The 144179-nt window shown below is 36.5% G+C and overlaps 11 protein-coding genes and 1 long non-coding RNA gene across 14 annotated transcripts; 8 read left to right on the top strand and 4 right to left on the bottom strand.

The window, feature by feature from the left end:
• The first annotated feature begins 10807 nt into the window (after nucleotides 1–10807).
• LOC106161953 (uncharacterized) lies at nucleotides 10808–14132 on the top strand. Its single transcript, XM_013539031.3, has 2 exons — nucleotides 10808–11310; nucleotides 11663–14132. Exons 1-2 carry the CDS (start codon nucleotides 11091–11093, stop codon nucleotides 12448–12450), a joined length of 1008 nt encoding a protein of 335 aa, XP_013394485.3. The 5' UTR covers nucleotides 10808–11090; the 3' UTR covers nucleotides 12451–14132.
• LOC106161950 (malignant fibrous histiocytoma-amplified sequence 1 homolog) lies at nucleotides 12716–21108 on the top strand. Of its 2 annotated transcripts, none has more exons than XM_087000518.1 (4): nucleotides 12716–12882; nucleotides 15833–18783; nucleotides 19114–19399; nucleotides 20836–21108. In XM_087000518.1, the coding sequence occupies exons 2-4, from the start codon at nucleotides 15927–15929 to the stop codon at nucleotides 20942–20944; spliced, it is 3252 nt and encodes a 1083-aa protein (XP_086856644.1). In that variant the 5' UTR covers nucleotides 12716–12882; nucleotides 15833–15926; the 3' UTR covers nucleotides 20945–21108. The 2 variants fall into 2 exon arrangements, with proteins under 2 accessions (XP_086856644.1, XP_086856643.1); XM_087000517.1 differs by lacking the exon at nucleotides 12716–12882 and adding an exon at nucleotides 14801–15135.
• An 8842-nt stretch (nucleotides 21109–29950) lies between these two features.
• LOC147763815 (uncharacterized) lies at nucleotides 29951–31123 on the top strand. The gene is made up of 2 exons (XR_015332101.1): nucleotides 29951–30062; nucleotides 30639–31123. It is a non-coding gene; the product is annotated as an uncharacterized LOC147763815 (long non-coding RNA).
• Nucleotides 31124–34822: 3699 nt separating this feature from the next.
• On the top strand, nucleotides 34823–36760 carry LOC147763814 (uncharacterized). The gene has a single exon (XM_087001993.1). The coding sequence runs from the start codon at nucleotides 34975–34977 to the stop codon at nucleotides 36493–36495; it is 1521 nt and encodes a 506-aa protein (XP_086858119.1). The 5' UTR covers nucleotides 34823–34974; the 3' UTR covers nucleotides 36496–36760.
• An 11465-nt stretch (nucleotides 36761–48225) lies between these two features.
• Nucleotides 48226–50283, top strand: LOC106151481 (uncharacterized). The gene is made up of 2 exons (XM_087000230.1): nucleotides 48226–49266; nucleotides 49939–50283. Exons 1-2 carry the CDS (start codon nucleotides 48565–48567, stop codon nucleotides 50059–50061), a joined length of 825 nt encoding a protein of 274 aa, XP_086856356.1. The 5' UTR covers nucleotides 48226–48564; the 3' UTR covers nucleotides 50062–50283.
• An 8368-nt stretch (nucleotides 50284–58651) lies between these two features.
• Nucleotides 58652–59797, bottom strand: LOC147763813 (uncharacterized). Its single transcript, XM_087000983.1, has one exon. The coding sequence runs from the start codon at nucleotides 59795–59797 to the stop codon at nucleotides 58652–58654; it is 1146 nt and encodes a 381-aa protein (XP_086857109.1).
• Nucleotides 59798–60376: 579 nt separating this feature from the next.
• LOC147763812 (uncharacterized) lies at nucleotides 60377–61885 on the bottom strand. The gene has a single exon (XM_087000964.1). The coding sequence runs from the start codon at nucleotides 61883–61885 to the stop codon at nucleotides 60377–60379; it is 1509 nt and encodes a 502-aa protein (XP_086857090.1).
• Nucleotides 61886–63091: 1206 nt separating this feature from the next.
• On the top strand, nucleotides 63092–68425 carry LOC106162566 (uncharacterized). The gene has a single exon (XM_087000954.1). The coding sequence runs from the start codon at nucleotides 63092–63094 to the stop codon at nucleotides 68423–68425; it is 5334 nt and encodes a 1777-aa protein (XP_086857080.1).
• Nucleotides 68426–71665: 3240 nt separating this feature from the next.
• On the top strand, nucleotides 71666–85011 carry LOC106152942 (uncharacterized). 2 transcript variants are annotated; one of them, XM_086999144.1, is made up of 14 exons: nucleotides 71666–71844; nucleotides 72250–72484; nucleotides 72900–73750; nucleotides 77821–77973; nucleotides 80438–80527; nucleotides 80768–80814; nucleotides 80978–81048; nucleotides 81271–81349; nucleotides 81749–81848; nucleotides 82094–82180; nucleotides 82370–82634; nucleotides 83085–83241; nucleotides 83724–83922; nucleotides 84188–85011. In XM_086999144.1, exons 2-14 carry the CDS (start codon nucleotides 72310–72312, stop codon nucleotides 84272–84274), a joined length of 2361 nt encoding a protein of 786 aa, XP_086855270.1. In that variant the 5' UTR covers nucleotides 71666–71844; nucleotides 72250–72309; the 3' UTR covers nucleotides 84275–85011. The 2 variants fall into 2 exon arrangements, with proteins under 2 accessions (XP_086855270.1, XP_086855271.1); XM_086999145.1 differs by having other exon boundaries at nucleotides 71704–71983; nucleotides 72300–72484.
• On the bottom strand, nucleotides 84865–95868 carry LOC106152941 (protein CIP2A). The gene is made up of 22 exons (XM_086999143.1): nucleotides 95682–95868; nucleotides 93987–94107; nucleotides 93557–93716; nucleotides 93132–93244; nucleotides 92653–92747; nucleotides 92340–92436; nucleotides 91777–91899; nucleotides 91355–91500; nucleotides 90620–90695; nucleotides 90186–90431; nucleotides 89764–89917; nucleotides 89426–89570; nucleotides 88950–89168; nucleotides 88691–88788; nucleotides 88319–88461; nucleotides 87954–88016; nucleotides 87585–87695; nucleotides 86923–87119; nucleotides 86556–86669; nucleotides 86239–86321; nucleotides 85881–86020; nucleotides 84865–85528 (listed from the first exon to the last, which is right to left on the bottom strand). The coding sequence occupies exons 2-22, from the start codon at nucleotides 94086–94088 to the stop codon at nucleotides 85373–85375; spliced, it is 2781 nt and encodes a 926-aa protein (XP_086855269.1). The 5' UTR covers nucleotides 94089–94107; nucleotides 95682–95868; the 3' UTR covers nucleotides 84865–85372.
• Nucleotides 95869–101243: 5375 nt separating this feature from the next.
• On the bottom strand, nucleotides 101244–128557 carry LOC147763811 (tenascin-like). The gene is made up of 7 exons (XM_087000227.1): nucleotides 128220–128557; nucleotides 127517–127777; nucleotides 126903–127181; nucleotides 121260–121532; nucleotides 111132–111404; nucleotides 110433–110744; nucleotides 101244–109557 (listed from the first exon to the last, which is right to left on the bottom strand). The coding sequence occupies exons 2-7, from the start codon at nucleotides 127683–127685 to the stop codon at nucleotides 109262–109264; spliced, it is 1602 nt and encodes a 533-aa protein (XP_086856353.1). The 5' UTR covers nucleotides 127686–127777; nucleotides 128220–128557; the 3' UTR covers nucleotides 101244–109261.
• A 2017-nt stretch (nucleotides 128558–130574) lies between these two features.
• On the top strand, nucleotides 130575–132278 carry LOC106161483 (zinc finger protein 862-like). Its single transcript, XM_087000228.1, has one exon. The coding sequence runs from the start codon at nucleotides 130712–130714 to the stop codon at nucleotides 132245–132247; it is 1536 nt and encodes a 511-aa protein (XP_086856354.1). The 5' UTR covers nucleotides 130575–130711; the 3' UTR covers nucleotides 132248–132278.
• The last annotated feature ends 11901 nt before the right edge of the window (nucleotides 132279–144179 follow it).

The following is a 144179-nucleotide window of genomic DNA, read 5'->3' as shown; positions in this document are numbered from 1 at the left end:
GTACGAGTCTTCTCTGACCTGCAAACACAGTGGAGCGGAGTCTTTTTGCCCATAAGAAGATCTACCAAGGGGTATTAACAAGGATTCAAGTTACCCCTTTCCTTGGATTACATACGAAGAGCTGTTATCCCCTTAAACATACTGAAAAAAGGAAAGCAAGGCGCAGTGGACGCAATCTTAACTTGTCATTTGAATAATCTCTTCAACATCTAATGTCCACAGATACAGTTTTTGTACTGCACGTACCAGGTATTAGTCCAGGAAATTGGTGAAAAATTGTGCATTTTTTACCTACAAGCATGAAATTTGGCACACTTATGGAAAATAAAATTCTAAGCAAATTTGGATATATGGGCATGTCTGAAAATTCCAAAATGGCCGTCAAATCCAATATGGCCACCAAAATACCTTTTCAAATTAAAACTTCAAGTACATAGTCTTCTAATGACTTAAAATATCATATAAAGGTTAGAAAACACCATGGTATGAATCCTTCAGGAGTATTAAATCTAAAATGGCCGCCAAAAGTAAAAAAAGCAGACCATTTATTCAAGATATCCATTTGAATGGGGAATTCATCAAGCACTTAAAACTACAAACATAAAATTTGGCAGGTTTGTGGAAAATGAAATTCTGAGCAAGTTTGGATGTATGGGCATATCCGAAAATTTAAAAATGGCCTTCAAATCCAAGATGGCCTCCAAAAATACGGCTTCTAATTAAAACTTCAAGTATATAGTCTTTTAAGGGCGTAAATATCATACAAAGGTTAAAAAACACCACGGTATGAATTCAGAATCAATATTTGCTTTTTTAGGTGTATTAAATCCAAAATGGCCGCCAATAGTAAAAAGCACTGTACATATCCAAGATATCCAGCAGAGTGGTTAATTCATCAAAAACTACAAGCATGGCATTTGGTACAGTTGTAAAACAGGATTCCAGGCACTTTTGGATGTATGAGCATGTCTAAAAATTTCAATATAGGGCCCCCAAATCCAATATAGCCGACACAAATAACCGTTCAAATTAAAACTTCAAGTATATATAATCCTATAATAACTTAAGATAACATTTTATGGTTAGACAAGACTATGGTATGCATGAAGTATCAATATTTGATTCTTTAAGTGTATAGAAATCCAAAATGGCCTCCAAAAATAAGAAAAACAGGCCACTCACAGCAGCAGTATGGTGAATTCATCATGCACTTAAAACTACAAGCATGAAAATTGGCTCAATTGTACAGAACAGGATTCTAAGCAATTTGTTATATAGGGACATGTCTGAATATTCTAATATGGCCACTAAAACCCTTTTAAAGTAAAAAAAGACTACTATATAATCTGACTGACGACAGTCTTTACTCTTTTTTGGTTTTTCGCTCCTTTAGTTACATTTAGACCCAAATGACCATAAAAAATGGAACAGGACTCCTTTTTGTCTAGTTGTGACACCACATGCAGCAATTCTATAAATGTCAAGGATATGAAAATGTCAAGGTATTTTCACAAATAAGTTTCAAATTAACGAAAGTTATTTTATCAAGTAAGTGTTGCACATTTTATAGGCGGACAACCTTTTACTTTAGTAAATGGAAAATATCTCAACAGAGGATAACAGCTAGCTACACCGAAATTTCTACTTATTTGGTTAAATAATTTCATTTATTAATGTGTGCCTAGCTTTACTAGTAGTTGTGTTTCCCTCAGCTTTCCCAGTATTTCCTTAAAGCTAAAGCTTCTACATGTAATCCACGTTCCCCAACAAAATACCAAGAGGCATTGGTCGTTTTTAACACAAGAAAGCATCAGTTTACATGCATGAGGGTCAATAGGAATATGAAAGTGTGGTAGGGCATAGTAGTAGATGTAGGTTACTAGTGTGAACCCTTATAGGACCAGTCTTCCAATGCTTCTGACTCCCCTCACCACAGTTAGCAACTGCACACATAACTACAAACAGATGTGGTAGGAGCTACCTGGTAGATTTTGTAAGCTGGGTAAGTGAATACTCCTCATGGCTTCATTCTGGATTGTCCCACAGAGACAATGATGCCGGAAATCTCATGAATTTTTACCCTTCAAAGTCCATATTGCACTAATTTCTTGGTGTAATCCTCAGAATACATCGTTTTTTGAAGTTTTGTATGTATTAACTGTCTGGAGGATTTTAATTCTTTTATTTTCATGTTCAGTTTTTTGAAAGTAAAAGTTTGTAACTAAACAAGTTGCCAAATGATCAAATGAAAACCAAAGTTTGGCGCCTATCAGTGCTTCTTTTTTAGTGCACGAAGTATGAAGTCTGCAATGCAACTCTTGGATACAGCACGTATCAACACCTGCCCTCTGTTTGGGGTACAGGTATTTCTTTGCTCATAAATTTTCACTAAATTCTCGGTAGCCATTACTGCGAATGTACTAAAGCCAATTTTTTAAATAAGAAGCTTTTCTAATTTACTTTTGAAGCACAAGATAACATCATAACATTATCGAGTGCAAATGTGCCCCGCTTTTAGTACTTTACCAATGAAAAACACCAAATTGTTGAGACCTGTGTGTTTGATTAGCTGTCATTTTTGTTATATTTATGAGCATTTGATGAAGCGCCATACACTGATCTAGCTGAAGAATCATAACCAACAGACAAAATTGGTACACCCCAAGTTTTTTTATATTTGCCTCTTTAAGGCTAAGTTATTCTGGTGTTTCTTTCACATTTTATGGATTTTGCACGATACTTTTTTTTTCTTAGAAAGGGGGAGTCACTCATGAGTGCCATATAAGAAGATTGCTAACTGGGAATTGATCTAAATGAGAATCCAGAGCAAAAAGTCAAACTACTTATGTTGGTTTATCAAAAGAAGGACTGTTTTCAGTACATAATAAATGTATCATGCTTGATGGTTTTTTAAAAACTCTGTAGAATAGCTCCTGCACAGGTAGGAATATACTGATTATACAGGTAGTTTGCAAAGCCCACATGCCTATTCACGAGTGATTACAATTCAATAGTTGTGGTCTGCTGACTTTTGGAGGCCATTTTGGAATTTTAAAACCTTAAGTGGCAGATACTGATACTTCATGCATACATACAATGGTATTTTCTAACCATTTAATGATATTTTTATAAAAGACTATACAAATAACTTTCACCTTGAAAGGGTATTTTGGGGGCAATATTGAAATTGGCTGCCATATTGGAATTTTCAGACATGCCCCTATATCCAACGTTGCTTAGAATCATGTTCTACATAACTGTGCCAATTTTTATGCTTGTAATTGTAAGTGCTTGATGATTTTACAAAACTGCTGCATATTTTGCGTAAGTAAACTGCTTATTTTACTTTTGGAGGCCATTTTGGAATTCTATACACCTGTAGAAGCGGGTATTGATAATTCATTCATAGCATGATATTTTCCAGCTATAAAATGATATTCTCAACCATTTATGGACTATATATTAGATGTTTTAATTTAAAAGAGTATTTGTGGCGGCCATATTGGATTTGGCGGCCATACTGGAATTTTCAGACATGCCCATATATCCAAAAAAGCTTAGAATTCCATTATCTACAACTGTGGCAAATTTCATGCTTGTAGGTAAAAAACGCACAATTCACCCTTTTTTCTGCACCAATTTCTTGGACTATATCCTGAGGCTGTTGCTGCTCTTAATTAATTATTTTTACTCCCACATAATGATACGTCAAACATCAACCTGACGAAGCACTCTACATTATTATATGCGGGTTCAACCAAGTGTTAAATAACAATTTTTAATCATATTTATATGAACTGTCAGGAGTAAAGGGCGAGGTGGCTTAAAATCGGCTTTCAGGCAGTTAATTAACTTGCAGCTGAAGTTTTCACAAAAGTCTCTTCCATTAGGTCTAGAGAAGTGCCAGAGAGCCCAATTCTCTACTAGTGATAGATTCTCGGTAAGCGTTTGCACATCGACTGTGCTTTGGCTCGTGTTTCTGCTTTATTTTTAGACGAAAGCTTATATCCTGAGTGTTATCATTTAACGACAAATCACTTACATGGGACATTATGGTCCCCGATATTAAAAGAGACGAGACAAATAAGACAATGTGGTAGACGAAAAAAGACAAGGCTATTGGACCGGACAACATCCTTGAGGTAAGTATTGGATATTTAACATCTGGATTCAAGTCGCTCCTCCAAGGGAAACATATGGCAGAAAAATGGAGAAAAAGTACATTGACCCTGATATACAAGAACGAAGGTGATGCACATAATGGCAGAGGCATAAAGCTAGTGAGCCACAACAAGGCGAAGTAGGGACCAGCGGCCGGGAAAAAGTAGGTCAGAAGCCATCTTTGCATTGAGGATGCTAATTGAGAAATATCGGGAAGGACGACAATTCCACTTTTCATTAACCTGGAGAAGACCATTGACAGAGTGCCTAGAGAAGAACTATGGTGCATCATGAGGGAAGAAGCAATACCAAAGAATGCTGGCAATGAAATCACCAGGAAAGAGAAAACGAGGAATGCTGTATGTCAACGAGACCCGCTAACTTAAGAGACACACGTTCCTCAGACACAGTACCCAGCCTTGATCTGAGCTGGTGGCGCAGATACTGATCTCTATTCATGTGTAGTGGACGGGGACTTGGAAAATGCAGCAAATACATTTCGATAGTTGAGACAAATAACATTTTCCAAAATGCAGAAATGAGTTTGGGTTAGGAAACATAGACTATTCATAGCGTCATACATTCATTTATAAAAGAAAATCATTCCATTCCTTAACGTAATGAAAATAGCCTTGAAATGTTGTATCATATATCGGACACCAACCCGTGAACACGTGATAAGCAGACTTGGTCTATTCGGCTTCTCGAACAGGAATGGTTTTCATTATTTACCTTGAATCTCAATACAAATCACATAAAGATCAATTATAAACTAAAAGTAGAGGTGAAACCGTTAAAACGTTAATATAACTTTACTCTAACGACCAGCAGATTTTTTACCGTATATAAAACTGTCTCGATATATTCAAGTACGCATTTAATGGCATACACACTAATGCTCACTGATTACAAACAATATATCTACTGCAATATGTAATATATTTATGTATTTTTAATTGATCCAGGACCAAATATTCATTAGACAAGCCTCAAAGCTAGGTGACACACAAACTTTTAAAACTTTTAAGTCGTTAAATTTATTTAAATTTGTATAGCTGAATTTTATCTTGGTATTTTTTTAAATATCCATCAATGTTCTAGTTATTTTTATCTTCAGTAATTATATGTGATTGTGTCATTATATTTACACAACCTTTTACAGGTTGCCAAATATTTAAATAACAATTATCATTTTGAATCAATGGATTAGCTTCAGATTAGGCGTTCTAAAAGAAAATAAACACCTACAGTTATTAAGTTGAAAGTAGTATACACCTAAACGTTACATATTATACTGTATTGCAGGTCTGATTATGAAGGAACGCGTCTTGCTGACAGTTTTGATGACGGTCTTCCTCATGTCTGCTTTAACAAGTGCAGGGTGTTTTTATGATGAGTACAAGAAATCGTGTGTTAATACTGGCTGTACTGGAGGCTGTAATACTGGCTACGTGGGGGAAATTCAAATATGCTTTTGTCCATTTCGGTCGGTATCCAAAAGACACAGGCGACAACAGTAAAACTTTGCTGAAGTCACCAAGACCGGCTGCATAGTAAAGACAAGGAAGATGGCGGTATAGTGATTATTAAAAGAGAAAGTATATTTACAGCAAGCAGAACCAGTGTGACCTTACTGCATTAAGAGTGTACCGTTATTTTGGCAATTTATGGGAAACTTTTATAGAAACGTCATTAATAGTTGAATGTTTTTGTTCCAGTTCCACAAGGAAATAAATAAAATTCGAAATAAATTTTATTTTATCAGAAAACTGTACTTGTAGTGTATCTACCAAATATTTTGTCATGCAATGTGCATTCAATCATTGTTATAATACGATATAAAATGAACTCGTTACGATTAAGTAAACGCTGGTGGTGTGTCAAATTAGAATTATGCTCTGTATGAATTACGTTTAAATTAAATACGGAAGAGCCCAAGAGGCCATCCATGAGTGAACTGAACAACCTGCCCTCAACAAACACGAGGGTCTAAGATACAGATAATTGGACCTATTTTACTTAATCCTTGCCCATTATAAATTTATATTGTTTTAGTGAGAATCCTCAAGCATAAAAAGTGCAAAATACTTTTATGTCTCCTTTATCGAAAAGTTCAATACGATGCCGAGAAAAGAAGCAATAAAGTGACAAACACAAGTATGATGTTTGAAATTTGGCCGATGCCGGCCGCTTTTATTGTGAATCCTTCTACTAAAATGAATTAAATTTTGATGTTAAAATTAAATAATTGTGACAGTGCCAAAATACATAGTTTTTACGCCTGAAAAGACTATTTTATATATAATTCCCAAACAACATAGTGCAGACGTTTTAATTTGTGGGGGTTATTATAAAATTAAAGGCATTATAAATTAATATTGTTTTAGTGAGAAATCTCAAGCATAAAAAGTGCAAAATACTTTTTTTTCAATTGTTGTAATGTACATGTAATTTATTGTCGAGTTGAATAGTTATGGTCCATGATAATAGTCGTCCACGGTTTTCCACTGTTCTTTTTATTGCCATTGAACTGTGGAACTAATTCCGAACATTTTTATATTAAAATCAACGCGCCTGTTTATGCGTGTCTGTATTTTAGAGCCGACCATGCAGATATTCATCAGACCTGGCAACAGTTATGTTAACAGCACTCTCGCCTCACCTTGGAAGCTCTAGAATTATCTTTAAATAAAAACTTTCGACGCCCATTGTACCGTCATGGAGGCGTTGCATGCAAACTTAACCCGATGTTCTGCTATCTAAGCACTTGCCCACTTGGCTATATATCTTTGTGGTTTCACCGGTGGTTACTTTTATGAAGGCCAAAGGCAATATGTTACTTGACTAAATCCTGGAAACTTGCACTGTATTGATTTAAACGGAAAAATAAGAACAATTCTGTTCCAGATAAGATGTCATGGTTTTAACAACCCTCCTCAAGCTGTTATTTCGAAACAAATTAAATAAATACAGACTATTCCGGACACAATTAATAGTACTAAGTAACGCATGGATGCTGCAGAGGAGAAAATGAAATATCTTGACATGAGAAGTTATGTACTTTTAAAAACACTAAAAAGTACTACTTCACTGCCCAAGACAGAGTAAGTACTATTTATTTTATGTCAATGTACATGATTTTGTAGTAATTCAAACAGTTATCAGTTTCTGCATATATATGGGGTGGACGTGATATAGTTTTACAGATACACCGAAGTTGCTGTAAGAAGCTGTTCCAAGAAAACAGCTTAAGCAGATACTTTAATGCGAGTTATTCATAACGGGTAAGCTTTAACAAATATATTAGCTATAACTTTAAAACTCCTCTCGCGAAATAATAGATTAACTTAAGATAAATCGTTTAACAAGTAAAGAAATCCCAAATGCATTTAGGAAAAATTAGTTTTGATTTAAACAGGCGTTACATTTTCATAATGCAGGATTGATTATGGAGGAACGTGCGGCCCAACTGGTCTTGCTGACTGTTCTGGTGTCCTTCTGTCTCCTGTCCGCTGTCACAGATGCGATTCCGCCACCGTGTTATTATAATGTGATAAGCGGATTGTGTAAGTATATGGTGTAAAGGAGGTTGTGAGAAGAGCACAGTTTATTCCAACGGACACCTTCTCACAGTCTGCTCTTGTTCAAATAGAATTGCGGCACCTGAAGAGCCAAAAAGATATGAAAGAAGCCTTGGTTAGTGAATTCATACCACGGCCATCGACAGCAAGCATGAACGATGACTTCTTGGCCACCACTCTCATAGAGAGTATATATATATATATATATATATATATATATATATATATTGTAATGGAAACAAATTTTTAACAATCGTTATCAAAGTAATTCCTATCATTATGGGCCATAAAGACCCCCATGGGAGCGTCCGGTAAATATTTGGGCGTTTGTAACAACTTATTGATTCATGTGACTGGAACCATTACCCTCGTCAGCACTGTGGCCAATAATTCTGGCGAGTTATACAACATGGGCAGGACGACCTTGCGGTACTGAAGTAATATTCTGGTGCTAACAACGTCTTTACGAGCTTACCTATACCCCTTCCCCTTTCATAGGTGAGAACGATAAAATTATCTCCTGACACAGAGCCCACCTCACGCTGGGTGAAGACACCACGGAGAGACACAGAGGATACTACTCGTTCGAGGTACCGATTGAGGGAGTTTCTACTCCCTCTGGCAGGTTCACTGGGGCGGTTGGTCGAATCTGATTGGACAAGGCTCCGCTCGAGGCTCCGATTGAGAAAGTTTCTACTTTCTCTGGCAGGTTCACTGGGGCGGTTGATTGTTGGTTAGTTAGGAAGAGTGACACGTTGGCAGGAGTACCAACGACAGGGAAAATCTCCGTCAGATTCTCCCTACAGGCTTTGCGTAGCAACGAAGGCCTGAGTTACGTTGGCTGGGGCACCAACGACGAGGGAAATATCTCCCGTGTAGAGTAGGCAGACCTTAGGCAGGAGGTCGATTAGGACAAGCGATACGTTGGCTGGGGGCACCAACGTTAAGGGATATCTCAGTCAGATTATCCCGACAGGGTCAGCGTAGCTACGGGACCCTAGGAATCCGTCGGTAGGAATAATTCCGAAGTGAAGCCCACCAGTACCAGTACCTCCTACGATTAATGACTTTACCTAGTAGCACCCTGGATTATGCATTTATATTAAACTCTTCATCATTATCATTTAAATTATATCTGGACACATTGAACTTTTTATTGCCTCCTTACAAACTTTGTTGGATTTAAATAAAACTGTTTATTGATAAAAAGAACTCTGTTTCTTGGGATTGAACTTTTATTAGCACGCTACCTTTAGACTCAAAAACCGCTACAATATACAACAGACTGAACTATTGTGACCTAACTGTTATGAATGTGAATCTTAATTTTGGCAATGTGTTGGAAAACATTAATAGAGACGTCAATAAGAACTGAATGTTTTTGTTCCAGTTATTCAGAACAATCGAAATAAAATCAAAAATAAGCTTCAACAAACTATGATCGTTTCATTTATACAGCCATTATTTTGTCACGAAATTTGCATTCAGTCAATGCCATGATATCAATGAAACTCGACATGATAAATAATAATTTGGGGTTGCATCAAATTAAAGAGGAATTTTGTTTGTTTTACGATATGATTAAATATGGAAATTTAAATCATGCGTTGAAACAAATAATTGCGATATGTGGTAAATAATTGATACCAGAAATAAAAATAATGTAATGGCCTGGTAAACGCGCCGGTTACAGTAGTTCAACCTAATAATAAGTGCGATGAAACCCGCCTCAAGTTAAAATTCGCGCATCAGTCGCTCCCATTACGGGTGTAGCAGTAAAATTTCAAATCAGTATCTACGTGCAGAGGATTATAATAAACATTAAGAGGGGAGGAGGCAAAACTAATGCGGCTGAGCATCAGTCATCCGCAGCGTGTCTCCTTGCAGCAAATGACTGAAGCCTAGGTGACATTTTCAAGTACCACGGGCGCCTATTATAAATTTATATCGCTTTTACTGATAATCCTCAAACGTGAAAAATGATGCAATTTTTTGTATTATTCATTCTTCTGTCGAGCTGAATGCTTCGGTCGGTGAAACTTAGCTTGATTTTCCACAGATGCTACATGTATCTAAGCACTTGCTGACTTGGATATTTCACTAGCGGTTACTTTTCTGAAGACCAATGGCAATATGTTTAGGGCTGTCATTAGATACACATGTATGACTAAGTCCTGAAATTCGATTTAATTTATTTAAACGAAATAATAATGGGCTAACAATTCTGTTTCAAAATATAAAAAACTTACCTAAATCTTGTTTAGTAAAGAAATTCCAATGATTTAACAACCCTCTTCAAGGTGATATTTAAAAGCAATTTTAATAAATATTACGGACACATTCTATAGTAGTAAGCAAAACATGGCTACTTCAGAAGACATAATTAAATTTCTTCTTGAGTTGTTATGTACTTTTAAAAACACTAAAGAGCACAACTTAACAGTCCAAAACCTTGGAAGTACTATTAATCTTTTGGAAATGTGTATAATTTTGGAGTAACTCAACCAGTTCTCAGTTTTTTGCATATATACGGGGTAGACGTATCTAGTCCTTTAGAAACCCTGAAGTAGCTGCAAGAAAACGTCCTAGGAGAAGTCCTAGGACTTTCACCCCCCCCCCCCTCGCTCTCACACACACACACACTGAATTGTGAGAAAAATAGCATTAACAACACCCTAAGACATGTTAATGTATTTTTACATGAACATTGAACGCATGGCTAAATGCTTGTGTGGCGTCCAAGCCTGTGATTAACAAATACATGTAAATAAAATACATGTAGTTATAAAATAAGACATTTTATTTACGTCGCACAGAAATAAACACCATTCAACACTGCTCCAACCCACATTGCATGATGGTATTATGTAATCAAGCTGGGCAGATATGAATCAAGGCAATATAAATATACATTACTTGACATTTACATATGAAGATAATTTAAATATATGATATTAACATTTAGAGATAATATAAATATATGAAATTAACATATGAAGATAAAAATAAACATCCGCTTATCCGCCGTCCACGTGGGTATACATACCACGGGGCTGATATCTAAATAAAAGGATTGCAGGGACCGATACAATGAATGAGACTGAGTGACTGCCAAGTGCGGAAGATGAGGAGGAAATCAGCCAATTACTCACAGAAAACGACTGATCCATGTCCCTGTCAATATACACGCAACCACAAACCATTCACGCAAATGAAAATGATTGGACGGTGACTCGCTGGCGCTGGGCATGATGTGGTGATATCGGGCTCGTGGACAGTGCATTATTTACTACATAAGCATTCCTCACGTGTCCTTGGCTGAAACATTTTACCCGTTCAAGGTGCATCATGTCATATACGAACACTATATACAAACAACTAAAAAGAAGACTCGAAATGGGTTTGAGATGGATATTGTTGGTAGCTTGTCTTGGGACAGTACTGTTATACCGTTGTGCAAGTCTGACGTTCTTAACAAAGCCTACGCCGTTAGCAGACATGGGTGGACGTTTGTCTGTCCCTGCTATTGGACCAGTTCTTTCGGATCAAAATGGAACCACCGTGGTCGGCAAGTATACTGATTAGTTTTCTAATGCTAGCGAGACTAAACGGACGCTTTTAGCACTACAACGGGAATGTGCCAGTAGTTTGTGTCACACAGGTGTCACTTTTTAATAAGGGTTTAAGATTAAAAGAAAAAATTAAAACTGATAATCAACAGGTAATGAAAAACAAGCTCTTATATCACACCTGCAGACTGTACCTTTCAAAGTGTCATCATTTTTATTTTATTATTTTTTTTTTACAGATTATCATAAACGTCATTATAACTCATGATTATGTGACGCATCAACAATGAATGATTGACATATTAAAGTACCCTAACGTGCTAAAATATGGACATACATTATATATTTCAGATGCAGATGTTACCTTCGTTACTGGATTTTTTGACATTGGGCGGGGCTCTTGGCCAAGATTTAAAAGAGATAATGACAAATATTTCACTTACGCCGAAAGCATATTGTCGCTGCAGTCAAAATTTATCGTGTTTGTTCCTGAAGAATTCAGATCACGGGTGGAAGCAATGAGAGCTGGCATGATGGACAAAACGGAAATAATTTCTCTCTCCAAAGAGGAATTACACTGCGCCCAATATTTGGACCAAGTCAATAATGTCATGTTCTCAGGCAAATTTAAAAAAGGCCACAAACTTCTAAAACACCCAGAAGGATTTTGCCCGTGGTACAACATCGTAACCAATTCCAAAGCACCGTTACTTTTAAAAGCCAGTCAATCTGGTCGCTTTAAAACTAAATTCTTTTACTGGATTGATTTTGGATACGGAGAGGGAAAACCTGGGCGCGTGCCTCCGTCACCTCTATGGTTTCCACAAAACATCATGGATCCAGACGATCACCGGGTAGTCTTTATTTTACGACGACGAGGTCAGCTACAAAGACTGAAATCCATTCGAAAGGAATATAAAGTGAACAAAGACCCTATATTTGCTGGTGGTTTCTTTGGAGGGACGCGGAGGGCGGTGGAGACGTATGTTAACCTTCATAAGAATATGTTTGAGGAGCTGCTAAACCAAAATATTGTTGACGACGATCAGACCACAGTAACCGCTTGTTATTTAAAAGAGCCGGACTTATTTAGATTGATCGATGGTGAATTTTGTGATGCTTTTAAATTATTCCAATGAGCCCAAATAACAATAGATTTTCACGAATGCCCATATTCTTATCGCATCTCTTTGTTTTAAACTTATGGCATATTTGAACAGTTATAAAGTAAAGACAAAATATTTTTCAAACTGTTTGTTAACTTTTTAAATATAATCACTTTAAGAAAAAATATATTGAACAGTGAACAGTTTTTATTACGTAAAGTAATTCCAAATGAGCCAAATTTTAATTATTTCTTGATCAAATAATCTAGCGTGTTTTAAAACTCCCCACCTCAATAGGCAAAAATGAATTAAGCGACAGATCTAGGACTCTTGGTACTGTGAAGCAAAAGGAGAAGAAGGGCTGCACCGCATCAGCTTATCGATGTACTGAAGTTGGGAAAGATGTGCTGACCGGAGTAACGTGACAGAGTTCCCCATGATAGAGAGTCCGTTTCCCATTCACAGGTAAGCCTCGCCCTAGATTTTGAGCCACTTCCGTCGGGCAAACCCTAACCGTTAAAACTAAGGGACCATTTCCACAGATATTTGGATCAATCTATCTCCCTGGGGAGTCTCACTAAGTTGCTATCAAACTAACCAGCTTAAACGTCTGTCACGCCTAGTAAAGCTGTTTCATCCCTAGCTTTACTCCTAGCTGATTTGGTAGGCGAGACAGACATTTAAGCCTTTTGAGCTGATAGCAATTTAGCGTGAACCCCCAGGGAGTTAGGTCGATCCAGATGGATCGATTTAAGTATGGGAACTCAGTCTAAATGGAGGGCGGACTTTCTGTTACGCGACCCTGTTTCGTTACACCGGAGTTGGGATTCTGCCTCATTGTGTTGTCGAACGCGGCTCTAAAACGAGTAGCAAAAGGTCTGGGATGTTTACCTATTTAGAGGACCCAGTCTTTAGAAAAAAACGTGGGCAGATAAATTGAAGAGGAAAAATTACACACGTGTTAAGACCTGCTTCGTTTGATCAAGGACGTATATTGAATACGTCCTTGGTTTGATCTACATGTACTTGCTATCATATGTATCTCTAGGATCTGCCAGTTTGGTAATTGGTCCATAATTACTACCATTGCTGGTAGTCACTGATTGTATTCACTGAAGTGGCAGATAGTTCACCTGTTAGAGTCACAGTAAAGATACGATGCACTGGTTTTCTGGTAACAAGATAAAACGATGTACCCAATATAATTGCACCCTTGAGGAAGGTGTAGTTTTTACCTTATGTTTATGGTAATGATAATCACAGCGCTGAGCTTTACGCGAAATAGAATGGATAACTGTCTAGGCGAAGGGCAAGCACCGGATTTCCATACTTGAAGCTGCTGGGCTGTGAACGGAATTTTAGTTCTAGTAACGCAGTCCGACCGGACACTGAGTCCGGGAAATGTAGGTTCTAGGTCTAGCGTTTCTAGGAATGGAGGTCCTAAATGAAGGAATATTTTACCAGGATGTAAAGTATGTTTATTTCGTTTAAATGTATTCAGTATCGATGTCAGTAATACATGTCCCATTAGGATTACTTTTCCTAAGGAACGGTGGTCTATTGTTACCCAGTACATTAGCGGAGTTGTGTACATAAAACGTATAAAAAATCCTCTTACGTCTACTTTGAATTTGATTCAGTTGCCAGAAATAATCAACAATTTAAAGGTGAATTGTTTATTAAATAAAACAATAACACTTGTAACGAAAAGCTGACTTGTGTTTCGTGGAATGCTTTGACGCCTCTAAATAATTCGTCTATATATTATTTAACTATGAATGACCCCCACACACACATACACATCTATAGCTTGTTAACTAAGTGATCTTTTACATTAGACAAATAGACTAAATTGGGTATTTCACATTTGATTTTGTAAAGTGACGGTGGTGCATTGCGAAGTCCGTCACACCTATGCAAATGCACTGACTGATCCTAAAATCTCACAGGGTCACGTTGAGATTATATGGCAACCAATACCCTAAGATGAGGGCATAGGTCTCTGTAGCTTATAAGAGAACTCCGAGTAATGGAAAAAAGCATGTTATGCTTTGATTCTGACCTTAAACCAAATGAAAATTGTTAAACATACACAGTTACACTCTATTGACCAAGTAAGCGTACGGTAACAAAAATAATAAAAACTTATGCACACATGTGAACATTTTTTTGTGTACCATATACCGGGATATGCAAATATATACAGGTCCGTAACCGGGGGCTCGGACTTCTTTTTGCAGGAAAAAGGTCCACTCTCTGGGTTAAATTTTATCTAGGTAAACAAGGGTTTCATGGTAAAAGGTCCAGATTTTCAGAAAAAGACCCCCCCCCCTTATGAAATTGCTGGCGACGGGCCTGATATACGTTCACGTTTTAAATGATGTTTTTATTAAGTCATCTACATGTAAAGTTGACATGCATTTATGCAAATTTATCTCTGGACTATATCAGTTGCTTAATATGACATTCAGTATTTAACACGTGTTTTTCTGCGGAGCATCTACATTCTGAGAATCTATGGAGAAACGAACAAAGGCCCCAGATCACAGACACTATGTCAATAACTAAATAACTGTTCTAGGTCAGAGCCTCTAAATCACAATAACCTCTTCCTAGTAAAGGCGTCCATGATGGAGCAGTCTGATACGATCCGTCTGATACAGAGCGAGAGTGCTAGGTTTGGGATAAGGATGCGAACACAGTAATCCAATAATTAAGGTAAAGGCAGTCAATTGATCTTATATGTTTGCATCCATGAATATAGTTTTATAGGGAAGTAGCAGGTCAACTGTCCCGTCTGTGAATGTGTGTATTTTTAATATCGTATTCTATGTTAAGTCATTAAGTGGGTGTGTCCCAGCATATAGTGTCACAGCCAGGTGTGACATGTAAACTGTGTCGTGGAACGGGCTTTTGGATGTAGATTGAACCAAGCCAGGAAATGGCGTTCCTCTCCTCCCTTAGACTCTGACGTACTGGTGCACCCGTCTCCACATCGATTTCTATAAGTATGCCCTAAGCGTTAGATTATCGCAGACGATTGCAGTAGTATTCGCTACTGTCTTATTGGACCACAGGTGTATTTTTACAGTGATTATTTACATATATTTCTTTGGCTGTTTCTGTGCAAATTTCTCGCCGATTTTTTTTAAAAGAAAGAAATGACATAAAAAGCCAGCTGATCTCTGTTGACTGCCAGAGAGCTATCATTGTTTGGACTGCATAAAGCGAACAAAATAAAGGGTTTATTATATTGAAGATGACCCAAATCGGGTTACTGCGGGGAACAGGTACGTTTACCCAGTCATTTTAAAAAGTGTTACGGTTTATGTTCCTTAAACAGTGTTACCGATTCTTTGATGTAAAGTGTCAAATTTCAACGACATTTTCATCTCTTTATGTTTCTATATTTTAGTTTTTCCGCGTCTTCGTAAGGATAAAAACCGATGATGAACCCCACCTAAGTCCATCGGCACGTGGAGGGCTATATACATGCATGCACCTCCACTATGGCTTCAGACTATGGAGACGAAGAAAAATTACTGCATCTCCAAAGAATTGAAAAATGTGATGAGGAAGATTTAACCGGAGATTTCACAGAATGGACATGTCTGCAGTTGGAGTACCAAGATATCACCACTCTTCCAGCAAGTATCGGCAGGTGCTGCCACCTGAGAATTTTGAATTTAGCAGAGAATGAATTGACGGTTCTCCCTGACTCTATTTTGCAACTGAAATGCCTCACTGAATTGTATCTTCAGTATAATAACTTCACAGATTTTCCCTCTGTTGTATGCAACATCCCAGAGATTAAAATCCTTAATGTGAGCGGAAATCAATTGTATAGTGTACACCCAGATGTCATCAATATGGTCAAATTAAGAAAACTGTATCTTGCTGACAATCAGTTTCTAGAGCTTCCAAATGCGGTATGTGCTATTACGAATCTGGAATTCCTAGATATGGGTAACAACGAATTGTCCGACATTCATCCTGATGTTAGCAACATGTCCGAACTTTCAGAACTGAACCTGCATGACAATAAATTTTCTGAGTTTCCAGTTGCAGTTTGCACTATTTCAAACCTACAAACCCTTGACATGAGTAGCAATCGTCTTTCCCATGTCCACCCAGATGTCACAGAGATGAAAAAACTTATACGTTTAGACTTATGTATCAATCTGTTCAAAACATTTCCTGAAGCAGTTTTCAATATTCCAGAGATACAGGAACTTGGCCTTGGCGTGAACCAACTGTCTAGCATTACAGGAGATACAACCAAACTATCCAAACTCAAACACCTGTTCCTTTACAGCAACCATTTTACAGAGTTCCCAGTTGAAGTTTGCCAAATCCAAACATTGCAATACCTGTGTGTATCGGAGAATAAAATCACCCATCTTCCCTGGCAAGTGAAGAACCTGAAACACCTGACGACGTTGAGGGTCGAGGGGAATCCCCTCGTGATGCCGCCCCTTAAAGTATGCGAGAAAGGCACCGGTGCTATATTGCGTTTTCTTGCCATCTTGGAGAAGTACGGAGTAGTCGAATGCTATAGAGTGCAGATAAACTTTCTAGGGGAGGTGAACAGTGGTAAAAGCAGTTTGGTCAGAACTCTGAAAAACAGGCAGCCCTCGCCAACAGCCGAAGCAGACAGAACTCAGGTCATCGAGCAGTTGCAGTGGAAACCCGAGGAGAACATCACTCTCAACATTAATGATTTTGGTGGACATGAAATGTACAGAGTGAGTTATCCTCTCTTCATTCATGACAGCAGCAATTCCCTGATTACTTTTGATCTCTCACAGTATGATACCAACAGAGAAGAGCACTACAAGAAGTATATTGGGTACTGGATAGATTCCATCCAGTCTCAGTGTCACGGGACGGACTCTAAGATCACACTTGTAGGAACACATTCCGACATGCTTAAAGCACCTGAAAGTGACACAAAGAATATTTCATTTGATGTGTTGGACAGAACAGTGAAATACGTCGAACAAAAGAAACGAAGGCTGCAAGGGCAAATACAGGAGTTGCAGGAGAAGAAAAAGAAGAACGACAACTTTTTGCCATTGTACGAAAAGAAAATCCGAATAAAAGAGAAACAGCTAGCCGAGTCTACTTCCAAAGTCCACGAAAGGATATTTATAACAAGCTCAGTGATCAGGGGAGGGTGTAGTGAACTAGAGCCCCACCTTAAAAGCTTGGCAATGTCAAGGCACGTTATACTACCAGTCACTTGGCTAAGCGTTATACAACAGATCGAAGAAAAGAAAAAAGATGAGAAATGCAGTACACTATCATGGACGGAAATACAAGGGTTTGTAAAGACTGCTATGGATCTAGCTGCTGATCCTGCCTCCCCGAATGTGAGAACCGATGCTGAATCACAAGATATTACGACATTGGCAGAAGACATTCTGGGGTACATGGCAAGTTCGGGAGATATTGTGTGGTTTGAGAAGAGCCCCACCATGAAAAATGTCATATTTCACAAGCAAGAGGTGCTAGCCAAACTGCTCAAGGCCGTTTTACACCATGACATGGACGCCAAAAGGATCGACCTTGAGCAGCATTCAACATTTACCTCAAAAAAGATAAAAGACACTCTTTTGGATCTTTATCAAAGGGGCACTGCAACCAAAAACGTTTTATGTTGTCTTTGGGGCGGATGTCAAGTTTCAGATGATGCTAAAATTGCCATGTTAGAAATAATGCAGAACTTGGAGCTTTGCTATGAGGTGCCGGGTCCATCTGGCGATGGAAATGCCACTTACCATTTTCCATGGCTGTTGGGAGAAAACATGCCTTCTCATATTAGAACAAAATGGGATAAAGATATATCTGTTGACAGCAGTCATCAAACCATGCAGATACGCTTTCCATATAAGTACCCGGATGGGATGTTTCAGAGGCTTGCCGTCAAGCTCCACAAACACGTGGGCATTTTCAAATGTAGCAGAGAGGACTGGCAAGATGGGGTCTACGCAAACGTTGGTAAATGCCAGATTCTTCTTCAGTGTTGTGAAGATACCAAAGACAAGAGAAACAACAAAGACTGGCTGGTAACAGCATCAGTCAAAAGCAAAGAACTTCTTGAACCATGGGACCTCCTCATTCAAATCCACGATGACTTTATGGAGATAGCTGAACAAAGTTGGCCTGGTGTGCCCTTTGAGAAGTACCTGGTGTGTCCACATTGTGTCCGGGAGAGAATCGAGGATCCCACTTTATTCCCTGGCGAAATCCTTGATAACCCTGGCAGTGTCCCCAAACAACAGAGCTGGTCATCGTTTGTTGTACCCTGTCCCTATGCCCCAGATGGAAGCATACCGGCAAGGCTTATATATCCAGCATTAGCAGGTACAGGTTATTACGGTGTTCAGAAAAGATTTTCCTTAGAGTTATCAGATTCGTTATTTCAAATAAGCAATACATGTGCTCTTAACAGATAACATGATGTAATCTGACGGGTGATAAGAAAAAAATAGTGAACTTGAAATTCAAAGATGTATCATTGGTTAAGGAACTCTTTCAACAACAAAAATTAATTCTCCTTCACAATGAACAGTCCAAACGAGACAGTGATAATATCTTTGGACAAATTCCTTAATACCTCCGTACATTTTCACCAGCTCACTCTGGTGTAGAAAGTAGGTATAAAGCATATATTGTTATATTGTTATTTTCAAGGTTACAAGGCAATGACAAGAGACCACAAACAGGCCTTAGTGAGGAACAGAGTTGTTCTGGTGGAAGGGCTGACAAATGCGGGTATTAGGGACTTACTGACCAGACTACAGGCGACAGGCGCTCTTACGTCCAGGGAGGCAGAAAACATCAAAAGCTCTGAGCAATTACGTACCAAGGCAGAAGAATTCCTGGACATACTGAGCAAAAAAGAGGACAGGGCCTTTAAGATTTTTGTTGACTATCTCGCAGAAAGCGGCCAAGCCCATCTCGCTGATTTCATACGAATGTGAGAGACTCTCTTGTTTTTGTTACATCATCTTTTGCGTGAATACTAGTACTTTTCCATTCTCATGTTGCATTCCAACATTCAATATTATTTATTAGATAATTTTAATGTCTTTGCTTTCAATTAAAATGTGTAAAACATTATTTGAATTACTCATACTTGGATCATATCCAAAATTTACCCAATTTGATTGTCATATAAGACAAACAAATAAAATTTAATGTGATTCTGGCATCTTCCATCTTTTCCTAACAATTAAACAATTTCTACATTGTTGAGTCTTAAAGAAATGAAACTTGCACTCAATAACTCTTTATCATTTTTCTTATTTGATTCCTCTTTAATTATCACTTGCTACTAGTTAAGATATACGTGTAAGCTAATACGTTTACAAAATACGGTATGTTTGAAAAGTTTTAATTGCCTTCAGATAAGTTCAAAAGAAGCGATTCATACAGCTGAGAATGCGCTAAAAGTCCTGGCTTGGATTCCTTTATCTTAAAAAATAAAACAAAATAGTTTCAGACACATTTATTTCCGATTATAACCAATCAGAACCATTCAGAGCGTTATTATTAACATAAACCTTGGTATATATCCTATTAAGAAACACCTTAATGCTCCAGGGGAAATAATAATCTTTGTTGTCTTAGGTACTTGTTATTTACATCTAAAATATCACCTATATTCAAATCTTTTGCGAGAGTGCAACTTAGATACACAAATTATTATGAAAATCCAAAATACTAAACTTTCTCAGAACTTGCATCGATTTCCATATCACAGACCACACTAAATGCGTGGAATCTGACTTAAAAATCAACTGAATTAAGAAACAACTATTTAACACAAAAATAAAAAACCTATAACCTTAATTTATAAATATGTTATATATGCCAAACCAAAAGTACTTAGTACTGCATGGATAACCAGGAGGATTCTTTTAATGGAAAGTTGTTATGTACTTTTAAAAACATCTAAAAAGTACTACTCCACTGTCCAAGACCGAGTAAGTACTATTAATCTTATGGAAATGTGAATTATTTAGAAGTGAATAAACCAGTTTTCAGTTTCTACATATATATAGACGTGATCAATTATAGTACCGTGTAGTTCTTCACAGACTTTGGAGACTTGTCACCTGGTGCCCCAAGAGAAGAGCTAAACAGTCACTTTAATTTGAATTTTTCATAACAGGTGAGTTGTTACAAATATATGAGCTACAACTGAAAAACGCGAATTGCCTGACTTAGTGGAGCAATCTTTATATTCATATCGGGTATTTTTACAAATACACATCGGCTCTGCTGCAGCTTGAAAAACTGAAAATCAATAGATTACCTGAAGATTACTTGCCTTAAAACAAAATAAACCCTTAAACGTATTTAGACGAAAGTGTTATACATTTAAACAGCCGTTACATGTTCATATTACAGGTCTGATAATGAAGGAACGCGTGGTTCAACTTGTCTTGCTGACGGTTCTGGTAACGATCTGTCTCATGTCCGCTGTCACAGATGCAGGTCCGCCACTGTGTTATTATGATTCACAGAGGGGGCTGTGTAGAAATATATGGTGTGAGGGCACTTGTGAACTGAGCACAATTGTTTCCAACGGAACCCCCGTCAACGTATGCGGTTGTTCAAATAAAAACCCAATACCAAGACGATAGATAGATCAATCAACCCAAAAACCTTGATTCCTGGATCCAAACCTGCCACATATGCATGAGTGATGGCATTTTGACAGCCGCTCTCAAATAGAAGACATATATATATATATATATATATATATATATATATATATATATATATATATATATAACTGAACTGTGTGTTGGAAATAATTGATAAATATGTCAATAAAAATTGTATGGGTTTGCTCCAGTTCCACAATGATTGAAATAAAAATCAAAATGTAATTAAGATGTTTTACTTGTGTACTTGTAATTGTTTTGTCACTTAAACTACATTCAATCATTGCAATGATATCATATAAACTCGTTATGATTTAGTACACGTTAGGGGTGTATCAAAGTAACGAGTTAAAATTTTTCGTTTGGTGTAAGTTGTAATTAAATTTGAAAATTTTTATCATGAATGGAAACAAATAATTCAGACATATGATAATTAATTGCCACCCAAACAATTTTAATTTCAAAATAATTACTCAGGAAACGCGGATTACAATATGTAACTTACCAAGGAATATAATGAAGTCGACATACATCATTAACGAAAATATGAGAACCCGCACGAAAATGCAGTAGTATCGAAGTAGCAAAAAAGCATTAACGCAGTAGTGGTGTGGAGCATATTTGCAGTAGAAATGCAGCATAGCCTACTGCAATTCTACTCCAAAAAGTACATAGGTTTGTACAGAGAGGAGCATTAATGCAGTAGATTAGCAGCATGATAGGAGCATGTTTCAAATATGCTAATTAGCTCCCCAATCGAAGCAGATTTGAAGCATGTTTGCAGTATGATTGCAGTAGTCTACTGCGCTGGAGTATCTACTGCGTTTTCTTGCGGGAAGTACCATGAAACCCGTTTCAAGTTGAAATTCGCACCAATAAGTCTCTTCCATTTCCTGTGAAGCAGTAAGACTGCAAGTCATAAAACGTGCATAATAGGTGGATAATAAACATTAAGGTGCGAGGACCGAGAACTAATGCGACTGAGGATCACTGAGCAACACTTTGTCCCCTACTACGTAATGTCTAAAACCTGACTACCGCGGGCGCCGTATGATGACATCTTATACGTTATTCCTTGTGATTTTTCTGACATTGACGAGTGGCGTCGAGTATGTGACGTTATGGTATAGGACACTCTGAATGTATAGATAGCAAGATTATCAAAAAGCATCTCTGTAACAAGTGATAAGCTCCCAAAACAAGGCTTCCCTGACCAGGGCCGACCAAAACAGGGACGACCCATAACCACGAAACCTAGACAACAACCTTTAACTCACAACAAAACCTGTTTATTTTCACTACATTTGAAATATTTTAATATTTAAAGTAAATTTAATTGTTAAAGTATGATGGTGAACGGGATGGGGGAATATGCGATGGCTACCCATCAACACCTTCCATTTAATGAATATTTTTTGTTCTATACAGTTTGCAAACTGTCTTTCTTGGCAGCTTACTGACATTTATATAACCATTTATTTCTTAATTTGTATAAAATCATACTTAATTTTGTCTTAGTCGGCCAGCGTTCTCTGTGTGCTAGGTGTTAATTGGCTTTATTTTATCTTTAGCTTAGATATTTTAATACCAGTACGTGCAGCACATCAGGTATTTTGCCTCTATTGCCTGTCGCAATAGTTTTTTTCTGTAATTGGAACAGAAAAGCTTGTTGAAGTTGATTATCTGTACGTTACGGTTTTTATCATGGTTTATATTATTTGTACAGCTACCTACCGGTATCTCATGCGAACTGTATCTTTTTAAATGTGTTCGGTAGCAGGTAGGCAAGTTTAATCAACATATCAGTATTCATCTGATTACTTCACAAAGTAATGAAACAACACTTATTACCGCAATCTGAAATGAATTTGTCGCGGTCTGAGATACTCATCTCTTCAGTCATTTTTTGTTCTTTGGTCTAGTTGATTGCAAAGAAAGGAGACGCGGCGAGTATCAAGTTCTTTCATCATTGGTTCATTTGATATACACAGGTATTTTCTGGCTGTTCACTTGGTTTGAACATTTCTGTTCCGCGACTCTGTGCTGAAATGCAAAATCGTATAATTACAAGGTAGGTAACAGTCACACAACCAGCCAGACACTGAATAATCATTCTCTGTTTAGCATGCTCCCAGGGGGCTCCTCAGGCATATTTGAAAATACGAGGACAGCATGAGATGGAAAAGAAACGAGGAAGGGGTCCATAAAACCAAGTGATAAAACTAAAGCAAATATGAAAATGTGGATGTTATGGCTATATTTAACGTGATGATTATATACCTCTACTGTGAACTTGTGATGAAATTCGAGCGATACTTACCAGACGGCGGGGGGTCTTTTTCTGAAAAGGTGGACCTTTTACCATAAAACCTTTATGTACTTTATCAAATTTTACCCAGCGTGCGGCTTTCCCCGGCAAAAAGGGCCTGTTCGTTCCGCCCCCTCACTGGTCACGGTATCAAGTATATTTTAACGGATTTCATAAATTTTTTATATATTGTAAAATCTGAACAGCAGTGTATATCATTAAAATGAATCCTAATAGGTCATTGTTTTGCTCTGGGAACTTTTAGGAATAAACGATTGAGACATGGAGGATTAAGGATTTCATTTTATCACGGGTTGCATGTGAACCCATTAATTGTTCCTTCCAGATTATACCTGTAACTTGTATTTTAAATCTTACAATTACATTGGGCTGGGGATCCATGCTTATGTAGGATGTGTGTAAACGCGATTTTTGAAAACTATCATATTTATACGTATACAGTCATTATAACCACATTGCTTTCTTTTTACAGGTTGAAAACCAAGTTTCAAAGAATGGATCGTCTGCTTCGAAATATCATCTACTGCTTTTTGGCGCTTGTGGCACTTTCTTTGTTCATCAATCTTTTTATTTTCGCCCGTCAAGAACCCCTTCCAGTGACTAATGGGAGTTTGGATGGGAACCGACCTCTTGTTGACGTAAATAGTGACGGCAGTCAACGTGACTGCAAATGCAAGGGGAAACAAATCACCAACTTGGGTAACAAACACAAACATGCTGCTCCTATAATCTCACGAAAGTTGCTAGGAGACGTTCTTCCAGACAGACACACTAACTTCTTGTATCGAGGTATGTCGGATTTGAATCCTTTGAAAGATATTCTTCCCTCTTCAGCAATACCAAATGTTTTCCATTACATCTGGTGTGGCAGTAGAGTCTTTGAATTTCAACATTATTTGAGCATTCTTAGCGCCTTCAAAATTCACCGAGCGGACAAAATTGTCATCCATTTTGAAACGCTGCCTCAGGTTGACAAACACCGCTACAACCAGTGGATTAACGACCTTAAAGAAGAGGTGCCAATTTTAGTTTTAAAGAAAGAACCAGATATGGCAGGATGCCAAACAAACGACTCCAAAAAATTAGATAAAATATTAGACGTCTTGAGTGACCATGGCGGAGTATACCTCAACGAAAACGTCATTATATCAGATCCTCACTTTCTTATAAGGAAAACACAGCGTCTTTACCTATATTTAAAAGACATGGTGATATCTCAAGCGACTTTAACGACAGCTATTGTTCAAGGTTCTATATGGGCAGACAGGAATGCGGTTACAAAAGGCTTATCAAGTGAAAATTTTATTGCCGATTTATTAAATAAAACAGATAGTAAACTCCCTGCAATGTCTAGTAATTGTATAACACATATAACTCACCGTGAATCCAACCATCCCTATTGCCTGCACATAGATCATACACTTTATCCTCATCAAATCTGGGAACGAAAGGACGAATTTGGGGCTTTGTGCAGGCGACTATTTTATGGTTCAGAAGAGATCCCCTTTCCTGTTCCGTCATACGAGACACTGATACCTAACATTGCTCATTACGTGTGGATGGGAGGTACAGAAATGCCCTTTTTAACATATTTAAGTGTGAAAAGCACATTAAATGTTCTGAAGGTAGACGATGTATATTTTCATGGAAACGAGGAACCCAAAGGCTCAAATTGGGACAAATTAAAAGGGGATCCAAGGGTGCACTTTGTTTTTCGAGATTGGCCGGAAACTATATTTGGAAATCCGGTCAATGATTATTCACATATCAGTGACGTTTTTCGGGTTGACATATTATTGAGATATGGCGGAATATACACAGACTGGGATGCCGTCTGGGTGAAGCCCATCGACGATTTACGTGCCTATGACGTGGTTGCCAATGCATTACGATTGGACGGATTGGCATCCTCCTTTTCCAGATACATTAAACATGGGTACTCTCCTTGCAAACAAGAACGCGAGATTTCTGCATTATTTTTTAGATAGGCCTACAATGAGGCGTTATGAAGACACTGGGGATTGGCATTACAATGCTTGTCTCATGCCTTACAAAGCATATGAGAGACACCCTGAAACTCTTTTTGTGAATAAGCATTTACAAATTATGTGTTTTGAATTCAAATGTCATCCAGTGTTCAAACCTGGTTATAAAAACGTCAACATACATCACCTTAACAACGCAACATTCGACTGGCGAACTGACGCATACGCATACGCAGTTCATTGGACAGGACCAAGCCCACCAGAATTTGAAAATGAAGATACTTTAAGACGCTCAAACTCCATGTTTAGTGAGATTGGAAAATACATCTTAGATAAAAAGTAATAGAGTAGCTAACTATACGTATTACTAGCATTAATGGACCCTGTGTAGTGGATATGGCATGCATTGTATCTGCAGCGTAGGCCAACATTAAACCAGGTTCTAGATATCAGTATTGCCAGCTCGATCTTGATTTCATATATAACCCATATCAGCAATACTGACTCTAGCCACTAGAGACATACTGGGGGTGTGTTCGGCAAAATTTTGCTCGGGGCGCTTCCATATTTGAAAGTCACATGTCTCGTACGTCACAGATCCGCCTTGAGCTGACGTCATCTCGTGCAGGCAAGACAAAGAAGCAAAGTAGGGGGGGTGCGAGCTTTCTAAAGATTGGGACGCTTCGGATTGCAAGGCCGACCCTCACCCTCTTGGCGTCAGGTTCGGGGCACGCTCAAAAAAATGGGTGTTTTTGAGGGTGATAGACCCCATTTGGTACGGTTTACAACTATGATTCAGCTAGGCGTTTTTTTTTTTTTTTTTTTTTTTTTTTTTTTTTTTTTTTTATCGACCCACCCCACCCACCCCACCCCAAATCTGCCACTGGTAATCATCGGCAAAGATAAAAATGAATTGTATACTGGTTTTCGAAATCTGGCGGGAGCAGTATTTTGGACAATTGTTATATATTTTTAATAGTCAGTTTCACTTTTTTTGCAGGAGTTCTGTAGTGTAGTGGTGATCACGTCTACCTTACACGCAGAAAATGACAGGTTCGAGACCGGGCAGAACCAATTATTTAGACAATTATTTAGACAAATGCTACTTATCGGGCGTTGGTGAAAAATTTGTTATTTTAACACACACACACACACAAACGAACGTGATGCCAATTTATTTTTTCATTGCAACTTCATACACTGCGCAGCCCTCCATAGTCAATGTAGTTTTGCAGATAAAGAAAAAGTGGATTTGGAGAGAACCATTAGTACAGTGCCGCCGGAATGTCCCCTTACTTACCCTCCGGGTCGCTGCGGGTTGTACGGACGGCCTGGCTCGGTTACTATGGAAATAACATTGTCATCCATACGCTGTTTGGTTTTTGTTAACAATAGTTCCATACCCTGCCCGTCGTGCAATTATCGTGACAAACTTTCTGCTAACAAAAGAGCCTAACCCTAGCTCGCTGAGATAAAGATCGAAGGTGAGCGTGGTCGCAATTAAGTGTTCGTCCAAGCGTTAATTGACCTTTAATGCGCGGTGGCTTCACTCTGCTTTGATCACTCTACTCTGATACGGAGATTTTAAGTATAAGAACTTGCCAACAGTGATTTTTAAAAGTCACTTTACCAAAAAGATTCGGTGATGACAGCAATTTTCGTGTACATTGTAGCTATGAATTGATTGAATTTACATAGAGTTTAATAAATGAATTTATGAATTTATTAAAGATCAAATTAAACACTACTCGTACTTGTACATGTAATATTTATTAGGCTTCAAACTGTCTTTGCTATTTACATATTATTAACAAGATTGAAATTTATTTTTATAGTATGTCCTTATATTTCTATTAGCTTTGTTCATAGACGAAATGCAATGTTTTCCAAAAAGACTTGTCAGTTGTTTCAGTGATAAACATTTTGTTAGCCATATATTTAATATAGTTCTGTCTATATTTGCATATAGGATCTCTCCAATCTACACCCGTAACATTTCTGTCCTTTCGTATTCGTTCATCAATCGTAAACAACCTTCCCATCAACTGAACGCAAAAGTTGCCTGGGGAACTGGCCCGTTGTCGAATTTCGAATATTTCTTTATTTGACAAGGCGACGGGTGGCCGGCCGAAAGACTGATTCCTTGATTCTGTAGGACAAAAAGCATCAAAAGAAATTAATTTATAAAGCTGTATTACAATCTCTCGGGCTTACTTCACTGGTTGGCACGTGTCATCTCACATTAATTAACAATCAGTTCAGGTTAGCTTTATTCATGCTGGGTAAACACAGCGGTTAAGCCCTGACTATTACATAATCACTACTGTGTGACACGCGTCGTCTAAAATTAATGTTAACATTGCGATGACGCTCTTCAATCCAAACTAATCAATTGCACATAATTCTAAATCAACTGACACGTGTCAACAGGATTGTTTGTGTATCTGGACTTCCTAAATGGCCAATAAGTATTTTGTATAATATGACATGTTTATGTCACTGATTTCTGTGCCATCGTGTCACCTGCCAAGTGGACGGTATAAATCGACACTCAGATTTTCCAAATCATCACAATTCCAAGATTCCTCTTAGCGATTACGTGCGTCTGCGTATCATCGCCCTCCGAGAACAAGGGGTGCGAATTAAAAACATAACCGCACAAATGGAAAATGAAGGCCATAAAGTGTCGCGACAAGCCATTTACTATGTGTTAAAGAAATACGACGAAGAGAAGGTCGTGCATCAGGCTACTAAACTAGCAACACATGTAATAAAGGTAATGAGACATTGATATTTATTTGATGTATTAGCTATTTATAATTTTCCATTTTAACTACGATTTTGTTGATCGTGACTTATTATCATCAAATAAAATTGTTATACGTGTTTTAAAACTAAGCCTGATTTGTTCTTCAGAGTTTTGTTCTAATATTCCACTTGCCTTTACTCGAGTCTTCTGTTGCAGTTGATACATAACCCGGTATTGTTTGCTCGTGTCGATAGCAATCTCTTTGCATCAGCTATAATAGAAACCTTAAGTGAGGCAATTAAGAAGGGGCAGACCGTGTTCGTTGAACCGACTAATTTGGGTGCCCGATAAGGATTGATTGGGGATTCCCCTACCCTGTAATTATCATACGGCCTCTATTGTTCGACCATATGGGGCAGGGTTGGGAAACCATACGGCCATTTGGTAAGGGGACATTCCGGCGGCACTGTACGCGTGTCAGTTTTTCTGCATTGTAGGTAAAAAAAAGTCTTACTATCTGCTGGTTAAACTGCGACGTGTGCCATACCCGCACGAAAATGCAGTAGTGTGAAGTAGCAAAAAAGCATTAACGCAGTAGTTGTGTGGAGCTTATTTCCAGTAGAAATGCAGCATAGCCTACCGCAATTCTACTCCAAAAAGTACATAGGTTTGTACAGAGAGGAGCATTAATGCAGTAGATTAGCAGCATGATAGAAGCATGTTTCAAATATGCTAATTAGCTCCCAAATCGAAGCAGATTTGAAGCATGTTTGCAGTATGGTTGCAGTAGTCTACTGCGGTTTGCAATGTGATTGCAGTAGTCTACTGCGCTGGAGTATCTACTGCGTTTTCTTGCGGGTTTAACACACACACACACACACACACACACACACACACGAACGAACGTGATGCCAATTGATTTTTTCATTGCAACTTCATACACTGCGCAGCCCTCCATAGTCAATGTAGTTTTGCAGATAAAGAAAAAAGTGGATTTGGAGAGAACCATTAGTACGCGTGTCAGTTTTTCTGCATTGTAGGTAAAAAAAAGTCTTACTATCTGCTGGTTAAACTGCGACGTGTGCCATACCCGCACGAAAATGCAGTAGTGTGAAGTAGCAAAAAAGCATTAACGCAGTAGTTGTAGTAGTTGTGTGGAGCTTATTTCCAGTAGAAATGCAGCATAGCCTACCGCAATTCTACTCCAAAAAGTACATAGGTTTGTACAGAGAGGAGCATTAATGCAGTAGATTAGCAGCATGATAGAAGCATGTTTCAAATATGCTAATTAGCTCCCAAATCGAAGCAGATTTGAAGCATGTTTGCAGTATAATTGCAGTAGTCTACTGCGGTTTGCAATGTGATTGCAGTAGTCTACTGCGCTGGAGTATCTACTGCGTTTTCTTGCGGGTTTAACACACACACACACACACACACACACACACACACGAACGAACGTGATGCCAATTGATTTTTTCATTGCAACTTCATACACTGCGCAGCCCTCCATAGTCAATGTAGTTTTGCAGATAAAGAAAAAGTGGATTTGGAGAGAACCATTAGTACGCATTTTAGGTAAAAAAAAGTCTTACTATCTGCTGGTTTAACTGCGACGTGTGCCTATATTCATACAACAGAGCCAGTTTTGAAATGATGGTTTAATGACAGTTTGCAAAATTGTATCGATTAAGGTGTGAAAGCAATAAAAAGTGCCAGTTAATTTATTCTCATTATTAAGATAGAGGCCACGTGTGCTATGAAAAGTTGTGAGCATGCGCACACCACTATTGTTGATTATTTTAAACCCACTCCCTGCGATAAAGCGAGTCAGTTTAACAGTTTTGTTAGACAGACGTCCAGCGAGGTGCATCTTCTACCTGTTACGATTGGTTTTGCCAGCTAAGGTAAATATTCAATTTTACTGAATGGTTGTCGGAGAGAGGGGTGTTACTCGTACATGCATGTGCAAGAGGGAGAATTACGACATACTATGTAAAGAGAATAAACTTTAAGAGATAACAGTTGTTCATTTTGGCCCAAAATTAATTTTCCTGGGGTGAAGTACAATTATTCCATACTTAGCAATGGTAAATGAATTCCCACATTTAAAATTAGTCCCTGGTTTTTTTTCTAAAGATTTTTTTGTAATGATCTCTTACGAGATTATATTGTAGCCATCTATGGAGGACAAATTTCAAAGGCAAGCACAAATCCCAAACTAATTGTGTTAACCGTAAAATAGAATTTCTTGCATATCCATTACTTATTTACAATGTATTTACTGTGAAAGAAATAGATATTTTACGAACGGTTGTTATCCATTTAAATTTGCTGCATTTCTAATTTTGATTTTATGAAGAGAAGAAAATATAGACATGAATTGGATTTAAACAGATTTGGTAGATGGGTTGTTTTCACATAGAGAGCTTAAAAAAGCCCGAAATGTCCTTGTAAACATGTTCAACCTTCATCTTTTACAGAAACAACCATGCCAAGGTCCTCTCTATTTGCCCTGACAATCCTTCTGCTGACGGTGTACCAGCTCAGCATGTTGTGCACCGTGGCTGAGGCCTGTTCCTTTAACCCGATGACCAACGTGTGTGACGGTTCGTGTACCGACGGTAAACAGTGTAAGATTGTCTCGGTTACCCCAATCACCTTGACCCATAATATCTATACCTGCGGCTGTGTTTATTAGTAACGGTCCTGAAACTTGTCACTGAACCCGGAGACGTCCACGGCAGAAGTCTATAGCTGAACACTCTACGATATAAACCCGTCACATATGATGTAAACTGTATTATTTTATTATTTACCCCTGAGTTTTCACATATACTTACAGAGGACCATCAAATATTCTGGCTGAATGAGAGACATTAGTCTAATCCTGAACCCGGGACTTTCAGTTCTCATGAGAACTGCAATCAGTGTATCAGGTTTCACGTTAATAAATGGTACACATTAACATTGTGTTCAGTATTTTTAATCATTTCCTCATTTATGAGGCATGATATAAACTCAGTAAATGAATAGTTTGGTCACCTAGATTAGTGCAGTTTGAGCAACGTTAATAAATGGTACAAACATTAACATTGTGTTCAGTATTTTTATCATTTCCTCATTTATGAGGCATGATATAAACTCAGTAAATGAATAGTTTGGTCACCTAGATTAGTGCACTTTGAGCAACTTTTGGGAAACGTATTGAATAGGTGTGGAATAAGATTGGCTACAGATAGAGCCAGATTATGTGCTCGGTGACAAATTTATTGCTAGTATTTTTGGGTTCAAAGTAGTAATTTTGGATTTTTATTGTTTCTTCTCTAAAACTAAGCAAAGTATAACCTGTGTGAACACGATGAAGATGACGAACTTTTAACACCAGTTGATGTGCCTCTTTCTATCAAACCACAGACAATTCTGCAACCCAAACCCCGCTTGCAATATTATTTTATCCATATAATATAATATTTTCTAAAAAAAATCCATAATGACTAAAAATGTTTATGTTTTAACGACTGGTTATGACTCAATAAAGCTGGAGTTGGGCCTTGCCTCCTATACTTTTGCAGATAAATAAAATGACACTGGATTTGAAGAGAATTATTCGCACGCGTGTCAGTTTTTCTGCATTTTAGGTAAATAAAATTCATACTATCTGCTGGTTTAACTGCGACGTGTGCCATATTCAAACAAAAGAGTTTTGAAATGATGGTTTAATGACAGTTTGCAAAATTGTATCGATTCAGGTATGAAAGAAATAAAAAGTGGTTGAATGACAGCTAACAAAGGTGTATCTTTTAAGGCGTGAAAGAAATAAAAAGTGTCAGTTAATTTATTCTCATTATTAGAATAGAGACCACGTGTGTCATGGCAAGTTTTTACCCTGTCTCGAATGGTTCGTGTCCTGCGTAGTTTAGATAATCATTCTTGGATATAACTGGGTGGTTTCTGTTTCAAAAGATTCAGATGAAAACAGATTCTAAGAATCCAAGCCATATAGAAATTCAAATATTCCAAAATGTACGATTCCCTGGCTTTTGAAATAAAGTTGATTGAAATGATTTCAAAACAGTAGAAATAAATTAGCAGTGTTCTAGATCTGAAGGGTAAAAAAAGTAAAAAAAATATTTTAAAAAAACAATCATTTTTTTATTCATGTTTAATCTGTACCGCTTAGAGAACCCCGAAATAACCTTGGCCTGTTAACATGTTCAATCTTCATATTTCACAGAAACAACCATGCCAACGTCCTCTCTATTCGCCCTGACAATACTTCTGTTGACGGTGTACCAGCTCAGCATGTTGTGCACTGTGGCTGAGGCTTGTTCCACGCAGACCAACAACTTTGTCGGTAAAATTACTGACCTCAAACATGAAACAGACTGGTTAAGTGCATGACGGCAGCGGGATAAAGTAGGTAAAAACAAAGCTGACTGTGAACGACGACCTTACCTTGTGTGTTAAATACATAGAAAGTACAGACACAAAGTATCTCTGATCATTAATAATAACAGTATAGAAAAAAGTATACGGGTTCCAATGGGGAAATCGATTATTATGAATTTTTCAGATGCATTATTTTAAAAAAATTAAAGATATATTTCTGAACAAAATAGATATAAACACTGTAAGATAGGATAGTCTGCTGTTCACACACAATTGAGGTGTTCTAATTTTAAGAATTATATTTTAAAAAGTGCAAAAAATTCACAATTATCCCACTGTAAAGATTGTGCCATTAATTTTTATGTTACATTCATTCATTTATTTTATCTATTTTTTTGTTCGATATTGCCAATAAATATAAAACCCTTAATTACAATCAATATATTCATTCAAACATTTCATATTGTATATCAAATTGCCAGGATTTGTGTACTCTGAAATTTTATTAATTTATTTGGGTGTAAAAAAAACAAATTTGCAAGTTGTTTGCTATCCGAGGAATGTTTTTTATTCTATTCATTTCGTTTGTCACCAGCCTAACTAAAATTATAGATGGATACTGATGAAATTAGCACGATAAATCAGAAATGGGCTTACTTAATAGTGATTATATTTTGGTGGGGATCTGGATCCAAGGACTTTGAAAGGAATTTCACCATTGCAAGATTAGGTCTATTACCCTTACCTTATATAATGGATCTCCTCTCAACATCCACAATTTATAAGCGTTCGGTCCTCGTAGTCGGCCAACGTTCTGTGTGTGCTGGGTGTTAATTGGCTTTATTTTATCTGAAGCTTAGATATTTTAATACCAGTACGTGCAGCACATCAGGTATTTTGCCTCTATTGCCTGTCGCAATAGTTTTTTTTCAGTAATTGGAACAGAAAAGCTTGTTGAAGTTGATTATCTGTACGTTACGGTTTTTATCATGGTTTATATTATGTTGTACAGCTACCTACCGGTATCTCATGCGAACCGTATCTTTTTTAATGTGTTCGGTAGCAGGTAGGCAAGTTTAATCAACATATCAGTATTCATCTGATTACTTCACAAAGTAATGAAACAACACTTATTACCACAATCTGAAATGAATTCGTCGCGGTCTGAGATACTCATCTCTTCAGTCATTTTTTGTTCTTTAGTCTACATGATTGCACAGAAAGGAGACGCGGCGAGTATCAAGTTTGATATTCACAGGTATTTTCTGGCTGTTCACTTGGTTTGAACATTTCTGTTCCGCGACTCTGTGCTGAAATGCAAAATCGTATAATTACAAGGTAGGTAACAGTCACACAACCAGCCAGACACTGAATAATCATTCTCTGTGAAGCATGCTCCCAGAGGGCTCCCTAGGTATATTTGAAAATACGAGGACAGCATGAGATGGAAAAGAAAAGAGGAAGAGGTCCATAAAACCAAGTGAAGAAACTAAAAGTAGATATGAAAATGTAGATATTATTTCTATATTTAACAATCTTTTCCGTGATGTTTATATACCTCTACTGTGACCTTGTGATGAAATTCGAGCGGTAATTACCGGGTTGGTCTTTATTTGTTTCCATGCAAACAACAAGCAGGTCCAGCAATTTCAAAGGCGGCGGGGGTCTTTTTCTGAAAAGGTGGGCCTTTTACCATGAAACCTTTGTGTACTTTATCAAATTTTACCAAGAGTGGGGCTTTCCCCGGCAAAAAGGGCCTGTTCGTTCCGCCCCCTCCCTGGCCATGGTATCAAGTATATTTTAACGGATTTCATAAATTTTTTATATATTGTAAGATTTGAACAGCAGTGTATATCATTAAAATGAATCCTAATAGGTCATTGTTTTGCTCTGGGAACTTTTATGAATAAAAGATTGAGACATGAAGGATTAAGATAAGTATAAGCATAAGTGAACCTATTAATTCCCCCAGAGTAGACCTGTAACGTGTATTTTAAATCTTACAATTACATTGGGCTGCGGATCCATGCTTAGGATGTGTGTAAATGCAATTTTTTTTAAATATCATACTTATACCTATAGAGTCTTTATGAACACATTGCTTTCTTTTTACAGGTGGAAAACCAGGTTTCAAAGAATGGATCGTCTGCTTCGAAATATCGTCTACTGCTTTTTGGCGCTTGTGGCACTTTCTTTGTTCATCAATCTTTTTATTTTCGCCCGTCAAGAACCCCTTCCAGTGACTAATGGGATGGGAACCGACCTCTTGTTGACGTAAATAGTGACGGCAGTCAACGTGACTGCAAATGCAAGGGGAAACAAATCACCAACTTGGGTAACAAACACAAACATGCTGCTCCTATAATCTCACGAAAGTTGCTAGGAGACGTTCTTCCAGACAGACACACTAACTTCTTGTATCGAGGTATGTCGGATTTGAATCCTTTGAAAGATATTCTTCCCTCTTCAGCAATACCAAATGTTTTCCATTACATCTGGTGTGGCAGTAGAGTCTTTGAATTTCAACATTATTTGAGCATTCTTAGCGCCTTCAAAATTCACCGAGCGGACAAAATTGTCATCCATTTTGAAACGCTGCCTCAGGTTGACAAACACCGCTACAACCAGTGGATTAACGACCTTAAAGAAGAGGTGCCAATTTTAGTTTTAAAGAAAGAACCAGATATGGCAGGATGCCAAACAAACGACTCCAAAAAATTAGATAAAATATTAGACGTCTTGAGTGACCATGGCGGAGTATACCTCAACGAAAACGTCATTATATCAGATCCTCACTTTCATATAAGGAAAACACAGCGTCTTTACCTATATTTAAAAGACATGGTGATATCTCAAGCGACTTTAACGACAGCTATTGTTCAAGGTTCTATATGGGCAGACAGGAATGCGGTTACAAAAGGCTTATCAAGTGAAAATTTTATTGCCGATTTATTAAATAAAACAGATAGTAAACTTCCTGCAATGTCTATTAATTGTATAACACATATAACTCACCGTGAATCCAACCATCCCTATTGCCTGCACATAGATCATACACTTTATCCTCATCAAATCTGGGAACGAAAGGACGAATTTGGGGCTTTGTGCAGGCGACTATTTTATGGTACAGAAGAGATCCCCTTTCCTGTTCCGTCGTACGAGACACTGATACCTAACATTGCTCATTACGTGTGGATGGGAGGTACAGAAATGCCCTTTTTAACATATTTAAGTGTGAAAAGCACATTAAATGTTCTGAAGGTGGACGATGTATATTTTCATGGAAACGAGGAACCCAAAGGCTCAAATTGGGACAAATTAAAAGGGGATCCAAGGGTGCACTTTGTTTTTCGAGATTGGCCGGAAACTATATTTGGAAATCCGGTCAATGATTATTCACATATCAGTGACGTTTTTCGGGTTGACATATTACTGAGATATGGCGGAATATACACAGACTGGGATGCCGTCTGGGTGAAGCCCATCGACGATTTACGTGCCTATGACGTGGTTGCCAATTACGATTGGACGGATTGGCATCCTCCTTTTCCAGATACATTAAACATGGGTACTCTCCTTGCAAAAAAGAACGCGAGATTTCTGCATTATTTTTTAGATACAATGAGGCGTTATGAAGACACTGGGGATTGGCATTATAATGCTTGTCTCATGCCTTACAAAGCATATGAGAGACACCCTGAAACTCTTTTTGTGAATAAGCATTTACAAATTATGTGTTTTGAAGTCAAATGTCATCCAGTGTTCAAACCTGGTTATAAAAACGTCAACATACATCACCTTAACAACGCAACATTCGACTGGCGAACTGACGCATACGCAGTTCATTGGACAGGACCAAGCCCACCAGAATTTGAAAATGAAGATACTTTAAGACGCTCAAAATCCATGTTTAGTGAGATTGGAAAATACATCTTAGATAAAAAGTAATAGAGTAGCTAACTATGCGTATTACTGGCATTAATGAACCCTGTGTAGTGGATAAGGCATGCATTGTATCGTAGCGTATTCCAACATTAAACCAGGTACTAGATATCAGTACTGCCAGCTCGTTCTTGATTTCATATATAACCCATATCAGCAATACTGACTCTGACTCAAGGACGACGAAAAATGGGTGTTTTTGAGGGTGATAGACCCCATTTGGTACGGTTTACAACTATGATTCAGCTAGGCGTTTTGCGTTTATATATATATATATATATATATATATATATATATATATATATATATATATGATGACGGACTTCGGATGTGAAGCCGACACTCGGCCTCCTGAAGGGCCTCGCTTTTGGTTCGGTTAAAAGGATAATATGTAATATGTATCTATTTGCAACTTAAAAAGTTGGATTTTACAATAAAAATAAATAGTGGTGAGATGCACAATCTTAAAATATACTTGTAAGTGTTAAAATGATTCAATACACATTAAAAGTTCATAAAAACCTCAGTTCTTAACATTTGGTAAAGCCCATGGGATAAAAGTTTTTGACGATCGTACAGTCCTCAATTTTGGCACACTGTACTTATAAACCCGGCGCAAAGTGTAGGAACTTTCATTTATCTCTGGTAGCAAATGGTGGATTTTGTGTCCTTCAGAGTGCATGTTATGCAATAATGTTTAAGATAGTTCATCTCTTCTACAAGCAAGAGTGATAAGTTTACATGTTTCAAGTGCCCCATCGTAGGGCAGCTCTGCGAATATAATCTTACATGCTCTAATCTGGATGGATTCAATTTTATCAACTTGTTGTTGTGTGAGACCTGGGTGCCACACCTGACACGCATATTCCAATGTAGGTCTGATAACTGATGTGTTAAAGCTTACAAGGCCATTGGTAGGAATACCCGCTCTTTTCAGAAGCTTAAGAACTATGACTCGGCTAGTAAAAATTCTATTTTCGATGGGTTTAACGTAACAGGGATCTCTACGCAATATTTTTTTTTATCTTCATAATGCTAATTTTTCTGCTCATTAATTACACGTTGCAAAGTTTGAATACCTATTTGATATATTTTCTTCTTTTGAAATGTCTATCCCCCCCCCCCCCTCCGACAAGGGGAAGTGATGTTAATGTTTATAATTTCCCCCGGAAATACCTCGTGGCTAAAAAATCAGATGGATTTCACATTTTCAATGTAGTTTTGCAGATAAAGAAAAAGACAGTGGATTTGGAGAGAACCATTAGTACGCGTGTCAGTTTTTCTGCATTTTAGGTTTTAAAAGTTCTTACTATCTGCTGGTTTAACTGCGACGTGTGCCATATTCATACAAAAGAGCCAGTTTTGAAATGATGGTTTAATGACAGTTTGCAAAATTGTATCGATTAAGGTGTGAAAGCATAAAAAGTGCCAGTTAATTGTTTCTCATTATTAAGATAGAGGTCACGTGTGCTATGACAAGTTGTGAGCATGCGTACACCACTATTGTTGATTATTTTAAACCCACTCCCTTCGATAGAGCGAGTCAGTTTAACAGTTTTGTTAGACAGACGTCCAGCGAGGTGCATCTTCTTCTACCTGTTACGATTGGTTTTGCCAGCTAAGGTAAATATTCAGTTTTACTGATTGGTTGTCGGAGAGAGGGGTGTTACTCGTACAGATATGTACAAGTGGGAGAATTACGACATGCTATGTAAAGAGAATAAACACTTTAAGAGATAACAACTGTTCATTTTGGCCCAAAAATTTTCCAAAAATTTTCCTGGGGTAAAGGCAGTTATTCCATACTTAGCAATGGTAAATGAATCCATTCCCACATTCAAAATTAGTTCCTGTTTTTTTTTTTTTTTTTTTTTTTTTTTTTTTTTTTTTTTTTTTTTTTTTCTAAAGATTTTTTGTAATGATCTGTTACGAGATTATATATCGTAGCCATCCATGGAGGACAAATTCCAAAGGCAAGCACAAATTCCAAACCAATTGTTTTAACCGCCGTTTGGGGGGTAAAATCGAATTCCTTGCATTTCCGTGAGTTATTTACAATGTATTTACAGTGAAAGAAATAGGTATTTTACGAACGGTTGTTATCCCTTTATATTTGCTGAATTTCTGATTTTGATTTTATGAAGAGAAGAAAATATAGACATTAATTGGATTTAAACAGAAATAGGTAGATGGGTTGTTTTCACATAGAGAGCGATGTCTTGTCAGTATCAGTATACTGTGGGGTAACCACGGGATCATGAATGTCCACATTACATGTGCAAAAATCTTTGAAGCGGCAGGTTGGCTCATGTTATATGGAACAAATTCCAAGAATCCAGGTTACAACTAAATTCCGATATTTCAAGATGTAGGATTCATTGTTTTCATCTCAAACAGGACGTTATAAATAATAAAAACGGTATAAATACAATAGCAGGGTTATCTGAAGGGTAAAAATAAAATTGTTATTTCTAAAGAACAATATTTGATTGTCTTATTCATATCTAATCTGTACCGCTTAAAAAAAGCCCGAAATGTCCTTGTCCTGTAAACATGTTCAACCTTCATCTTTTACAGAAACAACCATGCCAAGGTCCTCTCTATTCGCCCTGACAATCCTTCTGTTGACGGTGTACCAGCTCAGCATGTTGTGCACTGAGGCTGAGGCCTGTGCCTTTGACCCGATGACCAACGAGTGTGACGGTTCGTGTACCGACGGTAAACAGTGTAAGGTTGTCTCGGTTACCTTAATCACCTGGACCAAGTATCAATATAACTGCGACTGTATTTATCATTATTAGTAACGGTCTTGAAACTTGTCGCTGAACCCGGAGACGTCCACGGCAGAAGTCTTATGGCTGAACACTCTACGATATAAACCAGTCACATATGATGTAAACTGTATTATTTTATTATTTACCCCTGAGTTTTTCACATATACTTAAAGAGAACCATCAAATTCTGGCTGAATGAGAGACATTAAACTTATCCTGAACCCGGGGCTTTCAGTTCTTACGAGAACTGCAATCAGTGTATCAGGTTTCACGCTAATAAATGGTACACATTAACATTGTGTTCAGTATTTTTAATTATTTGCTCATTTATGAGGCATGATATAGACTCACTTAATGAATAGTTTGGTCACCTAGATTAGTGCAGTTTGAGCAACTTTTGAGAAACGTATTGAATAGGTGTGGAATAAGATTGGCTACAGATAGACCCAGATTATGTGCTCGGTGACAATTTTATTGGTAGTATATTTGGGTTCAAAATAGTAATTTTGTTTTTATTGTTTCTTCTCTAAAACTAAGCAAAGTATAACACGATGAAGATGACGAACTTTTAACACCAGTTGATGTGCCTCTTTCCATCAAACCACAGACAATTCTGCAACCCGAAACCCGCTTACAATATCATTTTATCCATATAATATAATATTATCTAAAAAAAAAGCCATAATGACTAAAAATGTTTAACGACTGGTTATGAATCAATATGGCCGGAGTTGGGCCTTGCCTCATATACCTAAATGCCCCCATACAATGATGTAATTTTCCCGATTAATTAGACACGAATATAGGTATCCCGCAGTAAATCTAAGACACGCACTGCATGCAGTTACCAATAGAATATTATCTTCATTATCAGGTCTATAGTTAGGGCCGAAAATAAGTCATTTTAAGAAGTTAATTTTTTTAAAATTAAAATTATCAAGCGTTGGTGAAAAAATTGTTATTTTAACACACACACACACACGCGCGCACAAACGAACGTGATGTCAATTTATTTTTTCATTGCTTCATACACTGCGCAGCCCTCCATAGTCGCAAAGATTGTAAAGTCAACAGAAAGAAGATATTAATTAGCTTAAAAGTTATGCATATTAGATGTTAGATTAGATGTTGCGATTCAGCATCCAGGGTCTGGAATACAGTCAGTCAGATATTTCTCGACAGCCACACACATCTCCCAATAAAAATTCACTACTCTCCAGTTCCACAAGTAGCCTATTTTCAAGGAATCTTGAGGCCAGCTGATTAAAGATACACGAGTCACCATCATTTGAATACCTCTTAGATATATTGTCTTCTTTTGAAATATCTTAACTTCCACACGACAAGGGGAAGTGATGTGAACGTTTATAATCCCCCCTCCGGAAATACCTAGTAGTATCGATACCTAAAAAATCAGATGGCTTTCATATTTTTAATGTAATTTTGCAGATAAAGAAAAAAGATTTCATACTATCTGCTGGTTTAACTGCGACGTGTGGCATATTCAAACAAAAGAGCCAATTTTGAAATGATGGTTTAATGACAGTTTGCAAAATTGTATCGATTCAGGCATGAAAGAAATAAAAAGTGGTTGAATGACAGCTAACAAAGGTGTATCTTTTAAGGCGTGAAAGAAATTAAAAGTGTCAGTTAATTTATTCTCATTATTAGAATAGAGGCCACGTGTGCTATGACAAATTGTGGGCATGCGCACACCAATATTGCTGATTATTGAAAACCTACTCCCTGCGATAAAGCGAGTGAGTTTAACAGTTTTGTTAGACAGAGGTCCAGCTAGGCGTATCTTCTTCTACCTGCTCCGTGTGGTTTTACCAGCTAAGGTAAATATGCAGTTTTATTGATTGGTTATCGGAGAGGGGGAGTTACCCGTACATACATTTACAGGAGGGGGAGTAACGACACATAAAGTAAGGGGTATAAACACTTAAATTTGCTGAATTTCTCAATTCGATATTTTTGGAAAGAAGAAAATATAAAAATGAATCGGATAAAAACAGAAATAGATAGATGGATTGTTCTAACATAGAGAGCGATCTCTTGTCATTATCAGTATGTTATGGGTTAGCCACGTAATAATAATATACAGATGAATTTCCATCAGAATTATTATATTGTTATTATTATTATTATTTCTTAAACGCCGCACTACACTACCATCTTAGTGCTGTTTACAAATAAAATTATCAGAATTACAAGTAATTATATAAATAAATCTAAGCTAATGTAAATAAAACAATTAAAATGATTAATTCTGGTTAAAATAGTAATAGTCTGAACAATAAAATAGATACTTTCAAGTATTAAATTTTAATTGAAATACTGAGCAAATAAGAATGTTTTCAAGTATTTTTTTTAATTCAACACTACCAATAGCCCAAATGTGTGAGGGTAGGTCATTCCATAAAATGGGTGCTGCGATTGAAAATGCCCTGTGGTTTAGGTTTTTTATTTCTTTTTTGTTATCGTTCCTGGTAAAACAAAGAGTGGAGGTGGATCTGGTGAACCAGGTGAGATTGGCTGAACCTAGATGTAGCATAGAGTTATAATATGAAGGGCATCCAACTCTGGTGAATTTAAAAACTAACAGCAGTAATTTAAAAACAAATCTCTGTCGCACGGGAAGCCAATGTAGTTCGAATAAAATTGGTGAAATGTTTGATCTGAGAGGGGTTTTGGTAAGTAGTCGTGCTGCAGCATTTTGGGCAGATTCCAGTTTTTCAATTTGGTTGGTAGGAAGACCAGTAAACTGTTTCCGTAGTCAAGATGTAAAGTTCTGAAGGCATGGACAAGCCTCTCCATTTGACCTTTGCCAAGGACAGTGGATAATTTAGAGGTTTTTTAAGACCATAGAAATCGGCTCTTTATTTTTACTGATGTAAGCGGCCATACTGCACTTCTTATCATAAATTGTGTCATGAAGGCACCTTGCAGTAGATCATTATTGTGTAAGGATTCACCAAACCTTGTCTGAAAATGTCTTTCTATTAATTACTCAATGGGAATTGCATTTGATTTCGCTGGTTTGTCCTCTCGGTTGGTTTGTGTTCTGTGTGGTTGGGATAATCATCTTGGACTATAACTGGGTGGTTTCTATTTCGAAATATTCAGATGAAAACAAATTCCAACAATCCAAGTGATAGCCAAATTCCAATATTCCAAGATATAGGATTCATTGTTTTTATCTGAAACAGGACCTTCTGAAATAAAGTTGACTGAAATGCTATCGAAACGGTATAAACAAAATAGTGTTCTAAAGGGTAAAAAAAAATAGTTATTTCTAAAGAACAATATTCATCGCTATTTTCTTATTCATAGCTAACATGTACCGCTTAAAAAAGCACAAAACTTGTACTGTTAACTTATTCAACCTTCATATTTCACAGAAAAAAACATGCAAAAGTCCTCTCTATTCGCCCTGACAATCCTTATGCTGACGGTGTACCAGCTCAGCATGTTGTGCACTGTGGCTGAGGCCTGTTCCATGGATTCGCAGACCAACAAATGTGTCGGTTCGTGTGACGGGGGTAAACAGTGTGACATGGGATCGGCTACCTACTCCAACGGGAGGTGGACATATGCCTGCGAGTGTATGTATAATTATTATCATTATTAACGGTCCTGAAAGTTGTCACTGACCCCGGGGACGTCCACGGCAGAAGTCTTATGGCGGAACCCTCTATAATCCGATATAACCCTGTCACATATGATGCAAACTGAATTATTTATCCGTGAGTTTTCACATATACTTAGAGCAAATAAGCAGAACCATGACATGAAATACTGGATTGATTGATTGAGAGACATAAGGATGATCCCGAACCCGGGGCTTTCAGTTCTCACGAGAACTGCAATCAGTGTATCAGGTTTCACGTTAATAAAATGCACAAGCATTAACATAGTGTTCAGTACTTTTTAATCATTTCCTCAATTATGAGGCATGATATATACTCAGTAAATGAATAGTTTGGATACCTAGATAAGTGTAGTTTGAGCAACTTTTGGGAAACGTATTGAAAAGGTGTGGAATAAGATTGGCTACAGAAATGTCCAGATTATATGCTCGGTGACAAATTTATCGGTAGTATATTTGGGTTCAAAATAGTAATTTTGTTTTTTATTGTTTCTTCTCTAAAACTAAGCAAAGTATAACCTGTGTGAAGACGATGAAGATGACGAATTTTTAACACCGGTTGATGTGTCTCTTTCTATTAAACCACAGACAATTCAAACACTACAATTTCATTTTATCCACATATAATAATATTTTCTAAAAAAAAGCCATAATGACTTAAAATGTTAATGTTTTAACGACTGGTTATGACTCATTGAAGTCGGAGTTGAGCCTTGCCTCATATACTTTTGCAGATAAATAAAATGGCAAAGGATTTGAAGAGAATTATTCGTACGCGTGTCAGTTTTTCTGCATTTTAGGTATAAAAAAAATCATACTATCTGCTGGTTTAACAGCGACGTGTGCCATATTCAAACAAAAGAGCCAGTTTTGAAATGATGGTTAAATGACAATTTGCAAAATTGTATCGATTTAGATATGAAAGAAATAAAAAGTGGTTGAACGACAGTTAGCAAAAGTGTATCTTTTAAGGCGTGAAAGAAATAAAAAGTGTCAGTTAATTTATTGTCATCATTTGAATAGAGGCCACCTGTGCCACGACAAGTTTTGAGCATGCGCACACCAATATTGTTGATAATTAAAAAACCCACTCCCTGGGATGAAGCGAGTCAGTTTAATAGTTTTGTTAGACACAGGTCCAGCGAGGTGCATCTTTTTCTAACTATTCCGAGTGGTTTTGCCAGCCAAGGTAAATATGCAATTTTACTAATTTGTTGTCGGAGATGGGGGTGGGGGGGGGGGTGTTCGTACATATGATACATGTAAAGGTGGGAGAATAATGACATAAATGATAGACCATTATGATAGACCACTGGGTGGTTTATGTTTCAAAAGATTCAGATGAAAACAGATTCTAAGGATCCAAGTCATATAGAAATTCCAATATTCCAAGATGTACGATTCCTTGCCTTTTGAAATAAAGTTGATTGAAATGATGTCAAAACAGTATGAATAAATTAGCAGAGTGTTCTGAAGGGTAAAAAAAGTAAAAAAGTTATTTTTAAAAAACAATCTTTTATTTTCTTATTCATGTCTAATCTGTACCGCTTAGAGAACCCCGAAATAACCTTGGCCTGTTAACATGTTCAACCTTCATATTTCACAGAAACAACCATGCCAAGGTCCTTTCTATTCGCTCTGACAATACTTCTGCTAACGGTGTACCAGCTCAGCATGTTGTGCACCTTGGCTGAGGCCTGTTCCTTGGACCCGCAGACCAACAAATATGTCGGCTCGTGTACCGGGGGTAAACAGTGTCAGATTGCCTCGATTTCCTACGCCACCGGGAAGGCGACATATAACTGCGAATGTATTTATGATTATTATTAACGGTCCTAAAACTTGTCACTGAACCTCTTTTTCTTTTTCTAACTATTCCGAGTGAATGACTCTGCAAATCATCAGGAGCCATCTTCTTTCACATTTGTGCCAAGTGCTTTTTTTATATTCCATTGTACAGTGGTAAGTGGCCTTATGTCCCACGCGGGACGAAGAGCAATGATGATGTACAGTGGTAAAAGTTCTTCAATTGCCATGAAAGTTTTTAATCAGACTCTGTATGGTGCTGCTATCTGCTGGTGCTATCGGCAACGAATTAGTTTGCCTTTGTTTCTGAGTGAATCTACCGTCTAAAATCACTATTTCTGAAAATATGTACGTTTTGCTGAGGGTAGGCTAGGCAATACACGGCAAACTTCTTAGTACGTGTGTACAACAGATTTATTTTTTTAAAAACGCTAGCGATATTTGGTCAGGTGGCCTTGAAGCATAGCACAGCGTTGCTGTCTATCGGCATCAGGCCGTTAGTTTGTCAATTATCACGAATTACACACGAATCGCGAACCCATTCATTTTCCTATGGCAATCTAGCAACTCATTAAAAGTGCACGCATGCGCAGTGGACTAAGCGTGACGTCATGCAGTGCATTTCTGGGGATGAGATGTTAATGTTCTAACCACAGGTTGTGACTTACTAAGGGACCGTTCAAATGAAAAATCTATTTTCTAAAAATCTAAAAATCTATATGCGGTATCTTGTGATCACGGTCTGTGCCCTGAATACCCCGCGGCGTAATTACTGGCAGCGCCGAGAAGTAATTACAGCTTTGGAAGCAACTGGCTCCTGCCCGTAATTACGCCGTGGGGTATTCAGGGCACAGCTGAGCTGGTTCACAAGTAGATTGGACCACACTACCCGTTTTCAAGGTGTGCCTCAGTGCGCATTTCACAGTGTTATACCCCGGAACAAATTTTGAGTGGTGATGTAATACATTCCAACCCCACTGAGAATCATAACTATCATGTCGCGTACTCGGCAAGAGCTGTGTCGCGTATGATACATCGAAGCTCATACTGACGCACACCTTGATGACTGGTAGTGTGGTCCGATCTGCCGGTGAATTCAGGATCCTTCGGTGCGGAGTCTGGTAGTTGGGTCGGCCTTTAATTGTCCCCCATACAATGACTTAATTTCCCGCTTAATAAAACACGAATATAAGTATCAGATTGAAGATTCCCATTTAAATTTTTTCCAACTTCTTTATAAGTGCTAAATAATCTGAGACATGTACAGCATGCAGTTACTTATTTAATTGCATCGTCATTATTAGGCTTACAGTAAGGAACGGATGTTACTTCTTTTAAGATTAAAATTATCGCGGTTTAATGAAACGTTGTTCTTTCGACAAACACACAAAAAGAGGAAAAAAAGAAAGAAAAGAATACCATGCCAATTTTGTTTTATAGCAACACTGTAGCACAACGTATAATCGCAAAGAATGTCAAGCCAACAGAAATGTTATTTTAATAGCTTCAATGTTATACATATAGAAGCTGAGATTCTGGTATTCAGTCAGCCAGATACTTAGTTTTTACGGCAACCACACAGATATTTCCACTGGCCTTTAGAATAAGAACCCCAGGTTAAACGACACAGGTATCCAAGTGGACAGGTTCTTGGAAAGCAGCTATAGGTCAGCGGATTATATCTGCAAGAGTCGCAGCCAACAGCGAAGGTGCACAGTAGGAATACTATAAATACTACTGCGCCCCAGCCAGGTCGGGTAAATATCTGCATGACCGTCTCTGAAATACAGAAAGCTATAGTGCAGCTGATTGTAAGCTAAAGTATACAGAATTAAACTCAACAGAACAAAATAAACAGAAAGAAAAAAGAAAATGGCGTCAATTTTCCTGTATAGTACAAGTTTTTCTATTCCGTCTTTTCTGTCCGTATGGCCCAGAAATTTGATTTGTCTTTTTCTTAGTAATTTAGTTCTTCTTCATTGCTTTAAAAAAAACAGCTGTATTCTTGTCCTATAACTTTATCCTGGATTTTGTTGAAAATGTCCCGTTTCGGTTCCATTTAATTTTTTTTATCATATAGTGCTAACACCACCTGCGCTTAATAGCTGACTTATATCACGTATGTGACAATTCTTTTTTTACCAAAATAAAAACACAGAGTGTTATTTATTACTAGTTTGTTGTCAAAGCTACCAGCATTGAATTATGCACCTCCATCACGTCCATAAATAATGAATGATATCTTACAAAAATGAAAATGTCAGGGTTGTCATCCGAAGTCATTAAAACAACGTATGGAACGACAAAAACAATGTTTTGATTCAAGCGATAAAATTTACAACATCAAAAAGACAGAAACTTTTTTATTTCAAACTGTAAAATATCAACATCAAAAGGCTAAACATTTGATCGCGCCATTCGCTCTTAAAGGTTTACGCATACTGTCTGTTTTTTCTTTTTCCAGAGACATTTCTGCTTAAAATTGCTTTTGGGGTGTGGGTCCAGGGAACAGGGGGCAGAATAAAGGCACAACAAGATTTCCACATACATTTAGCTGGCTAATTCTACAAACTTTTCTGAACTGTCCACTGAAAATTTATCTTTCCATGCACAGCTTGTCGCTAAACAGTACCTAAGCTGGCTTACAATTATAAGAATTACTGCCAAGGCTTAATAAGAGGACGTTTGCATGGTCTTTAAGGTACATCATTACTAAAAATTGTGCATAAAAACCCATCACAATATTACATGCCATTTCAATAAGGTCAAACTAAAACAAAAACACACGCTGACGTAAGGATGTCTTTATAAATATATGAACTGTCACACAGGGGAGCTTTCTGTCATGGCTAAAACGTATCTAACGTTTGTTCCACAGAAAAATGTCTGAAAAAAGTTTATTCTTGTCCAAGCGTTATATTTGTCTTCATAAAACATGGACACGCTGCAGTAAAAGCAACTGTATGTCATCCCCTCCTGTTACATGTATACATGCACGTACATGTAACATACACATATACTGGCCTAAAAAGAAAAGAAATGTAAGTTTTTTTTTACCACAGTGCTTCAAACTGACCGAAAATGCACATGTTAGTCAGTATGGTGTCTGAAGTTTTTCAGTGACAGAACACCTTCTCAGTCCTTCAGTCAACACCCGTCCCCATACTGCCAGGATGGCACAGCTGGGCCTACAGCAATAATAACAATAATAATTTATTAAGCCAATAAAATACAAATGTATAAAATCGGGAATCTTTTGCCCTGTAGTAGCGCCATTGAAATATAAAGAATGAAAATTAAAATTACATGTTAGAGTTAAAAATAGTTACTGCCGAAGGATAAAAGCTATTTGAAAATCGCTTACTACCCTTAAAAGCTAAGAGTCTCGAATTGCTAGGTAAAAATTTAAAAGGGTATGGGCTGGATGGGAACTGTCTGTCATTATTGATAATGTTTTCTTTTAGTCCTGTCTAGATATATAAAGTATTGACGGGGGACTGGAAGCGAGAACGAGGCCAAGGAGGAGACAACGACCGTAAGAGAGCTCCTAGAATTTCTTACAAATTCAAACAATCGGTAAGAAATATTACAGCTATGGATACATAAATGTGTGAATACTAACTGTCTCCTGCGAATGGAAGCTGTTTAGCTGACTTGGTTTTTGTCAACAAGCTTTATTTTGACATTGATCATAACGTATACCATAACTATACAACTGACAATAGATCGTGACAAGTGCGCTTCAATACAGGTGCATCGGTGAGTACTGCTCACCGGATAAACAATAGTTTCAAGTCAGCCTTATTGCCTCGAAAACACATATCTCTCTATATATATATCACAATGAGCTCAAATAATAAATCAAAATACTTTGATACGATCAAAGATTCAAAGAGCTCTATGACAGACCGAATGAAAACCACAGCTGACAAGAAATCCACCAGTCAGCCAGCAAAAAGATCCCATAGTGAGGTTTCTAACACAAGTACAGAAGAAACATCTTTGATTTTGATAAAGCTAGACGAAATAGAATCTGAAATCAAAAATACTGTAAAAACAAATGATCTAAAAGATATTGTGCAAGAAATGGTCACGGAAACTGTCACTAAACTTTTACTTAATTTCAAAGACGAAATCGGGACAAATCTTGAAAAATTAGAAGACAAGCATAAATTAGATATTGGAGAGCTAAGGGAAAGAATCGATTCACTGGAATTGGAAAATGACGCTCTCCGAGAACAGCTAGCGGGAAAAGAAAAGTCTCTCAGAAAGCTCACGGAAACAGTGGAGCAAGCAAACTATGCGTCAAACAATGCTATCAAAATGGCGAACTATAATGAACAATATTCCCGGAAAAATAACATAAAAATCTACGGGGTGATAGAGAAGGAACATGAAAACACTCGGGATGTTGTGTGCAAGGTGCTTAAGGAACAGGGAGAAGTACAGATAACGGCTGATGACATCACGGCGGTGCACAGAATTCCCGGTCGGCAAGGGTCTCCCCGGCCAATTCTAATGCATGTTAAAAACACGGAAATCAAGGTACGTATAATGCGGAGTAGATCTACCTTGAAAAGGCATGACAAAGGTGTTCGGCTGGCTGACGATATTACCAAGCTAAACGCTCAATTACTGCAGCGCCTAAAGGAAAACGAGCAAATTGAACAGTCGTGGTTTTATAATGGGAGCGTGTACGGTAAAGTGAAACACACTGGCCAGAGAATGAGATTTTCTATTGACGATGACATTGACAAGAAAGTTAAAATAAGAAAATAAAACATTAAACCAAATATATTTTGATTAAAAACCAATATATGATGAGTTACATTCCATTCTCCTTCTATACAAATATGCTTTATTACTTAAGGAGGAGATTGGATCTAGTGGAAACTATATGAATTCTCTCTTGATACTGGTATGTGATATATTGTTTAGTAGTTTACGTACCCCCTTGAATACTGTTACAGTCTGGAGGTACGACTGTGCCACTGGTATAGAAACTATATGTCATTTCTCTAGATTACTATGTGTTTACTGTTTACCTCTCTGAAAGACCTGATATATATGAAACTTAGTGGATGTATGTAAAAGAGTAACGGATGGCTTTACTGCAGCCTGAACTCATTACGCCAATTCTTAAAAAAAAAAAATCTACACATACGAAAATGAGATTGTGTAAATATTGGATAATTACATGAACATTGTTTTTTGCAGAGACAGAGGGGTTTTCCTGTTTGTACTGTATGTAGTCATGCTATCATTCGCAGGATAGGCAACAGCTGTCCGAAGAGGAGGCCTCCTGATATATGTGTTTACCACTCAGTGTTGTACCTTTAATGTTTGTCTGTGGTGTCGATTTGTGTGAATGGGTGAATGTATGTGTTTATAATTACGTGTTGATAATGCCTAGACTACTTGCGGAAGTATCGTCCTTTTTATTGGTTAAATATTTATTATTAGATTCTAAGTAATGGTTAAAATAGTAAGTCTGAATTGTCGAGGACTCAGTAGCAATATGGTGAAAAGGAGAGATATTTTTCATAAATGCAGGTCCAAATATGACATCGCTATATTGATTGATACTCACAGTGAGAAGAAAAACGAAAGCTTGTGGAAAAATGAATGGGGTGGGGACGCGGTTTTTTGTTCACTAACTAGTTGCAAAAGAGGTGTTGGCATCTTATTCAAATCTTCCTTTGACTTTAAAATCCACAAAGAGATTAAAGATCCTAGAGGTAGTTACCTATTACTAGACATTGAAATTCAGGGCACGAGACTCACGCTAGGCGCTATTTATGGACCAAACAATGACGATCCGTCTTTCTTTAAGGAGATCCAAAATAAAATTGAAGTAATTGGAAATACCTCAATAATACTTGGGGGGGACTGGAACGTACCACTTGATTACATAACTGACACCGATAATTACCTACACAACAACAACACAAAGGCAAACCGAGAAATTGTCCGCATAATGGACAGTTTGGATTTAATTGATGTCTGGCGAGAAATGAATGCGGAATGTAGAAAATTTACGTGGTTTGGACCAAATAAGAAAAAAAGCAGACTTGACTATTTTTTGATTTCTTCTGATTTACAAGACATAGCTGTTGCTGCTGGCATGGATTTTGCTTATAAATCAGACCACTCTCCAGTAAACATGGAGATTAATTTTATTCAAATTGAAAGAGGAAGGGGGACGTGGAAATTCAACAACAGTCTGTTAGGCGATTGGAATTATGTAAACTTAATTAAAAAAACCATAAAAGAAGTGATAAAGCAGTACAGGACAGACGATAATGAAAACGTGGAAATGGCCGAATTTAATATTGACGATTGTTTACTATGGGAAACCTTAAAATTTAGTATTAGAGGTGAAACGATTAAATACGCATCCTATAAAAAGAGAGAAGCAGAAAAAGAAGAAAAAATAATAAGTGAAGAATTGAACAAATTATATGACTCTCTAAACAACAGAGATGATGAGACTATTCGGTTGGCAATTCGGGGAAAAGAAGATGAATTGAAAAGTATACGTGACAAAAAAATTGAGGGGATTATTTTAAGGGCAAAAGCAAAATGGAAAGTAGAAGGAGAAAAAAGTTCAAAATATTTTCTTAATTTAGAAAAAAGGAATTATTGTGAGAAATCGATATCTAAATTGAGGAGGAAGGACGGAAAAGAAATAACAAATATTCACGATATCTTAAAAGAACAAAAAAGCTACTATAGCGATTTATACCAATCAAAAGACACTCTAATGGATAACGTCCATAGTTATACCTTTTTCAATGACGAAAATCCATTTATTAAAAAACTTCCAGAAGAAAAAAAGATTACTATGAATGGCTCTCTGTCCCAAACAGAATGTCTCAAAGTACTTAAGAAAATGAAGAATGGAAAATCTCCTGGTTTAGATGGCTATACGGTAGAATTCTATAAATTCTTTTGGACTGATCTTAAAGAGCCTCTGCTTAGGTCACTGAATAAATCCTTTGAGGTACAGTCAATGTCTACATCTCAACGCCAAGGTATAATCAAGTGTATACCAAAAGAGGGGAAGGAGAAAGTATTCCTTAAGAATTGGCGTCCAATTACTTTGCTGAATGTTGATTACAAACTTGCTTCTGCTTGCATAGCAGCCAGAATCCAATTACACATTGACGATATAATCTCTTTTACACAGGCTGGATTTGTTAAAGGTCGGTATATAGGCGAATGTTCCAGAACTATTCAAGATATCATCCATAAAACAGAAAAAGATGACATTTCAGGAATTTTATTAATGCTAGATTTCGAAAAAGCTTTTGATTCTGTAGAGTGGGCATATATTTTGCAGTGTCTTAAATTTTTTAATTTTACTGAAGATATTCAAAACTGGTTCAAAACCCTTTACTCCAATGTTTCCACTGCAGTGGAAAATAATGGACATCTAACAGAATTCTTTAATGTCAGTCGGGGTGTTAGACAGGGTGATCCTCTGTCCCCTTACATATTTATTATCTGCATAGAATTGCTCAGCGCGGCGGTCAAATTTGATCCAAACATAAAAGGGATCTTACTGAATAACTCAGAATACGTCATTACACAATACGCAGATGACTCTACGCTTCATCTAGCAGATGATAGAGAGTCATTGAATGCAGCTCTGGATATGCTAGAATTGTTCTCTCAATGTTCAGGATTGAAAATAAACTTTGAAAAAAGCCAGGCTGTTTGGATTGGAGCAAAGCGCTGCTGTGGTGAGGAGTATCAAACCTCTAAAAGTATATTTTGGAATCATAGTGGGAAATTTAAACTACTGGGTATTTGGTATAACCTAGCAAAGGATGACATTTATGAAGAAAATTTTAAAGAAAAATTACATTCCATCAAATCGTTGTTAAATGATTGGTCGTTCCGTCACATTTCACTCCTAGGTAAAGTAACTATTTTAAAATCCTTGGCACTCCCTACCATCATCCAAATATTAACTGTCCTTCCTATGCCTGCTGATCTTTTTTTTTAAGATTTGGAGCGAGTTTTTTATCGCTTTATTTGGAACAGTAAAATAGATAAAGTTAAGAGAAATGTTATGATTAATTCTTATGAAAACGGTGGATTAAAGGTCCCCGAGGTGAAATCCTTCTGTAAAGCTCTTAAATTGATATGGCTAAAGAAATTGGTAAATCCACATAATTATTCTTCGTGGAAAACTCTTTTGATGGATGAGATTGCGGAAATCGGGGGAATTGACGTATTGCTACTTCCCTCGAAGGGCCTACAGTCTATACGCAATATTAATATACTAAATACTTTCTGGAAAGAGATTTTGGGAATATGGGCTTCTGTGCAAGAATTTTCTACTACTTCTCCGGATGATATCCTAGCACAACCTTTATGGGGAAATGATCATATTAAGATTAATAAAAAGATAATCTTCTATAAACCTTGGTTTCGAAAAGGAGTGCTTTACGTTAATGACCTGATTGATAATACTGGTTCAGTAAAAAGTCTAGACGTTTTTTGTGATGAATATAATATAGATTGTAATTTCCTTGACTATCAAGCCGTCATCAGCGCTTTACCTTCTGCCTGGAAAACTGTTATAAGAGGGTGTCAAAAGAATCTTGCAGCAATAACAAATAAAAATCTCGTATTATTAAAATCGAAAAACAAATTAACGAAACTCTTTTACCCGAAATTTATTTCGGATAAGGAAGCAATACCTCTTAACATCCATAATAAGTGGATGGAAAAGCTGAACATTGATTTTCCAAGTGAAAAGTGGAAGCTAGTTCATGCATTGCCCTTTCGAGAAACCAATGATCATAAACTTCTCACATTGCAATTTAGAATTTTACATAGAATTTATTTTACGAACTCGATGCTTTTTAAATACAATATGTTAGAACATGAGCGATGCACTTTCTGTAATGACCCAAAAGAAACTTTATTGCATATTTTCTGGGACTGTACATATGTTCAAGCTATTTGGACTTGTCTCATTCAGAACCTACGTACACAGTACTCTGTTGAATTAAAACATCAACCGTGCTTGTTTATATTTGGAATCCTGGACGACAGCCCTCTCTTAGGTATTAATCTACTACTTCTCTATATAAAGAAATATTTCACTTTATGTAGACAAAATAAAAGTACACCTCTTTGGAATGCCTGCAAAAAGTATTTGGAAAAGCAAAAGATAATAGATTTTCAATCTTTATACCTACTGGGTCCTCAAAAGGCAGATAATCTAAGGAAAAAATGGGACAGTATAGAAAAAATATTGATATGAATAAAAAAGAACATTTGTTGTAGACTAGGCCTAATAAGATTCTTTTATTTAAAAAAAAAATTCTACATGTAATTTTAATCAACATTTGTAAGAACTTCGTTTGTAGTGTGTGAATGGTGTGTGGAAGGTGTATTTGTCTCTTATTGTGTTGTACATGTCTTGTATTAATTTTCGTGAATAAAAAAAAAAAAAAAAAAAAGTATTGACGGGAGTTAGATCTGTTCCAATTACAATCCCTGCAGTTTCGACGATCTTTTCCAACTTGTTCCTCTCCTCCACAGTTGCATGTCCATACCAAACAGTTACTGAATAAGTTAAAATACTCTCTAAATCACACCTGTAAAAGTTCGTTAAAATAAACACATTTCTGGTAAAAGCTTTCAATTTCCGTAAAAAAATACATTCGTTGACGTGCCTTTTTCAATAGCTTCGTGATGTTATCGCCCCAGGTTAACCTATTATTCAGCTGAACCCCTAGTAATTTATAATTAGAAACCTGTTCGACCGCTTTACCGTTAACTTCCAAGGGATTTTTACTTATCTGATTTCTTCTGAAGTCTATGACCATTTCTTTTGTTTTGCTCACATTTAATATCAAGTCATTGTCTGTGCACCAATTTACTAAACTTGTAACCGACTGCCTGTATGACATCTCATCATTATGGTGTATCAAGCCGACTAAAGTTGTGTCATCGGCAAACTTCCTTAAAAATGTATTTTCCTCCCTCGCCACACAGTCGTGGGTGAATAACGTATATAAACAAGGTGATGAGACGCAGCCCTGGGGTGTGCAAGTGTTTAAAACTATAGTGTCCGAGAAGTTAAAACCGACTTTTACTGACTGTTTTCTGTTTAAAAGAAAATCTAAAATCCAATCGCAGAGTGCTGGTGGAAAATTAAGATCATCCAAAAGTTTAAAATACAATTTGCTTGGTACAATAGTATTAAATGCTGAGCTATAGTCAACAAATAAAATTCTAACATAGGCATTTTTACAATCGAGATGTTCGAGAACTTTGTGTAAACACATAGAAAGAGCATCGTCTACACTTCTGTTACTGCGGTAGGCAAATTGGAGTGGATCAAAGCTATTTGGTACTTAAGTTTTAATAAAAGACAAAACAAGTTTTTCGAATATCTTCATAGGCACCGGTGTCAAAGCAACAGGACGGAGATCATTTAAATTCTCTACAGTTTTACTTTTTGGCACAGGTATGATGGTTGCTGTCCTCCATATTTCAGGCACTCTGCACATTTCAATTGACCAGTTGAATATTTCCGCGAACACATCTGAAAGCTGGGCTGCGCATTCCTTTAAAAGTCGTGATGTTATACCGTCAGGGCCTGGAGCTTTCCTGGTGTTTAAAGCCGAGAAATAACACTTGACTTGCCATGATTGAATAGTAGGCTAAATGGCGGCACGCGCTCCCCTAGGGTTGGTGTGTGGACCTGAGTGTGGTTGGTCCTATCAAAACGAGAATAAAACTCATTCAACTTGTTAGGGAGTGTGGAGTCCTCTGTATCAACGGCACGTCTGGACCCTTTATACTGTGTGACAAGAGCGATATTGTCCCATAGATCCTTTGCACTATACAGGAACAGATCCAGACTCTTCCGTGGCCAGCGTTTAAACCAGACATGTCACCCATTGAGCATGTCTAGGATGAACTTGGCAGCTGACAACTTTATAACCGTCAGCCACAGCCGAAACCACAGTTATAGAATGACTTAACTTTCTTCTTAATCAAACACGAATATAGGTATCACGCAGAAAATATATTATGTTTTCCAGTAACGATGTGTCAGCTTCCTTATCCTAAGATATGTACAGCATGCAGTTACCAATAGAATATTATCTTCATTATCAGGCCTACAGTTAGGGCCAAAAATAATTTATTTTTAGAAGTTGAATTTGTTTTTATTGAAAGTATCAAGGATTAGTGAAAACTGTTGTCATTTCAACAAACACACATATTCACACACATACAAACACAAAGAACGTGGTGCCAATTTAATTTTATTGCAACTTCATACACTGAAGCACCCTCCATAGTTCGAAAGATTGTCAAGTCAACAGAAATAGATTCTGGTATTCAGTCAGCCAGTTATTTCAACACAGCCACACACATATCCCCCAGTTAAAAGACACTGGTATCCAGTTCGACAAGTGCTTGCAAGGCATCTGGAGGTCAGCGGATTAAAGATGCACGAGTAGCCTCCAACAGCGAAGGTGCACAGTAGGAATACTGTAAACACTACGGCCCCCCAGCCAGGACGGGTAAATATCTGCATTGCCGTCCCTGAAATACAGAAACGTATAGTGCAGTTGTATTCGGAATTAAGCTCAACAGAACAAAATAAAAAGAGAGAAAAAACAAATGGCGTCAATTTTCCCGCAGAGTACAAGTTTTTCTATTCCGTCTTTTCTGATGGTATGGCCCTGAAATTTAATTTGTCTTTTTCTGAGTGTTTTCGTCAGTGAGCGTTGTACTCTAGGCAGTTCTAACACTTCTTCGTTGGTCTTTATGCTGACAAAGATAAATAAATAAATAAATAAATAAATAAATAAATAAGCTGTATTCCCGTCCTATAACTTTATCCTGGATTTTTTTTAAATTGTTACCATTTTAATTTACCACAATTTTCTTTTGTATTTTTTTTACTATGTTGTACTAACACCACCGGCGCTGAATAACTGGCTTATATCACGTATGCAACATTTATTTTTTTAACCAAAATAAAAAGACAAAGTCATATAAAGTATATGACTAGTTTGTTTTCAAAGCTACCAGCATTGAATGCTGCATCTCCATCACGTACATAAATAATGAATGCTATTTTGCAAAAGTTAAAATGGCAGGGTTGTCATCTGGAGTCATTAAAAACAACGTATGGAAGGACAGAAACAATGTTTTAATTCAAGCGGTAAAATTCACAACATCAAAAGGACAGAAACAATTTTTATTCAAGTGGTATAATTACAACATCAAAAATACAGGAACATTTTTAAAATTTATTTCAAGCAGTAAAATAACAACATTGAAAGGCTTAACATGTGATCACGTCAGGCGCTATTAAAGCGTGACGCATTATTTTTTTTTTCAGAGAAATATCTGCCTAAATATGCTTTTGGTGTGTGGGTCCGGCGAATAAAGGCACAACTACATGTAGATATCCACATACATTTAGCTGACTAATTCTATACATTTTTCTCTACTGTCCACTAAGAATTTATCTTTCATTGCACAGCTCTAAGCTGGCTTACACTGTACCATCATAAGAATTACTGCCAAGGCTTAATGAGAGGACGTTTGCAAGGTACATAATTACTAAAATTGTTCATAAAAATCCATCACAATATTACATGCCATTTCAATAAGGTCAAACTAAAACACAAACACACGCTGACGTAAGGATGTCTTTATAAATATATGAACTGTAACACAGGGGAGCTTTCTGTCACGGCTAAAACGTATGTAACGTTTGTTCCACAGAAAATGTCCGAAAAAGTTTATCCCTGTCCAAGCGTTATACTTTTCTTTACAAAACATCGACATGTTGCAAAAGAAGCAAATGTACATGTATATCATCCCCTCAAGTTGCTTTCATACATTATAAAAACAGTGTTTAACTTCTAAACACATTTCTAAGGGCCTGTTTTGTCTCATTTTTTCAACGCATTTAGCTCCTAGACATGTTACACGCTTTTAGCCTGAATGTGTATGACATCCATGTATGAATGTGTTCCTGTTACTGAACAATACATTGCCATTTATGAAAAAGTAGGCCTATATTAAAGCTATACATACAAAAAGCTTACATCTCTTTTTCTGCCTAGGATATTTACCTTATCTGGTGAAACCACACGGTGGGAAAAGATGCACCGCACTGGTGTATGTCCAACAAAGTGTCAAACGCACTCGCTGTAGCTGATAACGCAAGACAGGACTTTTTACTGTCAACGGGAGCGTGCGCACGCTTACGGCATCTGAGGCACACGTGACCACTTTAATTGAGAGAGAGAAAAGATAACTAAAATGGTATAAAACATGATCTCATTTTTGCGAGAAGGCCTATTTGTATCAGGTCTTAAAGCATCTACCGGTAGGTCGACCCTTCTGTAGCCCATCAACTCAAGATGGTGTGCAATATGGGGAAACCTAAAACCAAGACCAACCATGTTCTGGATTAATCCTCCAGTGCAATAAAAATTAAAGCACAAGTGTTCCTCTTTTGTTCTATGATAGTTCTATTTTATTTCCACAATACAATGCATTAAAAAGGTACTTGTAACAACAGGTGTTTCACTTTAACTGTCACTGAGTGGGAAATGTCTTTCAAAATGCTTTTAGTGTGCAAGGGTAAAAATTTTAAGTGCTTTTCTCTAGAACATTTCTCCCCTCCTTGATATAATAATATATATCAAAAACTACAGCTATATATAAATAATAACATAAAACTATTAAACAAATAGCACATGCTCGTCAAAGTCAAAGATTTCAAAGTCTTTTGCGTCACTTTGACTTTCTCCATCAAGTCCAATTTCTAAGTTTCTTGATTTAAAAACTCTAAAGTCATTAGTGTGATATCAGTAATCAAAGTCTCTTCCAATGTCTACGTGGCTAAAATCTAGTTTAAAAAACAAAGTTTTTAATCCAATGGACACAAGTTCACAACAGGTCTCTTATACGTCTTTCCATCCACAGTCACATCTGCAACACGAACACATCCATCAGCTCCTGGGTACACCTGTGAAATTCTCCCTAGTGGCCATTTTCCGCGTGGAGTGTCGTTGCACATGACCAGAACAACTTGTCCGTTTTCCAAATTCTTCTTCTGTTTATGCCACTTTTTCCGTGCATTTAAACTGGGTAACCATTCTTTGAGCCACCGTTTCCAGAAGCTGTGGACTACTTCCTGTACCCGACGCCAACGTTTCCTTGGATTGAATGCAATTTCATCTATTTCTTCTGGAGCAAATTGTCCACCAATCTGCCCATGTAAGAAATGATTAGGCGTCAGCGGTTCTAAATCTTGAAAACTTGATGACTGATAAGTCAGCGGTCGACTGTTAATAAGTCCTTCAGCACCCACAACAGCACTAACAAGTTCTTCATCATTTACTTCGGCATTCCCAAGGGTTGCATTAATGGCTCTTTTCGCTGCACGAACCATCACTTCATGAACCCCATTAAAATGTGGTGCTGCTGGAGGATTGAAGTGCCAGCGTATTCCTTTAGAAGAAGTCTTCTCCTTGATTTTCTCTGGTTGCAGGTCTAATAATTCTTGGAGTTCTTTGTTTGCCCCAACAAAGTTTGTTCCATTATCCGAGTACATAACCTCCGGCACTCCCCTCCGTGACGTCATGCGGAAGAGAGCATTCAGAAACGAATCTGAATCAAGACCAAAGGCAACTTCAAGGTGAACAGCACGTGTTCCAAGGCAGGTAAATAAACACAAGTATCTCTTGATCCTGGCCTTTCCTCGTCCCTGTTTTACTATAAACGGTCCCGCGAAGTCTACTGATGTCTGGTTAAAAGCACGTAGAGTCACCCTAGTTCTCATCTTGGGTAAAGGTGCCATTACTTGTTCTGCTGGAGTTGCTTTTCTTCGCTTACAAAAGCTGCAATCTTGTTCAATGGATCGGATTACTTCACGGGCTGAAATTATCCAATATCTTTTGGACATCTGTGCTAGAACGAAGTTTGTTCCACCATGGAGAGCTTGAACATGATGGTGCTTTACTATGAGTTTTGTTGTCCACTGATTTCGTGGAAGAATTACTGGGTGTCGCATCTCCCAAGGGACACTACTTGACCACCTCAAACGTCCATTTGATCAAACTAGCCCATCTTCATCCAAGAATGGGAGCAAAGCAAGTATCTTTGAATTGCTCTTTATCTCTCTGTTTTGCTTCAATGCCAAGATCTCATCCCGGAATTCTTCTTTCTGGGCGTTTCTGATGTGAAATATCTCTGCTGTGGCTAATTCATCAGGTTCCAATGCATTTCTATGCTGCAGCAACTTTGGTAGTCTACAATTTTCAACAAATCTCAAGACCCAAGCCGTTACTCGGAGTAGTCTGGTCCAGCTGGAATAACATTTTGATGACAGTCTGTCACCTTCAGCCTCGACATGCGTAATATATGTGGCACTCGATGATTTTTGTGTTCTGTGTTCACTTCTGGCCTCTCTTTCATCAGTCTTTACCACAAATTTTTAAGGCCAGCTCTGTGGCTTCTCTGACAAGAATCGTGGACCCTTCCACCACTTTTCTTCATTCGTCAGTGCAACAACGCTGAGTCCGCGTGTCAGCAGGTCTGCTGGGTTCATTTTACTAGTTACGTGACGCCACTGTGTTGGAGCAGTTTTCTGCTAGATCTCCCCAACTCTGTGAGCGATGAAAGGTTTGAACAGCTTGCTCTGTCCATGAATCCAATACAGCACATCCATGCTGTCGGTCCAAAAATGGCGATCTGCCTGGTCGATGTTCATGCAGTTTCCGATTTCTTCACTGAGGCGAAATCCAATCACTGCTGCCATGAGTTCCAGCCTCGGAATGCTGACTGCTTTCAGAGGTGCCACTTTGGTTTTTGAAGCTACCAGTTGACTTGATACTGTATCATCTTCATACACATGTCTGATATATACTGCAGCTCCATATGCATCTTTGGAGGCATCTGTAAACGTGTGCAGTGATGAATCAGAAAGTTCCTTCTTTTCTCGGAGACATCGAGGTATCTCAATACGTGACAATTCTTTGAGTTCCCTGAACCACTCCTTGGCCTTCTTCTGCTGTTGTAGCAAGAGTTCTTCGTCCCAATCAACACCTGAAATCCACACCTCTTGGAATAAGACTTTGGCTCTGATTGTATAAGGCTGTAGAAAGCCCAGTGGGTCAAAGAGTGCAGCAGTTTTGCTCAAAAACATCCGTTTGGTGAGCTTAATGTTCTCTTGTTCATCTTCTTGATTTACTTGATAACAAAATATGTCCTCTTTTGCTGACCACAAAAGTCCTAACGTCTTCACTGATGGCAGTGTTCCCACATCCAAATCAACTTCAGCCACACAATCTTCTGCTGGAACATGCTGTAATACTTCTGGTTCATTTGACAACCACTTTCTGGGATGCATACCAGCTCTCTGCCACAGGGTTCTTAACTGGCTGACTAATTCAATCCCTGTCTGTATATCTGTTACAGAATCTATACTGTCGTCCATGTAGGTACTGTTAATGACCGTGTCCGCAGCTAACGGCAATTCTTGTTCATAGTTCTGGGCATTGGTCCTAGATACAAATTGTGCAAGAAATGGTGATGCGTTTATTCCAAATACAATTCTTGTCCACTCATAGATGTCAGGTTCTTGTTCTTGATCTGTTCGCCATAGGAATCTATGGAAAGCGCTGTCCTCTTCTTTAAGTTTAATTTGTAAATACATCTCTGAAATGTCGCAAATAATCCCCACTGGATTCTGTCGAAATCTAAGCAAAACTGAAAATAGTTCATTTTGTAATTTTGGCCCAGGATGTATTACATCATTGAGGCATAGGTCTTGGTTCTTTGCGGATGCATCAAATACAATTCTGGTTTTTGTGGTGGGTTTATCAGGTCGTAATACTGGGAAATGAGGCAGGAACCATCTTTGTTTATTTTGCTGTTCATCTTCATCTGTGACTTTTCTTATGTATTGTTTTTCTTCATAACCACTGAGGATATTTTGATACGCCTTCTTTAGTTCTGGGTCCTTGTTCAATCTCTTTTCGGTGTTCTGTAGCCTTTTCTTGGCCATGGTATAGTTATCCCCCAGTTGTGCACGGTTCTGCTTCCATGGAATCCCAATGGAGTACCGTCCATCTTCCTTGATGATTGAAGACTCTGCCATTTTTAACGCTTCTCATCTGGTTTCACGTGTGGTGCTGATATACCAAACTCTTCAATGTCCCAGTAGCGTCGAGGGAGGTGATCTAAACCTTCTTGTTCTTGTACTTGTTGGTTTACATATAAAGTAAAACCAGTGTTCGGTCTGCTAGTGTTCTTCTGTGCGGCTGCAATACAGGTCCACCCTAGTGGAGTTTTGCGGGCAATTGGTTCCCCTGGCTCACCTCTGACGTCTTCTTCTGAAAACATTAGGTCAACTTGGTCTAAACCTATCAGTAGATCCACTTTTGGCCGTGGTCCTATCTCTGGGAAGTTCAAGTTCTGCAAATGAGGCCACTGTCTTTTGTACTGGTTCCAGTTCACCACTTGTAAATCTCCCGTCACTTGTTCAATGGTACATGCTGCTGCTGATCGTTCTATTCTTCCATCAACGGAACAAATCGTGAATTCCACACACGTCGTCTTCAGCTTGTTTTCTCTCCCATTCAGAGTGGTAACATTAATTTCCTCATATTCTCCTGACAGCCTCAATTCGGCAGCAACATTACTTTTTAGATAGGATCTGGTGCTGGCTTCATCCAATAACGCATTCACCTTGATGCTCCTGTCATTATTCTTCAGGATAACTGCTACCGTTCTCATAGCTAACGTCTCTGGTTCGGTTCTTTGTTCCTTTGATACAGAGGTAAGGGTTCTCTCCTGAGGGGACTTTGGTGAAGTTTCTTGGTTCCTTTGTTCGTGGTTCTTTGTTTGGGATCTGGTCTGGTCATTTTTCTCCTGTTGAGAATCTGCATGAAGTAGTCTGTGGTGATAAGATCGGCAATTGTTGATTCCACAAATTCTGGATCGAGGGCAGTTGTTTCCAAAATGTCCAACACCAAGACATCTGTAACTGACAAGTAGCTATTTTTAGTAGTGTCTTGACCTTAATTGTAGTATCGGTGTTGATAGTATTTAGTTTTTGCGGGCACGTGTTTGTTAGACAAGTCAGATTCTCGCAACGAGTTTCACGTTGATTCAGATGAAAGTTGTTACCAGTTGTTTCCAGTTGAAAGTTTATGAAAGTTGATGTAAGTTGACATAAGTTGATGTTAGACAATAAACAGTACCATTTGTTACCAGTTGATGTTATATATCGTTGACAATTGAATAAAATTGGACTGACACCCGCAACAGTGAAACTCGAGAGATCTAAAGGTCAAAGGTCAAAATGGACGTGCAACAAAAAATAGAAGACATAGAAACGGCCAGCTTATTTAGCAGTTTGAGCACGAGCTCAACTGAAGCTCGCTTGAAAGCGAAGGCAAAACGGATGGCCATTGAGGCAGAATTGGCATCTTTTGAAGTGAAGAAACATTTGGACGAACAGGAATTGAAATTGAAACAACAAAGGGAGAAACTCAAGTTGGACACTGAAAGAGCAAAATTGTTAGCAGAGGAAACTGCGTATGCTGAAGCTGAGATGGAGACCAGTGCCCCAATTTCATCTACGAAACTGGACATTCAGGTAAATTCCACCAACTTGACTCAAAACCAGAGTAGTCATGATGTGATTCATCATTTAGTGAACTCTATACAAATTCCTAAAGTTGAAATAGACAAATTTGACGGAGATCCTCTTCAGTATTGGAATTTTATCAAAACTTTTGAAAATAGTGTGGAGAAAGAAACTGTGGACAGCGGCGCAAGATTAATTCGTTTGCTTCATTATACCAGTGGAAAAGCTCATGGTGTAATTCAGTGTTGTGCTGTAATGAACCCTGAAGATGGATATAAAAAGGCTAAAGCATTGCTTAAGGAAAGATTTGGTTCAGCCTACACTATTACAGAGACATGGGTTAAGAAAATCACGACAGGCCCAGCCATAAAGGCAAATGATGTTACAAAATTGAGGGATTATGCCGACGAGTTAAGAACATGTGCTGAAACGCTCGAAGCAATGGGAAATTCCTCAGAGTTGAGCACACAAAGCTCACTGGTCAAAATCATTGAACGTCTCCCTGGTTATTTGCAGCACAAATGGAAACAAGAAGTACGTAAGATAAGAAAGGAAGAAAGGTGCCCAGATATTAAAGATGTCACTGCATTTGTTGTTGAAAATGCAGAAATAGCAAATGATCCAGTGTATGGTGGCCTAGCACATGTGAAAAGGAGTGACAGTCGCAGTGATTCACAGAGGCGACCCAACAACCGATGGAGTTACAGTATTACAGCTACCAGTTCACAGCCTAATGGTGACACCAGTTCACAGCCTTATGGTGACACAAGAAAATCTATTCAGTCACCATGCATTAAGTGTGGCAGCAGTCATTCATTATTTGGGTGTACAGAATTCAAAGCCATGAAATTGCCTGAGAGACTCAAATTTGCCAATGACAACAAACTGTGTTACAACTGTTTAAAGCCAGGACATTTCTCCGAGATGTGTAGATTACAACGTACGTGCTCAGTGCAAGGGTGCAATCAAAAACACACTAAATTCTTGCACCAGGTGAAGCCAACTGTTACAAGGGAACCAGTTCATGAAGATTTATCTCACATTCAGACAGGGCTAAACACTTCTCTCAGTGCTGTAAATGAAGTTTCGTATGGAGCTCATGGGACCAGAAAGGAAAGTGGTATGCGAATCGCCTTGCCAATAGTACCAGTGAAAGTGAAAGTTCCAGGAAAATCACAGTTTGTGCACACCTATGCGTTGCTAGACTCGGGATCCACCAGTACTTTTTGCTCAGAAGAGTTGAAGCAGTCTATTGGTGCACAGGGTGAAAATACAGTGTTAAAGCTTACGACCTTAGAAAAGGAACAAAGTGTCTCAGAGACTGTAGTGATCAGTTTACAGATTTCTGATTTAGAAGACAAAAATGTGATTGATTTGCCAGTTGTGTATACAAGACCATCATTACCTGTAAACATGGAAAACATGGGTCGTGCAGAGGACATCAGAAAGTGGAGTCACTTACAAGATGTGAATTTTCCTGAAATAGATCACATGAATGCCAAGGTGAGCATAATAATTGGACAAGACAATCCAGAGGTGCTTATGCCTATTGATGTGAAGAGAGGTCAAAGTCCAAATGAGCCATATGCGACAAAAACTGTGTTGGGCTGGACATTAAATGGACCGCTTGGTGGCAAGCGTAGACATGTTGCCACGGCAACATTTATTCAGGCAGATCGTGAGCTGAATGAGCAATTGGAACAGTTTTGGAAAATAGAAGGCCATGGAACATTGATATCTGATAAAAAGGGTTTATCAGTTGAAGACAAGCGGGTCCTCGCTTTATGGGAAGATAAGATTCAACATGACGAGCATTACAGTTTACCGATACCATTTAAAGACAGGCAGCCTCATTTTCCGCCAAACAAGCAGATGGCAGAGCAACGCCTAGACAGCTTAAAGCGAAAATTGTCACATGATCCTAACTTACATCAAGCGTACACAGAATTCATGGAGGACTTAATTGACAAAGGTTATGCAGAACAAGTCAGCCCTGATGAAGTTGACAAAGAAGACGGCAGTGTATGGTACCTACCCCACCATAATGTTGTGAACCTCAAAAAACCAGACAAAGTAAGGGTAGTATTTGACTGTAAAGCTAGCCAACAGGGTGTCTCATTGAATAGTCAAGTTTTACAGGGGCCAGACATTGTGAATTCTTTATTAGGTGTATTGTTACGCTTTAGACAGCACCCTATAGCCATCATGTCTGACATAGAAGCCATGTATCATCAAGTGAAGGTACCAGAAGTGCAGAGAGATTCTCTTCGTTTTCTATGGTGGCCTAAAGGGGATCTGGAAGGAGAACAGAAAGTTTATCGAATGACAGTACATTTGTTCGGTGGCAAATGGAGTCCCAGTTGCTGTAATTTTGCATTGCAACGTACAGCAGAAGACAACAAAGGTCATTACGACACAGAAGTAGTCAATACTGTTTTACAGAATTTCTATGTAGATGACTGTTTAAAGTCAGTAATGAGTGAAACAGAGGCAATCACCATGGTCAGTCAATTACAGAGTCTGCTGCAAACGGGAGGTTTCCACCTGACGAAGTGGATTAGCAACAGCAGAGAAGTGTTATCCAAGATACCAGACAAAGACAAAGCCAAGCCTATTAAGAATCTTGATTTGAATTTACAGGCCTTGCCAACAGAACGTGCTCTTGGTGTTTGCTGGGACATTGAAGTGGACAGCTTCACATATAAAATGGATCTTGAGAAGAAACCATTGACCAAGAGAGGCCTTTTAAGTGTCATCAGTTCTATTTATGATCCCCTGGGCTTTATTTCTCCCTTCACTATCAGTGCCAAGAAGATGTTACAAGATTTAACACGTGATAAGATAGGTTGGGATGAAACTGTGCCTTATAAAACCCAGGTAGAGTGGTCAAGTTGGAAGAACAGCTTGCCCAAGATGAAAGAAATGAAAATACCAAGATGTGTACAGCCAGTACAGCCTGAGAACATTGCCAGCATTCAGTTACACCATTTTTCTGATGCCTCTACCATGGCATATGGTGTTGTAAGTTACCTCCGTGTACAAGACATCTCAGGTCAGATTCATACTTCATTGTTGATGTCAAAGGCTCGGTTGGCACCGATCAAGCAGCTTACGATTCCGCGCCTTGAGCTTACAGCAGCTACTATGGCAGTCAGATTAGATTACATGATACGACAGGAACTCACTTTTCCTGTGGACAGTTCAATGTTTTGGACAGACAGCACGTGTACTTTGAGTTACATTCGAAGTGAAGATAAGCGATTTCAAACATACGTTGAAAACAGAGTCTCTGTCATCAGAGAAGGTTCAATTCCGTCACAGTGGCACTACATTGATTCAAAGAGGAACCCAGCTGACGATTGCACAAGGGGACTCACTGCCCATGAAATGGTTAACAGTATCAGATGGATTGAAGGACCAGAATTTCTTAAGCAGAGTGAGTGCCACTGGCCAGAAACTCCAGATATTAAGGGAGTGTCAGATGAAGATAAAGAGTTAAAGAGACCCAAGACATGTCTAGCACAAAGAAGTGAGTCAGTACAAGAATCAGTGATAGATAAGATTCTAAAACGCCGATCTTCATGGAAAAAGCTGAAGAAAGATGTTGCTGTGATACTACGCTTCAAACAGTGGTTAATAGCAAGACATAGAAAAGAAAAGGTGAATGTACCCACAGGTCCACTTTCAGTGGAAGAAACAGAAAAGGCAGAGTTAGAAATCTTGAGGTATATCCAAGGGCAACACTTTGGGAAAGAGCTCTCAGAAATTAATCGAGCTGCGAACAGTCAGAGTGGTGTTAAACGTGCAAGTAAGTTGTTTAGGCTTGCACCAGTGATGCATTCTTCAGGTGTGTTAGTAGTTGGTGGTAGATTGAACAATTCAGCTATTTCAGAAGGGATAAAAAATCCAGTGATTTTACCTCAGCACCATGTTGTAGATTTGATTATTGACGAGCAACACAAAGCCTTAGGACATAGTGGACGGGAATATGTGCTTTCTGAATTGAGACAGAAGTATTGGATTATAGGAGCGAGGAAATCCATTCGCAGAGTGATCAGCAAGTGTGTCAAATGTAAGCGAAACAATGCGTTACCATGTCAGCAAAGAATGGCTGATTTGCCAGCAGCTAGAGTAACACCCAATGAACCATGTTTTACTTATGTGGGTGTGGACTATTTTGGTCCATTTTTGATTAAACGTGGAAGGTCAGAGGTTAAGAGGTATGGGTGTTTATTTTCATGTTTAGCATCAAGAGCAGTGCATATTGAAATAGCACAATCACTAGATACTTCATCATTTATTAATGCCCTGCAACGTTTCATCAGTAGACGTGGAAAACCCAAGAAAATATTTTCAGACAATGGAACTAACTTTGTTGGTGCAGAGCGTGAATTGAAGGCAGCTGTCACAGAATGGAATCAGAGTAAGATACATGATTATTTACACCAGAACCACATAGATTGGCATTTTAACCCACCTAGTGCTTCACATATGGGTGGTGTATGGGAAAGATCCATCAGAACTGTTAGAAAGGTATTAAGAGGTGTTGTGACAGAACAGGTTTTAGATGATGAGAATCTTGTCACTTTAATGTGTATTGTGGAAGCAATTGTGAATGGGCGTCCGTTGACACCGGTGTCCAGTGATCCCAATGATTTGGAAGCGTTGACCCCAAACCACTTGTTATTGTTACGTTCTGGGTCTGTGCTCCCACCAGGTGATTTTGACAAGACAGACACATATAGCAAACGCAGATGGAGGCAGGTTCAGTATTTGGCAAACATTTTCTGGTGCAGGTGGATAAAAGAATACTTACCTACCTTGCAAAGTCGTCAAAAGTGGTTGGAGCCAAAGCGAAATTTGAATATTGGTGATATTGTGTTAGTGATTGATGAAGATGTTCCTAGAAATGTGTGGCCAATTGCTAGAGTGATAAATACTTACCCAGGAAAGGATGGACTTGTTCGCACAGTTCAGATTAAGACTAGGAATTCTATATTGATGCGACCAATACATAAACTGTGCTTGTTAGAGGAAGCGCAATAACTGAACAATCATTATAGTGTGCAACTGTAATTTTAAGGGGAATCCCCGTCAAGGAGCCATCGGTTGACTTGAGTGAACTTTTTATGTTTAGACTGGTGCATTGTATAAACACTGGACTGGATTAATTTCAGTGTTATGGACTGTTAAATGTATAGAATCTTTAAAATTAAGACTGTTTTTCACATTTTGTTTAAAAGGAAAGGGTTTGTTTTCATGTGAATGGCAGGTTGACATATGTGTGAGAGAGATAGATATGCTTACAATGTTGTGTTATGTTCAGAAATTGCTCATAAACTTTGATGCATAATGCTTATATACATATGGTAATGGTTATTGAGTTTTAAAGTTGTTTAATAGAGAAGGTAAAGTTAAGTTCACAAAATTGTTTTGATATATGTATGACTGTTGTATGGTAATGGATGTTAAGTTTTGGATTTGTGTTAGAGTTTTGATATTTAATTATAGTTTAAGTAAATTGTGGGATTCACAATTTAAGGGAGCCATGTAACTGACAAGTAGCTATTTTTAGTAGTGTCTTGACCTTAATTGTAGTATCGGTGTTGATAGTATTTAGTTTTTGCGGGCACGTGTTTGTTAGACAAGTCAGATTCTCGCAACGAGTTTCACGTTGATTCAGATGAAAGTTGTTACCAGTTGTTTCCAGTTGAAAGTTTATGAAAGTTGATGTAAGTTGACATAAGTTGATGTTAGACAATAAACAGTACCATTTGTTACCAGTTGATGTTATATATCGTTGACAATTGAATAAAATTGGACTGACACCCGCAACAACATCTGAAACACAGCTTGTTCTTCATTGCGATATCCCACCTTGATTTGACATCCACTTGTCGGAAGCTATTACACGCCCATAGGCCATGTACACCACCACAGTGCACACACTTCAACATCTTTTTCTTTTCTCTTTTGGGGGTCGATTCTCTTTCGGACAGTAAGAGAGTTGTCCCTCTCTTCTCTTTGTCGGTAGTTTTCTGTTTTAATGTAGAGAGACCTTTAATTGTCTCAGATGCGGTCATTTGGAACTCTGCTTCCTGATTTATGAATTCTTGTAGACTCAGCACACTCTCCTCACATCGTTTTTCATTCACCCATCGGTAGTACTTGGTCAATAATGCTTCATCTAGCTTGCGTTGGATGTTGATATAGAGGGAACCACCTCCTAGCTCACTCTTCTGTCCAGCTTCCATTATGTTCACTACTATTGAGTCCACCAGCTCAGCTAACAGTTCTATGTCTCTAGGGTGGTTGTCTCGGACTTGTCTGAATCTGTCCAATTCTTCTAATCTCAAGGTGATTTGTCTTCGTTTTCCACCATACTTTCTTTCTAATCTGTCCATTGCTACGTTATAGGCTGTAGCTGAATAACCCAAGTTCTCGACAACTTTTAATGCTTCACCTTGAAGGCTGTTGTGTAATCGTAGGAGCTTGTACTCTGGAGTGCAGGTAGTGCGGTCCACACATGAAAGGAATGCTGCTTTCCAGCCCTCGTACGTTTTCTTATCGCCATTAAACTTTGGAATATGTACCCTTTCTAGAAGCCTTGACGAATCAAAACTGACCGACTCCACTGTGCTCGAGTCCTGGATATTTCTGGGTTGGAAAATTGGGGCTGTAGGTCTCAGCTCACTTTTGACTGGTCTCACTGAAGACATGTCCTGTCTGAATGGCGTAGATGACACAGGCTGATACTGCTTTTGTGGTACTCTTTTCTTCTGTTCCATCTCTAACTCAATTTCTGGGTCTGTTTCATGCATAACATGCACAGGCTGTGCTTCGGCTTGGGCTCCCTTTGGCTCTACACTTGGCAAAGGGTTAATGACTTTATCAATCTGATCCTTTTCTATCTGATTCTGACATTTTTCTGTTCTGGTCGGCATAGGGTTAACAGGGTTAACCTCATGCTCCATTCCCTCTATTTGCTGTTTAATTGTTCTGGGTATTGTTCTGGGAGGTAAAGGGTTAATAGGGCTTATTTCATGCTCTATGTCTTCTATCTCCTGCTTTACTGCAGCAAAAGTTTCTTCTAATTCAACTGTCAGTCGATGAATTTCTTCTTTTATAGCTGATTCTTCTTTACTCAAGTTCTTACTGACCTTAGGCGTCTGCTTAGGACTAGGGGTTGACCTGGTTAACATGAGGTCATTCATGATCTTTTCCAGATCTCTGTAACGCTCCTCTGTCGCTTCTAATTCAGCAGTAGTGGCTGCAATTTTATCTACTTCTCCCCACCTGTCCAGCTGGTAAAGTAGTTCATCACAGCTTATTACATACTGTTCAAAAACCAATGTTATTTCTCTGAATTTCTGCCTGATTATAGTTTTTTCTGTCTTTTGAGGCATATTTTCTATCCAGTTTTCAAACTCACTGGCTGCGGCAACAAAGGCTGTTCTGGCTAGCATCTTCTTTGTTTTCAAACTCATGGTCAATTTAGACTGTCTGTCTACTGCTGTGCCTTTTAAAACTTCTGTTGTTCTTTAAAAAAGTTCAACCTAGCTCTGCTACCAAACAATGTTCTGGATTAATCCTCCAGTGCAATAAAAATTAAAGCACAAGTGTTCCTCTTTTGTTCTATGATAGTTCTATTTTATTTCCACAATACAATGCATTAAAAAGGTACTTGTAACAACAGGTGTTTCACTTTAACTGTCACTGAGTGGGAAATGTCTTTCAAAATGCTTTTAGTGTGCAAGGGTAAAAATTTTAAGTGCTTTTCTCTAGAACAAACCATGAGAAATTTGTGTTGTTTGAGGATTTGGGTTGACGAAATGCATTTTGCAGGTATACACTATGCAGCTATGGTCAATAAAATGATAAATATATAATTTGTGCATTGTGGATTTGACCAAAATACAGCATGACTGTAAATTCACATCATTGCAGATAAAATCTTCATTTTTCGAGAAAAAAAGTGCCTCATTTTAATCATACAAAGAAATGACATTCAGGGTAATTTAACTGGGACAATGGCAAATAATTTTTCGGTTTTTCACAGCTTTATTTTCAAACACGTGAGACTGACTCAGACTGTAATTAAGCCAGCATTTCAGAAACTAGAAACTATACCATGCAGTATAGCTTGAATGGGTCACAACGATATTTAGCTGGGAAAATAATATTTTGTGCAGTAAAAATAAATAAATGAAAATTGAAAATAAAAAGCAAAGTTGATGTGAAAACCATCATGCACTGGTTGCCTGTTATCTAACTGGATAAGCAGCTTAACTATTGCTTATTCTTTTATGTCGCAATGACATATATGATATCTACAGAGATACATGTAGGCCTACACCTTCCCCCAGCCGATGCCTTACATTGGAACTCTTCAATCGCGGAGGAAATAAAAAGAAACCAGGAAGCAAATCATCACATGATTTGAAGCGGACGATGCCAAAGAAGAAGTAGGTTAAAAGAAATTATTCAGACGAAATTGTGATTATGTAAGCCTATCTCAACTGAGCTGACAGCCTTCGTTTATATGTGAAACATTAGCCCATGTTTTTGGAACTTCGCTGAGACAGTACGACTGTACTTATTACGGTATTTATAAAGTGTTTACGCATTGTGTGCGTTTTCTGCTTCACGGACAGTGCTACAAGCACATTTCTTGTTATATCAAAAGGTAACGCACATGCCCCTTGCCTTCATTTCTGGGCTGAACTAAGGTATATGCAACGTATTAAATAATAAATTTTTAAACCAGTGGGGGTATGTACAGTGCACGTGTGCATGTAGTTACTGGTAGTATTCAACCTTCTGAAATTATAATTTACGTGCTATAGTATCCTGATTGCTTAACACAACAGGCCAAGGGGGATGACCTCAGCTGACAAAACTTCATTCAAGTTGTGTGCAGTGTTTAGGACATGACTTCACCAAGTTGGTCTGAGGGGGAGGCCGTGAGCTGCATGTTGAAGTATGTGGAGAGAAGACAGTGGCTGAAGACTGCAGAGGCAGCAGAGAGGTCTTACTGGGAGTACCAAGCAAAGCAGCAGGCTAAAGATCAGTTACAGGATTCTTCTGGGGTTTTCTTACCAACTGGTTAGTTCAATAAGGGTGCTTCTGAATACTATTAACAGGGGTGGATTTAGGCCGTCTTCTGGGTCTTCCAGAAGACGGTCAGATTTTCAAGTTTACATTGATGTGTATCGTATGTTTTCTGTTGGAAGATGGTCAAAATGGAGGATGGATCAACAAAGATAATTTGGAAGACTGTCAGAAAATATCTCTAGATCCACCCTTGTTATATCAGCAATGCCATTGAGTAATTATATTCTTACATACTGGTAAATGTACTTTGTTAATTTGATAATATAAAATCAGTATTTGAGCCTTGTAGAAATAATGCCTGTCAGGACAATGTGTGTGGTAATATTACTATAATATGGTAATAAACACTAGGGATGTAAATTAAAAATCAAAATTCAAATTAAGTATTCTGATTAAAATCTTGTAGAGAGTCCTGCTGAGGATCTGGTCCAGGAGCAGCCTGAAGACTCCAATCAAACCAAGGAGGGATATCACCAGGGAACAGGTGGCAGAGTGTCCTCCATTCTACATGAAGAGAACAGTGGACAGTTCACAAGTATGAACAGCATTGGTTATGATGAAAAAGATGACAGAAAAGATCCAAAAGGAGATGTTGAAGAAAACTCATTCAGAGACGAAGAGAACTCTGGTAGGGCTTCAGTTGATGACTCATTTACAGAAGAAGAAACTTTACAACCTGTTGAGATTTTTGAAAAGTCTTCATCTGTAATTGAAAGTGGTGTCCCATGTACTGTAGAGCAATGTATTGCCAATAGTGGAAAAACAGAAGACAGCAGATGTGTGCAGGGGGATTCTGCTCAGACTGTGACACTGACCAGAAGTGATGCGCTAACACCAAATGAAAACAATCACCTGTTTAATGGTCAGTTGGTCAGTGAGGGTGAGCCACCTCAGGTAGACACTGGTCAAAGCATGTTACATGTACCATCAACCAAGGACATGACTTCTTCTGGGGACTGTGGGGTCACTTCATCAGAGAATGGCCCTTCTGTTGAGTTTGCAAGTCTTGAAGCAGGGTGTATTCACAAAGTGGAGGGCTTTACACCAGATGGCAGCACTGTCTCCTCTGACGGTCTGATACCCTGCTCTTCCCAGGCTGTGGAAGAAGTGCAGTTTAGGGATATTAAGAAAACTGACAAAGCTACTCAAACAAAATTAGAGGTGAAACATTCTTTGGAAGAAAACTGCACTCAGACAAACATTGTGTATGAAGAGTGTTGTAAGTGTGGAGTATTTGCTCTACCTGTAGATGTTCAGGTAAATGTATACACAGAGTCCTTAAAGACATCTTTAAAGACCCTTTGTTTTCATGCCTGCATATGTTTTATTTTGACTTGCATAGTAAATTCTGTAAATGTTGCAGATTATCAAATAATACCTAAGTAATTGTACCACCAGCGTTAGCGCTGGCGGTACACATGGTTTCGGTCTCGTCCGGATCGTTCCGCCGGCTCCGCCGGCTCCGCCGGACGGCTACCGTTACCGCTTCTCCTCCTAGACGGTAAGGCCCCCCATACCCATCTCATGGATTTAGGTCACCTATAATCTCAACTCGTTCCACGTAAAATTTGGGCTTTGTCGGTATTGGGGTCTGGGTGTGGCACTCATTGCAATGCACCCTTGTCCAAAAATGGCAAAATTAAATGCTAATTATCTACCCTACGGAAGGAGTTACGGGAAAAATTTCTACAGACGGCTTTCCAAAAGTCATATGTGTAGATTTCAAATATACCCTCGGATTTGACCTTTGACCTTTACTTCAAGGTCAAATGGGCCAAAATTTTCAAAAAAATGAAATTTTTTACGAAAAAAAAATTTTTTGCCCTGTTATTCAGACACCACACAGACTTAACCAATAATATTATTGGAAAGTGTTACCCTTCAGGTCATCTTTCATCTCCGTGAATTTGGGGTCAATCGGTGCATTTTCACAGGAGAAGCGGCCATAAGATACCGAAACTGAAAACTGTCTCTAATTCGGGAACCGTTAATGCTAGAGACCCATTCTTTTTTGCATTTTGTAGAGCATGTAAAGCCCAACACTGTAGGTGGTCTCGGTTTTTTTGTATTCCATACGGTTTTCGAGTTACGCTGTATCAAAAAGTACATATTGGTGGTGAAAGGAAAATGTACGGAAGCCCACTGGTGCCATATGTAGAAAAAAAAATTATCTCGAAATTTCGAGATACTATTTTGAAATTTGAACAAAAAAATTTACCACCAGCGTTAGCGCTGGCGGTACACATGGTTTCGGTCCCGTCCGGTCCGTTCCGCCGGCTCCGCCGCCATGTTACCGTTACCGCTTCTCCTCCTAGACGGTAAGGGCCCCCGTACCCATCTCATGGATTTAGGTCACCTATAATCTCAACTCGTTCCACGTAAAATTTGGGCTTTGTCGGTATTGGGGTCTGGGTGTGGCACTCATTGCAATGCACCCTTGTCTAAAAATGGCAAAATTAAATGCTAATTATCTACCCTACAGAAGGAGTTACGGGAAAAATTTCTATAGACGGCTTTCCAAAAGTCATATGTGTAGATTTCAAATATACCCTCGGATTTGACCTTTGACCTTTACTTCAAGGTCAAATGGGTCAAAATTTTCAAAAAAATGAAATTTTTTACGAAAAAAATTTTTTTTGCCCTGTTATTCAGACGCCACACAGACTTAACCAATAATATTATTGGAAAGTGTTACCCTTCAGGTCATCTTTCATCTCCGTGAATTTGGGGTCAATCGGTGCATTTTCACAGGAGTAGCGGCCATAAGATACCGAAACTGAAAACTGTCTCTAATTCGGGAACCGTTAATGCTAGAGACCCATTCTTTTTTGCATTTTGTAGAGCATGTAAAGCCCAACACTGGAGGTGGTCTCGGTTTTTTTGTATTCCATACGGTTTTCGAGTTACGCTGTATCAGAAAGTACATATTGGTGGTGAAAGGAAAATGTACGGAAGCCGACTGGTGCCATATGTAGAAAAAAAAATTATCTCGAAATTTCGAGATACTATTTTGAAATTTGAACAAAAAAAATTTTTATCTCGAAATTTCGAGATAGCATTTTGAAATTTGAACAAAAAAAAAATTATCTCGAAATTTCGAGATAGCATTTTGATATTTGAGCAAAAAAATTTATCTCGAAATTTCGAGATAGTATTTTGAAATTTGAACAAAAAAAATGCTATCTCGAAATTTCGAGATAATTTTTTTTTTCAACATATGGCACCAGTCGGCTTCCGTAAAAATGTGCAGTACGGTAATGGATAATAAATTTTGAACTCCTGCAAATTTTAACTTCTGCAACTTCAGAGAACCTCCCATTTCAAGAACTTTGACCAAAATGACCTTTTCTTTATTTTAATTAATTTTTTCTGTAGGAAATTTATGGCACATTATGGTAACTCCAAAATTATAACATTTAGTCCCTTATATCTCCAAAACTGGCAGAGATAGGTCCATAGTTACTATTGAAGTTGAATAGGAAGTCATATACTGGCAATCTTACTGTGACCTTGACATTGACCTTTGACCTACTTTTCACCATGAACTGAACTTTGCAAATTTTGCTTCCCTTTTATCTCCAAAACTGGCAGAGATAGGTCCATAGTTACTATTGAAGTTGAATAGGAAGTCATATACTGGCGATCTTACTGTGACCTTGAAATTGACCTTTGACCTACTTATCACCATGAACTGAACTTTGCAAATTTTGCTTCCCTTTTATCTCCAAAACTGGCAGAGATAGGTCCATAGTTACTATTGAACTTGAATAGGAAGTCATATACTGGCAATTTTACTGTGACCTTGAAATTGACCTTTGACCTACTTTTCACCTTGAACTGAACTTTGCAAAATTTGCTTCCCTTTTATCTCCAAAACTGGCAGAGATAGGTCCATAGTTACTATTGAACTTGCATAGGAAGTCATATACTGGCAATTTTACTGTGACCTTGAAATTGACCTTTGACCTTCTTTTCACCATGAACTGAACTTTGCAAATTTTGCTTCCCTTTTATCTCCAAAACTGGCAGAGATAGGTCCATAGTTACTATTGAAGTTGAATAGGAAGTCATATACTGGCAATCTAAATGTGACCTTGAAATTGACCTTTGACCTACTTTTCACCATGAACTGAACTTTGCAAATTTTGCTTCCCTTTTATCTCCAAAACTGGCAGAGATAGGTCCATAGTTACTATTGAAGTTGAATAGGAAGTCATATACTGGCAATCTTACTGTGACCTTGAAATTGACCTTTGACCTACTTATCACCATGAACTGAACTTTGCAAATTTTGCTTCCCTTTTATCTCCAAAACTGGCAGAGATAGGTCCATAGTTACTATTGAACTTGAATAGGAAGTCATATACTGGCAATTTTACTGTGACCTTGAAATTGACCTTTGACCTACTTTTCACCTTGAACTGAACTTTGCAAAATTTGCTTCCCTTTTATCTCCAAAACTGGCAGAGATAGGTCCATAGTTACTATTGAACTTGCATAGGAAGTCATATACTGGCAATTTTACTGTGTCCTTGAAATTGACCTTTGACCTTCTTTTCACCATGAACTGAACTTTGCAAATTTTGCTTCCCTTTTATCTCCAAAACTGGCAGAGATAGGTCCATAGTTACTATTGAAGTTGAATAGGAAGTCATATACTGGCAATCTAAATGTGACCTTGAAATTGACCTTTGACCTACTTTTCACCATGAACTGAACTTTGCAAATTTTGTTTCCCTTTTATCTCCAAAACTGGCAGAGATAGGTCCATAGTTACTATTGAAGTTGAATAGGAAGTCATATACTGGCAATCTTACTGTGACCTTGAAATTGACCTTTGACCTACTTTTCACCATGAACTGAACTTTGCAAATTTTGCTTCCCTTTTATCTCCAAAACTGGCAGAGATAGGTCCATAGTTACTATTGAAGTTGGATAGGAAGTCATATACTGGCAATTTACTGTGACCTTGAAATTGACCTTTGACCTACCTTACAATGAACTTAACTTTGATTGCACCATTTTTAGTTATATATATTTTTTGCATATTTTGAAAATTCTTGTTGATTGCATTTTTACAGCTTGTCAAGCACAAGACTGGTGGCTGCACCCCTTATTTTGTGTATGTGGGGGTCTATACGAATGCGCTTGCTCCAGCTGGTGGTACAATATTCGGAGGCGGTATCGCCTCTCTGATCCTCTAGTTTTTATTTGGAATAATTTAAAACAATTTTAAAGCAGCTATGCTGAAGCTTTGAATTCATATGTGTCATAATGTATAATTGACAGATGTCTTAAAATATGTACTCTTTTGTGTGACATTGAAGGTTGGGAACAAGTTAAGAGAGGAAATAAGCCAAAGGATGACCCTGGAAAACCTGGTAAAGATAATAGAGAGGGAGGTGGTTGGTCTGAGGCAGGAGGTCATGGTGCAGACGGGGAAGGCAGCTAAACTGGAAAACACTATTTTTGATTTGAAGGTAAATGTGACAGTTTGAAGAAAAGGTAGCTAGGACCTCAGGGGCAGATCCAGAGATATTTTCTGACAGTCTTCCAAATTATCTTTGTTGATCCATTCTCCATTTTTGACTGTCTTCAGACAGAAAAAATTAGATGCCCGTTGATGTAAACTTCAAAAATCCTGACTGTCTTCCAGAAGACCCAGAAGATGGCCTCCATCTGCCCCTGTAGGTGAATGTCTCAGATACTGTTTAAAACAAATAAATCTTTTTTTATTAGTACCGCCAGCGTATACGCTGGCGGTACTCATGGTTTTAGTCCCGACCCGTCTCGTACAGCTCCGCCGGCTCCTGCAGCTCCGCCGGCTCCTGCGGCTCCGCAGTCGGGCGCCGGAAACAAGTCACCGTTACCGCTTCTCCTCCTAGACCGCTAGGACCTGTGTCCCCATCTCTTGGATTTAGGTCATATATAATCTCAACTTGAACACCCTGGTTTTTTTGTCTCTGTCGGTGCATTGGCCTGGGCGTGACACTTGTTGAAACGCACCCTTGTCAAAATTTTTGAAAATTCAAGGCTAAATATCTCCCAAACCAAAGGAATTATGGGAAAAATTACTACAGAAGTCTGACCGAAAGTCATATGTGGAGATTCCAAATATGCCCTTTGATTTGACTTTTGACCTTTTTTTCAAGGTCAAACAAGCCAAAATTTTCTGAATATGGGAATTTTCTGCAAAAAAATATTTGTTTGTGTTATTTTTTGGAAACTACACAGATCTAAGCTCTCCTGTTATAGTGAGGGGTTACAATTGGGGACTCCTTTCATCTTTGGGAGTTTGGGGTCAATCGGTGCATTTTCATGGGAGAAGCAGCCATTAGATACCGAAACTGAAAACTTGCTTTTATTCTGGAATGGTAAATGCCAGAGACCTTTTGTTCATCGCATTTTGTGGAACTTGTCAAGTGCAATACTGGAGGTGGTGTCCATTTTTTTGTTTTTGATATGGTTTAGGCATTGCGCTATATCAAAAATTACAACATCACAATATTCAGTGGGGAAAATGTTAAATATTCCAAAACTGGCAGAGATACGCCCATAGTTACTATTGAACTTGAATAGGAAGTTATATACAAGTAATCTAACTGTGACCTTTAAATTGACCTTTGACCTACTTTTCACCATGAACTGAACTTTGCAAATTTTCTAGCCCTTATATCTCCAAAACTGGCAGAGATACACCCATAGTTACTATTGAACTTTAATAGGAAGTTATATACTGGTAATCTAACTGTGACCTTTAAATTGACCTTTGACCTACTTTTCACCATGAACTGAACTTTGCAAATTTTCCAGCCCTTATATCTCCAAACCTGGCAGAGATACACCCTTTAGTAACTGTTGAACTTGAATAGGAAGTCATATACTGGCATTCTTATTGTGACCTTGAAATTGACCTTTGACCTACTTTTCAACATGAACTGAACTTTGCAAATTTTCTATCCCTTATATCTCAAAAACTGGCAAAGATAGGTCCAAAGTTACTATTGAACTTGAATAGGAAGTCATATACTGGCAGTCTTACTGTGATCTTGAAATTGACCTTTGACCTACTATTTATGATGAACTGCACTTTGCATGTTTCTTGGCCTTCATATCTCCAACATTGGCAAAGAAATGCCCATAGCTACTATTGAACTTATATTATAGGAAGTCATATACTGTGACCTTGAAATTGACCTTTGACCTACTTTTTTACTTCAAACTGAACTCTGCATATTTTCTTGCCCTTCATATTTTCAAAACTAGCAGAGATCTGCCCAGTGTTGTCCCTAGGTTTTCTCTTTTGTCAGCATTCTGGTATATGCATTACTGATAATGCATTTCACAGGAGTGATCAGTGTTAGGAAAATACAGGTTAATTTGGACATCTCCTTGATTGGACCATTTTAACTGTTATGTTTTTCGTTTTTTTTTTTTCATATTTTGAGAACTCTTGTTTATTGCATTTTATAGAGCTTGTCAAGCACAAGACTGGTGGTGGTGTCCAATTTTTTTTTTTTTTTGGGGGGGGGTGTCCATATGAATGCGCTTACTCCAGCTGGTGGTACAATATCCAGAGGCGGTATCGCCTCTCTGATCCTCTAGTTAATTAATCAATTCATTTATTTTTGTGGTAGCATAATAATCTAACTACCAGTAATACTGCTGAAAGGAGACCTTTTCCCAGTAACACACCACAATATTGCTACAGAGTTAAAACTTGTCAACAATTTATTACTATAATGAAATGAAGTTTCTTCTCTTCATAAAATTTTGATGCAAAATTGTAATCAGATTGTCTTTTTAATAACCATCCTTTAGGCAGGTATTTTTTGTACTAGTAATGATGATAATAATAGTAATGAAATGTGGTTGCTGTAATCATATTAAATCATTTTACAGATATTTAAATCTCACAAAATGTTTTCTCTATATGTACTTTAGGCTGAAATAAGAAGTGAGCAGCAGATAAGTGCCAAATATAAGATGAAAAGCGAAGAGATGGAGGAGAGTCTGGAGGGAAGCAGAAATATGGTAGATATTTTATTTACTTGTAGTACATGATTGATGTCTTTCCTTAATAAACTGAAACATTTTGAGATTGAGATGTCAGAATATTTTTTCACACATCAGGATAGTTGATGTTTTTAATTATTAATAAAATATATGTTTAACAGCTTGGTGATGAAGTTCATTATATGACATATCACAAACTAATGTTGAATTTCTTTTAAGGCAGTAAAAATGAGCTGGGTGAATTGTTTTTTCTTTTAGATCCTTAAGCTAGAGGATCAGCTTGCAAAGACAAATTATTTTAAGAGGTAAATTATATTTATTTAGGTTATACAGTATTGGAAATGAAATTTGTACAGTTTTTATCGTTCTAAGCCCTACCTGAAATGTTTTTAATTAAACAAATGTTATCATCTGATGGATATTCTAAGGTGAACACTTAAAGTGAACTCAGATATGACATGTTTTCAGTGGTGTGGATTACATGTTAGAAGCCAAGTTATCTGAGAGCAAGGCAGCAGAGGCACAGACCAAAGTAGAAAGTGAGCTTGGATTCTTCTTTTTTTTCACCTTCCATATGGATGAAAAATTTCAAACCTTGAAGGGTCTTTAGATATTTAATAGAAGAATGTGACTCAAATCATTTTAATTTTCAGTTAATTTATCCGTATTACTGTTACGTTTGAATTTTATTTAATGAAAACAAAAATATTTAATTTTTAAGTTGAAAAAAGTGAAGTTTAAACATCTTCAATATTTTTTAGTCTTGCAAGAGGAACTGTTACAAGCAAAGCAGGAAACTCAAAGACTGTTAGAGAGACTATCAGAGGCCAATAGAGAAAGGTCAGTCATAAACCTGTACAATAAATTTGTCAGTCCACTTCATTGAATACCATGCATATATAATCTTTAATTCCCTTGTTTGATTACCGGGTATAGGAAATTCCTAGGTTTGTATCCAGCTCTTGCCAGTAGCAGTGAATTACACTGTAGATATCTGTCTCTCTACTAGTAATGGAATGGAATGGGATGTTATGTCAATGAAACAGAGTGAGTAAAAAAGTATTTGCCAGTCACACTACTGAAATATCCTAGTAGCTCTTGCAGTAACAGTACATTACACTGTAGATAAAAGTAAAGTGATAGTAGTATCTGACACTGTGACATGATGTAATTAAATGTAAATGAAAATGTGTGAGTAAACAGTATTTTCCTGTCTATGAAGAGCTGTTGGTGTTCCAGGAAAGAGATGGTGTCTGGGTCAGTTCATATGGAGCTGCTGAGAATTGCTGATGAGAGAACCAAAGAGGCAGAGTTTAAAGTCTTACAGTTGGAAAATGAGGTGAGAAAATTAATATGTGAATTTCTTAATGATTTCTTAAAGCTCAGTTTTTAAAAGATGTGATAGATAAAAATAAAAATGCTACAAGTACAGAATATATTGTAAGGTGTACATGAACTAAATTTAGGCTATCTGGAGTTTGTCAAAGGCTCCAATTTTTTGGTGATTATTATATATAGGATCTGTAGCTTGTCTCACTGTAGGTAAAAGAAAGCCTGTTGAAGGGACTTAAATTTATTTTTCAGTTACGAACTCTGAAATCACAAAGACAAAATGGACAAGATTCCTTTGATCCCCATGAAATTTCACACACCCTGGCTTATTCAACACGTGTAAGTATGAGCATTTTGTGGATATTTATGGAACTTGTAATTGATAGAAATGCACATAGTTGAAAGATTAGTATGATGTTACTAGTATGTTACTATTGTTCTTTCAATTCACTGAAAGACTGTTATCAGTTTTAAACTTCTTTGCCAATTTGTGTCATTGCAATTAACCACAATTATTTCTTATTCCAGTCATTCCATGCCACTGATGTATTGAAAGGTCATCCATTTAAGCCTCCAGGAAGTGCCTTTGGCACCAAAGATCAAAGAGAAAATTTGGCAATAAGGGTAACAAATAAACCAGTAAAATACACTAAAACTCTGCCACAGTCTGCAGCTGGCCTGGGTGGTGGATTGCAACTGGAGCTTCCAGAGGTGGGGTCGTTTGGACCCAAGTCCAATACTGGGTCTTCCCAAGTGCCAAGTAGAGTTGTCTCATTTGATACACCTTTGATGGGTGAGATTTATGTTTTTTCAACTGCTAGTTGCTAATGTATGTAGATTTGTGTGCTTTCTGGCTTACAATATGATTTATCAGACCACCTAAAACACATCACAGCCTATTAGGTGTTGCAAAAATATCATAATTGTGCTTAATATATTTTGAACACTATTGTTAAAACTTTTAACAATACTTGTGAGAGTGAAAGAGTAAAATTTCTCAAGAAAACATTTCAGGTCCTTTTTGAATTAAGGTACATCATGGGTAAAAAAAAGATATTTTTAGAAAAAAAAACTATTAATTGTGGGACAAAACACTAATAATCAGCTAGAGTCAGGGGAAGCCTTAGACCCCATCAGAACTGAGTCATAAAAATCCTGGAATTTTGCAGAAAAACCTCATGTCTGACAAAAGATAATAAATAATTAAAAACTGTTAAAGTTCAGTCTCATTGTCCTGTTCTAGTGGGGACAGATAGTGACAGCAGTGACTGGAGTGACAGTGACAGCGTGTCCACCTCACCCTCTAAAGCAAGACTCTTCTTTCAAAGACAGGACCAGAAGGACCAGAAGGGACACCCAGTTGCAGCTCAGTCAAAAATAATCAAACCTGCGATATCAAAGTAAGCAATAATCTGGGAATGATGTTTTGTCATTTTTCTTAATTTGATTTGATAATTGAAAAAAAAAATCACCATGTATGTTGTAAAACCAGTTCAATGTAGTGTATGAATTCAGTAACTTTGCCAACAATAGAGTGTTGCATTGTTCTTGTGAATAATTCTGATGTCATAATAGACATGAATGACATCACCGTTTCCTTGGGTTTTTAATATTATGAGTTTTTGCCCAACAAATGATTTTTATCAATAAGCCTAAATACTTTTGAACTGAAGATTACTTTTAATCCAGGTAAGTTTTAAGTACATTTCAACCCTTGGTTATTGGATATATCAATATTTAGTATTATACAGTTGCAGTATCATGACTACCACACAAAAGTTACTTAAGAATAACACAATTCCTTCTTAAAATTTGGAAGGACATTAAATAGGATCTAGGAAGTACTAACAAATTATATGGAACATAAATATGTTAATCCTAGGCCCAAACCTCCATTACCTCAGAAGCCTAGGATAGCTCCAAAGCCACGGCTCAGACAAATGGAAAACACCAACACTCTGGAAAAAACAGTGTCCTTTGAGAACACCTCTGAGAGCATGGAACAGGAAGAGAAAGGGGCCTCATTTGAGAACACCTTTGACAGCACAGAACAGGAAGAGAAAGGGGTCTCATTTGAAGAGGTAACATTTTTTTATTCAAATTTAATTTTGAATTTTAGGTTTACGTACTAGCACTTAACTTTTTACTTAATCAAATGTTTCATCAAAACAAATGAATCATTGAACTACTATATTTTCATTATTGTAAATATTGTTAACTTTGTGACCATGTCATCATATTAAATGATGACTCATCTAAAAATAAGAAAGTCAAGTCCCCCACTCTTTAAAAGAAAATAAATGTGCAGATTACGATTGTGATGAGCACTTGGTGCTTTTCTTCCAGACCGTACATTCCAGTCCCTTGGGTAAATTCTCTAGAACAAAAGGACCTGAAGGCAGAAGGAGACCACAGAGGTTGTCCCATATGTAGAGACATCTGTGACTTGTATTCTAAGAAGAGAACTAATGCATGTGTTCCCATGAATTGGTCTTCCAGATTATTACTGAATGCTCATACTACTATACATATTACTAAATGTTTTAAGTTTCACACAGCAATGAATATTGCGTGTCAAATTCAGCAGTCAAAAATTTCCAAGTGATGGGCTGAAGCAGTCTTTTCATAGACAAGGAAGATATTCATTATAGAGAAATAGAAATGCCTAGCTGTGATCACTTGCCAATTTAAACATGTAATATTTAAAGCAGAGGCAAACAAATGTGATATTTGAATGATACTCCTGAAGTGCTTCCAAGATGCCATGTGATCATTTCATTAGATGTAAAGATTATATTTTTAAGTGCTAATAAAGAACTTATTGTGACGAAAAGAAATAATTTTGGGAACAATTACAGAAGGCAGGTACTTTGACAGTTATACCAATAAGTGCTCATTGATAAGATACAAACGCAGAACTAGTGCAATTATTAAAGATCAGCAGTGAAGGTGTAGCTTTGGCTGTGTGACATAGAAAAGTGTATCTTTTTTGTTGAGAAATAACAAGAATTAGTAAAGACCCATTTCTGTTCACCAGTTTATTTATCAGACTGAACATTCTCTTAAAATGTTATACCTAATATATGTGGTATCATAAGCTTCAGAACATTCCAATTGTTTTCAGAATGGGTGCAGACACAGACAATTTATACAATAAAATATGAACAGAGCATGTGTGTTGCTGACTATTAATACTTACTATTTCTTACATGAACACATTCATACAGGCATCTTAAAAGTCTGAAATTGATAATACACATTCCAATGTTCTTATACACCTTGCAGGGAAACCAGATCTTCAGAAAACACAGCTCATGTTTTCAATATCAATAATGAAATATAAATCTGATGATGAGAAATAATGGCTTATCATGAAATACAACATTGGAAGACTGACTGCAATGTTATATATTAATGCTACTCAGATCAAGTTTTTAACAAATCTTTGACATAAAATGTCCATCAAGCATGTAATGGTGGCCATGTTAAAAACAAAGGTGACTGATTACTGGACTTATGATTAGAGAAATGTCATTTCATCTCTGGAATATTTCCTTTGCTGAGGTTGTGTATCAGAGCGGCAATCTGGTTGTGTTTCTCAATCTCGGCCGTCTGATCCTTGATAATCGCCTCTTTCTCTCTCAGGTCTGCCTCGTGCTGGTGGCAGACAACTTCTAGAGAACTCACCTGGAAATAAGTGGTCATGTAAATGGAAGTGACCATGACTTTATCTCATCACAAATGAACAATAAACAAACAGTAGGAACTTATCAAGTGAATGTCCCAGGACCATGGCTTTCTCTTAAGATGAAGTACACAAATGATATAGAAATTTTCTTCAGCTGTTAAAGGACTTGCTTTGCTTACCCCCACCCACCCACCCACACACCCACACAAAAAGCTGCTTATTGGAACCGTAGTAACAAAGTTATTCTCAACTCATCAATGTTACATTTATTTTAAATCCTACTACAAAGTATGTAGATACAAAATCTGATAAATGTGGTTAATTTACTGGGACAAGTGATTTGTGGTATACCTGATGCTGAAGTTCTTTCTTCACTTGTTCTGTCTTTGCCAGCTCAGTTCGGAGTTTATCAATTGCTTGTTCTAAATCTTTCTTTTCTTTCTCCAAGTTTTTAAGTAGTTCTTCACGTTTCTTATTATTTTTGGTCAATTCTAAAATAAAAAAAAAATTATATATTACAAACATGAATGCTGTGCAACAAGCCAGGTGTTAATGAGAAAATTTATTTAAAATTACCTCAGAAATTTACTCATTGGTAGCAGAGGGCAAATCCTACCATTTAATTTAAATGGCACCTGTTAAAATGACACATAAGCAGAACTTAATAATTTCAGCCTCTAAGAACAACTGTATAATAAACACACCCTACCTGTTACTGCACTGTCTTTCTCCTTGAGTTGTTTAGAAAGATTTTTTCTCTCTTCTTCAAGCTCAACAAGCTGTTCTGATGCTCTGGAAAAATGAATGCAGAAAAAGGAAATGAAACGCAATCTCCCCATGAAACTGTTTTCTCTTATGTCTACACAAGTATCATTAAACTGTTCCTGTTTGTGGTCTGATTCACAAATTAAAACTGTATAGCTATATACCCATGCACACTTTATGGCAACAATAAATATCATACTGACGCACTCATTGACTAAGTGGTACAGAATTTTAGTGCAAGTCCTGAAGACTTTTCCTTACACATCATGTTGTTGTTTCAGCGTCTCGTTGTGCCGTCTCAGCATCTCATGCATCTCAGACATGGTCTGGTGTTCCTGCTTCAGTGTGGACAGCGACCTCTGAGTATTCTCCAATCTGAAAACAACAGGTGTAATACCTTACTGCTGCAGTATTTATAAGCTCCTTATTCATTTTAATTAATTCATTTTTTGAAATTTTATTCATTTTTTTGTTGTTTTATTTTGTAGAAAATAAGATCATGTATTAGGGAATGTTATCCATGACCCACAACCGTTATAAACAAAATACAGTAACTGCTCTTTTGTAAATGCAAAACAGAAGTCTTAATCTATATATTATTTCATCTTATAACCACAGAAGTCAATACCTCTGAGCCTGTTCTGCGAACTGCTGAGAGAGTTCTTTGTGTTCTTCTGCTATTGTGTTTAACCTGGTGTTTTCTTGCACAGTCCCCTCCAGTTCCTCCTGAAGTCTCTCCCTGTCTAACATCATTTCATTCAGCTGCTCCCTGTACTCTTCACTCTTCTTCTCAGATCCTTGGAGTAGGGACCTCAACTTGTGAGCCTACAACAAGAAACAATACAAATAGTATATATTTCTACTTTGACATAAACTGGAACATTTTACAGAGAGTTCAGACATCCACAAAAAAAAAAATGAGTAACTAATAATTACCATTAATTAACCAATGGATCATCACCAAAATCTAATCATTTTTAAGCCTATTTCTGATCTATCATGAAAACTTCATCAAAATCCATCCATAGCTTTTTATATAATGTTGCTTATGGAGAGATGAACTAACATAACCAAAAATGTACCTTCCTAGATGAAGGTAATGAAAACATACTCGCATGGAGCAAAAAGAAATTCTTTTTTAAACCATCTTTTTATTGTTATTTCAAATCTACTAATATCATCCATGTAGATATCCCCCCTTTCATCCTTCAGCCTCAAATTTACAGATAGTGGGTAAACACAAACTCAAAATGGTTAGAAAGCAAATGGGGTACTAAAGTGTTGTTGTACCTCTGCCTCTGACTGTGCACGTCTACACCTGTATTGAGAGATAAGTCTGTCTGCCTGAGATAAAGCCAACGCCTTCGCTTCCAGCAAATCTTGAAGGTGGTTTTCCTTGGTCTGTAAAAAGGGCAAACAAAGGCATAACTTTATAGTTTGGTCAATATCAAAAATAATTCAGAAATTAATTGTGACTTTTTACAATGGCACATACTTTTTTGAAAAACCTGTAAGAGAAAAAGAAATTTACATTTCCTTTTAAATTGCCAGAAACAAGTTCCTTTGATAATTGCCTAGAATCTGACTATCCAGCTTTGTCCAAATCAATTCATCGTTAAATGTAATTTGTTTAAAAACAAAAACATTCATATGCCTCACCTGTAGGGACTGAAGTTTGTGTTCATATAAATCTATGATTTCTGAGCCTCTAATGTCCTTTAACTGAAACAAGCCAAAAAAATAGACAGTTATCAACTAAATGTTCTGGTGGGAGAGAATTTATACATGTAAGCAGTACAGTATTCTAACTTTTACTAAACTAGGGACCTAACTTTTAACTTTTCATGCTTCCAATATCATACCTGATTTCGAGTTATAAGACAACAAAGTAGGCAGAAATGTCTTGGTTGGTTTATGACTGGGGGTGTTAGGACCACTTATGGTCATAAAACCAAGAAAAATCAAATTTCAGATTTAAATAGGAGTAAAAAAAAAAAAAAAAAAATCACGTCTGTAATGCCTACCTCCATTCCGCTCTGCATCTTGTCAATGAGGGTCTGTATGGAGGCATCCATGGCTGAAGTGGACCTGGACGGCTTCTTCTTGGGTGGAGGTTTACAGGACTCCCTCAGGCTTGGCAGGTTCTCCTTGTCTTGTAGAATACCGTCTAGGAACGCAATAGACAGGAATGAAATACAAACTGACCCCACAAAAAGTTATACTTACTGACAAGCAAAATTATGACATTCCCTAAGCAATTTTTTCAATCACTTAACACCATTAGTGGAGAAGACTGCCATTAAGAATGCAACATAATAATAAAGAGCAAGAAAAATTTATTTCTAGAATTTTCGAACCATACATGTATGTTTACTGTGTAACGTGATGTCTTCTACCTGATTGTGAGTGGTGTGAGTTAGGTAATGTGTCCCCTTGGGATTTTTCAGGCTTGGCTTTCCTTCCTGAATTGATTGCTGCAATGGCATCTCCCAATCTGAAAGAAACAAAATAAATTTGATTCTATTATTCAACTGTCACACTATCACAACAGGGCAGTTTTAAGTGTAAGAGCAGCACACAGAAAACTTATAAATATAGATAAAATGTATAAATACATACACACACACACATGCACATAAATACAGAATTTCTTACATTAAACTTGGGAAATCCTCTACTATAGCCCCTGCGCTGACCAGCCTGAGCGACGTCTGGACCCTGGTCCTCACGTCCGACGTTAACCCAGCAGCCAGGAAAGGAACAACCTTAGAGTCTTGTAGAATTCTTGTAAAGGCCTGCTCCATGTTGGTGACGTAGCGCTTGGCTCTTAGCATGAAGTCCAGGGTACACAGTACCACATCTGTACCAGACTCACTGTGGGGTGAGGAAGAAAAGATTTTGAAATGGCTGCTTAATATTTTTAACTCATCTACAAACTAGACAGAGAGATATAGATCTTAAAGATATACTGAAGATATGTTTACATGGTTCATGCTACCACTTGCCAGTGGCTGTCTCAAATGGATGTCCCATCTGAATAGCAACTTAATACACTAGGCCAAGTTTATTTTTCCTACTCAGACTTATAATTTGGCTTCCTACAAACAAAGTTTGGTATAATTTCCACTTACTTCCAGTCATCCAGGTCTGTAGCCTTCCTGCTGAAGTTGATGGCTATCCTGTTGTGGTTAAACTGGTAGTCCAGTAAGTCCAGACATGTCTTGGTGTCCACTGAGTCGGCCACATGGGCCTTCATGTTAGCATCTCCACACAGCAGTGATCACAGTCAAGGAAATCAATTCTTTAAACAAAATTATTTCTTTAAACATAATTATATCATACTACTTTTCATCTTACTCAACTCACAATATATAAGGATAAAGTTAACAAGTTAAAAGAACATGCCCTACAAGAACTCACTTTGAATTGATAGACAAACTTTTGTCAAAATCAGCAAACTAAAGGATATCACTCAATAATTCGATGGCCTTTACAATTTTCTTGCACCTCTTTTTGAGGTTCACGCTGCTGTCTACCTGTGACATCAGAACCTCTGTAACCATTGGCAATGAGACGTCAAGTCTGGGTGACAGCTTGGTGAGAAGATTGGAATCTATCATCTCCTGGAAATATGACAAAACAAAACATTTACAACATGTATTCAAACAAAACTTTTTCAACGCATTTTTAATTAATATATATTTTTTTTAGATGACAGATATCACAAAACTGATACTTATCACATTCACACCCACTTGATGCAAATGTTTACGTCATTAAGAGGTCCTTACAAAGAACAAGTGCTCGCAACTTCGACAGCAGTACCCTGCAGTTGAATCATGCTTCTATCAAAACTGTTACTGCAGAACATACCAACACAACAGACAGTACCTCATAGATTTCTTTCAGTAACTCCAGTGCCAGCATAGGAGTGTTGTCTGCGACGTCCACTGACTGACTTCCCCAGTGCACCAACGCAAAGAACGCCTGCGTCTTGTTGGTCTGGGAAGACCTCTTCTGAGCCGGGGTGCTGGTTTTAGGGGACATGACTTTCAAATAGGGGGAGTCCATGACTGCCAGACAGATCTTCCCTCTCACACCTTGTACAGAGGTAAACGCCAGGAGAAGCTCTAAAATCTGAAAGTCAAAACATAATGACAATAAAGGATTCTCATAATGGTGAAATTAAGATAAAAAGAATAAGTGAAAGTGAAAATATTTCAACATAATTCCCATATTACAGAATGACTTTATATTTTTAAATTTCTACCATTCTAATCTTGTGTGCATTAGGCAAAAACACATCCAAATGTTTCACAACCAACCTTTGCTACGCACTCTGCTTCGGCAGAAGACAACAGTCCTAAAACCTGCTTGATACACTCTCCTAGATAGTCATACCTGGAAGACATACCAAACATATCTGACCAGACAATCAAGTGGAAAAGGTGCACTGATGGCTGATGCCAGTGCCTCAGTGTCTCACCTGGTTTCTTCACAGCCTCAGGGTAATTCACCTACAATAGCTCACTTACATTTAACACAATATCAGTATCAATATATTATCATAAGTTTCAGAACTACAGATAGTCTAAGAGTTTAACAAACTGCTGCAGTTGCTGCTGGGCATCAAACAATAATTACTGCTAACTAGTACATTCAAATTTTTAGAAACTTGGCTCTTTCCTACATAATGTCTATTTTCTCAAAACAGTTTGTGAAAAATCTAATCTCAATTTACAGTTATTCTGAAACTGTTAGACCTACAAGTCATGGCCAATAAAATTTGCATGGACTGATAGAAAGTAGTGTTCAGTCACTCCATGAGACCAGCAACAATTTTAAGAGCTTTCCTTATGAATTTAGTCAGTTAAGGAAAAACACATTTGGCCTGGCAAAGTTTTCATAACTGCCAGTATGAATGTCTGGCAGTTTTATCTATTTATTCATTTATTTATTTATTTACTTATTAAACTTTAATTATTGAGAGTAAAAACCTGGTAAATATAAAATCTATCTTCCCCAGGTTTTCATCATGTGTTTTAAGTGCTGCCACCTACATTGCTAGTGAGTGTTGTATCCTAGGGTTTCTGATGAGATCAATGAACAGATCCACAGCATACTGCTGAGTGAGGCTGCTCTCTCCATTCACTATGATATTGAAGATCAGCTGGAATGTCTGGTGAATGTTCTTTGAGTTGAAAAGCTAAAATACATGATAAGATCCCAGTTTACATTACATAGCAGATGTTCCTTTATTTGGAAATTTGTAGAAAATTAGTGCACTTTTTATTCTTAAAACAAAGATGGAGATGCAGTATACAGGTTTCCCAGCTAAGTACAAGGATAAAATAAAAATGGCTTTTAATTTTCTTAGTCCTCAGACAATCGTTTCAATCAAGTATTTGTAACTGATTTGAATAGATATATTTCTCCTAACACAATTAAGTTAATGCCACAATGTTATTCTCTTATTTTCTACCTTTTCTCCCAGATCTTCATGCATACAGAGACTGGCCAGTACAGAGAGGGCAAACACCACCATAGTCAGATTCTTATGGGACAAGTAGGAGATTAGGGTCTTGTAGATCACTTTGATGTTGTCCTGATAATAATATATAATAATGGATTTAATCTTTACAAAAACAACTCTTCTATTCAGCTAAAGAATATATTAACACCTCACAACAATGAAATCAAATTTCAAGATACGTATGTTTATACTAAACGTACTTCAGAATGAGTTGGGTTGCAATAGCTAGTGCACACTTATACCACAGAGACTCTGGTTGAATGCAATGAAGTTAACAGACTAACTCCCCCCCCCCCCCCAGGCATTGAGTATAATAAAGAAAATTTGGTGATTATATACATCATAGGAAACGAGAGATAATGATAGTCCCCATGGAGTTAGTGCGTAGTAGCCATTGTGACCTACTCATTCTAAACAACCATTAGGACAAATGCAGCCATAAATCTTTTCCCCAAGATAGGAGGTAGGTCAACTCTAGGTTTACACATAATAACACCATGTTAATATCTTACCAAGTTCTTCACATGCGTCTGTATGGAGAAGTTATGCCTGCACATGTTAGCAAACAACCCCAGGCATGCTTGGGTCATGTCAGTCTCTTTGCCTTGACTGGACAATAGATAAATGTAAAATGTAAATGATATTCAGTTGTCATCATTTCATTTTAATTATTAAAATAATATATAATACATACACTTTGCACATTTATAAATAAAATGTTTTAATTATTCATTTACCTTAAACTATACAGTCAATGCTTATCCATGTATAAATATATCTATTAATTTCAAATAAATGCATGTTAATTGTATATTCATTACTTACATGTGCTTGACAACAAAATTGATCAAATCTTCAACATATGTTTCCTGGTAAGATATTTTGCTGTTGTAGGTAATTCTTTGGAGAAGTTCCATGCACTGAAATGACACAAAAGATGTAACACAATAGAAACACAATAGAAAGAAAACAATAGAAATAACAAAATAGAAACATGATAAAAATATGACAATTACATTCTATGCAACTGGACATCTAGCCAATGGCCTTGACAATATTACTCTTCTATCAAACTTCCTTATTCATCTCACAAAACCTGCATTAGACAATGTTGTACAATGTTCCAGTCTATTTTAAATGTTGATTCAACATCAAGTTTACAACTGGTAAAGCAAATATTTACAAATATTAAAAATTTAAAAATCAATTCTTGAGTCATGACAAGATGTCTAACAAGACAGTTGACAAGACAAAACAAGCAGTAATTTTCAACAAAAACAAAGTATCACTTTCACTGCTCTCACCTGCACTGAGCATCTGTCTGCAGGTGTGGCCCCGCTCAAGCGTAAGAACGTTGCTAATGACGACGTCAGGTGAAACACAGAATGTAACATGTGACGGATTTCACTGTCATTTGCTGCAATGTTAAAAAGATTTACTAAGTAAAAATATTTAACGACTGGCTAAGATATCACATGGACTCATGAGTTCTGTTGTAGGTGCAGTTTATGAGAAAACCATAAGATCTATTCACTGTTGATATAGTGGATATATAAACAAATGTAATACATAATATAAGTAAACAAGTTTAACACAGTGCCTGGCTCAAAAATGGACACAATCAGTTGAATACTAAGATCTACATCCATATCATCAGTGCAATCTCCATGACATTAAGTTACTTACATCCATATCATAAGTGCAATCTCCATGCCAGTCTATGACTTACCTAAGTTGCTGAGTAGCACCATTGTCTTGAGAGCCAAGGAGGGTTTGGTCTGAGGGTCAGAGAGGACGTCCACCAGACAACTGAGACATTCTGTAGGGAGGAGCTGCTTCGGGTCAAAGAACTTCAGGGATGATCCCTTCCCAGTAATACTGATGAGCACCTTGTTAAAAGATAGATTAAGAACATTAATGTTAATTTAATCATACCAAATCCTAATCACTATAACTTTATGAGAGTTTCTTACTAGTAAATCACAACAGCCAAACATTTATCTATGTTAAAAGTATAAAGGAAAGTCAACTTTCTATTCTGTTAATAAAAACTGTTAAATCACATATGGAAGGAAGTACTTCACCTTAAAATCAAAGACATGATTACATGAATGTTCAAAGAAATTCCTTATCAAAATAGACAAAATTGCATGTCTTACATCTAAATGCCTCTGGAGCTGGGTGAGATTCCCCTCATTTTTATTGTTTCTGTAGCAGTTTGCAGCTGCCACAACTGCCTTCACACACGCAGTGGCTTCCATTTTGTCTTTTACCTGAAATCTAGAATATATGCCAGCATGGAAAGTAAAGATAATCTTATCACAATAATTTCTTAATGCATCCTTGAAACTGTTTACAGTTCCATACCAATATCAATCTAATTTCCTTAAAATTTTGGTGCTTTTGCAGTATCTTAATTTATGTGGTAACTTTGATCAGTGTCACTGCTATAAAACTATTTTGAAAATTTAAGAACTAATTTTAAAACTCTGGAAAATGGGATGAAAACAATTTGAATAGCAGAGACAGCTCAAAGTCACCACAATTTTTAAAAGATTTTGAAAAGCAAAGGGTTATATGATAGGGTGGGGGTTGAAGGATACTGAAAAAGTGTCAAAAATCTAAGTCCTACGAGTCTAAGTCAAACGAAATGGAACATATAGTAAAGTTTCAATAAAGATACAAGTCTGTCACGCAAAGTCAGGTATAAAATCAGGCTGCGACCTGGCAATAAACGAGTTTTGATTTTTGTAACTAAACAGTGGTGTTGCGTTACTCTTCTCTCCGGGCATAACCCAAGTCAGGAATCGCGTACCGAACCTAGAATCTTTCAATGGTGGATTAGAGCCCCTAGCGTCTAGATTATACCCGAACCTAGTACATCATGTGGCATCTCCACAATGTCCTATGTAAATAGCTGACCCCAACAAAGTCAAACGAAATGGAAAAAAACTCATGCGGCATCTCCCCAATTTATACATTCCATTTACTTTTACGTTAACGTCTCCAACATGAGTAATTAAAAAAAAATGGGGTTTTTTTGGAAAAAATGGAAGGAATATGTCGGGTCCGACATAAATATCATACGAAGTCGTATGACGTAATGTCTTGTAGTCTAATAGCTCTTGAGTAATGAGGTGGTCCCTATGTATGACGCCGAGGTAAAGAAATTAATTATACAATTAAAGGTAGTTAAAGTTTGCGTCATGGACCATACATGTAGATAAGGAATAAGGATATAAGCAATACCTTGAGAGAGATACAGGAGTCATGTAGAAGGAAGCAGCGGAGGAGGAGATTGGAAGCGACGGAGTACGGAGCTGACGAGTTAAGAGTTGGAGACTTCATTTAGAATATGTAGTTACCGAGCGTCAATGAATAAATCATTTAACTGGTCATTATGTGGACTTGGGTTTTCTTTGAGCGACCTTACGTAAATCTGACACGAACCGTGGAATCTTTGGATTGCGTTATCCACTAAGTTAGAGGAAAATGCAATGTCCTATTTCGAGCCCACGCTTGAATTAAGCGTACAAAATTATATAAGTTTAGGACATACGTCATAGGTATATGTAAAAGGTTCATTACAATAGTATGCAACATCTACTTTTAAATATCTCATTGTATATATAATTCATTTGCCATTCTTATATAAATATCATTATATGTAGTTGTTTATGTGATTGTCTATAACTTGATAATACCAATATTGCCATGTACATTGATTTAAGCTTAAAATTAAATCCATGAGTTCACGTAAGGATGATGCAACGAAAACATTTCAAAGTCATCGGGTAATCTAGCAAATAAAGGTCCTTGATAACAATTACAGGACAAACTCAAAATATCCTTACCTGCAATGTCACTTAAATAAAGATAATATGACTATCTCAGTAAACTTTGAAAATGTAGAACACAAAAAATCACTGATCATACAGCGGTGTTCCTCCAATTTGGATATGCCGCCATATTGGATTTTGAATTTTGTTTACGCTTTTCATGACGTTCTTCCGTTTTTAGCGCCGCAGATTTGTTGATAAAAAAAACTCTAATAATCACAGCAAAAAATGGTGAATAATTGTTTTAAAACATTTTTGAATGGATTCGATGCATTTTAAATACTATCAGTTCAAAAGTTTAAAAAGTCAGTCAAAGTGGTTTGTCATGCAAATGTTCCAACCGGTCTGCCGCTAGGTGGCTTTTAGAAAACCAGAAGTCTCAGGTAAAAATTTGGAGATATTAACCGATTACAGTGACGTCATATTTGCTCCGTAACACTAGTCCCGCGGCCATGCTGGAGGGAATGAACGACGGGGAATGGTAGCGTAAATATAGGTAAACCAAATAAAATAAAGTAAACTTCATATCACGATCAAGGACACCAAAGGGAAAAGGATATATACAAGCTGAGGCTTCAGCTGATCAGCGGGATCGACCGATATGAACTCAAGACAGTCTAAAAACGTGAAATCCTACTAAATGCTACTTACCCAACATCGTGTTGTCAGAAGATAGTTCAGTTATCTTGTACTTCATTTTTCTTGTTCATTGGGTAATAACAGTTATAGTTTGAGAGAGTTTAATGTGTAATCATAAGTTTAACCATAAATAGAAGCAACTGTTTTCATAAAGGATAGATATAAAAAATTTGAGCTGATCATTAGGATAAACCCTTGTGGATTCAAGGAAGAATGTATGATTGTCTTATGACATGAAATATTGCTGTTAGTTATGACTTATCTTTACATCGTGAAGCTGTCAGAAATTATTTCAGCATTCTTGTACTTCATTTTGGTTCATTAGAAAGTACATGTAACAAGACTGTTGTTCATTCATATAAGCAGCATTGTTAGCATTTTATTATTAGTTCAGTCATTCACAGAAGCATTTGTTAGGCACTACAAATATCCTCAAACCTCAGTTTAAGTGGGACTTACACCCCATTCTCATAGATTAGATCGACCTACATTGGATCGACCTAACTCCCTGGGGGTTCACGCTAAAGAGCTGTCAGCCGGGCGGACACGAAAGTTAATTACCCCTTATAGCTTGTAGTAGGCGGGGACGGACACTTAAGGCGGATTATCTGACAGTAATCTAGTGAGACTCCCCGCGGTGATAGATCGATCTAAAAGTTGTGAGAACAGAGCCTTAGGCTCTATTCCCATAGATTTTAGATCTATCTATCCCCGTGGGGAGTCTCACTAGATTACTTTCAGATAATCCGACTTAAATGTCCGTCCCGCCTACTACAAGCTATAAGGGGGTAATTAACTTTCGTGTCTGCCCGGCTGACAGCTATTTAGCATGAACCCCCAGAGAGTTAGGTCGATCTAAAGTAGGTCGATCTAATCTATGGAAATGGGGTGTTAGAGAATGGGAATTTGCCATGGGACTATACACTTGATATCAATGTAGCAATAGAAACTATGTCAATGATGAAAAAGACGTGTCCTTTGTATCAAAATAAAGCTGGTGAGTTGTGTTGTAAATAAGTTTTCAAAATACATCTACTGTCATAAAAAGTATTGTATCAAACTGATTTTATAAAATTTTATATACCATTTGCATTGAGAATATTTTGCTAGGTATTCAGTGAACAAAATTCATGTATTTTAAATTTACTTTAAAACTGCAATATCAGGTATTTGTTGTTCTCTTTTTTTAATGTAAAGCCTAACTATATTGGGGATTTTCAGATGCTATTGTTTATACAGTACAGAAGTAAAGTATGCAGAACATTTGCTCTATACCATCATCAACTTTTTAAATTATTTCAGCATTCTTGTACTTCATTTTGGTTCATTAGACACATGTAATGAGACTGTTGTTTGAGAGAGTTTAATATTCACCATGAATGCAACCATTCATATAAGCAACATTGTTAGGATTTTATTATTATTCAGTCATTCACAGAAGCAAGGCATTTTTCACAATCATGTATTTATGATGTCCAATGTAAAATAATAATTCAGTTCATGAATTGATTTCTGCAACCATTTGCTTAAACATATAGGAAAAGTGCACATTTTGTATGAATAAAAGTGAACATGAAATGCTGAGTTCTGAGTGTCGCTTCAATTAAATAACTCCTGTCATGCACTGGATTTCACTCTCCTGATGTTCAGATCCTGTCTCCTCAGCTGGTCACAGAGATCTAGGAATATTTTTTGCTGCTTCTACCTTGTGTGTCATCAAAAGCTTCCGTTTTTTTTTTTTTTTTTTTTTTTTTTTTAATTATTAACTTGCACCCTATCAGTGTGGCTTGGTGGGAAATGCCTGATCAATTTCCTACATAAATACATAAATTAATAGAAAGATAACAATAGTGATTTTTATTCATATTATAACTTGCAACATTACAGTTGAAAGGAGCAGAATTTAACATTTTTACAGAGGAAAGTGCAAAATTATTTCATGAGGTTATTAAAGTTATATGTCAATTACACCTGAGGTAGAATTTACTTGCAAAATAAAATTACTCTTATCACCACACCAAATCGAAAATTAAGCCACTAACTTCCAAATACACTTCATACAGGTAATTGATTTAATTGGCCCAGCTCAGCTGTGTACAGTACAAATATAGCCTTGACACTAATTGGGAATAATGCTAACCAGGTATAAAAGAGGTAGGTGACAGCCGATAAAATCTAGAGAGCACCGTAACTGATAACAAATTACACCCAAGGCAATAGGTGAGTCTTCATTATAAAAGTCGAAACCCTGCCTGGGTATTTCCACACGTTTTAACAAATTAACACACTCTCCATCCACACTTTTTGGGCACTACTTTAAATATATCAAACGTACACACCTAGGTCTTTGGTGTTCTACTGTTTTTTCTTTTATGGTAAATCTGCACAGTTGGCTCTTCATTCTTTGCAATAAAATAAATTAGTTTTATCCTTTACTTTTCCGAAGAGTCTTGATTCAAAGCCACCTCGCCGTCTCTCCTCCGTTTATGGTTTTAGTTCCTTCACCATGGGTTTTTACCACTGCAGGCAGTCTGTGAACGCTTGTAAAGTAAGTTACCTTCTCTCGATCAAATACCCTGCAGTAATTCATCATTTTGCTCGGTTAAATATGAAAAAAAATACAGAAAACGAAAACTGAACTACAGACATGGCTTGTTCATGCGCAGCAGACGATTCCTGTCTCCCTCCAGCATGGCTGCCGTTTGTTTTGATGACGCAGGCTCTAATGGTAGGGTGTCAGAAAAGGTGTGATATCTTGGCTATTACGTTGTGCACATTGTCGTATTGAGAAATAAATTTTGAATAATGTGAGATGCACCACGAGTTGATCTAGAGCCTAATTTAGTGTTAAAATTGAGTTTGAAATCGAAAATTTACCAAAGCGGGAAGTTCATTTTTTGACTCAGATCTTTGTACAAGGTACTTTTGTAGTATACCCCCCCACCCTGTGACTTTCTGTAACTTTCACTTTTCAAACAGTTTTTTACATTTTCTTGTTCATCTATGTCAAAGCTGTTGAAATAAAATGCTTTTGTAATTACCTGTGGACTTTTTATTAGTTTTAATCACGTTTAATCCAGCCCATTGAAATACAATGTTAGAATCTTCAATTTACACCCGCAGTCAATAACTTGTCGCGTTTTCGTTGGCTAACTCTTGGGTAATTTTATGCTCATAATAATTCCACAGAGGAAGTCCAAGTATACAATGTATCAATCCTATGTTAACATAAAATAAAGTAGAGATAGCCAACGAAAACGCGGCAAGTTATTGACTGCAGGTACATTGTAAATTTTCACATTGTATTTCAATGGGGTGGATTAAACGTGATTAAAACTAATAAAAAGACCACAGGTAATTACAAAAACATTTTATTTCAACAGCTTTGACATAGGTGAAAAAGACAAAGTAAAAAAAATGTTTGAAAAATGAAAGTTTCAGGAAGTTACAGGGTGGTGGGGGGGTATACTACAAAAGTATCTATAAAGGCCTCCGCACAGATTTGAATTACCAGTAAGTTGTGGCAAATTTATTTAGCTTTCTGTCAATTTAAGCATGTAAGGAACTTTGCCTTTAGCCAGGAATGGCACACAATTCACAGCAGCCAGGTACGCCAAACACTCGCACTTACAATATCCGTATATTAGCCTCGTTTTAGATTTTTCCTCATACAGTATTAATTATAATAAGTTATATAGAGAAACTAAGAATTGGGGACAATGAAAATAATTTTTTGGGCACTTATCATGGTGCTAATATAAATATTTAACGTTGCAAATAAACCATTTTCTATTCTATGCGACCAACTGATGAGGGTATTGAAGTCTTTTCATTAAAATATGAAACCTTTTTTTGTATACTATATGTGATTTTTCCTCTGAATATAAATGGATATATTAGTAAGTGCATTTCCTCATAGGTCATTAGTTTGAATAAAGTGCTTTATTGTTTTTGATAATACTTCCCTTGTTATTGAACACAAAATGATGCCTTTCTAGATATTAGAAGTAGATCAAAAATGAATTGTTTAGGACAGACCAAAAGTGTAAAGGAAAAGAGTTATTGGCCACCGCATAGATGTAAACCCATGGTTACCTAAATGTTGTTGCTAAAGTGGTAGCATGTACCAGTAGCACCAAAATTCACTTTGGAACCAATGACAAAATATAGTTGGTTGAATTATCTTTCATCATTTTCAATAGTAAGGACAGTTTTGAAATGAAACTCACACTAGATTAAATTTTTTTCGATCAACTTCTTTGCATTTCCATCCTTGCTATTTTGTAAAATGATCAAATTGAATTGTTTTTTAAATTTAAGAAAGAATAATCATAAAACATGAACATACCACCGTAACGCAATAGTGAAATGGTATATATAGAATAATTAAATGATGTACCTTTTTTGGAAAGTGCATCCTTCTAAAATAACAACTGCACGTAATGCTTGGAGTCCGATGTAACCAAATGTAATTTTGCAACCGGATTTAATGTGTGCCAATAAGTAATATTCTGGTCGGATGCTGGATTATTATTTTTATCAACATATGTGAAACTGTAAATTGTGACTCTTCCACAATATGGCAGTAATTAAGCTGCACATACAAAGACACTGATATAACATTGAACTGTTTATTTCCTTAGAATATGATAATATTGGCTTCCAGGGGAATCAAGGAAATATTTGGGGTACTGGGTACGTTTCTCAAATAAGTCTGACCCCCCTCAAAATCATTATATTTATACTAACTGGTGTTTAGTATGGAATGGGTTTCCTGGATTTATGTAAATATATTTGAACAACAAGGCAGCAAAGCTGTCAAATGTACAGACAAAAAACAGGAAATAACTATGCACAAAATAGGCTACTGCCAATTCTGATGCAAAAGTACATAATGTTAAACTGCAAATTCAACATCAAATTTTAACAAGACAGCACTGTTCTGAAATGGGTTTATTTCCATTTTTAACACTTTTTTAACATAAAACAAAATGAACAGTTTACTGCCATTTTTATATGATCAACTAAGAAAATTAATGATATTGGAAAAATATCAATAGAACAGTGTTAAATGTCCAATTTCCTCCATTCTGAGATTCTGAACATAGTGGATGATTGAATCTGACAAACTGCAATGATATGAGTTTATTTCCATTTTTGACACTTTATTACACAATACACGATAAAAAGTTTACCATCATTTTTACATAATCAACTAACAATGTTGTAAAGATGCAGGAAATGTCAAACAAACACTTTTACGTATCTTATTAATTTAATAATGAGACTGTTAACATGCCTAAGAATTGAATCTGAGGAAATGTGAAAAAACAGCACAACTTCTAAAATAATGGCACGATTATGCTGATTTACGAACTTAACCTGCATTTTAGTAAAATTGACCCCTCCTGTGACTTTCATGACAATTGGCCCATCTGTTTTTCTTAAATTGTGTTTACAGTGTTGCATATATGCTGAAAAATGAAAAAACAGCATAACTACTAAAATAGTGGCCTGATCATGCCGATTTTCAAACTTGATCTGCGTTTTAGTAAGATCGATTACTCCTGTGAGTTTCATGACAACAGGCCTATCGGTTTTCCTTGAAATGTGTTTACAGTGTTGCATATATGCTGAAAAGTGAAAAAACAGCATAACTTCTACAATAATGGCCCGATCATGCTGATTTTCGAATTTGACCTGCATTTTATGAATATTCATCAGCTCTGTAAATATACAGCCAAAAAGTAAAATTGACTTCCACTTATCGTGTTTACAATGAAAGTGCACGGCACCAGTGACAGTGACGGCGACGATAGATGCAGGTGATGGCAATATGTACAGACACATCTGTACATATTTACTGTACTGTTTGAGAACAGTAAGTGACATGGTTTTTCTTAAATGCTCATCATGGGAGCAGTGTCCAAAATAGATTTTTTTCAAATTTTGATGCAATATTACATAATGTTTAACAGCATAATGACCATCAATTTTTAATAATAAAATATTAGCATCATGGATATTCAGAAAATGTGACTAGCAAAGGTCTTCAGGCCCATGGAACTTCAAAGTCACAACTTGAAAATGCCAAAATGTAAACAAGACAGCACTGTTCTGAAATGTTTTTTTTTTTTCATTTTTAACAATTTTTTAAACATAAAACAAAATTAACAGGTTACTGCCATTTTTATACGATCAACTAAGAAAATTGATGAGATGGGAAAAATATCAATACAACAGTGTTAAATGTCCAATTTCCTCCATTCTGAGATTCTGAACATAGTGAATGATTGAATCTGACAAACTGCAATGATTTGAGTTTGTTTCCATTTTTGAAACTTTATTACACAATACACGATAACAAGTTTACCATCAGTTTTACATAATCAACTAATAATGTTGTAAAGATGCAGAAAATGTCAACCAAACACTTTTACATGTCTTATTAGTTAAACAATGAGACTGTTAACATGCCTAAGAATTGAATCTGAGGAAATGTGAAACAAGACAGCACTGTTCTGACATGGGTTTATTTCCATTTTTAACACTTTTTTAACATAAAACAAAATGAACAGTTTACTGCAATTTTTATACGATCAACTAAGAAAATTGATGAGATGGGAAAAATATCAATACAACAGTGATAAATGTCCAATTTCCTCCATTCTGAGATTCTGAACATAGTGAATGATTGAATCTGACAAACTGCAATGATTTGAGTTTGTTTCCATTTTTGAAACTTTATTACACAATACACGATAACAAGTTTACCATCAGTTTTACATAATCAACTAATAATGTTGTAAAGATGCAGAAAATGTCAACCAAACACTTTTACATGTCTTATTAGTTAAACAATGAGACTGTTAACATGCCTAAGAATTGAATCTGAGGAAATGTGAAACAAGACAGCACTGTTCTGACATGGGTTTATTTCCATTTTTAACACTTTTTTAACATAAAACAAAATTAACAGTTTACTGCAATTTTTATATGATCAACTAAGATAATTGATGAGATGGGAAAAATATCAATAGAATAGTGTTAAATGTCCAATTTCCTCCATTCTGAGATTCTGAACATAGTGAATGATTGAATCTTACAAACTGCAATGATATGAGTTTATTTCCATTTTTGACACTTTATTACACAATACACGATAACAAGTTTACCATCATTTTTACATAATCAACTAACAATGTTGTAAAGATGCAGGAAATGTCAAACAAACACTTTTATGTATCTTATTAGTAAAATAATAAGACTGTTAACATGCCTAAGAATTGAATCTGAGGAAATGTGAAAAAACAGCATAACTTCTAAAATAATGGCCCGATTATGCTGATTTTCGAACTCGACCTGCATTTTAGTAAGATTGACCACTCCTGTGAGTTTAATGGCAATTGGCCTATCGGTTTTTCTTATATTGTGTTTACAGTGTTGCACATATGCTGAAAAAAAGGAAAAAACAGCATAACTAGTAAAATAGTGGCCCGATCATGCCAATTTTCGAAGTTGATCTGCGTTTTAGTAAGATTGATTACTCTTGTGAGTTTCATGACAACAGGCCTAACGGTTTTCCTTAAAATGTGTTTACAGGGTTGCATATATGCTGAAAAGTGATAAAACAGCATAACTTCTACAATAATGGCCCGATCATGCTGATTTTCGAACTTGACCTGCGTTTTATGAATATTCATCAGCTCTGTAAATATAAAACCAAAAAATAAAACTGTGTTCCACTTATCGTGTTTACAGTGAAAGTGCACGGCGACGGCATTGCCATCGGCATCGGCATCGGCATCGGCATCGGCGACGACGGCGACGACAGACGCAGGTGATGGTAATATGTACAGACACATCTGTGTCTGTACATAAAAATCACAAGTAATTTAACATACTTTGTGGCAGAATTTGATTTAATGATAGGAAAATGTGACATACAAAAATACGCATTGCATGTGCAGGTTATGCGAGGATCAAAATCTGTAAGACATGACTTCTGACGTATAAAGAATTGCAACGAGGCATCGAAGGTGCCTTAATTACAAGCTTACTGAACAAGTTCCGTTGTCTGTAAAATATTACGCCGACAAATGGTATTTGCAGCACGTTGCATGTAGGTTTTATATATTATCTCATATACATGTATTGGCATCAATTAAACTGCACAAAAAATACGTTTAACATGCATCTGTAAGCGATTGATTGTATAGTAAAAAGAAATGCTTTTAACATTTAAATTATCTTCAATGACCTGAAATTAATTACAGCAGAAAACACAAAGCCATAATTTAAATCGCACATAATACAATTTACATAAGTGGGTATTAGTCATGTCTTTATTTGCCTGCTAATGGAAGTTATAAAAGAGTCAATAAACTATCAGGTAATGCAATATGTAGGGGTCCACATTCCTCCCTACTAAGGTTCTTCTTAAATTTCACTTGTCACTGATGCATGGGAGAGAAAATTAACAAAAACCTCACATATTAATTCCAAGCATTCAGCATTCATACACATTATCTACAGGGAACCTATCTGCATGCCTCAGTGGCAGCAACTGATTTAAATACTAATTGCAATGCAATAGTTTTAACTATTAAGTAGAACCTCTCGTTTGTTATATCATTTTGCCCCATGGCAGGCATACCTATACAGAGAATGATCAAAATTCATTCAAGACTGAAGAAAGATTAATGACAATATGCTGACAGATTATATAAACATAATATGTAAATGAATACATGAGTTTATCACTTGCCTTCAGTGGACATTAACATATTCCTTCTTTTCCCACAAAAAAAAAAAAAAAATGGTTACATAATTTTTTAAAATAAAGATTCCACAGAATACCCAAAGATAAAAATTTAACGGCTATATACTTATACAAAATATCTATGTCACTATTTAACTACAAAAAAATTAAAATATTATCCTATCAAATATCATTACTTGAACTCACAACTGTAATTAATTCAGCTCATTATCCATTTCATTGCTGCATAAAGACATGTCATTACTTTAATGAAATTATATTTGAATATTTATGTTTCCAGAATATTTTGACAAAGAAAAACGTCCAGTTATCATACAGATGGTTTAAAGAACAGTTTTCTAATGGACTGTACATTTAAAATCTCATCAATTAAACAATTTAAAATCAGGTCTATCATGAAACTATATTCTTTCTTCCATATCACATATCTTGGAAATCTCCCTACATGTTGGAAATTTACCATTTTTAATAAAAAAAAACATATTGTCACATATTCTGTAAAATTCACTTTCAGCCTTAACTGTATATAACCACATTTTAATCTTATTATTTTCAAGTATGTAAGTCATGAATCATTTGGTGCAATTTTACTTAAAACATAGAAACAAGAATATCAAATACTGAGCTGAGTGGTGCATGTAAATAAATCCAATATATCTCCTTTTTCCGAGCCAACAGTACAGCTCTGACTGATGCATCATCCTTTAAGTGAATAAAAAAATCATATCTTAATTTGCAGTGTAAAAGAAGTGTCTGTTTTAGTTTCTTTGCCGTAAATTTTCTCTGCACCTTTTTGTTGTCTCTGTGAAATTCCCATTTTACACCTGTCTATTCTTTTGTGTTCTCACAAACACTTTCTGTATCCAAACCTTGTTTGTCTTCATTCTCTACAACTTTAACCACCTCACCTACACTTTGTTTCATCTCTAATTCAGTAAGTATGTCTCAATCTATTGGTATCTTTAAAATTAGAAATATCCATTTCCATCGGTTCATCAGTAAAGTCCTTCATCAGCATTATTTTCAAAACCTGTCACAGCTTTTTCATCTACAGCATGTTTCTCCCCATACTGTGGATCATCATCATGAAGTCCTTCATCAGCTTTCTGCACATGATCTGTTAAACCATTTTCATCTACAGCAAGTTCCTCATCATACTTCAGTTCACCTATTTTACTCTCACTTCCTAAATACTAATAGATCTTAGATACAGTTGTTTGCATTAAAATGCCAAAAGTCATATAATTGTCAGATTTTAAGAATATAACTACTAGTATATACCTGTAATGAGAAAGGGGCTTGTAGAAGAAAGAAATAATGATCCTACATGAAATTCAAGCAAAGTCGCCATTAAACCTGAATGTAATGAGAAAAAAAAAAGTCAACTCCATGACCAAGAACACGTACATGACCAAGAACAATACTGTACATAAACATTCACTTCTAATAGAAACATTAGTAAAGCAGGACCATTTGATAATCTATTACAGAAGTAATATGCCCCCTAGTGACACATGTTGTATACAAACATGCTTTAAATAGGCTGATGTGTCTAATGTCTAACTTTTTAAAGGTCTTAATGGTAAATCGGCACTGATCTCTTCCCCAAACATAGATCTAACAAGGCAGCAAAGCTGTCAAATGTACAGACAAAAAGCAGACAATAACAATGCACAAAACAGGCTACTGTCAATTCTGATGCAAAAGTACATTATGCTTAACTGCAAATTCAACATCAAATTTTAATTATGCTCAACAGGTAATACCAATGTAAGTGAAATGTGTAACAAGCGTAAGGATTCAGGCCCATGGGAGTTTAAGTTCACACTTTGAAAATGCCAGAATGAGAAAAATGAAAATTTCACATAAAACTGCTTAAATTCAATAATAAATGATAACCCATTTGAGCTGGCTTTCTAATTTGAACTGCATGCCAATCCTACAAATCGTACTTGTAAGTTGAAAATAATAATAATAAGTAACATAGTTTTCTTTTCATAATGTTTGTAGTAGCAGTGCAAAAAGATTTTTGTCAATTTTGATGTAACATTACATAATAAATTACAGAATAATTATCACCAATTTTTGATTATTGACTACAAATAGCATGGACATGTAGAAAATTTGATTACCATTTGGCTTCATGTCCATGGGAGCTTCGAGTCCCACAATGAATATGCCAACATGATAAAAATGAATATTTCACTAAAATGTATAACTTCCAGAAAAAGAAGCCAATTAGACTGCTTTTCCAACTCAGGCTGCATTTTAGTCCTTTGTTTCTTTTTTGAAAGTTTGACACTCATAAGTAACATGGTTTTCCCATAATGGTCATCATGGCAGCAGCACCCAAAATTGTGTTTTCTTCTATTTTAATGCAATATTACATAATGCTTAACAGCATAATGACCATCAGTTTTTAATAATAAAAGATCCGTATCGTGGATTTTCAGAAAATGTGACTAGCATGGGTCTTCAAGCCCGTGGAGGTTCTAAGTCACACCTTGAAAATGCCAATATGTGAAAAATTAAATTTTCACAAAAAGCTGATTAACTGCCAAAAAAAATTACCAAATAGTCTGCATTGCCCACTGAAGCTTTATTTAAGTCCCATGTTTCTTCTTGTAAGTTTGAGAACAGTAAGTGACATGGTTTTCCTTAAATGGTCATCATGGGAGCAGTGTCCAAAATAGGGGTGTCTTCAAATTTTGATGCACTATTACATAATGTTTAACAGGATAATTACCATCAATTTTTAATAATAAAATATTAGTATCATGGATATTCAGAAAATGTTCCTAGCAAAGGTCTTCAGGCCAAAGGAACTTCAAAGTCACACCTTGAAAATGCCAAAATGTAGACAAGACAGCAATGTCCTGAAATGTTTTTTTTTTTCCATTTTTAACAATTTTTTAACACATAACAAAATTAACAATTTACTGCCATTTATATATGATCAACTAAGAAAATTGATGAGATGGGAAAAATATCAATAGAACAGTGTTTAATGTCCAATTTCCTCCATTCTGAGTTTCTGAACGTAGTGAATGAATGAATCTGACAAACTGCAATGATATGAGTTTATTTCCATTTTTGAAACTCTATTATACAATACATGATAACAAGTTTACCATCATTTTTACATAATCAACTAACAATGTTGTAAAGATGCAGGAAATGTCAAACAAACACTTTTACGAATCTTATTAGTTAAATAATGAGACTGTTAACATGCCTAAGTATTGAATCTGAGGAAATGTTTAAAAACAGCATAACTTATAAAATAATGCCCCGATCATGCTGATTTTTGAACTTGACCTGCATTTAGTAAGATTGATTACTCCTGTGAGTTTCATGACAACAGGTCTATCGGTTTTCCTTGAAATGTGTTAACAGTGTTGCACATATGCTGAAAAGTGAAAAAAACAGCATAACTACTAAAATAGTGGCGCGATCATGCCGATTTTCGAACTTGATCTGCGTTTTAGTAAGATTAATTACTCCTGTGAGTTTCATGACAACAGGCCTATCGGTTTTCCTTGAAATGTGTTAACAGTGTTGCATATATGCTAAAAAGTGAAAACACAGCATAAATACTACAATAATTGCCCAAACATGCTGATTTTCGAACTTGACCTGCGTTTTATGAATATTCATCAGCTCTGTAAATATAAAGCCAAAAAGTAAAACTGTCTTCCACTTATCGTGTTAACGATGAAAGTGCACGGCAACGGCGACGGCGACGGCGACATCGACGGCGACAGGGACGGCGACGACAGACGCAGGTGATGGCAATATGTACAGACACATCTGTGTCTGTACATAATAATATGTTTTCCACACTTCTTGTTCCTGATCCTTCGAGTCCATCCAGTCCACTGAATTACCACTGTACTGTTTCAACAGCCAGTTAGGCAACTGGCCAGTGTTTAACTGGATAAAATATTTAAACATCAGTTAACAAAAAGGTGTAAGAAGAATTTATCCACCGGTTAGGCTTATACAGTGGTAAGTGCTAAACATCCTTTATGAAACTGGGCCCAGATGTTCATAGTGCGCAGGTCAAACGCAGACAAAGAGAAGGTGCTTGGCACAAGTATACGTAAGACGTTTGATTCATCTAAATTTAACGCACTTAAATGGTAAAAACTGATGAAATCTGAAAATGATATATCTAATTAATTTTACCTGGCGCTAGTTTAGCAGTAGTCACAGTTTCCCATTTAGATGTTTCACTTCTTTGGGATCCAAGATTTGCCCAAACTTCCCCAGAATACCTTGTATTTACAGAAAGGTTTTCAAACGTGTGCTTGCGTATGTCGCCAGGAAGTGCCACACTTAGTGTTTCCTCTTCACTGTCCTCACTTTGGCAAGTAATCTCAAAACTTTCAGCATTTCCCTTAAACTGGGTCCAAGATAACGATATGGCAGTGCTATCAGGCTGGGGCATGATGATGGGCACATCAAGTGCTTTTATTGAAAAAAAAAAAACAATTTAAATGTGCATTTAAAATCTTTCTCCTCAAAATTTTTGATAGTCAACTGGTATGTCTGTTTGTCTAAGAGAGCATTCCCTTAACTCTATTGTACTAGCTGGATCAATCTAACTCCTCGAGGATTCTCACTAAATTGTATAGGTTTCAATGCCTGGCACGCCCCTTTTAATTGAAAGTCAGAAAAATTTTGTGGCTGATTATCTTTTTAAGCTGCTTTGCAAGGGGTGGGCTAGACTATTGAGCTGCTTACATCTAAGCGTGAATCGATCCTCACTGAGAGAGCACGTGATCCTGCTAGTATGATAAGGATGCAGTCTTATATATGTGTTTTATGAGCAGTTCGTTCTATTTTTCAGAATTGATGCATCAATTGTTTTTAAGGCAAACATAAAAACCGGATGGCCTTGTGGTTAGAGTGTCCGCCTCCGGAGCGGGAGGACGTGGGTTCAAACCCCGTCCGGGGACATACCAGTCCTTTATAAACGGTACCTGCTGTCACCCCGCTTGGCACTCAGCACTTTGGGGTTGAAGCAGGGTCCTGGTCAGGCAGAGAACGATATTGTCAGTTTGATAGCACTCAGCGCCTCATACGGCAGCAGGGCTGTATCCTCCCCAGGGAGGCGAGATCGTGTACACAGTGTGTTATGACCAGTTGTCTATCTGTTATTTGTATGTACATATTTGTAAAGTCTAATGAACATATTTATATGGAGTTTAGACTCAAAATAAATATATTATTATATATTATAAAAATGAACACATGCATTTATATTGCATACTTTCTAAGTTAATTAAGGTATTTTGGAATTAGACTTGTACGATATACATGTAACTGCGCCATACTAGTACCTGTTGTAAATGCAAATGTGTATATCTCACTTTCTTTTTTGTGGCATGTGCAGCATAGTGAGATGGTATACGTAGTTCCAGGGATAAGACTAGTCAATTCACAGCTCGATTCAGTGCCAGGTATCATTTTAGTCACAGGCTCTTCTTTGTCTGTTTTGTATTCAAGGCGGTAGTGATCCACAACATCTGCAGGATGTTTCCACTCAATGACAGCTGATTCAGCAGCTGGACTACCGACAAGTCTTATGGCCTTTGGTGTGCTTGGGCCCATTGAAGTTGAAAAATCGAACAAGATATTTGATTCCATGTTCACTGTAAACAAATCAACACAGTGGCATTAAAAAATATTTAAACGTGGTGTCTGGTTACGAACTTTCAGGTATTATATTCAAGTGATATTTTTTTCATAAATAAGGTAAACAACATTGGGTTTTCCCACCTCACGCTTATTCACATAAATATGCCCAGATTGGTTTTACGTGGAATGAGTTGATATTATATGTGACCTAAATCCAAGAGATGGGTACGCAGCTGTAGTCTAGGAGGAGCTGGCAGATGAGATGGGTCAGAACTAAAACAATGTGTACCACCAGCGCCTACACTGGTGGTACAATTAATAACAGGACATTATTTACTTGATTTTTTATTTTGTTTTAAAAACACAAATGGATCCTCACTGCACATGATACTGTAACATACCTGTTGTTGCTGACCAATGTGTCTTGTCGCTGATTTTATCACCGCACACCAGTTCAACATAGCCCTTAATATGCGTGTTGGGCTTCAGCGGAGATATCAGCAGCTGCTGGGGTTCTATGGTAGATACACGTTCAATTATTTCATGAGTAGAACCAGGCAGACGATAGGTGACAAGTGATTCGGTCACATCTGGTTCATCATCCCTTCTCCTCCATTTGAGTTTGATTGAATCTGGTGCAATATCAATATTGCTCATCCACGGTGGTGAGGGAACTAGGTTGAAAATTGGTTATTTGAAATGGAATTTGATGTATCACAACAGTGTGTATTTTTGTTTTATATAAAATTGCAATGCTGACTAACGTAAGTATAACAAAATCCTGACAAATTTCCTAAGTATGTTCAGGGAACGCATCATCATTGGGTACATACAAAACTGGCACAGTGAGCTTGAGGACAAATCCAAATCCAGAGTATATTGCCAATTCAAAAACACATTTAAAAAAGAAAAATATCTAGACCTTCTTCATGATACTGATAACAGACAAGGCAGCAAAGCTGTCAAATGTACAGACAAAAAACAGGAAATAACTATGCACAAAATAGGCTACTGTCAATTCTGATGCAAAAATACATTATGTTAAACTGCAAATTCAACATCAAATTTTAATTATCCTCAACAGATAATACCAATGTAATTAAAATATGTAACAAGTTTACACTTTGAAAATGTATAACTCCAAGAAAAAGAAGTCACTTAGACTGCTTTCCCAACTCAGACTGCATTTTAGTCCTGTATTTCTTTTTTGAAAGTTTGGCAATCATAAGTAACATAGTTTTCCCATAATGGTCACAATGGCAGCAGCACCCAAAATTGTGTTTTCTTCTATTCTGATGCAATATTACATAATGGTTAACAGCATAATGACGGTCAATTTTTATGTACAGACACAGATGTGTCTGCACATATTGCCATCACCTGCGTCTGTCGTCGCCGTCGCCGTCGCCGATGCCGTCGCCGTGCACTTTCCTTGTAAACACGATAAGTGGAGGGCAGTTTTACTTTTTGGCTTTATATTTACAGAGCTGATGAATATTCATAAAATGCAGGTCAAGTTCAAAAATCAGCATGATCGGGCCATTATTGTAGAAGTTATGCTGTTTTTTCACTTTTCAGCATATTTTTCACATTTCCTCAGATTCAATCTTAGGCGTGTTAACAGTCTCATTATTAAACTAATAAGATACGTAAAAGTTTTTGTTTGACATTTCCTGCATCTTTACAACATTGTTAGTTGATTATGTAAAAATGATGGTAAACTTGTCATCGTGTATTGTGTAATAAAGTTTCAAAAATGGAAATAAACTCATATCATTGCAGTTTCTCAGGTTCAATCATTCACTATGTTCAGAATCTCAGAATGGAAGAAATTGGACATTTAACACTGCTTTATTGATATTTTTCCCATCTCATCAATTTTCTTAGTTGATCATATAAAAATGGCAGTAAACTGTTAATTTTGTTTTATGTTAAAAATTGTTAAAAATGGAGAAAAAAAAAAACATTTCAGAACACTGCTGTCTTGTTTACATTTTGGCATTTTCAAGTTGTGACTTTGAAGTTCCATGGGCCTGAAGACCTTTGCTAGTCACATTTTCTGAATATCCATGATACTAATATTTTATTATTAAAAATTGATGGTCATTATGCTGTTAAACATTATGTAATATTGCATCAAAATTTGAAAAAAACCTATTTTGGGCACTGCTCCCATGATGACCATTTAAGAAAAACCATGCCACTTACTGTTCTCAAACAGCACAGTAAATATATATATATATAGATGTGTCTGTACATATTGCCATCACCTGCGTCTGTCGTCTCCGTCATCACCGTCGCCGGCGCCGTGCACTTTCATTGTAAACACGATAAGTGGAAGGCAGTTTTACTTTTTGGCTTTATATTTACAGAGCTGATGAATATTCATAAAACACAGGTCAAGTTCGAAAATCAGCATGATCGGGCCATTATTGTAGAAGTTATGCTTTTTTTTTTTCATTTCTCAGCATATATGCAACACTGTAAACACATTCCAAGGAAAACCGATAGGCCTGTTGTCATGAAACTCACAGGAGTAATCTATCTTACTAAAACGCAGGTCAAGTTCGAAAATCGGCATGATCAGGCCACTATTTTAGTAGTTATGCTTTTTTTTCACTTTTCAGCATATATGCAACACTGTAAACACAATATACGAAAAACAGATAGGCCAATTGTCATTAAACTCACAGGAGTGGTCAATCCTACTAAAACGCAGGTTGAGTTAAAAAATCAGCATAATCGGGCCTTTATTTTAGAAGTTATGTTGTTTTTTCACATTTCCTCAGATTCAATTCTTAGGCATGTTAACAGTTTCATTATTTAATTAATAAGATATTAAAAATGTTTGTTTGACATTTCCTGCATCTTTACAACATTGTTAGTTGATTTTGTAAAAATGATGGTTAATTTGTTATCGTGTATTGTGTAATAAAGTTTCAAAAATGGAAATAAACTCATATCATTGCAGTTTGTCAGATTCAATCATTCACTATGTTCAGAATCTCAGAATGGAAGAAATTTGACATTTAACACTGCTCTATTGATATTTTTCCCATCTCATCAATTTTCTTAGTTGATCATATAAAAATGGCAGTAAGCTGTTAATTTTGTTTTATGTTAAAAATTGTTAAAAATGGAAAAAAAAAAAACAATTTAGAACAGTGCTGTCTTGTTTACATTTTGGCATTTTCAAGTTGTGACTTTGAAGTTCCATGGGCCTGAAGACCTTTGCTAGTCACATTTTCTGAATATCCATGATACTAATATTTTATTATTAACAAGGCAGCAAAGCTGTCAAATGTACAGACAAAAAACAGGAAATAACTATGCACAAAATAGGCTACTGTCAATTCTGATGCAAAAGTACATTATGTTAAACTGCAAATTCAACATCAAATTTTAATTATGCTCAAGCAGCACCCAAAATTGTGTTTTCTTCTATTCTGATGCAATATTACATAATGGTTAACAGCATAATGACCGTCAATTTTTAATAATAAAATATACATGGATTTTCAGAAAATGTGACTAGCATGGGTCTTCAAGCCCGTGGAACTTCAAAGTTACACCTTGAAAATGCCAATATGTGAAAAATTAAATTTTCACAAAAAAACTGTTTAACTGGCAGTAAGAATTACCAAACAGACTGCATTGCCTACTGAAGCTGTATTTTAGTCCCATGTTTCTTTCCTGTAAGTTTGAGAACAGTAAGTGACATGGTTTTTCTTAAATGGTCATCATGGGGGCAGTGCCCAAAATAGTTTTTTTTTTTTCAAATTTTGATGCAATATTACATAATGTTTAACAGCATAATGATGAGTATTATGGATATTCAGAAAATGTTACTAGCAAAGGTCTTCAGGCCCATGGAACTTCAAAGTCACAACTTGAAAATGCCAAAATGTAAACAAGACAGCACTGTTCTGATTTTTTTTTTTTCCATTTTTAACAATTTTTAACATAAAACAAAATTAACAGTTTACTGCCGTTTTTATATGATCAACTAAAAAAATTGATGAGATGGGAAAAATATCAATAGAGCAGTGTTAAATGTCCAATTTCTTCCATTCTGAGATTCTGAACATAGTGAATGTCAATGATTGAATCTGACAAACTGCAATGATATGAGTTTATTTCCATTTTTTGAAACTTTATTACACAATACAAGATAACAAGTTTACCATCATTTTTACATATGTTGTAAAGATGCAGGAAATGCCAAACAAACACTTTTACTTATCTTACTAATTAAATAATGAAACATGCATGTTAACATGCCTAAGAATTAAATCTGAGGAAATGTGAAAAAACAGCATTTCTTCAAAATAATGGCCCAATTAAGCTGATTTTTAAACTCAACCTGCGTTTTAGCAGGAATGACCACTCCTGTGAGTTTACTGACAATTGGCCTATCTGTTTTTCTTATTTTGTGTTTACAGTGTTGCATATATGCTGAAAAGTGAAAAAAAAAAGCATAACTAAAATAGTGGCCCGATCATGCCTATTTTCTAACTTGACCTGCGTTATAGTAAGATTGATTACTCCTATGAGTTTCATGACAACAGGCCTAACGGTTTTCCTTGAAATGTGTTTACAGTGTTGCATATATGCTGAAAAGTGAAAAAACAGCATAAGTTCTACAATAATGGCCCGATCATGCTGATTTTCGGACTTGACCTGCGTTTTATGGATATTCATCAGCTCTGTAAATATACAGCCAAAAAGTAAAACTGCCTTCCACTTATCGCGTTTACAATGAAAGTGCACGGCGACAGTGACAGTGACAGTGACGGCAACGCCAGCCACGACAGACGCAGGTGATGGCAATATGTACAGACACATCTGTACATATTTACTGTACTGTTTGAGAACAGTAAGTGACATGGTTTTTCTTAAATGGTCATCATGGGAGCAGTGCCCAAAATAAGTTTTTTTCAAATTTTGATGCAATATTACATAATGTTAAACAGCTTAATGACCATCAATTTTTAATAATAAAATATTAGTATCATGGATATTCAGAAAATGTGACTAGCAAAGGTCTTCAGGCCCATGGAACTTCAAAGTCACAACTTGAAAATGCCAAAATGTAAACAAGACAGCACTGTTCTGAAATGTTTTTTTTCCATTTTTAACAATTTTTTTAACATAAACAAAATTAACAGGTTACTGCCATTTTTATACGATCAACTAAGAAAATTGATGAGATGGGAAAAATATCAATACAACAGTGTTAAATGTCCAATTTCCTCCATCCTGAGATTCTGAACATAGTGAATGATTGCATCTGACAAACTGCAATGATATGAGTTTATTTCCATTTTTGACACTTTATTACACAATACACGATAACAAGTTTACCATCATTTTTACATAATCAACTAACAATTTTGTAAAGATTCAGGAAATGTCAAACAAACACTTTTATGTATCTTATTAGTAAAATAATAAGACTGTTAACATGCCTAAGAATTGAATCTGAGGAAATGTGAAAAAACAGCATAACTTCTAAAGTAATGGCCCGATCATGCCGATTTTCGAACTTGACCTGCGTTTTAGTAAGATTGATTACTCCTGTGAGTTTCATGACAACAGGCCTAACGGTGTTCCTTAAAATGTGTTTACAGGGTTGCATATATGCTGAAAAGTGAAAAAACAGCATAAGTTCTACAATAATGGCCCGATCATGCTGATTTTCGAACTTGACCTGCGTTTTATAAATATTCATCAGCTCTGTAAATATAAAGCCAAAAAGTAAAACTGTCCTCCACTTATCGTGTTTACAAGGAAAGTGCACGGCATCGGCGACGGCATCGGCATCGGCATCGGCATCGGCATCGGCATCGGCGACGGCATCGGCGACGACAGACGCAGGTGATGGCAATATGTACAGACACATCTGTGTCTGTACATAAAAATTGATGGTCATTATGCTGTTAAGCATTATGTAATATTGCATCAAAATTTGAAAAAAACCTACTTTGGGCACTGCTCCCATGATGACCATTTAAGAAAAACCATGTCACTTACTGTTCTCAAACAGTACAGTAAATATGTACAGATGTGTCTGTACATATTGCCATCACCTTTGTCTGTCGTCGCCGTCAGTGCCGTCACCGGCGCCTTGCACTTTCATTGTAAACATGATAAGTGGAAGGCAGTTTTTACTTTTTGGCTTTATATTTACAGAGCTGATGAATATTCATTAAATGCAGGTCAAGTTCGAAAATCAGCATGATCGGGCCATTATTGTAGAAGTCATGCTTTTTTTCACTTTTCAGCATATTTCACATATTGGCATTTTCAAGGTGTGACTTTGAAGTTCTACATGCTTGAAGACCCATGCTAGTCACATTTTCTGAAAATCCATGATACGTATATTTTATTATTAAAAATTGACGGTCATTATGCTGTTAACCAATATGTAATATTGCATCAGAATAGAAGAAAACAATTATGGGTGCTGCTGCCATGATGACCATTATGGGAAAACCATGTTACTTATGATTGCCAAATGTTCAAAAAAGAAATGCAGGACTAAAATGCAGCCTGAGTTGGAAAAGTAGTCTAATTGGCTTCTTTTTCTGGAAGTTATACATTTTCAAAGTGTGAACTTGAACTCCCATGGGCCTGAAGCCTTATGCTTGTTACACGTTTTACTTACATTGGTATTACCTGTTGAGCATAATTAAAATTTGATGTTGAATTTGCAGTTTAACATAATGTACTTTTCCATCAGAATTGACAGTAGACTATTTTGTGCATAGTTATTTCCTGCTTTTTGTCTGTACATTTGACAGCTTTGCTGCCTTGTTAATAATAAAATATACGTATCATGGATTTTCAGAAAATGTGACTAGCATGGGTCTTCAAGACCGTGGAACTTCAAAGTCACACCTTGAAAATGCCAACATGTGAAAAATTAAATTTTCACAAAATAACTGTTTAACTGGCAGTAAGAATTACCAAACAGACTGTATTTCCTACTGAAGCTGTATTTTAGTCCCATGTTTCTTTCCTGTAAGTTTGAGAACAGTAAATGACATGGTTTTTCTTAAATGGTCATCATGGGAGCAGTTCCCAAAATAGTTTTTTTTTCAAATTTTGATGCAATATTACATAATGTTTAACAGCATAATGACCATCAACTTTAATAATAAAATGTTAGTATTATGGATATTCAGAAAATGTGACTAGCAAAGGTCTTCAGGCCCATGGAACTTCAAAGTCACAACTTGAAAATGCCAAAATGTAAACAAGACAGCACTGTTCTGAAATGTTTTTTTTTTCTCCATTTTTAACAATTTTAACATAAAACAAAATTAACAGTTTTCTGCCGTTTTTATATGATAAACTAAGAAAATTGATGAGATGGGAAAAATATCAACAGAGCAGTGTTAAATGTCCAATCTCTTCCATTCTGAGATTCTGAACATAGTGAATGATTGAATCTGACAAACTGCAATGATATGAGTTTATTTCCATTTTTGAAACTTTATTACACAATACACGATAACAAGTTTACCATCATTTTTACATAATCAACTAATAATGTTGTAAAATTGCAGGAAATGCCAAACAAACACTTTTACGTATTTTATTAGTTCAATAATGAAACTGTTTACATGCCTAAGAATTAAATCTGAGGAAATGTGAAAAAACTGCATTTCTTTAAAATAATGGCCCGATTATGCTGATTTTTGAACTCAACCTGCCTTTTAGCAGGAATGACCACTCCTGTGAGTTTAATGACAATTGGCCTATCTGTTTTTCTTATATTGTGTTTACAGTGTTGCATATATGCTGAAAAGTGAAAAAAACAGCATAACTTCTACATTAATGGCCCGATCATGCTGATTTTCGAACTTGACCTGCATTTTATGAATATTCATCAGCTCTGTAAATATACAGCCAAAAAGTAAAACTGCCTTCCACTTATCGTGTTTACAATGAAAGTGCATGGCGCCGGGGATAGCGACAGTGACAGCAACGACGGCGACGACAGACGCAGGTGATGGCAATATGTACAGACACATCTGTACATATTAACTGTACTGTTTGAGAACAGTAAGTGACATGGTTTTTCTTAAATGGTCATCATGGGAGCAGTGCCCAAAATAGGTTTTTTCAAATTTTGATGCAATATTACATAATGTTTAACAGCATAATGATCATCAATTTTTAATAATAAAATATTAGTATTATGGACAAATAGTAAACGTGACTAACAAAGGTTTTTAGGCAGATGGAACTTCAAAGTCACGCCTTAAAGATGCCAAAATGTAAACAAGACTGCACTGTTCTGAAATGGGTTTATTTCCATTTTTAACACTTTTTTAACATAAAACAAAATTGATAGGTTACTGCCATTTTTATAAGATCAACTAAGAAAATTGATGAGATGTGAAAAATATCAATAGAACAATGTTAGGCTTCGTTCACATGCAATGTCTATTTTCTAAATTCTATTTTCTATTCGCGCTATCTTATGATCACGGTCTGTGCACTGAATATCCCACCGCGTAATTACTGGCAGCGCGAGGCAGTTACTATAAGTTACTATAAGTAACCAGCTCGCGCTGCCAGTAATTACGCGGCGGGATATTCAGTGCACAGACCGTGATCATAAGACATGCCGCAAATAGAAAATAGAATTTAGAAAATAGACATTGCATGTGAACGAAGCCTAATATGTCCAATTTCTTCCATTCTGAGATTCTGAACATAGTGAATGATTGAATCTGACAAACTGCAATGATATGAGTTTATTTCCATTTTTGACACTTTATTACACAATACATACAATATACAATACACGATAACAAGTTTACCATCATTTTTACATAATCAACTAACAATGTTGTAAAGATGCAGGAAATGTCAAACAAACAATTTTACGTATCTTATTACTTAAATAATAAGGCTATTAACATGCCTAAGAATTAAATCTGAGGAAATCTGAAGAAATGTGAAAAAACAGCATAACTTCTAAAATAATGCCCCGATTATGCTGATTTTCGAACTCAACCTGTGTTTTAGTAAGACTGACCATTCCTGTGAGTTTAATGACAATTGGACTTTGTTTTTCTTATATTGTGTTTACAGTGTTGCATATATGCTGAACAATGAAAAAACCCCATAACTACTAAAATAGTGGCCCGATCATACTGATTTTCGAACTTGACCTGCGTTTTAGTAAGATTGATTACTCCTGTGAGTTTCATGACAACAGGCCTAACGGTTTTCCTTAAAATGTGTTTACAAGGTTGCATATATGCTGAAAAGTGAAAAAACAGCATAACTTCTACAATAATGGCCCGATCATGCTGATTTTCGAACTTGACCTGCGTTTTATGAATATTCATCAGCTTTGTAAATATAAAGCCAAAAAGTAAAACTGCTTTCCACTTATCGTGTTTACAAGGAAAGTACATGGCGACGGCATCGGCATCGGCGACGACAGACGCAGGTGATAGCAATATGTACAGACACATCTGTGTCTGTACATAAAAAAACCTAAAACCTAACCAGTGGGCATAAACTCCACATTGAAACAGGCAGATACAATAACACGCCTCAGACTTAAAAAATATGACATTACTGTTCTAAAGACAAAATTGAAGATGAAAAACACTTTCTCACATGCCCACTACACAACAACCTGCGAACAATATTATATAAGGTATTTACAAAACACTATACACATTTTGGCCTAAAAACAACTGATGAAAAATTTACTATAATTATGAAATGTCAAGAAGAAGAAACCCTTATTGCACTAGCTCAGTTTCTCTCCTCCACTTTTGCAAGGAGGGATCTACAAGACAGTGCTGCACTCATCGGCAATTGAGTAATAGTAGTAAAAGAAACTTTTTTTAATAGCATATTCACAAAAATTGTAGTCATATTGTCATTTTCATCAAAACAAGTGGATGCATATGTTACAGTGAAATAAACTCTAATAAACTCTATAAACTCTTATAAAGCCTAAATTAAGCAATTTACCTAGAATTGAAATGGATATAATCCCATATATGCAATTACAAATGACGTTGAATATTTTACAAACGGTTGCAATGATCTGTTACAGGCTGAACCTTATTATGGGCATTTCAGGTATGGGCCTGTTCCAATATATATATATATATATATATATATATATATATATATATATATGTGTGTGTGTGGTGGAAAGAATTATATATACATGTATATGTGGCGCTTTTTAAATTTTCCCACCTTTAATAATTTTGTAGAGTATGTACCACAGACATCTTGCCATGTACTGATTTCTCTTTCAGAACTTACCATGGAGCAGTTGGGTACGCATTTCACAAAATGTTACGCTCTCCTCTTTTACTCCTTTTCATTAAAAACTTTTAGGGTGACTCCCGATAACTCCCAATATAAAGACATAATTATTAAACCTAGCAAATAATTTTACTTTTCGAATATATTGAATTTATATATATATATATATATATATATATATATATATATATATATATATTTCCAACACACGTTACCTGTAAAGAATGTTTTCCTATCGCCACCTTGGTTTTCACGCCCTTCTACAACCGATTTCACTTCCACGACGTACTTGGTCCCTTGTTTAAGGCCAATAATTGATCCCCTGACTGCAGAATAATGAAAAGTGGACTTTCCCTTTGCTAATGGGTTGTTTAATGGCCAACATACGATATCATAACTCTCAACATTTCCATGAGCAGGCGGCCTCCAAGACACGTCGGCATAGGTGGAAAACCCTTGCACTTGTACATCAGTTACACCAGGTGGTTCTGAAAAAAATTGTTAATGTGCATTCTACTTGCAGCAAGTCCTGTGTAAATGCACAATAAGCAAATTTTTTACTTACCTCCATAAAAATAGTAAAACAATATCATACCAACCAGAAAGGAGATTCAGCGGGTGTGTTATGCACTCATTACCAGTGGGCAAATTATAATGTTGTTTCAACATCGAAACAATGTTGAACTTCAACATTGACATGACATGGGATTAACATTGGATTTGAAGATTGGACCAACATCAAATACAAATGTTTTATTTATGTCAGATAACATTGTATCAACCCCAGTTGTTAGAAAACATTCTTGCATGAACAGACATTAAAGTGAACTGAAATGTTCTTTTTTTTTTTCAAAAACACTGATACACAATTAAAACATGCACTGTAAAAACAGCATTTAGTTCCTTAATATATTTCTAAGCGCCTGTTTTGTCTCATTATTTCACCGTGTTTAACTCCTTTATAAGCATGTCAAACGCTTTTAGCCTGAATGTGTTTAGCATCATGACACCTTTGATGGCTAGATATATGTAGGGTGTACATGCATGGCCTGTAGGTGAGGGTTTCATAGTTTAGCTTTAGTTATATATAAGAAGGTTACGGTCATCTTAGCCTGTTATATCTATCTATCTATAACTGGATAACATCATTAACTTCACTCAATCACATTGTTAGCTGGACTTAAGTTAAGTTAATAACCATATGCATCCTTGTGTTAGTTGACCTGGCGAGGAAGTTTATTAGAATGTATTTCTGAAAAAACAAGTTGTGGAAATTCACTAATTTACTATAGACACCAAACAACTATCACATTTACTTCAAAGCACCGGTTTTTCATAATCCTTACACATTACATTACTGATATCTATTTGATCTTTTCCGGAAGTAATGAACAATAGAACATCAGGATGATGGTGGGGTATATTCAGTATAATAGTTTATTTAAGCTTTCATCACATGCTGGTTATTTCGGTAATGATATTCCGAAGATTCTACAATTCGAACCATACAAGATTGGCCAGCACTGTTGTAAATTTGTTTTTATATAAAACAAGCCTGAGGTGGATTATACGGCACTCTTATTGCTGTTAATAGGCTAGAAACTAGATTTAAAGATATGAGAGGCAAGAAAATATGCAAAGCTCAGTTCATGGTGAAAAAGTAGGTCAAAGGTCAATTTCAATATCATAGTATATGAATTTCTATTCAAGTTCAATAGCAACCATGGGCAATTCTTTGCCAATTTTGCAGATTTAAAGGCCAGAAAACATGCAAAAAGCAGTTCATCATAAAAAGTAGGTCAAAGGTCAGTTTCAAGGTCACAGATTGCTAGTGTACTTCCTATTCAAGTTCAATAGTAACTATGGACCTATCTCTGTCAGTTTTGAAGATAAAGGTGAACGAAAATTTGCTAAGTTCAGTTCATAGTAAAAAGACGGTCAAAGGTCAATTTTAAGGTCACAGTAAATTGCCAGTAAATATGACTTCCTATTTAAGTTCAATAGTAACTATGGACCTATCTCTGCCAGTTTTGGAGATAAAAGGGAAAGAAAATCTGCAAAGTTCAATTCATGATGAAAAGTAGGTCAAAGGTCAATTTCAAGGTCCCACTTAGATTGCCAGTATATGACTTCCTATTCAAGTTCAATGGTAACTATGGACCTATCTCTGCCAGTTTTGGAGATAAAAGGGAACAAATATTTTCAAAGTTCAGTTCATGGTGAAAAGTAGGTTAAAGGTCAATTTTAAGGTCAAAATAAATTGCCTCTAATGACTTTCTATTCAAATTCAATAGTAACTATGGGCGTATCTTTGCCAGTTTTGGAGATAAAAGGGAACAAAAATTTGCAAAGTTCAGTTCATGGTAAAAAGTAGGTCAAAGGTCAAATTTAAGGTCATAGTAAATTGTCAGTATATGACTTCCTATTCAAGTTCAATAGTGACTATGGACCTATCTCTGTCAGTTTTGGGGATTAAAGGGAACGAAAATTGGCAAAGTTCAATTCATGGTGAAAAGTAGGTCAAAGGTCAATTTTAAGGTCACTGTTAAATTGCCAGTATGTGACTTCCTATTCAAGTTCAATAGTAACTATTGACCTATCTCTGCCAGTTTTGGAGATAAAAGGGAACAATAATTTGCAAAGTTCAGTTCATGGTGAAAAGTAGGTCAAAGGTCAATTTCAAGCTCACATCTAGATTGCAAGTAAATGACTTCCTATTCAACTTAAATAATAACTATTGACCTATCTCGGCCAGTTTTGGAGATATAAGGGACTAAATGTTACAATTCTGAGTTACAATAATGTGCCACCACAAAGTACTTTTTAATACAGCATAACACGAAAACCGTTTGGAATACAAAAAAACGGAGACCACCTCCAGTGTTGGGCTTTACATGCTCTACAAAATGCAAAAAAGAATGGGTCTCTAGCATTAACGGTTCCCGAATTAGAGACAGTTTTCAGTTTTGGCATCTTATGGCCGCTACTCCCAAGAAAATGCACCGATTGACCCCAAATTCATGGAGATGAAAGATGACCTGAAGGGTAACACTTTCCAATAATATTATTGGTTAAGTCTGTGTGGTGTCTGAATAACAGGGCAAATAATATTTTTTTTCTTAAAAAATTTCATTTTTTTTTAAATTTTGGCCCGTTTGACCTTGAAATAAAGGTCAAAGGTCAAATCCAAGGGCATATTTGAAATCTACACATATGACTTTTGGAAAGCTGTCTGTAGAAAATTTTCCCATAATTCCTTCCGTAGGGTAGATAATTGGCATTGAATTTTCAAAAATTTTGACAAGGGTGCATTTCAAGGAGCGTCACGCCCAGGTCAATGCAGCGACTGAGACAAAAAAACCTGGGGGTTCAAGTTGAGGTTATATGTGACCTAGATCCAAGAGATGGGGACAGGGGTCCTTGCGGTCTAGGAGGAGAAGCGGTAACGGTGACTTGTATCCGGCGCCAGTACGCGGAGCCGGCGGAGCCGGACGAGACGGGTCGGGACTAAAACCATGAGTACCGCCAGCGTACACGCTGGTGGTACTAATAATTATTACTCATCGCAACATATACCATGCAGCTGCCGTAAATTCATTTTAATTCATTGTTATATATACTAGGCCTTTATTTAGAAATTGTATCATGTTTTTAATAAATAACTAGAGGATCAGAGAGGCGATACCGCCTCCGGATATTGTACCACCAGCTGGAGTAAGCGCATTCGTATGGAAAACCAAAAACAAACAGGAACAACCACCAGTGTTGTGTTTGACAAGCTCTTCAAAATGCAAAAAAACAAGACAAGAAATATGCCCCTTCCCCAAAAATAAAAAAAACAGCACAACTTTAATAAAAATCGTCTGATCAAGCTGGTTTTCAAGACAATAGGCTTGTCAGTTTTCTTTGAAATGCATAATCAGTGTTGCATATATGTTGAAAGAAAGAAATAGGCCTATCTCTGCCAGTTTTGGAAATATAAGGGATAGAAAATTTGCAAAGTTCAGTGCATGGTCAAAAGTAGGTCAAAGGTCAATTTCAAGGTCACACTTAGATTGTCAGTATGTGACTTCCTATTCAAGTTCAAAAGTAACCATGGGTGTATCTCTGCCAGTATTGGAGATAAAAGAGATGGAAAAATTGCAAAGTTCAGTGCATGGTCAAAAGTAGGTCAAAGGTCAATGTCAAGGTCACAGTTAGATTGTCAGTATGTGACTTCCTATTCAAGTTCAAAAGTAACCATGGGTGTATCTCTGCCAGTATTGGAGATAAAAGAGATGGAAAAATTGCAAAGTTCAGTGCATGGTCAAAAGTAGGTCAATGGTCAATTTCAAGGTCACAGTTAGATTGTCAGTATGTGACTTCCTATTCACCTTCAATAGTAACTATGGGTTTATTTCTGCTAGTTTTGGAGATATAAGGGATAGAAAAATTGCCAAGTTCAGTTCATGGTAAAAAGTAGGTCGAAGGTCAAATTCAAGGTCACAGTTACATTGCCAGTCTATGACTTCCTATTCAAGTTCAATAGTAACTATGGGTGTATCTCAGCTAGTTTTGGAGTACTTCACATTTTATTTTCACCATTGAATATTGCTCAGTTGTGCTTTTTGATATAGCTCAACTCCTTGACCGTATCGCAAACAAAAAAATGGTCACCACTTTCAGTATTGTGCTTGACAAGCTCTACATAATGCAAAAATCAAGAGGTCTCTAGCATTTATGGTTCCAAAATTAGGGAGAGTTTTCAGTTTTAGCATCTTATGGCCGTTTCTCCCATGAAAATGCACCGATTGACCCCAAACTCCCAAAGATGAAAGGAGTCCCTAATTGTATCCCCTCACTATAATATGAGTGATAAACTGTGTAGTTTCTGGAATTCGGCACAAATAAAAGATTTTTTGCAAAAAGTTCTCACTTTTAGAAAATTTTGGCCTGTTTGACCTTGAAAAAAGGTCAAAGGTCAAATCCAAAGGTATATTTGAAATCCTCATATATGACTTTCGGTCAGACTTCTATACTAATTTTTCCCATAATTCCTTCCGTTTAGGAGATATATAGCATTGAATTTTCAAAAAATTTGACAAGGGTGCACTTCATCGAGTGTCACGCCCAAGTGATTGCACCGACTGAGACAAAAAAAAAACAGGGGGTTCAAGCTGAGATTATATGTGACCTAAATCCAAGAGATGGGGACACAGGTTCGTGTGGTCTAGGAGGAGAAGCGGTAACGGTGACTTGTATCCCACGCCACCCTGCGGAGCCGGCAGAGCTTACGGAGCCGTAAGATACAGGTCTGGACTAAAACCATGAGTACGGCCAGCGTACACGCTGGTGGTACTAATAATACTAGCTGACTCTGCATCAGCCCAATAATATTTTAATTTACGTTCCATGTCTAGCATCAGGATGACCAAGATACAATGTTGAACCTATGTCACATTATGACGGCTTTTTGATGTGGCTGGTTCGACATTGATTCGACGTTGAATTTAGGTAGGTCAATGGCCCAACCTGTTTTTAACGTTGATCCGATGTCACTATGCGTGCTGGGTTTATATTTGTTATAATTTCTTATAGGAATTAAAATCAACAACATAATTCATGCAGATACGTGAGGTTTAGTGGTTGTTTAACAAAACTTTTATTATAAGTGTTTCTGATTTTACTTGAACATGTGCATACACAGTAACTATGTTTGAACTAATTTATCACAATATCCATTTATTCTTTGTTTAAACATTTAATGAACAATCATGAATCAATAAGAGGTTGTAATAAAAACAAGTTTCTTTTAGTCAAAGGTTCCTGTTAATACTATTCTATCATTACTAAAACTCAGGAAAATGTTATTTATTTACCTGTAAAAAATGTTACTTCCCGGAAATCTTCATTCCTCATTCCTTGAAGGACAGCCTTCACTTGAACCTTGTACTGTGACCCTGGTGTTAATGGCTTAATTGTTGTCTGCAAAGTTTTAGAAGACACCATCGTAAAGGGTTTAGATCTGGGAACGTTCATTTCCCAATACGTGATTTCAAAAGAGATGTCGCTGATCTCCAGTTTATCTGGATAGGTCCAAGATATGTTTGCTGTATTCGCTCCGGGGATGACAGAAATACCCGTGGGAGGCAAAGGAACTGTAAAATAACCAACAGGTAACGAAAACAAGAAAGTAACAATTGCACAAATAAACATTGTTCAACGTAAGCATCAAATTTTATGAGGATAAGCTATCAGTATCCAATAAAAAAAACATCACTTTGTAATCTGCTAAATTGCTTGTGCAATGCTTGCACTTTAAATACATCTAATTTATGTCTGTAATAACTGTCAGTAAAATAAAATAAACATTTGATTAATTTTATCAAGTATATATATATATATATATATATATATATATATATATATATATCTTTCATGCTCGTACACTGCAATACTTTGCTTTGTGTGTGAAAAAGATTATACCCGGTACCTGTATTGAAATTGTAGGCCATAACAGCACTTTTCTTTGTTACTTTTACCGTCATGACAGATACACGGTAACAAGTAGCAGGATGGAGTCGAGTGTAGCTTATGCTGAGTTCTTTTGTTATTTTCTCGTATACTTTGTTAGTTGTCAAGTCGGTCAGAGTGACAACCATGTGGTCGTACTGGCCATATGGCTTGTCCCATTCGATGTTGGCCGTTGAAGTAGATACTGACGTGAGGAAAATTGTTGCTGGAGGGAGAAGCTCTGCAAAATAAAAGTAACCAATTGAACATTATCAATCTGATGTAAAGGTGTTCAATTGGTCTGTGATTGACTGTACCATAATATATAAATTTACTTTTTTAAAAAAGTACTATTAAAATATGTACTTCTCCTCTGTAATTTTATAAAATTAAATAAATTTCAAAATGGCCTGCTGTTTTTCACCGGTGTCAAGTGGTGACAGTTTATGCAGGATGTCTCCCAGAGTCATCAGTCTCACTGATGTGGTTGTTGGAATCTCAGACCATTTTACTTGCTGAAGTTGGGTTGTACAATTGTTCAACCCTGTCATGTCTGGCTTCTTTTACAGAACTTATATTCCTCTATGTCAAGGATCATACTGTCTTTCGTATCAAAAGTAGTTTTGTAGACAGGTATATACGGCAAAGTCAAAAGTCACTAGAAGTAATATCACCAGACTTACCAGTAATAATATCAATCAGACCACTTGTTCTTGATTTGTCTCCACAGTGAAAAGCGACTTCTGCTGTATAAGAAGTGCCTGGCTGGAGATTATGTATGCTGGCGGTAGTCTCAGAAACGTCAGTAATATCAAGCAACTGTGAAGGTCTTGTAATATCTCCATGGAGCCAATATTTTATCGTGATTTTGTCCACACCTGGTTCATTTATCTTGACCCATGCCACTGTCAAGTCAGTCGCTGATGCTTGGTAACTAATGAGTGGTTCTGATGGTACTGTAATCAAGGTTTAATAGCTACTTTCAGTAGTATTATATTTATTATTTGATGGTTACCAGCGTTCGAAATTAACGGTGGCAAGAGGCAGTTTTGCCTCCTAGTTTAACCAAGTTGCCCCCTGGTCTGAAAGCCGGTGGCAAAAAGTTGCCTCCAAGAAATTTTGGAGACTGAAAATAAAGTTATTAAAAGTTTACTTGCGATCGATGTTTTACTTGCCTCCCACTTGTTTACTCCATGAAATGTTGTTTTTCCGAAGTTCTAAACATAGTTATGTGACCTATATAATCGCAACTGTTTGAGGCGCATGTGCACTACGAATATGCAAATGATCTTACTAATGTTTATGTTACATCCGCGGCAAATTGAACTATTCTAATTGGGCGGCGGCATTTGTCGATTGGTTCCGAAAGTTTGCGCAGTCGCAGTGCACAGCTTCTCATTTCCGCCAAAAGCAAATCATGGACATCCGGAATTTTTTATGTTCGCCGAAGCGTAAAAATCCATCGGCTGCTACCTGTAATCCGAGCGAGAGCACTTCCACTGAGCAAGGTAAAATGTGACATTTGTTTCATACAAATTGCAGCTAAATCTACGTTCCGTACACGCAGAAAACAGTCGAAGTAGATTTATTGAGGTTTTATCCTCGTGCTTCGTTTATTCGGTACTTTTGTAGTATACCCCCCCCCCCCCCCCCCCCCGTAACTTTCACTTTTCAAACATTTTTTTTTACGTTGCCTTGTTCATCTATGCTAAAGCTGTTGAAATAAAATGCTTTTGTAATTACCTGTGGTCTTTTTATTAGTTTTAATCACGTTTAATCCAGCCCATTGAAATACAGTGTGAAAATCTACAATGCACCCGCAGTCAATAACTTGCCGCGTTTTCGTTGGCTAACTCTAAGGTAATTTCAAGTGAACATAAGATTGCTACATTGTATAATTGGACTTTCTCTGTGAAATTATTTTGAGCTACTTGTTCACATAAAATTACCTTAGAGTTAGCCAACGAAAACCCGGCAAGTTATTGACTGCTAGTGAAAATTGTAGATTCTCACATCAACAAATAAAAAGACCACAGGTTATTACAAAAGCATTTTATTTCAACAGCTTTGACATAGATGAACAAGAAAATGTAAAAAACTGTTTGAAAAGTGAAAGTTACAGAAAGTTACAGGGTGGGGGGGGGGGTATACTACAAAAGTACCGTTTATTCTGCCTTTCGTGGCGCTCGCAGTGCATGACTAGTGTAAGTGCATAAATATGCAGCAATACAGTATTCCTGCACTGCTTGATCGATTTGTCAATTTACTAAAGTCCATTTTGAAGTTATATTGTATCAGTGCTATAGATCTATGGGTTTTGAAATAGTGACTTTTCATTTCTCCATAAAACCATATGTTGTGGCCACTTTTTGGAATCGTCTAACTGAGACAATTATAAAAGGTGATTCTAAATATATCATTATAATATAGTCTAGATCTGTTCTGAAATAAAAGAGTTATTTTGAAAATATCTTGTATTCTCCTTGAAGGACTGATATAGATCTATAGATCTACCCAAATTCTATCAGATTTTTAAAACTTTCGCTCGGATTACTATTTTTGCAGATGAAAACCAATCGGCAGACAAAGCTGGAGCTGCTGAGCCAAATTCAAAAAAGGCAAAAACACTGAAAACACCTGTCAATATGGCTGTTCGTCCAAGTACAGTTCAGAAATGGAAAACTGAATTCAAAGAAAATGGCAAATATATAGATTTTGAAACTAGGGAGGTGTGTGAAAAAGATTCCAAAGGCCTTATCGTTTCAAAAATCTGGTGCTCTGTATGTACACAGTTTAGTAAGGATAAGACAGTCCCATTTGCTGTTGGTACAAGTAACATAAAAAAGTGTCCACTCCAAAAACATTTTCAAAGTACATTCCACCAAGATTCTGTTGAAGCAAAGTTGGCAAGACACCGTGTTGAAACAAATCATCCAACTGACATTTTGAAAGGGTTACAGAATATGGAAAAGTCAGTGGAGGAAAAGATGGTGAAACTTTTCAAGACTGCGTTCTATGTTGCATTCTACGAAAAAAACCTTTTGTTGAATTTCCTAGATGCTTAGACCTCCTTGAGTGGAATGGTGTAAGTGTTGGTGACTCTTACAGAAATGACAAACAGTGTAAGGTATTCATTGATGTTATTGGTAGCATCTATCATGATGAATTAAAACAAATGTTAAAAGATGCAGACTTCTTCTCGGTACTCTGTGACTCTAGTACAGACAGGAGTGAGGTTGAGAAAGAAATAGTGTATGTAAGAATTGTGAAAAATGGTCTGCCAACATTCTTATATATGAAACTAGTAGATGTAAAAAGTGGTAAAGCAGATGGGATTGTTCAAGCTATAGACGAGGCTTTTGCAGACTTTGACATGGATGGTGCTGAGTGGCGAGCTAAAATGATTGGATTCGGCAGTGATGGTGCAAGCGTAATGACGGGAAAGACAAATGGTGTTGCAGCAATTTTACAACGGGATGTCCCATGGCTAGTCCAAATCCATTGTCTTGCACACAGACTAGAGCTTGCAATAAAGGACTGTTTAAAAGACACATACATGGACGAAATTGTCAATATTCTGGTTTCTGTTTATTATTTCTACAAAGGTTCTCCCAAAAGGCTACGAGAATTAGAAAGTATTGCTGACATTATGGATGAGCAGTTCTTAAAGCCTGAACGAGCAAACGGGACAAGGTGGGTTGAGCATAAACAGAAAGCCTTAGCAAAGTTGGAAAAAACCTGGAGATCTATTGTTGTTCACCTAGAAAGCTATGCTTCTGACATGACAAATCGAGCAGAAGACAGGGCAAAAGCCAGAGGAATCAACAACAGATTGCTTCAATACAAAGTGGTCCTCTACATGCATTTTCTCCTCGATGTGTTTGACCAGATGTCCCAGTTGTCCCTTTTATTTCAAAGAGATGACATAACAGTTCCTAGTGTGGTTCTGAAGTGTGAGCATGTTCAGCTTATGTTGACATCCCTCCTGACTGTGAATGGATCCTACCTTGAGTCTTTCTATCAACATGTAAATGGCGCTGTGTTCAAAGGTCAAACTCTTAGAAATGTAATCCAGCCAGAAGTGTTTGAGACAGACAGAGAGATTATCATCAACTCACTACTGCAAATAATGGACAGAAAGTTTGGAAACATTCTTGGTGGGACTGATATTTTTAAGGCAGCTCAGATCTTTGATCCAAGAAACTGGCCAGACAATCGCAATGATCTGACTGCTTTTGGGCGAGAAGATCTCCAGACACTGCTCAGACATTTTGAACAAGTGTTGGCCAATACAAACCCTCCAGTTAATGCAAATGATGTAAACCTCCAGTGGGAAGAACTTAAAACTCTTGTTCAGGGTAATGTGAACTTAAAGAGCCTCCACCCTAATTCCCTATGGGAAAGATTCTATTTAACAGATCAGGAAAGGGACGAGTTTGCTTCAATTTTGAAGGTGATCTTCTTGGTAGAGACTTACCCGCTCTCAACTGCATGCTGTGAGAGGGGGTTTTCTACCATGAAAAGGATTAAGAACGACTGGCGTTGCAATTTGGCAACCCCAACTTTGGACACATTAATGAGAGTGAAAATAGCTGGGCCTCAAGCCCTGAGACAATATGACCCTCTACCTGCAGTTAACAGGTGGTGGTTGACTGGAGAGAGGGCAAGGAGGCCAACTATCTTGCCTCATGGGCCTCACGCAGACCAGTAGTGATCATTCACATGATGCTAGGGCGGTTGGATGGGGCTGAACTATTATCTATAAGAATTTGCCTCTAGGTAAGTCCAAGTTGCCTCCAACTTTCAGACCAGGGAGCAAGTAGTTGCCTCCTAGCAAAAAAGTTAATTTCGAACACTGGTTACCATTACTCACAATGTGACACACTCATTGTCCCCTGTAGTGAATACTGCTCTATGCCCTACAGCCATTAATACCAAATCTGGCCACCACCAGGTGGTGGCGCCACTGTCTGCACTCTCCCACATCCCTAAGGAAAGCCAATATGGCTGCCCTCAATCACTGTTGTTTTATTTCATTTTGTTGGGCTTTATAAGACATGAAATTTGTTTAATTTAAAATTCTTTATAACTGAACATATTTAGGATTTTGTTATTTATTGAATGAAGAAGATCAAGTCTGAAGTATTTGATCTGTATTACAAAACAATGAATATAAGTAAAAAAATGTTTATTAAATCTATGTAAAATGTAATACTTGTTGAGAATATATCATTAAGTATCAAAGTAGAGACTAAATAAAATTCTACAAAATATAATTCAAACATGAGCACCAGATAACAATAAAAGTTTCTAATTCATAATGCAGTTAGCACCACAAATCTCACAACGAATACTGTTGAGGTTATCTTACTTTTATAACTAAAATAAACACACTGTCAAATATAAAATAATTGGCACAAAGGATTGATGAACAATAGTAACAAGGCAGCAAAGCTGTCAAATGTACAGACAAAAAGCAGGAAATAACTATGCACAAAATAGGCTACTGTCAATTCTGATGCAAAAGTACATTATGTTAAACTGTAAATTCAACATCAAATTTTAATTATGCTCAACAGGAAATACCAATGAAAGTAAAATGTGTAACAAGCATAAGGCTTCAGGCCCATGAGAGTTCAAGGTCACACTTTGAAAATGTATAACTTCCAGAAAAAGAAGCCAATTAGACTGCTTTTCCAACTCAGGCTGCATGCTGATTTTCGAACTTGACCTCCGTTTTAGTAAGATTGATTACTCCTGAGAGTTTCACGACAACAAGCCTATCGGTTTTCCTTGAAATGTGTTTACAGTGTTGCATATATGTTGAAAAGTGAAAGAAAAAAGCATAACTTCTACAATAATGGCCCGATCATCCTGATTTTCGCACTTGACCTGCGTTTTATGAATATTCATCAGCTCTTTAAATATAAAGCCCAAAAGTAAAACTGCCTTCCACTTATCGTGTTTACAATGAAAGTGCAAGGTGCCGGCAACGGCGATGACGGCGACGACAGACGCAGGTGATGGCAATATGTACAGACACATCTGTACATATTTACTGTACTGTTTGAGAACAGTAAGTGACATGGTTTTTCTTAAATGGTCATCATGGGAGCAGTGCCCAAAATAGGTTTTTTTCAAATTTTGACGCAATATTACATAATGTTTAACAGCATAATGACCATCAATTTTTAAGAATAAAATATTAGTATCATGGATATTCAGAAAATGTGACTAGCAAAGGTCTTCAGGCCCATGGAACTTCAAAGCCACAACTTGAAAATGCCAAAATGTAAACAAGACAGCACTGTTCTGAAATGGGTTTATTTCCATTTTTAACAATTTTTAACATAAAACAAAATGAACAGTTTTCTGCCATTTTTATATGATCAACTAAGAAAATTGATGAGATTGGAAAAATATCAATATAATAGTGTTAAATGTCCAATTTCCTCCATTCTGAGATTCTGAACATAGTGGATGATTGAATCTGACAAACTGCAATGATATGAGTTTATTTCCATTTTTGACACTTTATTACACAATACACGATAAAAAGTTTACCATCATTTTTACATAATCAACTAACAATGTTGTAAAGATGCAGGAAATGTCAAACAAACACTTTTACGTATCTTATTAGTTTAATAATGAGACTGTTAACATGCCTAAGAATTGAATCTGAGGAAATGTAAAAAAACGGCACACCTTCTAAAATAATGGCACGATTATGCTGATTTACGAACGCAAGCTGCGTTTTAGTAAAATTGACCACTCCTGTGACTTTCATGACAATTGGCCTATCTGTTTTTATGTACAGACACAGATGTGTCTGTACATATTGCCATCACCTGCGTCTGTCGTCGCCGATGCCGATGGCGATGGCGATGCCGATGCCGATGCCGTGCACTTTCCTTGTAAACACGATAAGTGGAGGGCAGTTTTGCTTTTTGGCTTTATATTTACAGAGCTGGTAAATATTCATAAAACGCAGGTCAAGTTCGAAAATCAGCATGATCGGGCCATTATTGTAGAAGTTATGCTGTTTTTTCACTTTTCAGCATATTTTTCACATTTCCTCACATTCAATTCTTAGCCATGTTAACAGTCTCATTATTAAACTAATAAGATATGTAAAAGTTTTTGTTTGACATTTCCTGCATCTTTACAACATTGTTAGTTGATTTTGTAAAAATGATGGTAAACTTGTTATCGTGTATTGTGTAATAAAGTTTCAAAAATGGAAATAAACTCATATCATTGCAGTTTGTCAGATTCAATCATTCACTATGTTCAGAATCTCAGAATGGAAGAAATTGGACATTTAACACTGCTTTATTGATATTTTTCCCATCTCATCAATTTTCTTAGATGATCATATAAAAATTGCAGTAAACTGTTAATTTTGTTTTATGTTAAAAATTGTTAAAAATGGGAAAAAAAACATTTCAGAACAGTGCTGTTTTATTTACATTTTGGCATTTTCAAGTGGTGACTTTGAAGTTCCATGGGCCTGAGACCCTTTGCTAGTCACATTTTCTGAATATCCATGATACTAATATTTTATTATTAAAAATTGATGGTCATTATTCTGTTAAACATTATGTAATATTGCATCAAAATTTGAAAAAAACCTATTTTGAGCACTGCTCCCATGATGACCATTTAAGACAAGGCAGCAAAGCTGTCAAATGTACAGACAAAAAACAGGAAATAACTATGCTCAAAATAGGCTACTGTCAATTCTGATGCAAAAGTACATTATGTTAAACTGCAAATTCAACATCAAATTTTAATTATGCTCAACAGGTAATACCAATATAAGTAAAATGTGTAACAAGTTCACACTTTGAAAATGTATAACTTCCAGAAAAAGAAGCCAATTAGACTGTTTTTCCAACTCAGGCTGCATTTTAGTCCCGTATTTCTTTTTTGAAAATTTGGCAATCATAAGTAACATGGATTTCCCATAATGGTCATCATGGCAGCAGCACCCAAAATTGTGTTTTCTTCTATTCTGATGCCATATTACATAATGGTTAACAGCATAATGACCATCAATTTTTAATAATAAAATATACGTATCATGGATTTTCAGAAAATGTGACTAGCATGGGTCTTCAAGCCTGTGGAACTTTAAAGTCACACCTTGAAAATGCCAATATGTGAAAAATAAAATTTTCACAAAAAAAAAAAAAAAAAAAAAAAAAAAAAAAAAAAAAAAAAAAACTGTTTAAACTGGCAGTAAGAATTACCAAACAGACTCCATTGCCTACTGAAGCTGTATTCTAGTCCCATGTTTCTTTCCTGTAAGTTTGAGAACAGTAAGTGACATGGTTTTTCTTAAATGGTCATCATGGGAGCAGTGCCCAAAATAGTTTTTTTTTTCAAATTTTGATGCAATATTACATAATGTTTAACAGCATAATGACCATCAATTTTTAAGAATAAAATATTAGTATCATGGATATTCAGAAAATGTGACTAGCAAAGGTCTTCAGGCCCATGGAACTTCAAAGTCACAACTTGAAAATGCCAAAATGTAAACAAGACAGCACTGTTCTGAAAATTTTTTCCCCATTTTTAACAACTTTTTAAACATAAAACAATATTAACAGGTTACTGCCATTTTTATACGATCAACTAAGAAAATTGATGAGATGGGAAAAATATCAATACAACAGTGTTAAATGTCCAATTTCCTCCATTCTGAGATTCTGAACATAGTGAATGATTGAATCTGACAAACAGCAATGATATGAGTTTATTTCCATTTTTGAAACTTTATTACACAACACATGATAACAAGTTTACCATCATTTTTACATAGTCAACTAATAGTGTTGCAAAGATGCAGGAAATGTCAACCAAACACTTTTACATGTCTTATTAGTTAAATAATGAGACTGTTAACATGCCTAAGAATTGAATCTGAGGAAATGTAAAACATGGGTTTATTTCCATTTTTAACACTTTTTTTAACATAAAACAAAATAAACAGTTTACTGTAATTTTTGTATGATCAACTAAGAAAATTGATGAGATGGGAAAAATATCAATAGAATAGTGTTACATGTCCAATTTCCTCCATTCTGAGATTCTGAACATAGTGAATGATTGAATCTGACAAACTGCAATGATATGAGTTTATTTCCATTTTTGACACTTTATTACACAATACACGATAACAAGTTTACCATCATTTTTACATAATCAACTAACAATGTTGTAAAGATGCAGGAAATGTCAAACAAACACTTTTATGTATCTTATTAGTAAAATAATAAGACTGTTAACATGCCTAAGAATTGAATCTGAGGAAATGTGAAAAAAACAGCATAACTTCTAAAATAATGCCCCGATTATGCTGATTTTCGAACTCAACCTGCGTTTTAGTAAGTTTGACCATTCCTGTGAGTTAAATGACAATTGGCCAATCTATTTTTCTTATATTGTGTTTACAGTGTTGCATATATGCTGAAAAGTGAAAAAACAGCATAACTTCTACAATAATGGTCGGATCATGCTGATTTTCGAACTTGACCTGCGTTTTAGTTAGATTGATTACTCCTGTGAGTTTCATGACAGCAGGCCTAACTGTTTTCCTTAAAATGTGTTTACAGGGTTGCATATATGCTGAAAAGTGAAAAAACAGCATAACTTCTACAATAATGGTCCGATTATGCTGATTTTCGAACTTGACCTGCGTTTTATGAATATTCATCAGCTCTGTAAATATAAAGCCAAAAAGTAAAACTGCCCTCCACTTATCGTGTTTACAAGGAAAGTGCACGGCGCCGACGGCGACGGCGACGACAGACGCAGGTGATGGCAATATGTACAGACACATCTGTGTCTGTACATAAAAAACCATGTCACTTACTGTTCTCAAACAGTACAGTAAATATATATATATAGATGTGTCTGTACATATTGCCATCACCTGCGTCTGTCGTCGCCGTCATCGCCGCCGTGCACTTTCATTGTAAACACGATAAGTGGAAGGCAGTTTTACTTTTTGGCTTTATATTTACAGAGCTGATGAATATTCATAAAACGTAGGTCAAGTTCGAAAATCATCATGATCGGGCCATTATTGTAGAAGTTATGCTTTTTTTTTCACTTTTCAGCATATATGCAACACTGTAAACACATTCCAAGGAAAAGCGATAGGCCTGTTGTCATGAAACTCACAGGAGTAATCTATCTTACTTAAACGCAGGTCAAGTTCCAAAATCGGCATGATCAGGCCACTATTTTAGTAGTTATGCTTTTTTTTCACTTTTCAGCATATATGCAACACTGTAAACACAATATACAAAAAACAGATAGGCCAATTGTCATTAAACTCACAGGAGTGGTCAATCCTGCTAAAACGCAGGTTGAGTTAAAAATCAGCATAATCGGGCCATTATTTTAGAAGTTATGTTGTTTTTACACATTTCCTCAGATTCAATTCTTAGGCATGTTAACAGTTTCATTATTTAATTAATAAGATATTAAAAGTGTTTGTTTGACATTTCCTGCATCTTTATAACATTGTTAGTTGATTTTGTAAAAATGATGGTTAATTTGTTATCGTGTATTGTGTAATAAAGTTTCAAAAGTGGAAATAAACTCATATCATTGCAGTTTGTCAGATTCAATCATTCACTATGTTCAGAATCTCAGAATGGAAGAAATTGGACATCTAACACTGCTCTATTGATATTTTTCCCATCTCATCAATTTTCTTAGTTGATCATATAAAAATGGCAATAAGCTGTTAATTTTGTTTTATGTTAAAAATTGTTAAAAATGGAAAAAAAAAACATTTCAGAACAGTGCTGTCTTGTTTACATTTTGGCATTTTCAAGTTGTGACTTTGAAGTTCCATGGGCCTGAAGACCTTTGCTCGTCACATTTTCTGAATATCCATGATACTAATATTTTATTATTAAAAATTGATGGTCATTATGCTGTTAAACATTATGTAATATTGCATCAAAATTTGAAAAAAACCTACTTTGGGCACTGCTCCCATGATGACCATTTAAGAAAAACCATGTCACTTACTGTTCTCAAACAGTACAGTAAATATGTACAGATGTGTCAAAAATGTGTCTGTACATATTGCCATCACCTGCGTCTGTCTTCACCGTCAGCACCGTCACCGCCGTCACCGGCGCCTTGCACTTTCATTGTAAACACGATAAGTGGAAGGCAGTTTTACTTTTGGGCTTTATATTTACAGAGCTGATGAATATTCATAAAACGCAGGTCAAGTTCGAAAATCAGCATGATCGGGCCATTATTGTAGAAGTTATGCTTTTTTTTCACTTTTCAGCATATTTCACATATTGGCATTTTCAAGGTGTGACTTTGAAGTTCTACATGCTTGAAGACCCATGCTAGTCACATTTTCTGAAAATCCATGATACGTATATTTTATTATTAAAAATTGATGGTCATTATGCTGTTAACCAATATGTAATATTGCATCAGAATAGAAGAAAACAATTATGGGTGCTGCTGCCATGATGACCATTATGGGAAAACCATGTTACTTATGATTGCCAAATGTTCAAAAAAGAAATGCAGGACTAAAATGCAGCCTGGGTTGGAAAAGTAGTCTAATTGACTTCTTTTTCTGGAAGTTATACATTTTCAAAGTGTGAACTTGAACTCCCATGGGCCTGAAGCCTTATGCTTGTTACACGTTTTACTTACATTGGTATTACCTGTTGAGCATAATTAAAATTTGATGTTGAATTTGCAGTTTAACATAATGTACTTTTGCATCAGAATTGACAGTAGCCTATTTTGTGCATAGTTATTTCCTGCTTTTTGTCTGTACATTTGACAGCTTTGCTGCCTTGTTCTTATATTGTGTTTACAGTGTTGCATATATGCTGAAAAAAGAAAACAAGGCAGCAAAGCTGTCAAATGTACAGACAAAAACCAGAAAATAAAAACGCAGGAAATAGGATACTGTCAATTCTGATGAACTAATGTATTATGCTTACTGTAACTGCATAGCCAACATCAAATTCTTATTCTGCGTAACATTGGATTAGGATGAAAGTAAAATGTGTATCAAGCATTAGACTAAGTTCCCATACCTAGATCAATCTAACAGGATCAATGCAACTCCAAGGGGTTTCTCACTAAATTGCTTTCAGTTTGAGAGTCTTAGGATTCTGGCATGCCAGTTTCAGTAGGCGTGACAGACAACTAAGCCACTAACATTGATTGCAATTTAGCGAGAATTCCCATGGAGATAGATCGATCCACAGTTAGCGTGATAGGGTCTGGAAATAGTCCCTAAGGTGTCAGGCTGATAAGAGTTAAACTTTGGAAATGCCAGAATGAGGTACAGTGAAAATTACACACAAAAAAAAATGCTTAAACTCATTAATATATATATATATATATATATATATATATATATATATATATATATATATAATCACTATATATTATTAATTTTTTTTTTTTTTTGGGCTGTATGTCAATCCTAAGAATCATTCTTGTAACTTAACAAAATACAGAAAATGTTACAAAGTAAGAGTACAGGGCTCCTGGCAGATGGGAGTGATAAGTCACAACTTGAAAATGCCAGTATAGCACTCTATAAACCTGCATTGCCTCCAAAACAGAAAACAATCACACTGGTTTTCAAACACAAGCTGCGCACTTCTGTCTTATGAAACTTTTCACTAAGTTTCAGTATCGTAAGTAACATGGTTTTCCCTTAATTGCTATCCTGGCAGCAGTGTCCAAAATAGGGTTTTCTTCAACTTTCATGCAATAAAACATAATACTTAACAGCATAATGACCATCAAATTTTTTATAAAAAAATAAAAGTATCATGAATATTCAGAAAATGTGATTTGGGAAGGTCTTCAAGGCCATGGAAGTTCAGAGTCACACTTTCAAAATGCCAAAATGTAAACAAGAGATAACTGTACTGAAATGATTTTCTTTCCATTTTCAACACCTTTTTTAAAACAAAATGATCAATAAACTTTCATTTTTAAATGTTCAACTAGGAAAATTGCTGACATAGGAAAAATAGCAATAGAACAATTTTCAATGTCCAATTTGCTCCATTTGCAGATGCTGAACATAGTGAATGATTAAATCTGACAAACTGCAATGATGAGTTCCTTTCCATTTATGATACTTTATTACACAATGCACAATATTATAACAGGTTTACCGTCATTTTTATATAATCAACAAACAATATTGTTAAGAAGCAGAAAATGTCAAAACAACACTTTTACATATCTTATTAGTTCCATAATGAGACTGTTAACATGCCTAAGAATTAAATCTGAAGAAATAACAATTATATACAAAAATACAGAAAATGCACAGCACTTCTGATGGATGGGAGTATAAAATCACATCTTGAAGATGCTTGTGTTTGAAAAATAATTTTAAAAAAAATTTTAAATAAAACGTAAAAAATTCCAATAAAGCTGCTATTCAAACTTTTAATCTAGCTGTATTAACTTGATATTAATAACCCCACCAAGTTTGAGAAAAATAAAGCATTGTTATTCATCTATAGCATGTTGGCATAACACATTCTTTTTGTTGTAAATTTATTTGCAATGTTAAACACCATTTATCTGCACAATTATCACCAAATCCTAATTTTGTGACACAGTTAAGAGAGCTAAACCTATGGGACTTTACAGGGAAATCTCAAGGAGTGTTTTATGTAATCTCATTTAATAGCCAATTGAAAATTAATGAGTAGGCAAGTGACTTTATAGACCTTAATTTAATTAGTGATCACCCAAGGGACAATTTTATAGACTGTCATCCATACAGTACCATCATATAGCACAAAGGTGTTGCGTACATGCTGAAAAAAGTGAAAAAACAGCATAACTTCCCTAAAAATGACCCGATGATGCTGATTTTCAAACTTGACCTGCGTATTATGAATATTCATCAGTTCTGTAAGTTTGAAACCAAAAGGTAAAATGATTTTCCACTTATCGTGTTATCGGTGCTGCATATATGCTGAAAAAAGTGAAAAAACAGCATAACTACCCTAAAAATGACCCGATAATGCTGATTTTCAAACTTGACCTGCGTAATATGAATATTCATTACTTCTGCAAGTTTCAAGCCAAAAGGTAAAATGATTTTTCACTTATCATGTTATCAGTGTTGCATATATGGTGAAAAAAGTGAAAAACAGCATAACTTCCCTAAAAATGACCCGATCATGCTGATTTTCGAACTTGACCTGCGTATTATGAATATTCATCAGTTTTGTAAGTTTCAAGGGAAAAGGTAAAATGGTTTTCCACTTATCGTGTTATCGGTGCTGCATATATGCTGAAACAAGACAGCACTGTTCTGCAATGGGTTTACTTCCATTTTTAGAACACTTTTTTAACATAAAACAAAATAAACAGTTTTCTACCATTTGTATATGATCAACTAAGAAAATTGATGAGATGGGAAAAATATCAATAGAACAGTGTTAAATGTCCAATTTCCTCCATTCTGAGATAATGAATATAGTAAATGATTGAATCTGACAAACTGCAATGATATTTGTTTATTTCCATTTTTGACGCTTTATAACATAATACACAATAACAAGTTTACCATCATTTTTACATAATCAACTAACAATGTTATTGAGATGCAGGAAATGTCAAACAAACACTTTTACGTATCTTATTAGTTCAATAATGAGACTGTTAATATGCCTAACAATTGAATCTGAGGAAATGTGAAAAAACAGCATAACTTCTAAAAGAATGGCACGATTATGCTGATTTTGGAACTCAACCTGCGTTTTGGTTAGTTTGACTACTCCTGTGAGTATAATGACAATTGGCCTATTTGTTTTTCTTATATTGTGTTATTAGCGTTACATATATGTTGAAAGAAGTGAAAAAACAGCATAACATCCCTAAAAATGGCCCGATCATGCTGATTTTCAAACTTGACCTGCATATTTCCAATATTCATCAGTTTTGTAAGTTTCAAGCCAAAAGGTAAAATGGTTTTCCATTTATGGTGTTATCGGTGCTGCATATATGCTGAAAAAAGAGAAAAAATAGCCTAAATTCACTAAAAATGACCCAATCACGCTGGTTTTCGAACTTGACCTGCGTATTATGAATATTCATCAGTTCTATAAGTTTCAAGCCAAAAGGTAAAATGGTTTTCCACTTATTGTGTTATCGGTGCTGCATATATGCTGAAAAAAGTGAAAAAACAGCATAAATTCCCTATAAGTGACCCGATCATGCTGATTTTCGAACTTGACCTGCCTATTACGAATATTCATCAGTTCTGTAAGTTTCAAGCCAAAAGAAAAAACAGTTTTCCACTTATCGTGTTATCGGTAAAAGTGCACGGCGACGGCGACGACGGCGACGGCGACGGCGACGGCGCCGACAGACGCAGATGATGGCTATATGTACAGACACATCTGTGTCTGTACATAAAAAAGCATAACTACTAAAATAGTGGCCCAATCATGCCAATTTTCGAACTTGACCTGCGTTTTAGTAAGATCAATTTTTCCTGTGAGTTTCATGACAACAGGCCTATCGGTTTTCGTTGAAATGTGTTTACAGTGTTGCATATATGCTGAAAAGTGAAAAAACAGCATAACTTCTACAATAATGGCCCGATCATGCTGATTTTCGAACTTGACCTGCATTTTATGAATATTCATCAGCTCTGTAAATATAAAGCCAAAAAGTAAAACTGCCTTCCACTTATCGTGTTTACAAGGAAAGTGCACGGCGACGGCAGATGCAGGTGATGGCAATATGTACAGACACATCTATATATATTTACTGTACTGTTTGAGAACAGTAAGTGACATGGTTTTTCTTAAATGGTCATCATGGGAGCAGTGCCCAAAATAGGTTTTTTTCAAATTTTGATGCAATATTACATAATGTTTAACAGCATGATGACCATCAATTTTTAAGAATAAAATATTAGTATCATGGATATTCAGAAAATGTGACTAGCAAAGGTCTTCAGGCCCATGGAACTTCAAAGTCACAACTTGAAAATGCCAAAATGTAAACAAGACAGCACTGTTCTGAAATGTTTTTTTTTCCATTTTTAACAATTTTTAACATAAAACAAAATTAACAGTTTACTGCCATTTTTATATTATCAACTAAGAAAATTGATGGATGGGAAAAATATCAACAGAGCAGTGTTAAATGTCCAATTTCTTCCATTCTGAGATTCTGAACATAGTGAATGATTGAATCTGACAAACTGCAATGATATGAGTTTATTTCCATTTTTGAAACTTTATTACAGAATACACGATGACAAGTTTACCATCATTTTTACAAAATCAACTAACAATGTTGTAAAGATGCAGGAAATGTCAAACAAACACTTTTACGTATCTTAATAGTTTAATAATGAGACTGTTAACATGCCTAAGAATTGAATCTGAGGAAATGTGAAAAATATGCTGAAAAGTGAAAAAACAGCATAACTTCTACAATAATGGCCCGATCATGCTGATTTTCGAACTTGACCTGCGTTTTATGAATATTCATCAGCTCTGTAAATATAAAGCCAAAAAGTAAAACTGCCCTCCACTTATCGTGTTTACAAGGCATCGCCATCGGCCTCGCCATCGCCA

Source organism: Lingula anatina, chromosome 1 (genome assembly GCF_051362555.1).
Source record: "Lingula anatina isolate TDL-2025a chromosome 1, LinAna3.0, whole genome shotgun sequence".
NCBI classification, from domain to species: Eukaryota; Metazoa; Brachiopoda; class Lingulata; order Lingulida; family Lingulidae; genus Lingula; species Lingula anatina.
Note: the sequence above shows the minus strand (reverse complement) of the source record. Positions and strands in the feature narration are given on the sequence as shown.

Bases quoted from the DNA above. Each gene is read 5' to 3' on its own strand.
- LOC106161953 (XM_013539031.3), top strand. From the start codon at position 11,091: ATGTCATATACGAACACTATATACAAACAACTAAAAAGAAGACTCGAA. The intron at 11,311-11,662 runs GCAAGTATACTG...TATATATTTCAG, and splicing joins AAATGGAACCACCGTGGTCG to ATGCAGATGTTACCTTCGTT.
- LOC106161950 (XM_087000518.1), top strand. From the start codon at position 15,927: ATGGCTTCAGACTATGGAGACGAAGAAAAATTACTGCATCTCCAAAGA. The intron at 18,784-19,113 runs GTACAGGTTATT...GTTATTTTCAAG, and splicing joins TATATATCCAGCATTAGCAG to GTTACAAGGCAATGACAAGA. The intron at 19,400-20,835 runs GTGAGAGACTCT...TTCATATTACAG, and splicing joins CTCGCTGATTTCATACGAAT to GTCTGATAATGAAGGAACGC.
- LOC147763814 (XM_087001993.1), top strand. From the start codon at position 34,975: ATGTCGGATTTGAATCCTTTGAAAGATATTCTTCCCTCTTCAGCAATA.
- LOC106151481 (XM_087000230.1), top strand. From the start codon at position 48,565: ATGAGCTCAAATAATAAATCAAAATACTTTGATACGATCAAAGATTCA. The intron at 49,267-49,938 runs GTACGTATAATG...TGTTTTTTGCAG, and splicing joins TTAAAAACACGGAAATCAAG to AGACAGAGGGGTTTTCCTGT.
- LOC147763813 (XM_087000983.1), bottom strand. From the start codon at position 59,797: ATGCGACACCCAGTAATTCTTCCACGAAATCAGTGGACAACAAAACTC.
- LOC147763812 (XM_087000964.1), bottom strand. From the start codon at position 61,885: ATGGCAGAGTCTTCAATCATCAAGGAAGATGGACGGTACTCCATTGGG.
- LOC106162566 (XM_087000954.1), top strand. From the start codon at position 63,092: ATGGACGTGCAACAAAAAATAGAAGACATAGAAACGGCCAGCTTATTT.
- LOC106152942 (XM_086999144.1), top strand. From the start codon at position 72,310: ATGACTTCACCAAGTTGGTCTGAGGGGGAGGCCGTGAGCTGCATGTTG. The intron at 80,528-80,767 runs GTAGATATTTTA...TTTTTCTTTTAG, and splicing joins TGGAGGGAAGCAGAAATATG to ATCCTTAAGCTAGAGGATCA. The intron at 83,923-84,187 runs GTAACATTTTTT...CTTTTCTTCCAG, and splicing joins AAGGGGTCTCATTTGAAGAG to ACCGTACATTCCAGTCCCTT.
- LOC106152941 (XM_086999143.1), bottom strand. From the start codon at position 94,088: ATGGAAGCCACTGCGTGTGTGAAGGCAGTTGTGGCAGCTGCAAACTGC. The intron at 89,169-89,425 runs GTAAGTGGAAAT...CTCACCCCACAG, and splicing joins ACAGACCTGGATGACTGGAA to TGAGTCTGGTACAGATGTGG. The intron at 86,670-86,922 runs GTATTGACTTCT...TGTTGTTTTCAG, and splicing joins TTCGCAGAACAGGCTCAGAG to ATTGGAGAATACTCAGAGGT.
- LOC147763811 (XM_087000227.1), bottom strand. From the start codon at position 127,685: ATGGTTGTCACTCTGACCGACTTGACAACTAACAAAGTATACGAGAAA. The intron at 127,182-127,516 runs GTACCGGGTATA...GTTATTTTACAG, and splicing joins GGCCTACAATTTCAATACAG to TTCCTTTGCCTCCCACGGGT. The intron at 111,405-121,259 runs GTAACGTGTGTT...TTTTCAACCTAG, and splicing joins TAGGAAAACATTCTTTACAG to TTCCCTCACCACCGTGGATG.
- LOC106161483 (XM_087000228.1), top strand. From the start codon at position 130,712: ATGTTAAAAGATGCAGACTTCTTCTCGGTACTCTGTGACTCTAGTACA.